General features: G+C 38.9%; 2 protein-coding genes across 2 annotated transcripts; both read left to right on the top strand.

The window, feature by feature from the left end:
• Nucleotides 1-21,398: 21,398 nt before the first annotated feature.
• On the top strand, nt 21,399-65,333 carry LOC121313962 (endonuclease/exonuclease/phosphatase family domain-containing protein 1-like). The gene is made up of 6 exons (XM_041246734.1): nt 21,399-22,667; nt 52,236-52,287; nt 60,711-60,821; nt 63,590-63,730; nt 64,488-64,695; nt 64,969-65,333. Exons 1-6 carry the CDS (start codon nt 21,814-21,816, stop codon nt 65,163-65,165), a joined length of 1,563 nt encoding a protein of 520 aa, XP_041102668.1. The 5' UTR covers nt 21,399-21,813; the 3' UTR covers nt 65,166-65,333.
• A 15,721-nt stretch (nt 65,334-81,054) lies between these two features.
• Nucleotides 81,055-93,601, top strand: LOC121314754 (maturin-like). The gene is made up of 3 exons (XM_041248393.1): nt 81,055-81,625; nt 88,502-88,624; nt 89,179-93,601. Exons 1-3 carry the CDS (start codon nt 81,458-81,460, stop codon nt 89,287-89,289), a joined length of 402 nt encoding a protein of 133 aa, XP_041104327.1. The 5' UTR covers nt 81,055-81,457; the 3' UTR covers nt 89,290-93,601.
• The last annotated feature ends 11,064 nt before the right edge of the window (nt 93,602-104,665 follow it).

The following is a 104,665-nucleotide window of genomic DNA, read 5'->3' as shown; positions in this document are numbered from 1 at the left end:
AGGCCATATAAATTTCAGTTTTTGTTCAAGCAGAAGATGGCTTAGCATTTTCAGGTGTCAACATACCGTTAGTCTGAAACACCACACACTTCCAAGCTTTCAGCTGCACACAAATCTGGGGAGAAGCTGGGGTTTTCACAGATGATTTAGTACTTTTTTTTCACTCTGCACCTTGTCTGCTATGCTGGGGGTTTTCCATCAACTCAATGCAATTACCATGATATAAAAAAAAACAAAAAAAACAAAACAATTAGGAGCTTTCCAATTTAAAATGATGGCTTACAAACACGCTTCAAACATTTACTTGTTTCTGCAAAACAAATCAATAAATCAACGCAAGGTGAGGAAGTTCTGAATTGGTTGTGTTTTCTTAACACATTTGCATATCAAGTTAACAATATATCAATAAATCAAAATAGATTGCATCAAACCACCTCCTGGCACTTGGCACACAGGTTTTTTCCTTGAGTATGTGTGCTGTTGATCCAAGTGATATCTTCAAGGTCTCACACTAAGTGGTATACATTTATACTCACACACAAGGAATTGTATGTCTTGGCCAAATTGTATAGAGTTGTTTGAACATGTTAACCTAAAGGAGGCACTGTAAAATATTCTTGTGATTACCGGTTCAAAATGGAGGATTGCTGCGTATTAATAGAAAACGACAGCAGACCAGTAACATTTGTACCTCTATTACCAGTTAGTTACTCCACCCAAGTAAGCATCTTAACCACTGTGTAAAAAGGTAATTTTCACATGTAATAACTACATACCACATTATTTCTTCTCACCAACGGGGTCAGTGTTCTCTGAAACAAGCTCACTTGGGGAGATGATGTGCTAAGCCTCTCTGTGTCAATTACATGTTAATTTCAAGCTTGCAAGTATGCATTTAATTACAGCAAAACTAATGCTTTGTTATATATATATATATATATATATAGAGAGAGAGAGAGAGAGAGAGAGAGAGAGAGAGAGCGGAGCGAGCGAGAGAGCAAATTACCCCTTGTTAGCTCAGCTTATTTCTGCTGAACTACGCAAGATGTACCATTCAAATTAAAAACACCATTTCAAAACAAGTTTTTTGTTTACTTTCTACAGTTCAAAACATGGTACTAATTCATGGTTTCTGCAATAACAGAGGGTGTTAAAAGGAGTCTGGAATGAAATGATTAATTGAAGTTAGCCTAGGTGTTACTACGGTTCAATGCTGGAGCTGAGACCACTGTTGCATAATACCTGGGATTGCTTGCATTCCCGTGTGATGAATCAGTTTCACTATGTGGTGTTCCTCAAACCTGTACCTGCTTGTCATGCTGTACACTGCCTCATCCTTCCTGGTTTAACTGCATTACTGTAGGTGAAGGAATGTTTTGAAAGTCGTGGCAGATACCAAACTTGGGTGTGCTAACATTACAGTCTTTACCTGGCCAACCCAGCAACAGATAATCATTTTCTGTTATAACAATCACTCACAACTCACAAGCAAATTAGTTTTTTATGACATAATATAATAAGGCAGTGTGGCAGGCTGCTGAGTGGATAGAGGCCCAGAGACAGACTGCAGTTAAAAAATCCTAATTTTATTATAAATAAACACAAAAATAAAGCGCACAAGGGCAAAACAAAGATGTTTAAACACAAATACCTAAACAAAGAAAACAAAACTAACAAAAATAAGGTTTCCAGGCTGGGCAATGCCTTCACTGGATTCAAAATTTCAAAACCACAACCCACCAAAAAATCCATCAACCTGCTTCCTCAGCTCCCTCCTCCCAAATGAGAAGCAGAGGCCTCCTTTTATATCAGGTGGCTGGGTGCTGATTGATCGTTAATTAACCTAATCAACTAATCAACCCCAGCCACCTGAACATAATAAACCCAGGCAGGTAGGGGAAATTAACCCCATCCCTGCCAATCTAAAAAGGGTAGAGCTTTGCTCTGCCACAGGCAGTTATTAAAATGGTGGGGTAGTGTAAGAGGGGGTTGTTTTGCGTGCGTGGGTGATCCCTGGATTAAATGGAGCATTGCGTTTGACACGCATCACAGGCGGGCGCGTAGGTGTCATTCAAACACAATTTAAGTTAATTAATTCATTATTGCAGTTACACGGTGCTGCCGCTAAGATACAGGCACAGATTCAAAACAAACAATGAAAACACAGCTAATAAATTAAAGGTGGTGTCAATACAGCCAGCGGTACCTCTATTACAAAGAGGGTCTACTGAATTTGTGGGCTACACCCTCACTGTACTGTATTATAGGCAGGATTCCTATAATACCCTAAACGAACCCAAATCTCGAACAACAAACAGTCTGGGTTATTCACACAGCGACTACTTTGTTGCAGATTGTCAGGGTTCACAAACTCTTTCTGGTTTGTAGTTTAAACACAGTGGCCCAGATTTGCTCTCATTAATAATAACAAGTCCCAGTTAAACACACAGTGACTCAGTTTGCACAAATAAGCAGTTTTTCAGATGCTTGCTGTTTGTTTTAGTTTTGCACTCCTGAGGACGTGTTTGCTGGCTGCCTCCCAGCAGAGTGCTTCTCTATCTGACAGCTCAGGCTGGGCAGCACCTTCACGGATGTGTCTTGGGAGTTGAAGGTTTTGTGCAGTCCCAGCCACTTAAGCAGCAACACACATAACCTGAGGAACCAGTGACAAAACAAGCCCTGTCACATACCCCCCCCCCCCCCCCCCCCTCAGAATAGTACCAGCGGTACTTTTGATAACTTTGACTGGTTCCTCTTCTGTTCGGGGGTGGGTCAGCTCAATGGGTGGGTCGCTGTCCTCTCTGGCACCCCCTCAAAAGGGACCAAGAAATGGTGTGGACAGTGTGACCGGAGTGCAGGCTGGTGACTAGCCATCTGCAACTGCTGGAAGAGGTGAGGGACCAGCAACAGGGCAGGCCCTGTCACAGGGCCATTAAAACAACAAAATGTATACATGACAGGTGCATGGTCAGAAATACTAGTAATACTTGTAGGAAACTTGAGTGCATCAACTCAGTCTGTTAGAACCACCGTTGCAGACCTACTGTTCTGATGTCATCATTATCAATGCCTTTTGAGAGGAGCTCTCAGCATATATGAATAGTTAAAAAATATTATCTCCATTAATTGGCACTAGTATGGAATTTCCAGACCCTCTGCTGATGAAACATTGGCAAAAAACATCTGTTAAAAAAACAGTTAACTGTAGAAAGGGAAATATTTATTATATTATTTATTTCCAAATGGGTGATAGACAGACATACTAACTTGTACGCTGAAGGGGTATTTCTTTTTTTTTTTTAAACCATAAAGGACTCAAACATTTTATGTGTAATCCACGATTCACTACTGCAAATTCCAGTTAGGTATTTAAGTGTCACAAGACTAGTAACAGCATGTGTGAACAGCCTGAAATGTGTTTATCTTGTGATGTCCTTGAAGAGGAGTTTCTTCGCTGAGCATGACCAGCACAGTTCACCACTCCCAGATCGTTACCTCATCTGGCTACACTGAGTAAGCTGATTTGAGCAACCAATCAGAAAGCATGCTGGAAATGATAAACTCACAGTGTGTGATTTCAAAATTCATTATATCACTGAAAATGCAAGTAAAATACTTTAAATCAGATTTGGGAGGTGAAACACCAATTTTAAAAAATATAACCACTATGAGTCATACTTGGATGTGTGTGACTTTTTTTTCTTTTAGTTTTCTTTTGAGAACGCATTCTCTATATCCTTTTAACTAATTTATCATTGAACATCACCTGAATTAGCTTGACAGATTTGGGTTTTGTACTGCCACAAAAAACCTTGAGACAGAACATTTGGACATGACCTTGATAAGAATTCTGCAGAGGTCTGCATGTGCATTCCATCTTATATAGAATCCTTAATGAACAGCATTGCTCAGGTTAGGTACATTATAACATTATAGAGTATTTTCTGGGCTGTCTTGGCAGCTGCACTGCTAGTGATTATTTTTATTAGCATTAAATCGACCACAACGGGTGTTGGGGGGGGGGGGGGGGGGGGGGGACACATTTCTAAAAATAGGTTTACCAGTGTGTTAGCAATGTTTTCAAACAGTATGACAGAGTTTTTTTGCAAAAAAAAAAAAAAGGGGGGGGGGGGGGGGGGTGGGGTGGTGTCTTAATTTAAAAGGCTATATTTAAAGATTTTGCAAATAGTTTTTTTTTTTGGTTGTTTTTGTAATCTTAGAATGTATCTTTAGTTGTAAATAAATAAGAACATTCGACATCGATCACCAATAGGATACAAAAATATGAAATACAGCGGGGCATATGATTCTATTAATTTTCCAAACGTTCCATTAATTTATTGCTAAAGGTGTTTATATGTTTTGTATACTTCAGCTCCTGAATGCAGCCTCAAGCACAATCACATTGTAGGCTCAGCAGCACATGGCTAAGTGATAGCAATATTAAGGCTTTCCCAGAAAAAAATAATTTTATAGAAACTTTGTTTCTTTTAATTCCTATTATCTGGGGCTCTAAGTTTAATGTACTTCCAAATCCTTTCAATCCTAGTCAAGCTCCACTGTGTTTAGGAGAAATGTTAATCAAATGTTTTCATTCACAGAACTGGATAAGTAGAAAAACATCATTCCACATTGCATGGTCCACACATAGCCACACGGTCACCAGCCATCTGGATTTCTAGGTATTGTTTCTACACTTAACTTACAGTATCCCATGGTTATTGTGAAAAGCATCCACGCTATTGTTGATTTCTCAGTCACTAAGCTATTGAATCATGTAATAATAAAAAAATTAAAAAAAAACATCACATCTACCCAAGAGCAGCAATAATGATCACAATGCGCATTTATGAATTAGATAACTTGGTTGGAGAGCATGACTAGTTAAAACACACTATCAAGACAGTTCAAATATTCTTTGTAATATAGACGTGGGAATTTTCACTTCTAAAAAATACAAATGTGCAAATAAACACTTTGAAAATATGGTAATAGCTGCTTTCAGATATCAAGCTGTAACAAAGAGATTTTAATTAAGAGATGTGGTTTATATTTTGATTTTACAGCTTGGTTTCAAGGTTTTTACTGGACATCATAAATGGGAACTACTTAAATTAATAAACACTGGATTCAAACTAAGGACCTATGGAACAGTAAAGAGTTCAACCTTCTGATCTGCCACATCAGCCTGTTTGAGTCCAATTAAACACCATTATCATAGGAAGAGTTCATGAACCCGATGCTGTTGCTTCTGCTGGACTCGGTAACCTGACAAACAGCTCTATCAGTGAGGAAGCTGTTTTACATTAGCTTTGCTTCCAACTAAGCTGTATTTTATTAGTACTTTGTCCCAGAAATTGCTAAAAAGGGAAAACTGTTATTTTTTTTTTAAATACAAAATGCACCTTTTTGATTGAATACACAGGACAGTACGTATACTTTATCATTTTGCTGAGCAATAAGGTACTGTGTATGGAGGGAAAAAAGAAAAAAAATCCATGCCTAATTATTATTATTATTATTATTATTATTATTATTATTATTATTATTATTATTATTATTATTATCGGTAGTAGTAATACAGTAGTAATAGTAGCAGCATTACTATTATGAAAGCCTATTGCCGGCTTTCAATGAAGTTCCAATTCAGATATAGACCTAATTGATACAGACCACTCACTTTCAGGCTGTGTCTTTACAAATTGTATTCTATGATTCTCTCAATGAAGTTCAATTACAAGTGGTGTCAAGTGAAATGACTGTATCCTTTTCACTGCCACATTGTTATTGTTCAGTACGTTAAAAGCATTTGATCTGATATGACATACAGTACCTCTTAGATTATATTACCACAAATGCTTCGTTTTTGATCACAAAGTTCCCTTTTTAGTTTCCTGCTGTGGCTGACACAGTATTAGCAAAGCTGGTTTATTTTGCCCTGTGTGCCAAGCACTTGACATCACATTTGTCTGTTTCCCAGGTCACACAAACTTATACTATTTGTCTGGATAGCAGGAAGTGCATGGTTTTTGTTTCATTCTAAGAAATCCTCTCTTCAGTGGATATTTGAACAAAGTTAAACCCTTATCATGAAACGTGTACAATGTAGTGAACGGCTCTACTGTGGGCCACTGTCGAGTCATATCAACAACCAATTGCTATCCTAGAATCCTCATTTTCTTACATTTTGTTTAGGTAATATTCGTTCCAAAGGAACACCTGCAAGGTTATAAAGTGTTCAACAGTTATGTCTCAGGCACGCCCAGACAGGTTTGTAAGAACAAGGACCGTGATTTGACAATTTGCAGCAATCTCCAGGTGTTGCATGACTTTTGGCACACCCTGTATATAACATCAGTTTTTACATTGGAAGCACAAACAACAGTATGAACTGAACACACTCCACAGCACCCTCATGACAATCGACAGCCTCATATAACACATGTACAGAGCACATCTGACAAACAGGGAAATACTGAAATTAAAGAGAAGTAAAGTTTAAAATGTACATAAACCAAAAATGAACTGCACTGCATTCAACTGAAGAAGGGCATAATATTGCGAAACGTCCTGAATTTTAATAACACGTTTATGTAAATTTTATTTAATTATTTTTATTTCTTTACAACTTTATGTACAAAGCAATTAAAAGATTTTTTTTGTAACTTGAATTAAACTACAAACATTATTTTTGACCTTCACATAAACAGCTCAAGCATTTTGAAAACCTAGCTACAGTAGCTTGCCTATATTAATTTAGTAAGAAGCCAAAGGAGTGACCTGTTCACATAGATTTTCAATAGAATTTTCAATATCTAATGTACTGATGCTAATATAGTTTGTAGTATACATTTTAAGCTGACGCTGGTGGTGATCCATGGAAACATAAACACAAAAGGGGTCATTTAATGAGCCACGGATCTAGAGATGCTAGTGCTAGCCGCCCTACATGTGGAGATCACACTTCATGGGAAATCTAGGCTACTGTATCCATGTATGCAATGCCATTGTTGTTAAGTTTCTAAATAGATCTAGACACACCAGAGATATATTATGATTTAATGTGCAGCATACACAGTACAAATAGCCATGTGTTTTGAATGGTGGTCAGTAGTGTTGCTAGGACAGTTACATTTTTATATATATATATATATATATATCCTATTCCCTTGATATATGTGTGTATAGATATATCATTAACAATTAAAAAGGAACATACCAACCTGTCCTCAACATGAATGTAGATTTTAAAGTAACAATAGCAGAAAAGGTCCTGTAACACTATATGTGATGTAAAAGTACACCATGCTGTAGTTACCATATTGAAGATCTGAGCCCAGTGGAACAATTTACCCCATTGTGTGTGTGCTGGGAGGAATTATGCTGAAAAATGCCTTACATTTGCTCATTTTCCATCAGCTGTTTATGATTACACAGGATAATCACAGCACAGTTGGTGCTGACATGCTTTGTCCCACACAGCTCAGAAAGCTAATTTGCAGTGGGTCCCTATGGTGCTGAACATTTTTCAGTGTGCAAAATGGTTTAAAGAGGATTGCAAAATCCTGAATAGGCTTATTTCCACTTGAATACGGATGCCAACGGAAGCCAGAAAGCAATACAGTTTGTGTTTTATTTTTCCACATCCACTGCCAGTTTCTCCCAATAATTGATTTCCAATATTAAACGACGATGGGGGGCAGTAACATAAGTTCATAGATTCCCTTCCCTTCCTTGGAATTATGCAGGACTTGTAGTTTCAGGGTTTCAATTATGACAATAAAAATTTGTGATGGGCACCAATTTTGATATGTTGATTTGATATTAATATCGTTTGGTAGCGATAACAATTTCCGTATCGCGATATCGTAGTATTACAAAATTCAAATTCGCTTGTAGAGACATCTTCCGATCTTCCGACCAGAAGGCTGGTGGGAAATGACTTGGTTTCCAAATGACTGGATTGAAAATGTACGCATGTCCAAGGAGTCATACAAAAAAAAAAAAATTCTCTTCCAACAAAATATTATACAACTGTACTTTGAGTAAATAAGAAAAAGTGTATTATATGTATGCACTATTTACCATATACACCCACAGTTAGTGCACATTAACAAATCAAACTGAACTAACAACCACACTTGACACTTGTTCCGAACAGCATTAACTGGTGTGGCTGTCGCTGCCCTTTGTAACCCAACTGTGTGTGTATACAAACCGTATTAATAACAACAAAAGGTGAACTCACAACCGCATTTAGCCTGTCTCTGAACGTTGCCAAGGTGTCGTGAGTCAGCATTATATGCAGAGCAGACGAAGATTCAATTACTTCTGGATTGGCTAGAAAATGAACAACCCCAAAGTCTGTTAAATGAAGTATAGAAATATTTTGGTTTTGAGGTGGCCGATGATGGAATAGTAAAACAACATAACAAAACCTTGTTTTTCTCCATGAAAATTATGAAGCAAAGCACCACTAAGATAAAGTTAAGTTATTGCTTTTCATAAGTAAATATCTGTTAATGTATACACAGCTTTGTATATGTTTGATATTGCAATTGTGTTATTATATTTTTCTGTGTTTTGGAAGATTTGATATTATCAATATCAATATCGAAATACGTGCACAATATTGATATACAATTTTTATATCATTGCCCACCACTAATAAAAATGTACAGCATGGGTGATTCTTTCCCCCTGACGATGCAAGTCCCTAAGACTGATAAAATGAGACTGAAACTTGGCCTGCCATTAAAAAAAAAAACAAGGTTGTGATCTGTATTTAGAGGGCTACAGTATGCCAATGGCATTCTCATGTTGCTGCTGTGTGGTTGCAAAGACTACTCAAAACCTCTATTGTTTCAAAATATTATTGCGGTCTCCAGTGCATAATACAGTCAGTTCAGCAATATGAAATGGGGAGAGGCTTCTACAGCAATTCAGGGGCAGCAATTCCATACCACATTTGCAGAAACAGTGAACCTAGAAGATTGATCAAGAGATTTATTTACTACATTCACTATGAAATTGGGGAAGCACTTGAGAGGATGTTTATCCGATACTGTACATAGACATGTTAACAGAATATAAGATAGGGGGATGGAAAGACCTCAGTTTAACCCATTGAAGTACTGTTGCTCTTACCGTTTTGGTGACTAAAGAGCCACCAACAGTGCTCTTCATGTAGTGGTAATGAGAAAGCCTGAACTTTCAGCGCCACTGGGAGAAGCCCAGCTGTCTCTAGCCTCCGGTGCTACGGCCGGAATACCCTGCACCCCTGCCAAGTACATGGCAGGAGAGCCGCTGGGAAGCCTACATCCAAGTACTCTAAATCTCGAGTTGGTGCCCCGCCTATGAGGAATGTGGGAACTTCCCGACCAACTGACTCCTCCCAAGAATGGAGGATGAAACACTGCCGAAGGGCCATTGGGATGCCTACCTCCGCCTTCTCAAGGTCTTGCGTTGGTGCCCTGCCTGCGGGGAAGAACAGCGGCTGGAGTGCCTCGCACTGAGGTTAGTATTGTCGTTGTCTCCACCACTGGAGGGAGACTACCTGCAGCTCCCGCCTCCACCACCAGAGGGAGACTACTTGCAGCTCCCTCCTCCACCACCAGAGGGAGACTACCTGCAGCTCCTGCCTCCAACACATGGAGACTACCTGCTACTCCTACCTCCACCACCAGTGGAGCTGTAGCTACCTCCCAACGGTCAACTCCTGCCATTGTCAGGGCTGCCGAGTCTGCATCGCCTAGGGCTGCCGCGCCTGCAACGCCTAGGGAGGCCTGCTCGCCGTCGCCTGGGGATGCCAGTTCGTCGTCGCTCGGGGAGGTCACTTCATCGTCACCCAGGGATGCTTGTTCGCCACAGAGAAGGGGGGAGAAGTGAGAAGACCACCACCACCCACAATAATTGCACTGCCTGAGTGTCCCGTGCTGAGGGCAGCACCACCGCAATCGTCCCGGGATGCCTGCTCGCCATCGCCCAGGGAGACCTGTTCGTCACAGCTGGGGGGTTGTTTGCTGCTGACCCCCAAGGATTTGCTGTGGCCTCTGGCAGAGTATGCCACACCACTGTCAGCATTGCCACTGACAGCATTGCCATTGGGAGCATTTCTGCTGCCACCATTGCCACTGGAGGAGGACCTCGCTCCGCTGTCAGCATTTCCACTGACAGCATTGCCGCTGTCAGCATTAGAGCTGCTAGCATTGCCAATGGCAGCATTTCCGCTGCCAGGATTGCCCCAGCTGGAGCAGCCACCCTTCGACAATACAATTGGCAACGACAATACTGACACCAGTGTAGAGCACTCTGGCCCCTGTTCCTCCCCTTCTCTTGGAAGGGGCAGTTGACCATGAAGTGCCCACACTCCCCTTGCTGCTGACAACATGGTCCCCCTGAACTCATCAATGCCTCTGCTCCTGACCCAGGAGTACACACAAGACTTTTGGGAGTTCGGGGGGGAGGTGGCCTTAAAGACCATGTGTGCTGCGCACAAGGAGGGAGATATGTGGTGGGATGCCCCGCCCCTGTGCGTAGTTTGAGTATTGTGTTTTATGTGGGGTGTACGTATTGGTGCACAGAGTGTGGGTTATGTAGCACAATTATTTAAAATGTATATTTTTATTTAGGCACAATCACTTCATGTGCAGAGTAAAGTGTGTATTTGTATGTGAGCATGGGGGGGGGGTGTTTGTGTGTGTGTGTGTGTGTGTGGAATAGTGGGTGACAGGGAGACAGTTAATCCTCTCTGCAAAAACATGTCGGAATGTGGCTGGAGCCGTGAATAGAAAAAATGATTAAATAATTAATGAAGGCTCCAGCCACAGGTGTATAAATAAGATAATCACAGGTGTATAAATAAGATAATCACAGGTGTATAAATAAGATAATCACAGGTGTATAAATAAGATAATCACAGGTGTTAGCGTAGTTAGTGTGTTACAAGTAATGTTGGTATTACAGGTATGTTTTTTTCGTGTTCATTTTCCTAAACCTCAGGTAAACCCAGCAGGGTGCAGAGGTTTTGCTTCAAATGTGGGGAAGATGCTCATACTATGCAGCACTGCTTTAACCCTTAACAGTCCATTTATTCAGCGCTTGTCAGGCACGTCAGGTCCAATTTATTTTCACACGCGCTGTTTATTTTACATGTGGTGTTTAAATTTTTTTTTTCAGAATAAAACAGGTTTAAAAGGCACAGAATAGCAAAAGGACACTCAGTACTGCATCTCCAGCCAAGCACCACCCCTTGTTCGCTGTATTTTTCACATACCTCTTTATAGATGCAGCTACCTCCTTTGTTTATGTCCATGTTATCTCTGTAGTGCATGGGGCTATCAGATACGCCCTTACTTTTTTTTGGCTTCTCTTGGCTCCGATCGGTCTCACTCGGCCATTGAAAGGTTTTCGCAGCTTTGTCCGGAGAAAATATTACTAGTGACCTGTGCTTTACGTCTTTTTGATGATGTCGGAAAATTGTAATCGGACTCCAAAGGGCTAATCCTGTTAATTCTCCATTAGTTCAGCAGAAACTGTGTAAAAGGCAGGACAGTAAATACTCTCAGCAAGGCAAAACTTCAGATTCCTCCCCAGCTTTAAACTTGTAAGATTCTCTTTTGAGGGAAAGATGGAGGTTCAGTATCAGGACAGTCACACCTTATTTTCAATGGGTTGTTTATCCAACCCCATCAAGCAAAAAGATCAGTTGACTTTGGCTGAACAGGTTCCAAATGTTATTGGAGAGTTGCGAAGGTTTCGCCTGGTTAGATAGAATTCAGTATAAGTGCCTGTAGCGGGGCGCCCGTCCCTGTGTGCATTTTATGTTTTATGTTGTATGTGGCACGTTATTGTTGGTGTATGTATTGGTGCACAGAGTGTGGGTTATGTAGCCCAGGTGATGTAAAATGTATATTTGTATTTAGGACTGGGAGCTGCCACCACCCAAGAGCATCACTACCTCTGCACAACACAGCATGGGCACAACCAACACTCAGAAGCACTTTTCACATACACAAAGTGGATCACTGGATTGTATTATTATTTACGTGCTATTTGTGTTTGGGACCATAAACCTGCTGTATCAACCCCCATATCATTGCTGGTAGAGTGGGTGGTTTTGTTATTAAAAAGCGGACATTTTGATTACTGCACTTGCTGTTTGAACATTCACTCCTTTCTCACACCACTCACATCTTGACACCTGGACAAACCACATTTCTAAGTATGATGACAGAAGACTGTAGAGAGCTCCAGAGAGATGATGTGCATCTATCATGACTTAATTGAGATGGAGAATAATTTAAGTGATATAGATCGAAATCAAGAGACCTCAGAAGTTTGTCTGCTGTTGAGGGAATGGCCTGGGCTTACTTTAATTGATTAGGTTCTTTATCGACAAGTAACAAATCATCAGGGTGAACAGTATAACCAGCTTGCAATTTCTAGCAGTTGTCGTGCTAGAGCACTTGAAGGAGTCCACGATAAGACTGGTCACATGGGGTATAAAAGAACATTGGATTTGGCACGTGTGAGATTTTACTAGCTGTAACTGTATTCTGATGTAGAAAATAAGTGCAAATCTTGTGAAAGGTGTTTGAAAAAAAGACCTAAGTTGAGACAGCAGCAAAACTTGTAAATATTAAAGCTTATGCTCCACTGGAATTGGTTTGTATAGACTTCTGCACACTGGAACCTGATTCTAAAGAATTAGGAACATCTTAGTCTTAACTGATCACTTCACAAAATATGCCTAGGCATTCCCAACCAGGGACCAGACTGCAATAACAGTGGCCAATGTTTTGTGGGAAAATGCAATCTGCCACTATGGATTTCCTAGAAGGATTCATAGTGATCATGGTGCCAATTTTGAGTCTGAACTGCTGGCAGAATTATGTCAAATTGCTGGAATGAAGTCAAGGATCACGCCATATCATCCCGTATGAAAACCAATGGAAAGGTTCAATAGAACCGTACTGGAGCTATTGGGCACCCTCAGTGACAAAAAGGAGAACTGGAGGAAATATGTGTGTCCAGTAGTACATGCATATAATTGCATCAAGACTGACACCACTGGAGAGTCACCATTCTCTTTCATGCTTGGCAGGCAACATTTCCTTCCAATCGATCTTTCCTTTGGAATCAGTCCGGCTGGACATAATCTCAAGACTTATTCCGGTATCTGAGGGATTTGAAAAACAGACTGAGGTATGCCTATGATCTTGCCACATAGACAGCTGAGAAGAGATAGTTAATGAATATGAGAATGTGGGATAAAAGAGTACTTTCGTCTCCTATATACATGGTCTACTGTATACATAGTAGTGAAGCAAATGAATGGTTAGGTATCTGTATTTGTGGTAAAGCCCAAAGATGATGATAGCCAAGAGCGTATCTTGCATAGAGATGTATTGCTTCCATATGGATCCTTTCCTGTGGTTCTTGAAAACCAGCAAATGCTATAGTGAGCAGTGCGTACACTTACCAGACATTTTAAATTACACTGCCTTGAAACAGAGGGATCAAATCAGTACAAGAAGTTCTTGAACTGTCAGGAGCCATTCAGTGTGAGTTGAACTCTGGTATTGATCAGACTGAAAATGAGCTTAATCCAGAAGAACCAGAGTTTCATGTGGGAATGGCCGATTCTGCAAAAAACAGTGTGCATGATAGCCTTATGCTTTCTGAAGCTATGGATGGAAGATTCGGCCAGGAAATTAGCCAGTCTGTTCAACAAATTCCCATCTCTGAAGGTTCTAGTGACTCTGGGATTGAACACAGGACTCAAAGCTCTGACAAGAATCCGAGACGTATCAAAAAAGATTTGCCAGTGACAATATCATGCAGGCCAAAACATGATTGTCGGCCTCCCGCTAAGTTAAATGACTATGAGGTTGGGTGGAGTACAAAATGTCATCAACAGTGTGACTGTACTCTCTGAAAACATTTACCTCGGTCAGCTTGTTGCAATGATGCAACAGCAGAGCCGAGTGACACAAAATCAAACAGAACTTTTGATACAGTTTTTTGAGTCAAGATAAACTTAACAGAAAGCTTGTCAACATGTCTCATCATTGAGGACAACAGATTTTAGTGTGGGAGAATGTAACCCACCCTTAGTTTTCCATCAGAAAACAAATATAGTTATTATAATGACTGTATGTGTCTATCACTTAAAAGAAAATATTAACTCCAGTATTGATTTAGTTATAATGTATTTTCCTCATCCTGAAAGTGCCTGAATTCTGTTTTATCTCTGTAATAGCAATTGCCTGCATAGGGATTAAGAGGCTTCTAGACCTGAAGGGGACAGGTCTGGATTCATGGAACCCAGGATTTTTTTATTTGTGAAATTATGGACTTTTAGGATGATGAGCACAACAACAAGCATACAGGCTCCATCATTGTTCATTTGTTTTTTGGTTTACTGAATATGATAATTGTTTTACATTCCAATGTTAATATTCAATACAAAATAAGTTCAAAAGAGACATGCAACTTAATTTGTCTGGTGTTTGTTTCTAAATGTTAGAATGTCAAAGCCAAATAAACATTTTCTTTAGAATCCTGTAGTTAAGTACAGTGTTTCCAGACCCTGACAAAATGTGTGCTCCTAAACTTTAGCTAATAGATTTAATGGCTGCACTTCATACAGAATACTATAATTGAAATCGATTGTAGGGTGTCAGCTTATCAACTCAACTCCTATTTTCTGTCTCCATTTGTGACCCCTTCCTTGTTTCTTTTTTCAGGCGGAAGAAAGATGTTATACGATTAAAAAGAAGAAAGCCAACATGAATTGTATCCTACAGCCTTTGTACTGTTTATTTGTACGTTACCAGGATACACTGGGTTCAAGTAAAAAATCTGACCAGCAGTCCAAATGAACTTGTTGACTTGCTGTCCAACAGTCACGGTCTTGAACTCTGGCTGATGTCTAGACTAAAGTTTAATGATTCCTACAAAGGCCTCTCTGGGACCAAGATTACAGTGTATCCAGGGAAAATGCCATGAGCCTTAAATTAAAAGTATACTTTGTTCTTAAAAATAGCATTTGTTTCTAAAAGATGAAAGCAGATCCAGTCAAGAAATAAGGTTTTTCTTATATATATTGTTAATTGCGAATGCAGGAAGAATCCCAACTGCGTTCACTTGTGATTAAGTGCTTTGTATGAGCCTCTGTGAGAAGAGCCTGCTTTTTCTCCCTGTGTGAGCACAAAAGGCCAATGCAGCGCTCCCTGTGCACACAAGCCACTAGGATTTGATCCAGGAAGCTGCCTATGGCATGACCCAACACAAATGAGTCTTAAATTCCATTTTACTCAGCTTAGTCATGAATGCCCTGTAGTCAAGAGACTGCCTGCATGATCTTGGTTAGCGGTTTGTAAATTACTTCTTTCATTTCTTTGAGTATTGACAACAAGTTCACTATATAGATAAAGAACAGGATAGAACGTTTGTTACTTAAATCTGCACTTTAGAATTACTATCGTAAAAATTAGGCTACTCTGAAGTATACTTTGTTCTTTTGCAAACAAAAACATATGAGCTGTAATACTATCTTATTTTAATTGCGAATGCAGGAAGAACTTGTGATTAAGTTTGTATGAGCCTCTGTGAGAAGAGCCTGCTTTTTCTCCTAATTATAATGCTCCCTGTGCACTTTTTTCAAATATTTGATCCAGGAAGCTGCCTATGGCATGAACCAACACAAATTTTTTTTTTGTTTTTTTTTTTATTGACAACAAGTTCACTATATAGATAAAGAACAGGATAGAACGTTTGTTACTTAAATCTGCACTTTAGAATTACTACTGTGGTGTTTCACAGGGTTGTAATCTGTAAACCTCATCAAAATGAAGAGAACCAGAAAGCAATATTGTAATGGAAGACACCATGACCACTATGTGGCTATGACTGGTATGACAGGGTGAGCCAGTGAGGCTGAAACATGAGTTGTACTGGCATTACAACCGGCATGGATATTTAGCTTTAAAAGCAGTCAGTAAAAGTATACTTGCAAACCCATTCTGACCGCTACGTAGTTCCCTTTTCATTCTCATAGTTAATTATTTTTGAATTGCTTCACTTCAGGTGACACCCTTACAACACAGTGGCAGTACAAGTTAGGGCCACATTCCTAGTCTTTGCTTGTATATGGTACAGCACATATAATAACATATATTCTCTGTGTGGGAAGGAGTTATTGAAATTACTCTTGTGGTCATGTCATTATAACTAATGTGCAACAAAAATAATAACAAGTGGAAATGTTATAAAATGATGGCCAAAAGTTTAGCGTCACCTAGAATTTTAGGATTGAGACATAATAATAATAAAAAAAATAATCAACATCATTTTTTACATCTTTTAATTAATATCACGTAATCAATGAAACTTGAGAATATCACAAAAGTCTACTGGAAGCCTGTGGCAAAGTGGTTTGCAGTGCGCAGGTGTGGAGGTAAAATTAGTTAATTCTATGGGGTGATGCAAAACCTTTGGCCATAGCTGTAGCTCAGGATGTGCACCATACTGACACATTGTTTAGTTACTCCTGAAGCAGTCCTTGATCCTTAGGCGGCTGAAATATATGTTTTTTAACCTTTAATTTTATATTTTAAAAATGTTGCTGTTTTTTTGTTTTGTTTTTTACAATCCTGTAGCCCAAGAGTTGCATAAAACAAGTATCTTTGTTTTTCAGTTGAAGCACTGTAGAAAGGACCTTTCAGGAAATAAAATCATCTGGAGCAAAAAATATGGAAGGTTTCCCATACCCCTATTAGCACTATATTTGGGCTACTCAAAGTCTTGTTGACGTGGAAACTGGGGTCTGTGAAAGTCCAAAGCAGTTGCAGGAGTAAACTGCAGTTGGTTTCGATTTTGCTTTTGTACCTGATTATCACAGAGTTTCTCATTTGTAGATAATCAGCCATAACCATTAACCAGGGCATGCAACGTGCTGAAAGATGGCAGGTACATGAAATAGATAATGAGCCATGTCATTGCCTGCTCCTCTATCACAGAAGGTAGCTACTTATCACTGACTGCTGTGATGAAGCTGTACAGGACCTTCACCAGCGATTCTGCAAGTGGTGGCTCTACAGTTATGTACTCAGAACAAATATATGTGTATCTTTTTGGTAAGCTGGTTGATCTAACATTACCCATAAATATGTGTACTCAAGTCAGCGCACTTATCCCGATCACAATTGCTGTACAATGCTGAATTGCCAGTAATTTACACTCAATATGGAAGCATTATGGCTTAATGATTTAGGAAAGCCATCAAGATGGAGTGCTGGAGTTCTGAGGTAAAGGTCTATCTTTAGTCCTGGCCCCTGGAGTCTTAGCCTTAATTTAAATTAGCCACGAAAGAAACACGTCTTTGTGATTATTTCTTAATTAACTTACTATAAGGCACCCTGGTGCTTGTAACTTATTTCATTTTGTAGAAAGCAGCCTGTCTGTGGAGCTAAAAGAGTGCCGAGAATAAACTGCTAATTTTCCATTCACCAGCTACAGTAGAAATCCAGTTTAATTAACAACGGGCTATTTCTGTGCATGCCTATCTCCCTGATTCTATTTAAAGAATCTTATATTAATTGGGCTATGGATTTTAAATCAACGTCAGGCTCCACTAAGGTGTTGCAAGGCAGTAAGGTGTCTGCCAGGTCATAAGTCAAGAGAATTAACTTATTTTCCTAGAATTCCATATTCTCCTAGAATTCCATATTCAAGTTTACTGGTGTTTGCCTATTTTATTATTTTGCTGCTATGGTATTTTAATTAGTACATCACAACTGACAAGGCATCTGAAACACACTTTGAAAAGCTAAATATTAATGATTTAGGTTAATCATAAATCATAAATATCCCCAGTCTATTGCACATTATCCAGTATATTGCACTTTACCCAGTATACTGCACGTCACCCAGTATACCACACTCCACTATCAGCCATGTCTGTTTTCATAAATAGTTTATACAGTTACTGTAAATTCACAAAATATACAACTTATGTCTGGCATTAGTAACTTAGTAACAGTATTTTGTTTTAACTCTGCTCAAGTGTAAAATAGGATTGTTGGAAACATGGAGTCTATAATGTATCTTTTAAAATATGAAATTCCTAAATATTTTACCAATGTATGTTTTGTGTGGACTTTCTATAATTATCTGTATATCCTTGGTCTGCTTAAACAACCATATGGCTTTTCTTTGCTAAATATGCCATGGAGGGAGGGGTAACATGGCAAACTCCAGTCCAAGTCTATTTTGCCTGACAAAATATAGATATGCCCTAGCACTTGAAAGAAGCAGATACAAAGCAACATCAATTCCAGTGTAGTGACTATCATTCCAAATGCCTTTGGAAGTATGCGTAAAATGCCAAAATGTCAAATCCACAGGACGTTCTGCAAACCTCACAAAAAGTAAGCTTACAACATCCCAAGTGATCTTTACTGTGGGGAAACTCAGAACAGGATTCCATTCACTCCCAAACCTGTACACCTATGCCCCAAAAGTATTGTTTCAGTAAAGGCACTAGCTGGAGACTACACATTTAGCATTTATATAACCCTGTAAATGAGAAGTCAGTACCTCAATTTGTGTCTGATGTAAGGCTATCTGCAAAGTGATTTGCAGCTGCAAAATGCCCATATTGTGGCCAAAATTTGCGTTTTGCATTCGCAAACTGTGTTTAGCAGACATAAAATGGTACTTTAGCAGCCACTAAAAATGCAGAGTATGTAAAGAATTGTTTTCTCCGGCCATTCTGTACCTGTTATCAAATTAGAACTTTGCCATCATTAATCAATTTGAAAGATATTGATATGTATTCAAATGAAGAAAAGAGAATGGAATTGGGTGCAGAACTGGAATACTAACCTAGCGCAAACATTATAATGAGATGTAACAATTTTGCCTTGCACTTGGGCAATTGCTGACCCTCCAAAAATGTACATGGTGCAAACCATTGTAGAGGCGAGTAATTAAGAGCTGTATAACACCACAAACTTACAGAGACCTGTCATTGGCCTCAGGAGGGTTGCTGTGGTACACTTCCTCATGCGCGAGGACAGGCAGGAAAACATTTGAAAGAGAAGGGCGAGATGGAGAAGACTCTGCATAGTCAAACGCAAGGAAACTTTTTTTGGTATGCAGGAGGATGCACTGGTATGGCATTATCGTTTCACTCTGCAGGTCATCCTAGACATAATAGCTGAATTTCACCTTTTCATCACCTGGTTGACTGTCCTCCTGGTAACACCAACAGCATTGACTTTCTCCACTATAGAGGGCCATGTGGCCTCTTTGGTAGCATAACTGATATTGGCTGGGGCTTTTCAAATAATTTCATGCTGATTAACCTCAGCCGTAAGGACTCACAGAAAACAGAAAACTTATTTTCTTTTCCGTGCGCCAAGAGGACTTTGCTGCCCTTCTGCTGACATTTTTTTTTGCTTGGTTTGAATTTTGTGCTCCACAAATCATACAGTACGTACTGCTCTCTGTACTCCTAACTCACCTCACCTCTGGGCTGTAAGTGTAAATATACACTATACCGCTAAATAGCCCGATATACAGGCGGCACTCATTGCGACCCTTATAATTGCAGCTCACTATTTGTGTGTGTTGAGTAATTTGCACTGCTCTTAAGCATACGCAGGCTGCAGTGCAAAATAGATTGCCTGGTCGCTAGGCAATCTGAATTTTGCAGCCACAATTGTTTGCACTACGCCTAACCTTACATTACTCGTAGGGCAGGATTTTCAAAAGTTTGTAAATGATAGCTCCAATGTTAATCAAGAAATCAGTATGTGGCATTGATTTTGGCATTTTCAAGCAGTTGTTATGCTTATTTCGTTATTAAATAATAGTCTAAATGTGATTTCCGAAATTATGTTGATTTACTGAATAATGTTATTATCTTAACAAGCAGTGCTGCTTGTGTTCATTTCTTTTGTTTGTGTGGGAATTTAAAAGCAAATCTGTGTTAACTGTCATAATTTATCAAGAGTGAATTTGCAAGTGGAAAAGAAGGGTTTTAATTAACGAAAAAGTATATAACTCACCTTGAAACAGTATTTAAGCCTTTCCGTACTTCTGTTTATGAATGAGTTTTATTCACTTGTTTTAACCATATGTAACCTTAATGATAAAACCTAAAATGATAAACCACTATGGTTCACAATGACAAGTGTAAGCCTTTCTTAATAGTCTCATTTAACACAGATATTCATTCTATCTTCCTTATGAAAGCAAGTTCTACATCATACTCAATAATATTGAGGGATTTACATTATTCTTAAGTTTAAAACATATTGCTGTACACATTTGTTTGCATGCGTTGCACCCAGTTCATGGAATGCCTTACTCGATGTTGTTAAATCTGCAAGCCCCTAACAGAGATGTAACCCTTAATGGTTTGAGCACATAATTATGTACATTTTTTTTACTGCTATCTTTTTTCCTTCACTGATCCCTACGATGTAACTCGTCTATTGCACACTTTGCTGATGCCTGTCTGTACACAAAGGCGTTATGTTCCTTGGCTCTCAGAAGTTGGCTCCGAGGCCCCTTTCAGAGGACCCAGCACAAACTGAGTTTTTGCTTAGGAATATAACACTGTAGGGAGACAACTTTTAACTTTTCTTATTTTTCATTTTCAAAATGTTGCACTGTGTAAAATACAAATAACAGTATCCCAATAGGGTTCTTGTTCAGAAAAACTAGAACAATATTGAAAATATTGAACAACTATTTTGTTGTTCTCCTTTTTCTGCGTATTTCCAACGGTTACCAGTAGGTGTAAATGTAAAGTACGTGCTCCATATAGTTTTAGGTGTACAATTTTACTAGTTTATATACTAGTTTTAGGTCTATTAGCAAATATATAAGCCCATGTTAAAAAATATTAGCTCTGAAGGCATTTCCCAGAAAATATTAAAGTATAACCAAAATATCATGATAAATAATCGACTGAAGTAATGGAAATCACAATATATTTTAGGTATAGCATTGCCTTATATATGAAAATGGAAAAAGCTAGACCGCTATCATTAACCCATTCAGTACAGTGCATTGTTGCATTTGTACCGTAAGTAATTTAACTGCACAATCTGCATTAAAACTAGAAACGGATTTGTAAACTTTCAATCTAAACAAGGAGATTAACTGTGGCAGTTTCAATAGATTTTCCTGGAAAGGTTTCAGTAGCTTTAATGCACCTTGACACTGTTTCAGATATGCTCCTCCCGGAGGGGCGGAGATACCCCATGGTAGATCCAGCACTGGTTTCAGAATAAAGTGACTTGATTAGTCAGCTCTGGCTACAGGCACCTCCCATCTTAGTTTGGCGAGAGAATGTATGACGTTGATGCTAACGCTGTGTGGTGATTTGACTGAGTGAAAAGGTGGAGGCAGACTGCTTGTGCAAATACTCGTCTGAATGCAGCTGGAACTCAAGTAAGGCAGATTATAGAAACAAAAATCATTATAAAAGATAAATCGTCAAGCGATTTGACTTCGAGAGATAACTGTTAAAAGAGGAACGGACAGCGCAATTATTTTTGCTGCACATCCTTACAGACACAGCTGCCAAACTATCAGCAAGCTGTCGGAAGATTAACAACACAGAAGCTAAATGTAAAAAGGATTGCAATTATTAGTGGTAATAGGCTATTGTATGTATATATTTATTTATGACAGACAGACCTGTCATTGTATGCGGATCATGTAACTGGGTAGGTCAGTTAAAAAGACAGTTCTTGCACTGGTGGAAATACAGTCCACGCACAGGTGAATCAAATGGGAGGGAATTTGGGTTGTCACCGCTCAATCCCGAAAGATCCAGCGGATTTTTGTCACAGCAAGCGCAAATTCAGCGCAGCGTGCAACTTTAGCAACATTTTGGTGAACCAGGAGAGGCTGAACATCAACACAGCCACTGAAGAGGAGCTGATGACACTGCCTGGGGTGAACCGCATGGTCGCTCAGAACATAGTGCAGTACCGCGAGTGTATAGGGGGCTTCAAGAAAGTGGAGGACTTGGCTTTGGTGAGCGGGGTCGGTGCTGCCAAACTGGAGCAGATCAAGATAGAGATATGTGTGAGCAACAGGACGGGCTCCACGCAGCAGTCACCGAGCTCCCTGCGCAAAGACCAGAACCAAGAGCACCTGGCTTACACCAGGATCAACATCAACACAGCCACGCCGGCTCAACTGATGAGCATCCGTGGCATCACCGAAAAGATCGCCAAGAATATCGTAGACTACCGCCAGGAACACGGAACTTTCAAAAGCATAGAAGACCTGGTTAAAGTCGCCTACATCAACTCCTCCTTTCTGGATAAAATCAGGTTTCAAATCTTTGCAGAGCGTTCCCGACCGCCGTCAACACACACCAATGGTGGGGTAACTTTTACCTCCAAGTCGCATCCTAGCCCGACTTCTCTCAGCCTTCAGAGTGAGGATCTGGACTTTCCACCGGGTGGACCAACACAGATAATCTCGGTCCGGCAGAATGTAGAAGCGTTCTCTGGTCTACGTGACGGTAAACCGGCCCTGAGGTTAGCAACCTGGAACCTGCAACACTGCTCGTCTGAAAAGGCAAACAACCCCGGAGTGCGGGAGGTGGTGTGCATGACGCTTCTCGAGAATGGGTAAGCCCGATTTTGCTATGACGTTTTACAGTACTACTGGAGATAGAGTAGCGTTTTTTATAATTGCTGTAAATTAGATTACACGCACATACAGTAAACTAATCAGAATTTCTCTGTGCAGCACAACACTGTCGATACAGCAATAACAAATTGGCAACCGATGTGAGAACAAAATCCTGTTAAAACAGGACACTTAGGTGTTAGACAAAAAAAAAAGAAAAAGAAGACACACCTGCAGTCATTATCAAAACATTATATTTCAATTTAAGGTCTCTCACATAATTAATAAATTGGAATCCATGTCACCCAGTTTTCAAATATTAAAGCTGCATCTCCCTGTTACTAGTCCGTTTCAGCCAGGATGGACAGAACATGATATGACAGACTTTGACAAAGGGCTGGTAGCAGTAACTGATGGCAAATGTTTCATGAGGAAGGTACTTAAAATTGCAAGACATTTACATTCACATAGGCATGAATCTGTTAAGTAACCCAGAAGTCTTCAGCTACACCCCCCCTGGTTTGTGGTTCTTGGCCTTGGACATTTGCTGCCTTTTTACCCAAGTCAGACATTGAGTTTACTAAACATCTTGGTATCTGTCTTCGTAGTAGATAAACATTTTAATAAGCAAGACGTTCCACAAGAGCAGTCACACTGTTGATCATTTTAATGAAAAGACTTGGTGCTGTCTCCAACTTCCCTGAAAAAAGCAGCGTGGCAGTAACATACATCACAGTGAGCTGTCATGCTGATTTGTATATTATCATCATCTGAAAGGTATGATGTATAAATCAATTGGGAGTTGTATTGTAGCTGTAGGGTTACTATCCATTGAATTTGACTTATGAGATTCTGGGAAGCATTTGTTCATAAAGAAATGCTGAATAGTACAGAGGGAGTAAAGCATTTCCCCAGCACTTCTAGTACAGCTGTTTCCTAAAGGATCCCAACGACTCGGCAGCAACAGTGTGGCTTGTCAACCCATTCCATACCCTAGGCACCATCGCTCTAGATAAGGTGTTGGGCCATTGTCGACATTATGGGAGTGAAATGCACTTTGGGGGAGTACAATGCAACATTACTGTGAAGTCATGAGTACTTTCAGTAAATAGTGTACATACTTTAATGGTAACTTATGAGGGGGTGTGCATTAACTACAGTTTTACATTTTAACTCTAATGTTGCTTTGAAGTACAAATGCAACAATGTATTTTTCACAGCCATTTAGTCCTGCATTAATAATATTATAGTCCGAGAAGTTGCCGCTCTTGATGTAGTTACTGCATTCAGAGTCTCCTCCCACTTGTGTAGGTAAAAATTTGTTATTTTATAGAGATTTCATATATGCCACGCCGCCAAGCAATGAGTAACATTTATACAGTAAGGCATTTATAAATATCAGAGGTGCCATGGCACATTTGTACAAAAAGTAATTTTATGTGGTACTGCACTCGTTTCACACTGAGATGTCTTTATGTAATGCAGATCCTTGTGATGCTTGAGTATTACATTTTAAATCTCTTTTGCTCTGCATAATGAAGATGGGGTCTTTTAGTGTTCTCTTGTAGATTTGGAAGACACTGGAAACCTCTTGATTCATAAAAACTATTTCAGGCAGGACACTATTAAGTTGACTTAAACTTATTGGTCAGTGGTGACTGCTAAGGTTTACATGTTATGTGGTTATTTTATATTGCGTTGAAAACCTGAATTGCAGATGCTTTTGCTTTTCTTTGTTTCTCAGTTGTTGCTAAAGACACAAACAAAACTTTCCCCTCTTTTTTTTTTTAACAATGTCATCTTTTATGTATGCTGCACTGCATGTATGGAGGGATCCATAGAGGGTATTAGCCTAGTTTAGAGAACTTTTAATGAGACTACAAATGCTAGTGGAATAGCATTGTGGGGCAAGTGTGAGCATTGACCTTACAACTGCACATTAAAACCAGTTACTTTTTTTAAATAGTTTAAAAACAACATTTTGTGATTTTTTTTTTTTTTTTTGGTTATGGAAGTCGTACAGTTATCAAAATTAACCATTTGTAAGCTATGGTCTTATCAATTATGGAGTCTTTTTGCTTTAATATGAGCCCTATGTATCTTCAGTGTTGTTGGTATAGTCTACTACTTGCAGTTAATAATGACTACTCATTCAACATAGCCAATAAAAGTAACATTTATACATTAAGGCATTCTATCAGAGGTGCCATGGCACACACAAAAAGTAATTTTATGTGGTGCAGCATTACAGAAACAAGTAAGGAGTCACATTTATCAAAGCAATGTGCCATTATTTTATCCAGCTGACAACCTGGTTAAACTCCCTGAAAGAGAAGATGGCCACCAAAATTGTTATGGGATATACCCCTGCCAATTGGTAGGTGTCACTGAGCTCTTTATATCAAAGCTGCCCATAGACCCCCTCCCATTGGTGACCCCCTCGGTCCCGCCTACCGAGGGTACATAACCGTCATGCAGATGAGCCTCACTCTCTTTTCGCAACGAAACCGTGATGACGACCGACGCAACCTTGCGGTTGGTGGCCATCTTCTCTTTCAGGGAACCAGGTTTACGGTAGGTAAACTAACGTTCCCTTTGAATTCGAAGATGGCCACCAAAACATCGTTCTGGGAAAACCGAGTACCAGAGCCGTCGCGAGGGAGAGAAGAACGGCAGCATACAAGGGACACATTAGCCCTGCCTGACCAAGGTCAGCTGTGCTAGCGTGCAACCTCAAGGATCCTAGTGCCCATAGAGGGCAATGAGGAATTTATCACATTCAGGCGATAGAACCTGGAAAAAGTATGCGGAGTAGCCCAGCTGGCCACATCACAGATCTCAGCCATGGAGGCACCTCTGAAGAGGGCCCGTGATGTAGCCACGCCTCTCGTGGAATGTGCGGCTACCCGCCCAGGTGGGGGCAAGCCAGCACCATCATATGCCGCCGAGACTGCAATCCAATGCGACAGTCGCTGCTTCTAAAGGGGCTGTCCCAGGGTCCATGTCCCGTGGCAAACAAAGAGCTGATCAGACTGACGCAGCGCTCTCGTCCTCTCCACATAACATCTCAATGGCCGAACCAGGCAGAGAAAGTTCAACTTCCTATCCTCCTCAGAAGCAAACAGTGGAGAGTGAAAATTCAGGGAGACAAGCCCTCCTAGGAGGGCGCAATCGCCTCGGAGAAACTGGGGGGCCAGGAAATGTGCACCCAGGGACGCTGAGTCAACGGGTGCATGGCAAGCAGAAATAGCTGCTAGATATACCTTCAGTGTAGAAGGTGATCTACCAGCCTCAAACAGGTCTTGCAGAAACTGCAAGACGATAGGCATGGGACAAGAGATTGGATCATGACCGTACAGCACCAATCTTGGAAATATTTCCACTTATAGGCGTACAGTGACCTAGTGGAATACACCCTAGCATTCTGCTGACCAGCAGTCCCTTTCAGGGACGAGACCCATAACTGCCCGGCTCTGGGTGCCAAAGCGCAGTATCATATCACCAGATCACCTTCACACTGTATTTATCAACCACCAAATTTAGCATGCTGTGTATGGATCTGCTTTCACATTCGTGTAGGGTTGCCTTCCACATGAACACTTTTCTTCTGAGGCCTTGGTTACCATATATTTGTTTATATTATTATACTATGATATATTTTGACAAAATGGGGTTAAAAATAAATAAAATAAGTTATGAGTGGTGTTGTGTTGTATTTAAAATCCTGTGTATAATACAAAATTTCATCTGCTGCTGATTTTGATGGCTTTGAATTGTTTATTCATTTTGGTACCATATGACTGGACCAGTGATAAAAAGATTGGGAATCTTAGCAAATTGTGATGGAAAACTATAAAGGAACCAAGTCAGGTGTTTAGTATTCCAATGCTGTACAGTGCTTTCTCCTATTTGTTTTATACTTGCCATTCTGTTTTAAAAACCTGCAGCCTGTGCCAGCTAAGCAGTGTGAGTTTTTGTTGGGATAGCGCTGGTGACTTAAACAAATATTGCTACAATAACTGGGTGGAAGGCATAATACAGTATAAATTGTTGTTGAATCTCAGTGCAATAATATTTTATGAATGAAGATAATTGTGTGTGTATGTGTGTGTGTGTGTTGTTTTAATTGATCCCACAATTGTAATGTTTGTTTAACAGATAGCACTCGTTTCAGTCAACAGTAGTGTCCATTGTTTAGTGATTGGTGACTGCCATTGCCTGTTACTGGCCATAAGCCAGCTCCTTAACTTCCCAGTTGTGACAGTGATATTGTGTCTGTGTGGAGACACAAGGGTATAACAGCAGCCAGTAGGGGATTCTCTAAAGGACTTTCATCTCCTGGAATTTAGACATTCTGCTTTTTTTTTTTTTTTTTTTATTGGTGGATAACCGATAAAATGGAACTGTACTGTTTTGAACGTACTTTAAGAAAGTTTGCTAAACACAACATTCTACAGGTCCTGGGAACCAAACAAGTTGGTATTCTGCGGGGCACACAACTCTATACAAAAATGATGCTTCCTGTCTGTCTGTCTTTCAAATGCCATAACTCACAAAAAAATAGGTTATTGTCACAGTATGTAGACTAAGCCATAATAATTGTGGGAAAACTTTGACTTTTCATCTCCAGATCAAGGTCGCAAAAAAAGTTTGAAGTACATTTGTGAACCCAGTTTGTCAGAGAAAACATTGTATTACCATTTGCAACCACTATAAGTTCACTATCAAACTGCTGCTGAAGTTGGCTTGGCTTGGCTTGTCAGCTCTATGCAACCGGCAGGGCAAAGCAACATCTATTTATTTATTTATTTATTTATTTTATTATATTAAACCAAGATTTCAATTAAAATTTTCAATTGAAACAAAACAAACTTTGTTGATGCGCTTTTTTTTTTTGGGGGGGGGGGGGGGGGGTTACTGTTGTACTGTGTTCTTCAGTGAATAGGATATAGCCAGAACACTGGAAGCAGCATGCCACAAATAGGTATTGTACTTGTAATTCTATTTTTATTCACAATCTCGTTGCTATTATTATTAGTGCTAGTAGTGACAAATACTGTAATAATAAAGAAAATCAAAGAATAAAAACAGTACTATCATTATTAATAGTTTAGCGAATGGGCATGGCAAACCTTCTAGGGGGGCTCGTAAGTGTTCTAATAATGCAATAATTGTAGTAATAAGAACATTTCAAATACAATTTTACACTTACTGAGCGTAAAAAATAATGTTTTAATTTTACTTGTGATACTGTTTCTTATTCAGTCTGTAAAACTGCACTTAAGAAAGCAGAGGCCCAATCAGAGGCAATTTTGTGTTTAAGAATCCGTGACACTTCTTCAGTACGTAAAACAGATCGGTTTGCATTGTGTGAAAAAAGACTTGTACAGGTGCATCATCATCTAAAAAACAAATTTGGAAATTGGATGCCATGCACACCTAGAAGGCAGAAGTTAACTTTTAGTCCAGTTAGCTGATTTTTCTTTGATTATTTTTGATCAAAGGTTTTTGGCAAGGCTTACTAAGATTTAAATTCTTCTAAACAACAGTTACACTACTCAGAATGTAATTTAACAGCTCACTCATTGGTTGTTTTTAACTAGTTACGTGACAAAAAAAAGGTATAACATTTGAGCAAAAGCTAACTCTACTGTATCCATTTGAATTATTAATTTGACAAAAAGCAAACATATTTAATGAAACTGACAATATGTTCTCCTAAACCTTCTTAGTCATTAGGCTGTTCATGAAAATCGTTTCATCCATACCTATAAAAAGCATGAAAGTATTATATATAGTAATGTAGTAATACTAAAATAAGGTATTACATATCTTTGACAAATGATTTAATTATAAGTATTTCTCAATCTCTTCAATTGACTTCTGGTTTGCCAAAGAATTTCAATTATTTATTTTAGTATTACTATCTGTGAAAATAGGTTATAGCCTATCAAATTAATTGGATTTTCATACAGTACCTGTGATTTTACATAGTGTATTTTACTAAAGTCATATCCACACTGGACTCGAGCGAATCAATTAGAAGTCACTGCAGTTAGATGGAAGTGTCCACACCAGCAGCGAGCGATGCGAGCGACATCGCTTTGAGAAAAATTTGCGTCACTAAAATAGAACCTGTTTTTTTTCATCACGCGACTGGAATGAAACTGACCAATCAGAAGCAAAGACATCCAGCATAAAGACAATGTCTGGGTGGCTTGCAGGGGGTGCATTTAGCAGCACAGAGACAGTTTCATTCCGGCTATGCAAGTTGCATAAAAATAGGTTTATTAATAAGCAAAAATAAACCAGACCATACATGCATCTTATTCCATATGTAAAGTGTGTATACTGAAATTAGTTTCCCCGATTTTTACCGATGTTTCAATTAAAAACAATTTTTTTTACCAAAATTATCCCTATTTTAATATATGTAAAATAAATGCAGAAAACTTCTGAGTTTTTTTTTTTTTTTAAAGATAAAACCCGAAAATGCGGAACACTAATTTTAATGTATGAAAAGCATTTTTTCACTATTGTGGTGAGAGACAGGTGGTATTTATGCACAACATGTACATTAAACATTTACTTTACACAGTAGTACAGTTGTTGTTTTTAGATTTTCTCAATTCTCTGTTGGGAGTTTTGTAGTCCGCATTTTGTTTTCTTCATGGTACTGTCTAGTGTTGAACACTGTTGGTGATAGATGAGTGGGATTCTAACAAACACTTGGTTTTCAGAATGAGCCAGTTCTCACGATACTGAAGTACACAGCTGAAGAATTGACATGTGAACAGTTAGTGCAGTAGAATAATGTGAAAGAGGTTAAGTGGCAAAGACAAGGGTTGGTTGTCACATGTCTGCAGCACTCCAGAGCCCAGAGGCTCCCTCGCTTTTTCTTTTTTCATTTTTCATTAACGATCTGTGACGAGCTGCTCCTGTTTGGCTCTGAGCCATGGAACCTTGCACCTAGCTGACTGAACCATTTGTCTTCGACTTCTTGTGTAGAAACAGCAATGGAATTTGGAACTGTAAATTTTCATTTAGTATAATTTAATTTAAAACTACATTTAAAACAAGTTTATTTTAACCTATTTGTGATGTTAGAGTTTGCTTATTTTCTCATACCAGTGTGTAGAATATGGATTTTATATCTAAGCATGACAAATGTACACGTTTGTTAAATTCCAAACTATGGCTTCATTAGGAGTGTAACGATCCGTTGTGTATTGATGACTCTTACATATAATGCTTTCTTTACATTGGTGTATCATGAGTCAGGGGTGTGCAAATTTTGAAAAAATATTTGAAAAAAAAATGCTAGAAAAATCTACTTTCCCCTCCCCGGCGCATAAAACACATACAAAAAAGTAGAATATAACTTGTAGGATTTTGGTTTTATTTAATGGTGAACACAATCAATTATTGATTGACAGTGGCGGATCTAGCGTTGTAGTTTGACTGGTTCACTAAATTCTTCAAGATACACAAAAGGTTCCCTGTGACCCCACCGCACCTCAACAAATATATAACAAACTTTATGGAAATGTTCTTTTCAGTGCAGTTTGAAACACATTTGCTAGTAAATGTAAGTAACACACTAAGAGTACAACTATTGTGATAAATACTTGGGAGTTATTCAATTATAAAAATAGCTTCTGTCTGCTTTTTTTTCCCCCTACTATTTCTCTATAAGTTGAATCCAACTCCTGATGTGCAGGTGTTTTAGTTTGTTACATCACAGTTACAAAATCATTGCCAACTATTACTGCTGCTTTCTGGAATTCTGATTTTTCTTGACGTTCTTTCAGTTTTGTAACTGCTGAACCCCAGGTTTTAAAGGACTTGCTATAACCTGTCAGGTTTCTCTGCATTTTTTTACTTTTTTTCTACCAACATGCACATAATATTTAAAGTAGGCTCCATCAAATTTTTTAAACATTGTACAACATTTTGGAACACTGCTGCTGCAGGGTGATCCTGGTTTCATACCCCGATGGCTGTAAAATAAATAAATAAATCAATTGTCAGGTCAACATTCTTTCCTTACACTATTTTCATTGAAAAATAAATACATACATTAATTAGTACATAAACACATAGCCATGTATTTTATTTTAAAATAATAATAAAATATTGTAGAGATAATCTCATATGCAAGCATTTAATTTCTAGCATTGTAAACATGTTTGTCACTCTTCATGTTTTAATAGTTTAACAAATTGATGGATTGTGCATGTCCAGTAAATAACTAATATCGCTTCTGTTTAAATCTAGCATTAAAATCTTTAAAAAAAAAAAAATATATAGCAAACTAGGTCAGCAACACTAGAATCGAAAGACATTTTTTGCTGGGAAAGTTTGTCTTGAAATGCTTCTAAACAGTAAACTTTTTTTTTTTTTTTTATAAACATCCCAACAAGTACACGTATGACCATGAAGTGTTATAAATTACACACGATTTTTTCTAATCTGCTAATACCGTAGCGACTATAGTGGGGTTTTTTTGGGTGGGGGGGGTTGCAACTTTACTAGATTGCTGCATTTAAAATGTCAGGTTCATGTGTTAAGAAAGCAGTATCACTTATTTGCTAACTTACAAAAAAAACGTAAATAATACCTTAAGCTTAAAAGATTAGTCTGTGTGTTGCCAGCTATTTCTGGGTTTCTTTGTAACCAATAGAAGATCAGCTTCTTCCACAGCTAGCCAATCAGAAGTGGTAGGGGTGGGATGGAAACACTTGACTGGTGCTAGACTTGCAATTCAGTTTTCAAAAATTTTAATGGCTATCTAGAAATATATCCGGTGTCTTTCCTAGCAACAGAACGAACAAATAAATAAAAACTACTTGCAGACGGGCAAAGTATAACGTTGTCCCGGGTGTAGGGTGATATGACCAAAACACTGCAAATTACTGTACTTGTAGTGGTTCTTGAATGATAAATACATTTCATTTATTTTTGATGAATACATTGCATCGCCACATAATTAAGTTTGGTCTTTTAACAAAATAGGCCATGATTTAATGATCACTTGATGTTGTTATACATCATACGACGCATGTATGGTAGCCTGCGGTAACTGGCTTTACCACTCCACAATTACCAGTACAATAATATTATAATAGAAAATAATATTATACAACCTCTCCTGTCGTTGTATTCTGGTCTTCAGCTAAACAGTGTAATGAATCTCCTCCCAGCGGCTGATGATTTAATGATATTGTAATCATAGATGGCTAAAAAAAAAAAAAAAACACTGTAATATTGCACCTCAATATGAAATTAACATATGGGGGGGGGGGGTTGGTTTTAAACTTTCCTACAATTACGTCCCTTATAGTCTAGTTGCTACAATGACAGAGCAATAGAGTCAAAACTAAACTTAAGCTGTGAACTCTGTCACATGATGAGAGGCTTAACTTCAGACAGTCGTAGTTCTGGCTAGGAGTACTGCATACACACACTGAATGCGTCTTTGGAAAGCCCTGAGTCTGTACTTTTAAACAAGCCAGGTAGGTGGATTTTTGGTGCCTCAGTAATATGTACGTAACCTTCGGGGCGCTGGCACCCCAAAATAAATGGGGCTGAGTTTTAAGAGTTAAAGCGAAAGTCACCGCTTGCAAGACAACGCCTAGATAGACTTAAAATCGTCTTTTTTTTTCTTTTCTAAACTGTTTACTTATACTGCAGTGTACTGAGTTCCTATAATGCTTAACGATAGTGGCCGAGAATCACGTACGAGAGAATAGTCTCGCGGCACTTAAAATATCCAGCACTACATTGATTAATTTATTTTAACCAGAATTGCTCCGAATGTGGTTCATAGTGATTTCATCACTGATACCCACTTCCTTAGAGATTGTTGTAGCATTTCAGACATTCTAAACTGGGTGAAAAGTACAGTAGCTTGGTGTCTTAAAATATCTCTGCAGGATTTTCCCGCAGTGAAAGTTGCAGTTAAACTTTCTTATGATAAGCGGGAAATGCAAGCCCTGGATATATATATATGTGTGTGTGTGTGTGTGTGTGTGTGTGTGTGTGTGTGAACAAGATTAAATAACATTATAATCTTGTTGTTTTTCACTGCCTGACCTAAATAAACAAAGCTTTATTGTGCACTGGAAACAAGCACTGCCAAAAATACTAAACCAAACTCATACAGATTAGTGCTACTGCTACAGACAGCTGTCTGTCTTATCCAGAATTTGATGCTTTACCAAACACTGCCAAAATTTTTTTAGTTTATCATCCTACTACAGCTACAAGCTGCAGCCTGATTGACAGGGGGGTCGGTCGCAGTGTCCACACTGTGGTAAAGACTAGAGCAAAGAAGAGCACGTGTTCTGGTAGGTGCCCAACTTGTAAACCTCACGTCATGCGGGTTTGTGCACGGATAAGGAGAGAGTTCGCAGCATGTGTGTGAAACACTTCACACAATGCTGTCTGTCGCTGGTTTCCAAATTAGACTGTAGACTGCAGTCTTCCCTTTAACCACCAAGCAGTCTTTCAGTCTACCTGGATGGTACTGTCTGCTTTTCATTAGATTTGGTGACTGGCCTCTAATTGCCAGCTTTACTGAAACCTGTGTCTGTCTGTTAGCAGTAATTATAATTGTCATTTTGTGCACAGGATGTGCTGTAGATGGAGATGAGCAAGCATTTTGCTTAAGAATTGAACATAATACCAGTCTCATGCCAATTAGCTTCTTTGTACCCAATTACATTTTTACTTTTTAGTATGTGTGTCATGAAGAAATGTTATGGAAAGAAGCTGAAGCATGTGACAGTCAGCTGTTGTTACTGATAGGGGAAGATGATGGCAACATAGAATTGAAAATGACAATCAGCAGGCACAAAGGCTCAAACACTGAAAGCAAGATGTATCAACAAAGACTGTGTATGTTAAGTTTTGTATACGCTTTGGATCTACCGTGGTATCAAAACACTCAAGACAGGAAGCTATTGGTGTAACCTCAGTGGAAATGGTTCTGAATGCTGTGATTCCCCCTCCCACTTGGGACAAACAAAACTGCACATCTTATATTTCACACCTTTTAATCCTCACAACTCAGGATGTTTACAGTGCATGCCATCTTCAATTTACGTGTAGCCTTGTGGCAAAGTGCCCATCCCTGTGTGTATTTTCTGTGTGTTATATGTTGTGTGTTAATGTTGTTGTATAGACATTGGTACACGGGATATAAACGGGTCTGTGTAACACGAGTGTTTAAAATGTGTATTTGTATTTAGGCACGAGGATTGCACAGCACTTCACATGCAAGTAAAAAGTAATAATATGTGAGCACGGGGAATTGCACTTTATTAATTCACGTGCAGTTGTACCGCGACTCCAATTGAATGATTGATTAGCAATCGAGTCTCGGTACAGCTGCATAAAAGCAGCATGTTTTCTCTCACTCAGGGTTGTGTGTTCGGTGAGTGGAGAACGGGATTGGAGATGGAGGTAATAATAATAATAATAATAATAATAATAATAATAGTAGTCGTAGTTAAATATCTGCTCACCATGTTTTGTTTAGTCTGTTTTGTTTGTCTGTTTATTTTGGCGAATGTGCCGTGTCCTATTTTTGTTTGTTACAACCGTTTATTTTCTGTCTGTCTGTTCGTTCATTAAATGCTGAGCGAGACCATTCGCTCAGCTCCACCAAACTCCACCTCTCTCTTGTTGTTTATTTCCTGGCTCTGGTCTGACGCCACCCATTCCGGACGTGTTTGTGGCAAGCCTCTACAAATTACACTAAGTAGTACTGTACAAGAAGACTATTAAGTTGCACACATAATAGCAGCATCTAGGAAGCATCCCATCACAACAGTAAATCATTTAGAAGAAGCATTACTTTACACCTTTACTGGAATGGGTGTATGGCTGCTTTTTTTTTTTTTTTTTTTTTTATCAAGCCGCTGAATAAATTAACGATGCATACAAATTCAGACACATGTGTGAAATAGCATCCCTTGTTTTGAATTGGTTAATTTGACTTTCTCTCAGTCTAGACAGAGCAGACAAGCTGTGTTATATAATTAAGGTTTTCAGTTACACTTTTGTACCTTTTTAATTAGCATCAGTGCCTGTTACACTTCCCATACATTACTGTTTAGTTTAAAGTGCATTTCCTATTACATTTTCTTAACACTATAAAATAATTGTTTTTTTTCTTGGGGTCATCAAGTCCTGAGGTAAAACTAGAAGAAGATGCATGAAGTTGACAACATTTTGGCTAATGTTTTTTTTTTAATTTATTTATTTATATCAGATACAGTTGTCCTGAGGAAATATTTAACTGTCACAGGTGTAGTTAAGCATTTAGAGCATTGCATACTAGGTGTTTGAGTTCCTACTGGAACGGGAATAATGCACTAGACCAGAGGACCGCTCCTGTTGATAATAGATATATTCAAGCATGAAGTAGGCTTAAATATAGGATTTAGTGTACTCAAATGCAAGGATAGTGTTACAGGACTTTTTCTCTCCTATAATTTAATGAAACAGTAAAGGTCAGACTGTTTCAGTTTCTTTTTGTGGTAAGCAAGGTCATTCATTGATCTTAAAAATAACGAGGTTCAGAAATAAATAAATAATATATGTTTTATTTATTTATTTATTTACTTACTGGCAGATGCCCTTATCCAGGGTGACTTACAATTTTTACAAAATATCACATTACAGAGTATCAAATTACAGATAAGAGCAGTTATAAAGTACAATAAAATCAGTAGCAACTAAGATCAAATTCAAATAAGAGCGAAATAAAGAATACAGTAAATAATTACATTTAAGAGCAGGTTCGACTAAGAGCAGTTAACTTATAGTAAAACTATTTGATTATAGAAGTCCAGTAAGTACAACTTATGATTGGACTGCAGCTGATCTTCTAGTGGTTGATTTTATTTTATATACAGAAGTAAAATTCTACACGATTTAATTGTAAAGGGGTGAAAAAATAAAGAAAGAAAGAAAGAAAGAAAGAAAGAATAATAAATAATAATAATAATAATAATAATGCGATCAGCTCTTTAGTTGATTAATCGATTGATTATATATACAGTGCTGAGAAAAATGTTGTGAACCCCTTTGGGATTTTCACATATTTCAAACCTAAAATGTTATTAGATCTTAATCTAAGTCCTAATAACACTATGTAACACAATTTTTGTTCCTGGGTAGTAAGTGTTATTTCCTAATTGCTGATGCCTCAAAAGTGTAGAAAATGGCTATTATTCCCCACAAACTTTGCTTTTGTGACCAGGACAGTGATATTTTGAAATATCACTATTTCCAGTGGGAAAACGGGCAAATGTTTGTCTTTTTGTTCACATAAAGTCAGAAAAAAACAACATATGAATCCAAATTAACATGTATTTATACTAAAGTAATACAAAAATGACTGTATTTACAGTATAATCGTAAATCTCAAAAAACTACTCACTTCTAAATCCTTTGTAGTCATTTTTATGTTACTTTAGTATAAATACATGTTAATTTGGATTCATATGTTGTTTTTTTCTGACTTTATGTGAACGAAAAGACACACATTTGCCCGTTTTCCCACTGGAAATAGTGATATTTTGAAATATCACTGTCCTGGTCACAAAAGCAAAGTTTGTAGGGAATAATAGCCATTTTCTACACTTTTGAGGCATCAGCAATTAGGAAATAACACTTACTACCCAGGAACAAAAAAAATAATAATTTGTTAAACGGTGTAATAGATAAAGATATACCTGATTAAACAAATGACACAAAAACATGATAATTTTTCAACATTTATTTATCCACAGATGATTCAACATTCAATATCCATGTGTGAAAAAGTATGTGAACCTTTAGATTCAGTAACTGGTGGCACTCCCTTGAACAGCAATGACTTCAATTAAGTGTTTCCTGTAACTGTTGGTCAGTCTCTCACATTGGTTTTGAGGAATTTTGGCCCATTCCTCCTTACAAAACTGCTTTAACTCGGTAACATTTGAGGGCTTCCTTGCATGAACAGCTCGCTTCAGGTCCTGCCACAACATTTTGATGGGGTTTAGGTCCGGACTTTGACTAGGCCATTCTAAAACGCGGAATTTCTTCTGCAGCCATTCTTTTGTAGATCTGCTTGTATGTTCAGGGTCATTGTCTTGCTGCGTGACTCACTTTCGGTTCAGCTTCAGCTCACGGACGGATGGCCTGACATTCTCCTCTAGAATCTTCTGATACAATGCAGAACTCGTGTGTCAATGATGGCAAGCCATCCAGTTCCTGAGGCAGCAAAGCAGCCCCAAACCATCACACTCCCACGCAGTGTTTGGTTTTCGCCAAACATAAGGTTTCTCAATGAGGCCAAGAAGTTCTACCTTTGACTCGTCTGTCCAGAGAACATTGTTCCAGAAGTCTTGTGGATCATCTATGTGCTCTTTGGTGAACTTCAGACGGGCAGCAGTGTTCTTTTTAGAGAGCAGTGGTTTCCTCCTGGATATCCTTCCATGAACACCGTTCTTGTTCAGTCTTTTTCTGATTGTTGAGTCTAGAACACTCACATTAGCCAAGGTGAGAGTGACCTGCAGATCCTTGGATGTTACTCTGGGGTTCTTTGTGACTTCCTTTCCTTTCCGGTTTGTTCTTGGAGAGATTTTGGTAGGGCGACCGTTCCTGGGTAGAGGACTATGGTCTTGAATTTTCTTCATTTTGTAGACTGTCTGTCTGACAGTGGATTGGTGGAGCCCCAAATCCATAGTAATGGTTTTGTAACCCTTTCTAGAGTGATGAGCATCAATAACTGTTTGTTTTTCGGAGTTCCTCAGAGATTTCTTTTGATCGTGCATGACGTGTTTCCACATACCTGTATGGTGAAGACCAAACTCACAAAGTTTTTGATCTTTATATAGGGTGGAGCCTCCCAAACTCACCCCAGAAGATCTACCTAATTATTTAAACACCAGATTCTAATTATCCCCCTTAATTGAGCTGATAAAACCAGGGGTTCACTTACTTTTTCACATACCCTGAATCTTACTTACTCATTGTTTGTCTAATTCATACATTGTTTTGTTTCAAAAGACAATTGGTTAATATAAACCCTATTGGATATTTAAGAAAAGACTTGTTTTTTTATTCAATAAGGCTATCAGGGTAAAACTATGGAATTTCCATAATTGTCATTGGGGTTCAAAAACTTTCTCGGCTCTGTAGTAGCAAAGGCCTTCGGCCAAGGTTAGGTTTACACCCTTCAGACATGTGACTCAGACACAGAAACTGTATTTTAGCACTTTTATTATTCACACAACAATTCACAGGAGCAAAATAAAAGTTTGAACAAAAAAAAACCATACCGAGCTCTTCATAATAAACCAAAACAAAACAAAAGCCTTTCTCCACTTGGAGTCCTAGAGTAAACACAGGTTCCTTAACTAAAGGTTTGGCACGGTTAAGCTTTCTATTTTAGCCGGGCTGGGCAAAGCCTTCACTGGTTTTCTTCTCTATGACCACAGTGCCTTCCTTGCTCTACACACATCACTCCTTTCTGTTCCCAGCTCCCTGGCAGTCCACCCCCTACTGAGAACAAAGGCCTGCTTGTATGTCATGTGGCTGATGCTTACTTGATAGGCAATTGCCCAATTATGCCTCTGCCACATTCCAGTCAAGGACTCATTGAGGCAGGATCTCTTTTTCCCTGCCAACCACCACTCACACCAGTGCGCGCGCGCACACACACACACACACACACACACACACACACACACACACACACTTCTCTCCATTCCTCCACTTTGCCACAATATATACTGATGCACAATGAAAACGCAGCAGTCTGTTTGACATCATAGCTGTTTAGGAACATACATAATTTATTTACATTTTAAATAGTGAGCAGATAGGTTTGTTCATTGAGTAGTATTGTTCCTTGGGATAACAAAATATTGAGCTCAAGTCATAAAATGCCAGGTGCTCAGTGTTTGGTATTTGAGTTTAGTTAAAATTGCCAAATATTAGTTGATTTAAGAATCTCATAAATAGCCATTCGAAAAGACATGATTTTAAATAACGCAAGAACAGTGAAAGCTACAACCAGGCCCCACTTGAGTAATGAGAACACCTGGTTGCTATCGGCATGATTTGAGGATGGCCTGTCTGTGAGAGAAGTTTGCCTGGAGAATGAGATGTTCTGCTTCAACAATCTGAAGACTAGTCCAGAGAAACCAGGAAACTGGCTCTGTGAGGGACAGGCCACCTCCTGGAAGACAGAGGGTCACCACACCGGCCCAGGACCCTTACACTGACTGTTGCTTTGTTCGAGCCAGTCGGTGGGGCAGTGGAAGTGTGATGATGTGGGGAGGAATCACCTTTAACACAATAACAGCTTTGGTGCAGATTGAGGGCAACCTTACTGCTCAGCAATTGTTGTGGAACTTTTCAGGTCCGCAACTTTAAAGAGCCAACTGCACCAGGTGTTCAGAGATATAAAGCTTTATTAGTTTGCGCAAACGAGAACAGCTCAACACATCAGTGTTAGGAAGCCCGAGCAGAGTTAGCATACAGTTATTATACCTTAGCAGAGAGACAGGGTAGTTTCCCTTTCAACCAATAAGCTGGAGCCAGCTCAGTTGGGGCAACAGCAACAGGGGGGTGACAGGTACTTATGAGGTAACACAATAAAGATCAACAGATAAACTGGAGCCAGCTCAGTTGGGGTAATTAACAGATAAGCTGGAGCCAGCTCAGTTGTCACACCATCCACAGTTTGGTTTTCAGTGACATGTACCTGCAGTTTAATACATTTTATAAACTCAAATTGCTTTAAAGCATATAACTTGGTGAATAATGGTAGTACAGAGTAGCGACAAACAGGTACAGGAATGGTTCTATGCAATTATTCCCCAACACGATACATTGATGTAGTCCTTGAGGCAACAGTTTTTCCGTTCTTGCAAGCCAATCCGATAGTGTTGATTTTCCAGCAGGACAATACAAGACCACACAGTGTTAGGATTACAATTGCACAATTTCAAGAAAACAATGTTGAGGTCTTGCCGTGGCCAACTTTTTCTCCTGAACAGAGTCCAGTAGAACATCTGTGGGACCAAATCGCCATATATATGTAATTTAAAATGTAGTCAAAAGTTTACATACCCCAATGGAAATTTATAGTTGCTAGAAATCTCTTGAAAACAAATAATTATAGGAAAATATTTTGTGGAGGAAAAAAAAAGTTACAAGAAATAGAAATCTACAATTATTTATTTCAGCAATTTTTTTGCAAAACTCCAAAAATGCTAATTAAAAAGTATTCGGTTACTTGACATAACAGCGAATCCAAGACCGCGCTGACATCACCCGGGATCCATTACCACAACCCCCCATAACAGTGCTATGTCATCACCGCTCCAAACTACAATTCCCAGAAGACTCTGCGAAGTTCACAAAAGCATCACTTACCAGGAACTCAGACACAGAGTGGGGCTCACCACAGAGTCAACTCACTAGCCTCGTAAAAGGACGTAGCTGTCAGGCATTCGTATTGGAGAACTATGCATGGTAAATGACGATGGGTGCAGTTGGTCACTGCGTTCGAGATACTCCTAAAAAGTCTTTGTTGCAGGTGGGAGTCTAACGGAGCGAGGACAGCTTTTGGAGGTTTCCCAGCACAGTTGACTAAGCAAATATGGAGAGTGTCTTGATTGATTTTCTGATTGCAGAAGACTGTAGTTTTTTTTCACTGTTTCCATACAGTGCACAGGGGAAGGCAGCAGCAGGGCTGGTAGGTGACGTAATCACATACAAAGACGTAAGCCCGATATCCGCTCCTTGCAAAGGAGCCGGCTCTTTTGTACAGCGGTATTGGCCCTATGGTTTAGTGCGAGAGGTCCTGGGTTCGCGCCCATACGTTTGTATATGATTACTCCTCCACAGGACATCTGGGATTGGGGACCGATACACGGACATGACGTGTTTGGATTTTAAATTTAAAAGTATATTTTGTACAGATTTGTATTTTTAATAAATAGTTTAACTTTATGTTGTTTCCCTTGCTTCTCTGCCCTTTCTTCTTCTTCTTCTTCTTCTTCTTCTTCTTCTTCTTCTTCTTCTTCTTCTTCACAATAATAATAGTAATAATATTATTTAATTGTGCATTCATATCTTTATTTGAGTGAGTCTTCCACCCTCAAGGTCTCAGCGTATATTGCAATTGCCCGATATCCACAGTTGTTTGTCAAAGGTATCCCAATGTATGCTTCTGTTACACACATTAAATGGTGATTTCTTGTTTCTTTTTTTTTTTTTTTTTTTAAATAAAATGTAGTCGTCGACAATTTTTTACCCAGGTTTTTCCTCCCAATTTGGTATGCCCAATTATTATCTGTATCCTCGGCTCATCGCAACCCCCCTGCTGACTCTGAACTTTTTTATATTAAACAGAAGAATAGGGGGATTTTAGGAATGTACCATCTACATATATTTACCATAAATAAATAGGGAATGTACAATATACATGTATTCAGGATTAATTGTAGGGTGTTAAACTTCCATAAGTTAGGGTTTCTAAACTTCAGACAACCACTGTAAACCCACACACACACACAAACACACACGGTATAAATCTCTTCTCCAGCCGTTTACAGGATTACATTTTTCGGTGCCCTGCCAAACAGGCAAACAAACATTCATATTGTGGCGGCAGCGGACAAAAGAAACAAAATAGCGGAAACAACAACCACTGTTTACATCTTCTTTGAGAAATGGACGCTCTGAGAAATGGATTGGGGGTCTGGTAGTAAAACCTGAAATGCAATTGTGCAATATGAGTCTTACTGACACTGCTAGGTCATATTAAAACCTGCATGCTGAGGGGGGTGAGGGGAGTTCCTGGTAAGTGACGCATTTGTGAACTTCGCAAAGTCTTCTGGGAATTGAATTGTAGCTCGTCGCAGTGATGTCTTAGCTCTGTTATGTGCAGTTGTAGTAATGGCAGTCACTGTAATGTCCGGCGCGGTGATGTCGTAGTGCTGATATGGGCAGTCACTGTAATGGTCTGCGCTGTAATGTCCGGCGCGGTGATGTCGTAGTGCAGTTATGTGCAGTCACTGTAATGGTCTGCGCTGTAATGTCCGGCGCGGTGATGTCGTAGTGCAGTTATGTGCGGTCACTGTAGTGTCCGGCGTGGTGATATCGTAGTGCTGATATGGGCAGTCACTGTAATGGTCTGCGCTGTAATGTCCGGCACAGTGATGTCGTAGTGCTGATATGGGCAGTCACTGTAATGGTCTGCGCTGTAATGTCCGGCGCGGTGATGTCGTAGTGCAGTTATGTGCGGTCACTGTAGTGTCCGGCGTGGTGATATCGTAGTGCTGATATGGGCAGTCACTGTAATGGTCTGCGCTGTAGTGTCCGGCGCGGTGATGTCGTAGTGCTGTTATGGGCGGTCACTGTAATGTGTCCGGCGTGGTGATGTCGTAGTGCTGATATGGGCAGTCACTGTAATGGTCTGCGCTGTAATGTCCGGCACAGTGATGTCGTAGTGCTGATATGGGCAGTCACTGTAATGGTCTGCGCTGTAATGTCCGGCGCGGTGATGTCGTAGTGCAGTTATGTGCGGTCACTGTAGTGTCCGGCGTGGTGATGTCGTAGTGCTGATATGGGCAGTCACTGTAATGGTCTGCGCTGTAATGTCCGGCACAGTGATGTCGTAGTGCTGATATGGGCAGTCACTGTAATGGTCTGCGCTGTAATGTCCGGCGCGGTGATGTCGTAGTGCAGTTATGTGCGGTCACTGTAGTGTCCGGCGTGGTGATGTCGTAGTGCTGATATGGGCAGTCACTGTAATGGTCTGCGCTGTAATGTCCGGCACGGTGATGTCGTAGTGCTGATATGGGCAGTCACTGTAATGGTCTGCGCTGTAATGTCCGGCGCGGTGATGTCGTAGTGCAGTTATGTGCGGTCACTGTAGTGTCCGGCGCGGTGATGTCGTAGTGCTGATATGGGCAGTCACTGTAATGGTCTGCGCTGTAATGTCCGGCGCGGTGATGTCGTAGTGCTGATATGGGCAGTCACTGTAATGGTCTGCGCTGTAATGTCCGGCGCGGTGATGTCGTAGTGCAGTTATGTGCGGTCACTGTAGTGTCCGGCGCGGTGATGTCGTAGTGCTGATATGGGCAGTCACTGTAATGGTCTGCGCTGTAATGTCCGTCGCGGTGATGTCGTAGTGCTGATATGGGCAGTCACTGTAATGGTCTGCGCTGTAATGTCCGGCGCGGTGATGTCGTAGTGCAGTTATGTGCGGTCACTGTAGTGTCCGGCGTGGTGATATCGTAGTGCTGATATGGGCAGTCACTGTAATGGTCTGCGCTGTAATGTCCGGCACAGTGATGTCGTAGTGCTGATATGGGCAGTCACTGTAATGCTCTGCGCTGTAATGTCCGGCGCGGTGATGTCGTAGTGCAGTTATGTGCGGTCACTGTAGTGTCCGGCGTGGTGATATCGTAGTGCTGATATGGGCAGTCACTGTAATGGTCTGCGCTGTAGTGTCCGTCGTGGTGATGTCGTAGTGCAGTTATGTGCGGTCACTGTAATGGCAGTCGCTGTAATGTCTGTCGCGGTCTTGGACTCGCGGTGATGTCGTGTTACGAAAGTATTCATACCCTGACAAGGAAAAATAAATTAATAGCTAGTTGTCGTGGATCGTTGTCGTGTTGGAATGTTCAGTTGCGCTTTAAACCAAGTTTTGTAGCAGAGGGTTTCAGGTGATTGGCCAATATCTTTTGGTATGCTATGGAATCCAATTTACCATGTATTGGAACTAAATCTCCTGCGCCATTAAAGGAAAAACAGTCCCACTGAAGTGTATTATCTCCTCCATACTTGATAGTTGGTATGGTGTTCTTTTCTTTGTATACCTCAGCAGACTTTCTCCAAATGTAACGACTATCAGTGTGACCAAATAGCCCTATTTTTGGTTAATCAGTCCATAAAACCTTTGACCAGAACTCATATGCTTTTTTGCAAACTTTAAGCAATTGTCTTTGTGACGTTTTCCTGAGTGTCTTTTTCCTTGGCCAGCGACCATTGAGACCTACACCATGCAATACTCGACCTATGGCTGAAAAGGAAACCCCAGTTCCACTTGCAGCCAGTTCACTTTGCATATCTTTGCCAGTCAATCTTCATCATTGTGACAGCACCGTGAGTCTTGCACTTCTTGATACTAGAAACAATAGTTGAAATTGGGATCCTCAAATGCTTGGAAATCTTCTTGTATCCTTATCCAGCTTTATGACAATAAATAATGTTCTTGCCTAAGGTCTTCAGATAGCTCTTTACTTTTTCCCATACTGACTTATTGGTAATGACAGTAATCATCCTATGCCCAACCCTTTTATACTCTCTAAGAATGATCACCTACAATCCAGCATTTTCTAGACTTTTCTAAAATTAGGTTCTGTATTATCATATTGAAATTTCTAGCACCCTGTAGACAATACTATCATAGCATCAAAGGGTATGAAAAGCTTTTAAATGAGCATTTTTGGAGTTTTGCAAAAGAATAATAGACATCTATTTCTTGTAACTTTTTCCTCATCCACAAATGCAAAACTTTTGCTGCAAAAGATTTTTCCTAAAATTTTTTGTTTTCGAGAAATTTCTAGAAATTATAAATCACAGTGGTCATGAAGCCCTTTTCTTTAACCACTGGACCACCAAGCCTAGTACAGCAGCTGCTGGTTAAGTGTATATTGTCATAACTGATATCTGCATTGAAATACTAATATTGCAGACAAGGCAGTACCTATTCCACTGTCTCACACTGGCCACAAATGTACAGATTCGTGGTAAACCAAATAAAAAGCCCTGTGTGAAGGATTCTAATGCTACATAGGGTTTACAGAAGTTGTTTTTTGGCTTGGCAGCTGCAAAGCTGTTATTTTGAATAGGTTTTCAGTATTTCTTTGCCTTCTCATTAATACTTTATTAGGTTTTGCTGTGCCTCATGGTTCTTTTTTCCATGATGCAACAGGCAGGATATAAATTTTTCAGTAAAATAGACTGCAAAAACACGACAGTGAGTAACAACAACAACAAAAAAAAGTAGTACAGTATTAACAGTGAGTATAGTGTGTATGTGAAATTATTTATGTAAAATAATATGTGAACTATGTAAAGTTTTACCACAGAAATCCATGGACTATGAGACCTACAGTAAAGCTGTCTTCCTTAGAATCTTGTTCACACTCTGTTGTTTTAGTCTTTCTTTTCCTCTTCTATTTGATGCTGTGTGGAGATCAGGATGACCTTATTCATTCAGTTGCCTGTTGATACAGTATTATAAAACTACAGTATTAGCGAATTAGCTCCTGATAAAAAACAGGCATTGTATTTGGCAGGGAATTTCTCCTGGACTCTGTTTGTTTAAAGGCAGTCATACAGGGAAACGGGAAGCATGCAAAACAAAAAAAATGTTTGTTTATCAAGTGATGGCTATTGGTAGAAGGCAGCATTATCCAGCTAAGTAAAGTGATCTCTTTCGGAAGATGAAAGGTGGTTCAAAGCAATGATGGATTTAGTTTTCTGTTCATCCATTTGTTTCACTGATGTCAGGTCAGGCAAGCCTGCTGTTAAACATGTTCTGAGGGCAGTTTATTTAGTCCTAGGCTATTATGAACAAGGACATTGAACCTTTCTAAATGGGCAATGACAAATTCCTATATGATAAAATCACCTCCATGTGTGTCACATAGCTAAAACATTTGCCCTATTTCACTGATATACTGTCATTTATTAACTGGGGATTGGGGGTCTGTGGGGCAAAGTAACCCAACTCAGCTGTTCTAAATGTTTTGGGACTGAGATTAGACCAACCCCATATGAAAATATTAGTGCATGTATATTGCCTCTTACTAGGCAAATGCTTTTAAAGTATTTGCAAACTTTCCCAGTCCAAACACAGTCCACTGTGCTGTGCATGCCACTGCAAAGTGTGCAAGTACAATTAATCCTGGGCCAGTTCAATCCAGTTGAAAGCTGCCAATAAGAGTTTTACTGCCAGCTGCTGCAAGAAAATCTCACCCAATTCTTCCAAGAGGACAGCGTGTGTTCGTCTTCACCCTCCCGAGTCAGCGCGGGGGTGGTAGCGGTGAGCTGAGCATAAAAATAATTGGATATTCTAAATTGGGAGAAAATATAGTTGTTTAATATAGTAACGTAAATCAAAAGTCATGACCAGACTTAGCTGAATGATTCCAATAGGCCTTAGTAGGGATAACAGCGGTTACAGCTTGTTGATGAAACTTAATGTGCTGGTGCTTTAACAAAATTTAAAAAGTTGTCCGTTTCTCTGTGTAGACCTAATAATGATGCTAAACTGACTTAGTTGAGGTCCCGAACCATTGTGAAACTGAAGTAAGCAGTAAGCTGGGTGAAGCTGCAAAGCAAGCGAAAGGGAAGTTACAGACATGGACAAACTTGATGGTAATTTGAGCAGACCGTACTTCCTACCCAGCTCTATTAGAAGAATAAGCAGAGGGGCACTGTAACCTACCACTTGGAGTCTTAGTGTAAATATCTGGTAGATGCTTCTGTGAGCAGGTTTATTTATTTTTAAGGTAGCTTCACTTACTGTGCAAACTGAAATTTGTTTTGTCTGAAAACCAGGAGCTGCAGTTCTATTTAGGCATGATTTGCAAGTGATTTGCCACTTGCATCTGACCACTGCAACAACGGGGGGTACCTGTAAAAAAATTAATGAAAACAGCTAATGTCTCTTAATACATTATTTTATTCTTTCTTCATTTTGTCTGATTGTATAATACATGAATATGAATGATGCAATAAAAAAAAAAAAAAAAAAAAAAAAAATGCATGTGTTTAATAATGCTATGTCCCATTCCCTTGGCTGCATAAATTTAGTCTGGTTTTAAATTTTCATTCTGATTGGACTTCAAAAACAGCTGAAGCCAACCGATCATAATCAACTTGCATCCCTAGCTACAACTACATCATTCACATTTAACAGACAGAAATACCCAAAAAAGGGAATGGAATGAAATGGTGTGATTGAGAGCACATTGGTTTTCAGGCTTCGAGTAAATCGTTGCAGCTCCTACAGCACTTAAGTGCTTTGTTACAGAAAATCATTATTTTTAATAAACCCTGGTGCATGTAAATTCTTGTAGCCAATAAAACATTCTAGGCATTCTGGGTTTCTCCTGCCAACCTGATCATAAGCCAAAATGAGACCTAGCTATTTAACTAATCAGGTCACGGATCACTAGACCTCATACCGCAATTCAAATGTGAAATTTTAAAAGCTTACAGGGGTTCTGAGTTGCACTATCAGTAAAACGAGGTACATAAAGCCATGGAGTTGTGTAAGGTTCTGTTTTAAGTGTCTATGGTTAATTTTAAACATCATTACTCTTTCCCGGTTTCCAGTGACACTAAGTGCAAAAAGGGTTCTGATTGAGTGTAGGATTAGTTCCTTTTTTCATATTTGACATTAATAATTGTTCTTTGCGGCTATAGTAGATTTCAGGAGGATTGTCAGTCATCGATCAATTAAAATTGCCCAGTTATTCGGCTTGCTCTCCATTGGATCTCTCCAGGCATGACCGAGAAGTCACACTGAATAACACGTGCTCGTCTCTAAATAATGCCAGAATGTAGTGCATTACAACATTTACGAACAAGAGTTGGATTTGTACTCTACACTTTTGGGTTATATGCTCAACTGTTTGCCTTTTTGACAGAGTGCTTCCCTGTGCTGCCTGAGGAGGCCATGTTGTCCAGTTCCTAGTATCTGATTGATCTCAAAGTTAGGCTTAAAAGCGTCCAGGTGATTCTGCCTCAACAACGTAACTAAGTAACATAACTTCACCACTCTCTGCTGTAAGTCTGTTTGTCCTAAGTATATCTCTAGTTAATTTTAAACGGGTTCCTCTGGTCCCGGTTTCTGTAGTGCACTTATTTGTGCAAAATAGGCTTATTATTGGTTAGGATTATTACATTCCATGGCTTCTATTTTGCTCACCCTGTCTTGGCTATTTGAGAACGCTAGGCTGAGGCAAGCGCTCTTCCTGATAGGGACATTTACAAATTGTGTTAAAAAGCAGTCATTTGTCACTTACACCATTTTAAGCTGTGTCGCTCCACAATCTGTGGGGTTGTTCCAGTTGATACCGAGGAAGTTGCATTCCCCGTCCTTCCATGCATCTCTAATGTTGATGTACAAAAGAGCACTGTTGTTGGTACCGTTGAAATTCATTTTTGTGATAAGTTTAAATCACAGTAGGCTATACAAAGTTCTAACAAAAGATAAAATTGTTTAAAAGGGAAAACATCATTTGTACTGTAAAATTGAAGCAGTAAATCCTTTTTTGTTTGGGAGTAAGATAGCTCCAAATTTGTGAGGGAAGCTGTCCTCAGAATGGAGCAGTTACTGCATGCACTGGTATGATGACCCAAAAACATGCCCTATTTGTTATGTGAATATAATCTACTTGAGAACAAAGCAATGCACTGTGCACATTACAAGCTTTTCAGACCACTAGCACCCTTAGACTGAGACTGCATTATACAGTGTCATTCATTATTTTTGCATTAGCAATAAAGAACATTGTATTTAAACCACCTGTACTGTACCATACAAGTGGCAATTTACAAAGACTTCCAAAGACATTTGGGAGTTGTCTTTATCCTTAGCTGTCCAGTTTGCTGCAGAGCTGGAGATACAGTGGAACAGTACTGTAAGACACAGACAGAATTGAACATGGGTATCCACAGCCACCACAGAATATTTCGAATTGCTCTGGGCAGGTCGGTGCCTGATGTTTAGCCTACCCAGGTCTGACCTTGCTGCCAGTGACACAGTACAGTACAGTCTGAACCTGCCTTGCAATTAATTTGCATGTAGAGAGTGCTGATTCTTGCATTGTGTTCATTTACTGAGCTGTACAACCTTGTAAAAGCTTACAGATGTGATTGTTTAAAATAGTGTTGATCAGATGTGTTTGCAGAGGCTGAAATGTTTTTCATTCAGCCACAGACTGTGAATATGGACAGTATAAAATGATTTTAGGTGTGTTCCTGTGATTTAAAGTATATTTCATTTGGGTGAGCACAGTAGATATTGGTTTGCTGCAGTTTCATCCATGCATTTGCTGTCTTCATAGGTCATTAATATGAACTGAAGGACAGGCATTATTAATCTGACACTAAAGGTGTCATTGGTCACGTCTAAAGGTGTCATTGATCAGGCCAATAGGTGTCATTGGTCGGGTCAGCAGTAGAGCTGCATTTTTCTAACTCTCTGTTTTAAAGGTGCAGTTATCCCTACAGCAATTTGTCCCTTGTTTTTGGAACCTTTTTGCAATGTTTAACCAAGGCAAACATAAAGGATAATTAGATTTACACTCAATTTTTATTTCAGTGAAAAGGGAAGTTCTGAAAGAGGAAGTACAAAGATAGTTCACATAGTAACAGTTATAATAATGAGAACACAATGCACGTTTGCATAAAATCAAGTGTTAAGAGCAGTACTGAATCTACAGTATTTACAGGTTGTGTGTATTATTATTTATGTATTTATTTGGCAGATGTCTTTATCCAAGGTGATGTACTAGTGTTACAGGGCATTCCAAGGTTTCAATGCAAAGCCAATATTTAAATAGGATTAAAACAATGTATATGTGCACCGCTTCGGGAAGACCAGTTGTTACGCACACACCAGTTGCTAAAAGATAAATCAGGGGACATACTGTAAGATCAATTAAAACCAACTTAAGGTTTTGTACAACCAGGGCTGAACCTCTATTCAATCCTTAAACTGAGTTCTGAGGCAGACACAGCAGCACTACCAAGTCTGCACTGTCTGGCCACTGCAGTAAGCAGTTCCACATTTAATTAAAGACATAGTACCCCCTTTGTTAGCACAGATATGGGTACTTTTGTGCATTTATGATCCTATCATTGAAATGCAAAAACTTGTCCATGCAAACCATGTGGTACAAAGTACTTCAAAAATTAAACCAACATGCCTACTCAAATTTTCATATTTTTAAAGAATGTTTTGATAACTTGACTTACTAGCTTTTGGGGTTTCAGTTTTCTGTTTCAAATACTCTAATGTTTGGATTCTTAAAAAAAAGCTTGTGCAATTCAGAGATGATTGGTTGCCATGGGTACCCTGAATGAGTGAGACTCGCTGCAAGTTTGGGCCGTGGTGCTATAATTACCAGGAGTTCATTGCCGCACTACTTTCTGTACAGTAAACTTTTTGTACAAAAGGGATATACCTTTTCCTAAAATATAATTCCTAGTCTGTTTAATATTATACAACAAAGCTGATGGAGGAGAAGTTTTTTCAGAAGCATATTTTTGTTGAAATTGCTAGTAAGCATGGCAAATAATGATCTAGGCAGAAACAAAAACAGAGCGTACAAAACACACACATAATATTATAAAATACAAGGCTCCTTCGATATTTCATGATTTGATCATTCACAAGTAAGCCATAAGACACGACAGGGTCTAACGGCACTCGGCCTACAGCCTTGTGCCTTACTTTACACCTCTAACACAACCAACACCCTGCGCTTATAAAATGGGGTACTAGTTTTTATAAACAAAGATATAGACACATTTTTATTTAAAAATGAATATAGGTTTATTTTTTCGTAAATCTATTACTACGCTAAGAAAAATAATTCCAATAAATGTAATAGTTCCAATGAATTTTAATAGATAATTATTTTTAATAATAAATTTAAATAAATTATCAGAATATTTTCAGTATTCGTCTCATGAAGTTGACTGTACAGGGAATGTAAAGTTTTCTAAATTAAATGGCTGGTTACACAGTTGGACAGATTGTGTAGTAGGTGGCACTGTTTGGTGAGTATGTATGGTAGTTTGTTTCTGCCTTTTGTTTACGAGTTGACCGCAGTACTGCAGAGAGAATGTAGCTGCAGGACTTCCTGTCTTTCTCATAGTGCCCAGAAGCTTATTAAACTACATTATAAAATGGGTTGGGAGATATGTATTATAAAAAATAAATAAATCAGAATTTTATTTTACATGTATTAAAATAGGGATGAGATGCAGAATATGTCCAAGTAGAGGCCACATTTTTCCAAGTTAACTGGTACTTTGCTAACGTTTGGGCAATCGCTGTGCTGACGGAAATAGTATCTATAGAAGGTATGAGCATGACATCAGCACAAAACAAGCCAGGTTTATTCGCCTTGAAATCATAAAAAGAAAAGAAATATACAGAACTGGGTGGTGCAAGCATCGGAAGCCATCGGAAAATCACACTGGACATTTACATCAATGCATTCCATAAGTTTACCAACTAAAGCAGCACCATTTGCTGTCAAATATTTAAAATTAAGATTATCGGCGTTATGCAGTGTTTTAGCTGATGGATAGTACTGTAATAAACAGTAATAAACAGTGGCTGTTCTGCAAAGCACAGTGCTCTGACAAACTCATTAACACAGTCATTCTGCACTCTCTTTTATTAAAGCTTGTGTAAAACCTGCATAAATGGATTGCTTGTCTCTTAGTTCACCTTCTTGTTTTATGTGTTTAATGTGTCGCTTATTTTTCAGTATGTTCTTTTATTGTCAGCGCAAACATGTACCTCAGAGCAGCAGAATTTGCAGCGCTATGCATCCTCTGCCTCATCTAACCCACTTCTGCTATTTTTGCTTTTTGTATACTTCGAAACATTCATTTTCTTTTGAATATTCATAAAGTGATTTATGTTTTCTCCCCATTCCTCATCCACTAAAAATATAATATTTTCATGTAAGTATTTCTATTTAGTTTTTGATGAAGCTAGTAGTTACTACACCCAGCAATTGCCACAATAATCAGACTTTGATTGGCCAACATAATCGGGTGATAATGTGTTTGTGAAGTGACAGAGAACCAAGTTTGAACGTTATTTGATCCTCTGACCTCTAAACATCTTCTGTATCCTAGGATACAGTGTAGGGCTCCTTATTACAATGTCGGAGTCAAAATAAAAAAGCATTTTAAACAAAATATTGTGTATTAATTAGACAACAATCGAGTATAAATGAACATAAACTGACGTCCAGTAAAAAAAACAAAAAAACAAAAAAAACCGGTAAAATTCGGAATAAACCTGAAAATGCGGAAAACTAATTATATTGTGTTACTTTTTCAACACAATACATTACTATATAAGTTAATAGCAGGTTTTATGACCAAAATAATCCTAAAAGAGTTGGAAGAGGTATGAAAATGCTGCATTCTGCTGTTTTTGATGTTTGCTCAACCATTGTAGTCTTCCTTGAGACAAATGGCAAACGCAGCGCTCCCTGTGACCCATGGTGTTACTGTAGTCTTGAAATCCTGTTACCCATTGTCTGGTGCCTCCTTCAGCTAAGAGGAAAATCTTATTCTAATTAAAAATTAAACTTCTGCTTTAGTAAATCTTGTTTCTTAGTTTGGATGGTGGAACTAAGGTGTTGGGATTTACAGAAAAAAGGCAATTCCTTTCAGTTTGGTTGTTTCATTTTCACATCTCCTTTCTTCCCCTTTTGCAGCATCAAGCTTTTGGCGGTCCAGGAGCTGGCTGACAGAGACGCATTGGAAAAGGTATTGATTTCTCACTTATTCAGTACACAGTATATGCAGTGCTCAGCTAATAAGGCTTTAATGTAAGCGGTGCTTCCCAAAAGCATCTAAGGCCAGTGAAAGATTTCAATTCAGATGAGCACAATCTTTTACTTAAAGCTAAATCGGCACACAAGAACTGGAGCTGCGGCAGTCAGGGCTTCCTTGTACTCTATGGAAACAGTTCAACACAGACAAGTATAGTCCGTTATACCACTCGTCTACAGTATGTACCAGCAGTTGGCTGAAAGTACCTGCCTGTCCAACATTTCTAGAGATAATAAAAAGTGTTTACATTGCAATGTACCCAGAAAGCTATTGCGTGTAACTGCTAGCTGAGATGTAACAGTCTGTTTCAGTCCTTGCCTGTCCAAAGTAATCACAGCAAGTAGCTCGAGGGATTAATAATCCCCAGTACTTTATATATTTGTAGATTTGACTTGTCCTCTGTCAGAAGATATTACATTTCAAGGTACATGTGATTATGGTGACTAAGGCAACAGTTAAACTGTTTTATTTTGTAATCTAAAGGCGAAATATAATTCATAGCATTTTAGATTTCATTTCATGGATGACTCAGCTCACTTGTTCAGGAGTTCATCCTTTATTTAAAAATAACAATGTCCAAGTGTTGGCTTGCGACAATGGAAACCTTTTCATTTTTTTTTTTTTTTTTTTTTTTTTAATCTTTCCTCTATTCATGGAACCATCAACCCACCATGGGGAAAGAAAAAAAAAAAAAAAAACCTTTGCACGACATCCATGCAAATGTATCTTTTGTTAAAGTATTATGCATTGTCTTTTCCTTGGAAGTATTAACAAATTCACTAAACAGGTTGGGTCTTACTCTACCTCATCTGAAACAAGGACTCAACCAGATAACAGAAGCACACCCATTATACAATCTAATACAAAAAAATATATTTTATGATTTTCATGGAAACGGTAATGTGATTTCCTAATACCATCTCTTAGTTATTGGCACAAGGGTGCTCAGCAGATGGGATTAGACCATTTTGAGACAGGCATTTTTAATGGGAAACAAAATTAATGTATGTTGAATCGGTGCTTACTGTATTGATCTTGCTGTTTTCAAATAGCACTTTCTATAGTCAGAAAAAGCATTACAAAAAACAGTTATCTTTTTAGGATTAAAACGGCACTATTTTACAAACTTTAGAAAAGTCCAGGCACACACAAAAAAAGGTTTGTTGCCAGTTGCCACATGCAGATTAGGTAGTCCCTGTCATGTACATTCAGTTTCATTGTAGTGCTGGGGTGAACACAGGATTTTCATGTTCGAGTATTGGCTCATAATTTAAAATTTTGTTCGAATGTTCGTTTGTTTTTTCAAAAAGTAATACAAGCCATTATGTTCCTCTGAATGCAGGCGGAGACAGCAGAGCAGCAGGGGAGCGTGACCCCTGTGTGTGTGCCTTTATTTTACAGCAAGACCTTACATTATGTAACACGTTAAAATAGAAAAATATCCCAGGAGTAAATAAGAAGTTGTGTAGGACTTGCTTTACCCCAGTGAATTAACCACAGTGCTCCCTTGCGTTATAACCGAAGAGCGTTATAAATGGGGGAGGGACAAAATAACTCCCTCTTTATAATGCACATATAGTGAAGCAAAAATGTAACTTTCTGTGACTTTCTGTAACTTTCAACGCTTTTTAAAAAAACTATAAAGTAGCCTGGCTAAAATAGCCTGGCTAAACAGCGGTCGGGAGTTCAGTTTGAAGCGACTAGCAAACCAATTGCGAGGAGGAGAGAGGGTCGGGTGAGGGGAAAAGGGAATGGGCTCGCCCCAGGTCTGAAGGGCTGAAGCGAAGCTGAAGCAGAAAAGTAAATACGCCACTCGCAGCATAAATACATTAGGAAAGATGACCACGTAATAGGCCGAATATTTATTTAGTTATAAAACAAATGCTGAATAAGATGTCTGTGTTATAAAGAGCTAGCGCAGCTTTTTTTCAGTTCAGATACTGTATCAAAATGGATAGACAGAAACAGTTAGACTGAGAAGTTGTTTATAGTTTAAACAACACAGGCACTGTATTTACTGTAGAAATATTGCATGCATCACTAGTATAGGGAATTGGGAGACATGCTGGAGGAGCGTTATATCCGAGGCACGTTATAATCGAGAGCCTAGGGAGCACTATAAAACAAAGGATGCCAAATTCGTTTAAATGTTGTTATGTTTATTCCCGAAATAAATAGTACATAGAGTTGAAACCGAATTTTATTTATTTATTTATTTCATTCCTTGCCATTGCCGTTTCTTCACAGTAAACAGTGACCATCGACACATTTTCATAAAGTAATAACATGAGGTTTACTTGAGTCTTTTTTGCAGCTGAACAAGCAAACGAAAACTGAAATTTAACTTTAAACACTTCAGATAAAACAAATGTGGAAATGGCGTGTAAAGTAAAGGGGGAAAAAACTCACCATTTTGTTTGTCGTTTATTACATCCCACATAATAGAAAGTCACAACAAAATATATCTATAATATATACAGTACATAAAAAACACTACACAACATTTTCAAGAAGCTGGGTACTGTTTAAGAGGCATTTCAGTCCCATGAGATTCTGGCTCACTCTAGAGCAGCACAACACTTTTATTTTGTCCCACAATACTTTCCATAGAGATCACTAAGGGTGCCTGTGCATAACCTGGTTTGTTTACTTTTTGCTGTCTAAAACATTTAAATAGAGGCTCAACAGCTGCTGTGTTGATTCTGTTTATATACATTTTTGTTGAAAATTCCTTACACATTCACACACCCTAAACTGCCAACAAACTGTCCAGCTGTCAGTAAGTGGCATAACACATTCTTGACAGCATGTGGTTCGACAGCAGCAGCCCTGTGAAGAGGGGACATGACCAGGTTCAGTTGATTGCATTTTCTACAGATTCAAATGGCAGCGCAGTTCAGAGGTTAGCAAACATGTCATGTTGTACTGTATACAGCACTTGCGCTTGGTTCTGTTAATTTATGTGTGACTTTTGTTAAAAGGCGAAACTGCAATGAGGTATTTTTGGAATATGTACTGTACAGTATAACATTAGCTCCAACAGTGCATTCTTCAAAGGTGGTAACTCCATACATAGTGTTTTTCCATACAGAATAATTATTTTCATCAATATATAATTCCCCTTTAATGCCGAACAGGTAACATGCTGGAATTTCAAGAAACATATTAAAAGTTGTGATGGGTCCTGGCTGAACATCCTGAACATCAACTTCCTTCCTCTCTTTAAAATGTCCTCTCCTGCACTCTCCGTGGTATCGTAAACTAAATAAAATCAACAGACACTCCAGTTTTCTGCCTGCACAGTATCCCTTATAAAAGTTGACCCTGGTATTTTTGCACGGCGGTGTTACCGTGGTTTTTTTCATGGTTATGCTATGCATTTACCATGATTTACCATGGTTTGTCATGTTTCTTAATATGCTTTCCCATACCTTGCTGGTGTTTACAATGCTTTACCCTGCTTTCACTATGCTGTATTTCGAAGGCTTGTGTTTTCTTCATGGTTACCACAGATTTCACAATTTCTGTGAAATGTACCCGTTGCCTTGTAATACCAGTGACAGTACAGGCTTTCCCAGTAGAACATTACTTCACATACACGGTATCTGACTGCAGTGGCGCAATCAAGGGTGGGCTGGAGTGGGGGGTGGGTAAATGTAAAACATTTTTGCACGCATTCTTTTGAATAAAATACAGAGATATGTTTTACAGAATTTAGTAACAAACATCTCATTTTTTTTGACAGCAAAAACTTACACAACCAAATATGCAGGAAAATCTTGATTTCAAACAAAATCAGTTTTCTGTTTATTTTTGGTAGGGTTAGGTAACTAGGTAACCCTGAATGTCAGTTTAGTGGTGCAGCAATACAAATTACTTGATTCCTAATGGAAAACATCCTGAATGCTTTTCAGTGTTAATCATTCTTAACGGTCTTGAAATGAGTCATAAATATAAATAGCAACTATAGCTGCATTAACTAGTTGTGCTAAACCACCTTTAAAGTCTATATGATACTCATCTGCTGGAAAAAAATAGCATGCTTTTAAAAAAATGCCATATGAAGAACTTTTAGGAGGTTCAACTCTTCTGCCTCCTAGCCAGTGTAATACTTCTTGCGGATGTGCTGCATTTTGAAGGACACGCACTGTGACCTGGATTACTGGGCTTCAATAACACAGCCCTCCCATGGTCTGCTTTAGCTTTCTTTTAACCCAGGAGCCTGGATCTGCAATCTGGAAAGATGTTGCAGTGACAGATTTGGTTAGGTCAAAGTAATTGGAAGACATGTTTCGTTAAATTATTTACCTGTGCAGTGTGTTTGATTTAAGTTTTAGATTTGTATATATTTTTCTAGAAATATTTGTTTACTATGATATATTTAGGCCATAGTTATGTTTAGAAATAATATATATGTATTTTCAGAGACGTGATCTAGATTTGTAAGTAATTTCCTGATAGTATCCAAAGGGGACAGAATACCTTCAATTTGTGATGGAGTTTACTTGCTGGTAAGAGACAGTGAATTGTTAGTTCATGTGGCTGTAGAATGTTACTTTCACATTTTAGTTTTACTGCAGGAATGCAAGTAAGACTCCCATTGCATGGCATATTGTTTCAGAATGCAGTAGTTTCCAGTATGAAATCCCTCTCTAAAATCAGGTTGATCCTATCCAAATCAACACTTCTTATACCACAGCAAGGAAGTGCACAGTTAGCTAAGGTTTCTTATCAGGATCAGACATATTTAAGATGAAGTCATCTGAGGAGGGGAGGGAGCACAGCTGACTTTGCATGTTCTTTCTTATGAACATATTCTCCTGCAGTGTCCATGCATCCAAGTGGGACAGAAATCTATACTTTCATCCCCCCTCCATCATGATTATTGATATCTCATTTATATCCATTACATCTCAGGGCATGTATGCCTGAAGGCACCTTCAGCGCCTATAATTGAATGGTTGTCTTGCTGCTGTAAACCAGAGAGACTGTGTGTATGGGAGAGGGTTCTGAACAGTATGTATGAAAGTCATGAAGGGCAAGTCGCTGCTCATTTGTTATGTTATTGCACAAATGAGTCGTCATGTGAAAATACCTTTATTTGAAATGACAAATAAAATGAGGGAGTTTAAAGCATTGTTTCCCTTCAAATTAAAACACTGCCTTCGTCCTCAATGAAATGTTTTGCTGTCGCAAGTATTCTCAGTGATTGATTACTGCTTACGCACACTGCTTCTCTCAGCTCTTACATTTCTTACTGTAGGAACAGAATTAATAGAACCAGCAATTATTCAGACAGTTACTTTAAGTTTAAATTGCTCTCTAGTACTATAACACATTACAGCCCTAGTACCTTTTATTCTTATAATAGCATTTGGCCCAACAGAATTATTGCATGACATGGAGAAAGTAAGATTTATTTTTCCCTAACAGTATAGATATTAAATCTGTTTTTCTCTTTACTATTTATGAATGTCAAAATGTGGTGTAAGTCCAATATAATGTTAGACAAAGGTTTGTGGGCCTAAACAGTGTTGCATGCTCAATGTCATTAACGAGTATTGACATGTCTCACTCCACCATGGACTGTAGTAAGATGGCTGAAACTTGTTCTGAGGTGTGATGGCCTGTGTGATGAGACAGCTAATAATGTTTGAGATAATGTTATTTAGTATTTTAGTTAAAGTTATACCTGTAGACCTGGTTGTAAACATTAGCCTCCACCCAAAAGATAATGGGCTTCAGCTTTTCCTTCAGATTGCAAAATTCCTGATGCTTACTGACCTCAGCTAGGTCTTTTCCAGTTACAGGCTGCAGCATTTCGAAACATTCTGAAATAAGTTTCTGTCAAATGTTAAGGTTCATTTCTAGCTAGTAGAACTTTGACACAGATACTGTACATTTCTTTCTAGGATTTGTTGGACATTGTTTTAGATCCCTTCTTTTGAAAATTGTTTTCTTTGTGCAGGAAGAAAGTGTTGATATTTGGTATATGAAATAATATCATAAAATAAACAAGTGTGATTTGAAAGTTTAGTCATATTCATCCCAAATCCATGACTAACTTTAATATCCCCCATAATACTCTCCTCTCATTCCCGTCCTCTGGCTTCTCCCTGTTGCTGCAAATCTAACTCCTCTCTCTGGCTTTCAATGAGGCCTGCATCACCGCATCTTAAAAAAAACCCTCCCTTGATCCCTCATTCCTCCAGAACTATCGTCCTGTTTCTCTTCTCCCTTTCCTCTGTAAAACCCTTTAGTGAGCGGTACATTGCTAGCTCTCTGCTTTCCTGTCAAAACATTCTCTGCTTGACCCTATCCAGACTGGTTTTTCACCCGGCACACTTCACTGAAACTGCTCTTCTCTCCGTCACTAACTCTGTACTCTTTGCCCATGCCGCCTCCGTCTTCTCTGTCCTAATTCTCCTCAACCTCTCCTGCCTTTGATACAGTCGACCACTCTATGTCCTCCTTCACTCACCTTGGACTCTCCAGCACTGCTCTTGCCTGGTTCTCCTCCTACTTCTCTGATCACATGTACCGGGTGTCCAAGCTTGGCTAACCCTGTCTCTTGCTCTCTTTCGACCCCTCCTGTTTTCTACACCCACTCCCTGGGTCCCTTCATTACCTCTCCTGGCTTCTCGTATCACTTCTATGCTGATGATGCCCAGATCTTCCTCTCCTTTCCCCTTCTGACTCCCACATCTCCTCCCGTATCTCTAACTGTCTCTTGGTCATCTCCTCCTGGATGCACTTGAATCATCTTAAATGCAACCTCTCCAAATCAGACCTTTTCTTCCCCCTCTTCCTTCCCCACCACTGATCTCTCATTTCTCACATGCTGCTCCGCTCCCTCCACTGGTTCCATATCGCCGCTCGCATCAAATTCCAAACTCTTGTACTTGCCTATCGCTGTCTCGACCTTTTTGCCCCCTCCTTTCCCCAGACTGTTATTTCTCCCTACAACCCCTCTCATCCCCTCCGCTCCCCCGCCTCCAGAGCCTGCACCTTCTCCACCCTTGCATCTCAGTGGCGGAATGGCCTGTTCAGTCCCCGACTAGCTTCTGGCACCTCCACAAGACACAGCTGTTCATACAGCATCTGTAAACCTCACAGCCCTCGACTGTACTGGACTACATGGCACCCAATTGTGTCAGTACTTGCATCACTTTGCACTTGCACTTAACTTTTCCGCCCTTTGCTGTATTCTACTACTACTGTTCTCAATCATAATTATATTGTCTGAATCTTGTACTTCATTTTACATTTAAAGGTAACTTTATTCACGATTTTTGTAATTGCTCTTATTTGAAATCGTTCTTATCCATTTATTGTACTCACTACTAGCTAAGTTTAGCTGCTCTTAGTCAAAATCGCTCTCAACCGTAATTATGTACTGTATTTTTTATAACTGCTCTTATCTGTAATGTGATACTTTGTAACAACTGTAAGTCACCTGTAAGGTGTCTGCTAAGAAATGCATAATAATAATAATAATAATAGCTCACAACAAAATGCTGTATAATTTGCTTGACTTTTGTAAAAAAAAACACATTTTGTGCGAAGCAATGATGAAACTTCAGAGCTTTTTAGAGGAGCTTCTGGTCATCTTTGTTCTAAGCGATTGTGATAAGCTGGAAAAGGTTCTCAATGTTAGAATATAGAACTATAGAATAGACAGCCTTGTTCTGTGTGCTAATACCTATTTTTAAACCGACTTAACGCCTACCAATGAAATCACTGATTTCGGAGATTATTATGACTCCCCTGCCCCTATTATCAAACACTTTGCCATTTGTAAAAGCTTGCGCTTGAATCCAGCCCCCACCACTCAGCACTTAATATGGAGCATAGTTAACTGTACCTTCAATGGAAGAACTTATTTAACTAACCCAGCCATTTAGACAGGGTAAGCCTGTGGAAGCCAAATATTCACAAATAAGAGATATTAAAAACACCGATATTGAGCCAGACAACTGGACAGTTTGCTTAGGATTAACTTCTTTCTTCATTAACTGACAGTGCTAGGTTACGTTTCATTCAGGAAATGTTCATAAATAAGAAATGTAAATTGTTACATTACATACTATAACAAGATATTAGGTTTCAGTGATGTAACACGCAGCATTTGAGTTAATGGCAAGATAATAAGAATCGGTATAACAGACAACTAAACTGAAGTTTTTGGGGTTTTTTTTTTTTTTTTAGCATTCTGTCTTAGTGACAGCAGAGTTACTTCGGTACATGGTGTTCACAGGAGACATGACTACATGAAGCACATAGTCCACTCATACTGGAACCTTCATGTCCTTTTGGTGAGGTTGAGTAATAACTGAACTGAAACATCTGTTTTGCAGCTTTGTGCAGAGCTGAACCAGTCGACACTGCCCAGCGTCCGCAAGTGGAAGGGCCCCCGAGGTTCCTGGAAATGCGCCGTCTCAGACAGGCCTGCAGGACAGTCACACAAGGTAGAGTCATTAGGCAAGTCCTGAAACGTGAGCAAAGTAGACTGTGCGTTCATGGGCTCTGACTTCCTTTTTTTAAATGTTTGTTTATTTTTTAGGGTGGGATACAATAATATTTGCTCTGTCTGGCAGAGTTTCAGCCACATAAAGTAATGTTGTCACATTGCTTGCCCTTTCAGCCTATAATTTTAACATTGGTATTTTTTACTTAACTTAATTTTTGTCATTTTATAATAATAAAAAATAACTGTGTAAGCTAGCTTGTCTTAATGCAGTTTTATTCCCCCACCCCCACCCCCACCCTGTTTAACCATTAAACCAGCAAAGCCTAATGATTATTTAAAAAAAAAAAAGGAAATAAAAAAAAAAAAAAAAAGTGAATAAATAATTTCCACCTGTCTTGGTTTACTAGACAGAGTAACTAAACCAATACACATATATACAATACTAAAACACAGAAGCTATGTACAGGTTTGGTTCCTCCAAAATATACCAATGCATGAATGTATTGTTTGACAGCATTGTAATCAAGCAAAATAGGGAATAAAACAATTCAATCAAACACAAAGTACAGATCTAAATCCTCAATAATGCAGCTGTGCTCTGGTGTTTCAGCTCTTAGGCTAAGTATACTACTATAAAAAAAAAAAGCCCCTAGGGTTCTGGAGTCTACAGCAGCTAAACAACTCCCTAAAACAAATATTTCCAATAAAATTATCTTTATTGATTTGAATAAGTTTGTTCACTTATGTATGAGAACTGGCTTATTGCATGTCATTACTCCTGATACAGCCACAGCTCACTTAGAGACAGGATAGAGAGTTCTGGTTTATCATCTCATCGAAACGACCACCATTATTACAGAGCCCTATAGACGAAGATGGGATCAAACTGCACGGTCACTGTAGACTGGGGTTTCTCTGGAGGTGATCGACAGTATAGCTCACACTTCTCAGTACTTGAGTAGATTGTGAAGTGATGGAAATTTGAGGAATATCGGATCACATTTTCCAGCCAAGCAGTCCTAAAGCAGCAGTGACAGTCAAGGTGATTCAAGGTCAAGGCAATGAAATAGAGCAGTGGTTCTCAACCTTTGCCCCCTTGCGACTCATTATTTACAGTGTCCAAGGTCAGTGACGCGGCCCCCCTATACACCTCCCTGTTCGCTGGAAGCTGTGTAACTCCACTGTGACATGCTGGCTGGTGTAGTCGAAACTACAGAGTTGACCACCTGAACATGTAAGCTGTTAAGTATTGAAAGCACACAAAACAAAGTGTTCACTGAAAAATCAACATCGCTTTGTTTTGCTTTCACTCACTGAGATACAAAGGCAGTCTGTATCTTAGCAACCAAGCACAGTCATGCTGCACAATACGGCAGCTGTAAACATAACAAGCTTAAACAGCGGCTGCTCTCACAAGTAAGTCAACTCAAAACAGCAAAAATGTAAATATAGCATAAGCCACCTTGCCTCCCATGTAGTTTTTTGCTATAAATGTACACCGCCCGCGAAACTGCGACCTCAGTGGAAATAGAACAGTGACCCCAAGTGGGGTCACGACCCATAGACAGCATTCTACGTCAATATTTTAGACAAGGTACATACTTTCTCGCTTAACAGTGGAGAACTGCATATATAGAGCTTCCTTTATTTATAAGGCTGTATGTTCATTCTCATCATAAGGCGGAACCCAATGAATTTATGGCTCCTGACTCTCTCTCTCTCTCTCTCTCTATCATATATATATATTATATATATATATATATATATATATATATATATATATATATATATATATATATATATATATATATATGTATTAGTCAGTAAATATGGACTGGAAAGAGGGGCTATATATATGTAATTATTGCCCCGAGGGAAGGACCGTTGTTACCGAAAGGGCTTTGTTACCGAAAGGGCTATAATACCCGGAGGCATTTCATTTTCCACTGTTAGCTGAGGCTGCAGTACATATTTGATATATGAGTCAGTCAGAATAATGAGAGGCAATGTTGGTTAGTGAATCCAAGTTTAAATATTGTAAAGCCATTAATATTTACAAGCCTTTTATTATGCGTTTTTCGTGCATGAAAAAAAGGAAACAGTTTTGGCACAAATATCTTCGTGCTGTAGATGTAATGAAGTAATCAACCACTACCAGTGCAACAGGTCGCTAAACATTGATGGAGCAAAATAAGTTTTATGAGTGTGATTCGCCAAATATTTTGATCGCAAATATTTATGGCTTTACAGTATTTTGTTTAAATGTAGCTGATACAGTATAAGTAAATAACATAAATAAATAACAGAAAATGTTTTTAAGTTTTTTTTCTTTCTTTTGTAGTACGTTGTGCAATTAAGTTTTTGTTAAGTCACAGAATTTCTGTTCAGCAGTTTTTTCATTTTAATTATTGTTATGCACTACATGTTTACCGTTTGAGCTATAGCAATAATGATACAAACACTGCAATCACAGGGACAAACATGCAACCTTAGATTGATCCAGAAAACCTGTTTTTTGTTTTTCAGATCATTCTTATTTGTGGCTGACAAAAATGTTATTACTGATCAGTTTTTGAGGTCATGAAAGTACTGATCACATACGTGCTCCTTAATCAAAATTGATGGTCGCACAACCACCGCAGACCTCTGATATATAAATTATAGTTATAATCCGGATTATAATTTTCCTGTCAATCTAGGGTACTTTGTACATCATTGATGTTGGCATGATAAGCAATAACTCCTGACCTTCTGTTTTTCCTGCAGGGCTCAGAGTTTGCTGGATACCTGTGGGACAGCACTTCTGGAATTGATCTGAAGTATTCCACCCTGCTAGAAAGTCCACAAGCCAATGGGAATGGAAAGCCAACCTACCCTAAACCATACCTTGCAGAATTTAAGGTTAGTGTCTCCATACAGTAGTAAATGGGTTTTTAATTTCATGCCAATACACTGCAAAACACTGGAGTTTTCAGGTTAAATAACTGTCACCTTTATGCTGGATATAAACTGTGGTAACCTACTGAGTCTGTTGTGGAAAAATAAACCTAGCAAATAACACAATGTGCATATTTACAAAAAATAATTCACAGTAAACTGGGCTTCAGTGAAAAACAGCATTGTCCTGACCTTCATTATTGAAACTTGCACCATATCATGTAATCATTCCTATTTTTGCATCCTTTTCACAAATTAAATTCCTCCTTGTTTCTGTTTTGAAGTGTCAAATACTTCATTACCTGATGTATATAAAAGTAACAAACCTTCTCATTACACAAGAGATCTGTAACTGCTAATAATAATGCAACATTTTAAAAATTCAGTCAGCACACCTCATTTTTAAAAATGTGTTTTCATGAGCAGGTTGACAGTTGTGTCCCTTATCCAAACTTGTTGACTGTTCACTTCTTGGCTGCAGCATAAGAGTAAAGCAAGGAAGACAAACCATGATAGAAATCTCTAAAGACAAGTTCTTAATGTCGGTGCTTCTTTACATTTGAATATACAGTAGACTGATGAAGGTATAGTAAAGTGTAGCACACCAAGTACTGTACAGACCTTCATTCTTTTTTGAGGTCAGTGTGCAAACATGCTATACAAATAATTACCAACATTTTGTGTTTGAGGCTAGTAGCTAGATATCAAACTTCATTTTGCCTTAAAGACGAATAATTTTAAAGAATGTTTCATTCCCTTGCTTGGGGACTTTAGTCAGCCTCCAGACAGCAGTGAGTTTGACATGTTAAGAAAAGAGAAGTTTTCTCCGCTGGTCCCCACAAGCACTTTCACTAACATCAGCACCAAGAACCCCCAGGGATCCAAGTCCCTTGACAACATTTGGATAAGCCGCTCTCTTAAGAAGGCTCACACAGGTTTGTGTGTATGTGTGCATGAATGCATGATCACACTGTTGCTATGTATTCAAGTTTTCTGAATCTTATATATCGGGTTCAGATCCACAACCAAAACAAATACCATTATAGTTCTGATTTAATGTGGGATCATTGATCTACTGGAATAAGTTTAATTTACTCATAAAATTTCAGCTTAATTACCAAGGAAGACTGACTGTACTCCTCTCATTGAATGGATAATATTTGAAGTATTTCGTTCTACCTTAATGTTTATTTTTCTCTGGAATATAGGTCACTGGGTTGTCATGAGGGAAGGCCTTACAAATCCATGGATCCCAGATAACTGGTCTTGGGGTGGAGTAGCTTCAGACCACTGCCCAGTGTTTGCTGAATTTTACACAGACTCCCACAAGAAGGAGCCAGTTCGCAACGGAAATGCAGTGACTGTCATTGAACACAGCGAAGTGAATCATAGTCATGAACGGTGACAGGATTCAGACTGAAAAAAAGGGATGCTGTACTTTTAGAGTTCTTTTCAAGGTAGCATGAATGTGTACCAACATTGAATGTGAAAAGCACCAAGTCTGCATTTTTATTTTTCGTCTTCAAATCCAATTTGGGTCTTGTGCTTCAAAGATTAAATAACAATTATTTTATTGTTTTGTGTGTGTGTGTGTGTGTGTGTGTGTGTGTAATATATATATATATATATATATATATATATATAATATATATAATATATATATATTATATATAAAAAAAATTATATCAGGAGAATGTATACAGGAAGCTTAAACTCTGCGGGAGCTTAATCGATTTCTACGTAAATGTTCATACGTAAATAAGTCGTATTCTTTTACCTTGGTATGGAAGCAGTTTGCAGCCGTCTGCTGTCACACAGAGCATTAAAGTTATGTGCTGCTTCTCATTTCCAGTTGTGATTACTCGCACATGTTTTTCTCCCTTTTTGTGAACTGTGGTATTGCTTGTCAAGAAGAAAAACACGGGGTCTGATTAGAACTGAGCCTAATAACAAAACACTGAAATTCAAATTCCTCACGAAGCTAATGACGCTTTCGGAGAGGGAGGGCCCTGTTGCTGGATCAGCTGCGCTGCTGCGGTAAACAGGAAGGCTTGCCCGGAGTTGAGCTGATCGAGAGGTCCTGATTGGCTGGGAGGCGTGATCGGGAAGCCTACGCCTGTTTAAGAAGGCAGCAGCACCAGCCTGAGGCTACTGCACCACGGCCATAGCTACAGAGACGGGCCCTGAGCGAAAGCTTGCTTTGTTTACATCGAGGAGGAGAGCACCCGCTCCGCAGGACTACTACTACAGAACCCTTCAACTACCACTCAGTCCCGTTGTTGTCCTGTACTCGGGTTGTCGCATCCCCCCCCACCCCAAACCACCCCCCCCCCCCCATTTCCCCCCAGCCGCCCCTGTACTCGGGTTGTCGCATCTTGTGTTGCTTTTTTAATGCACACAACATTATACTTACTCAAATTTAAGATGCAGGCGATTTTTGAGAAGAAAAAATTGGTTTAAAAAGTGCGTCTTAAATTTGAAGGAACATGGTGTGTGTGTGTGTATCTATCTATCTATCTATCTATCTATCTATCTATATATATATATATATATATATATATATATATATATATATATATATATATATATATTTAATTTTAATTTTAGAACCCTTACATGGTGGTTTTTTAACAAAAATATATATTCGTTGTTAATAAGTAGTCATTAAATTATGTTAATGTAAACCTCGGAAACACATGTCTAAACTTCCCTCTAAGGTACTAATTGTATTCTACCATAGATTAAATGCTCTTCCTTCATTCCACAGAGGAACCCAACGTTTAAAAAGGTTGGATGTATTTCAATCAACTTTTTATAGCTGTGTTTTAATAACACTGAAAGTGGAATGTTATCTGTATTGATTAAATTAGAACATCATCCACTGAAAATCAGTAGAGCTTTTACAGTTAATTCGATTGAAGTAAAATGAAAACTGCTTTTCGAGATAACTGTTGTTATTTCTATTTGTGGCTATGCCATGAGCTTTACATTTTAATTGTATTACCTTCTCATATCTGGAACATATCCAGAGCTTTGTAAATATGGATTTTTAAATAATTTGGCATTAGTAGTATCTTGCAGCAAATGGAGTGTGACACTAAAACAATATAGATACCTTGCACACACAGTGCTCCCTTGTTATTATCTTACTTGCACATAAAAAAAAAAAAAATATGTAAAATGTTTAAAACAGGGAATTATGGAAGGTTGCTTATACAGTATAGTTAATGTACAATTTACTGTCAGAATGGCCAAGCTTGGGGCTGACTGCACTTTATGATCAATGAAAAGTCCACTGTCTCCCAGTGTTCAATATTGATTCTGGAATACTGCACATTAGCAACAAAATATGAAGATAATAGCTGATATTTATTCTCATTTGGGGACCACTTGTTCATTATATAATTCCACATCTACCCATTTTCATAAAAGTTAATTAATCTTCTACCCTACTCAGCATCTCAGTTCTGTGCTTCTTAACAACTTTTCCAAAGGAAAAATTTTAGCAGTTGTTAAAGATGTAATTTTTAACAACAATGTAATTTTTAACAACAATCTAACATTTTTTTTTTTTTTTTAGTTTAAACAAGTTTTTAGTTCCTTGTGGCTAGTGATCCATGGGAAAAATTTCTAAACACCAAGCTGGTTCCCATCTTAAAAAAGAGTGAGGTGGTCCCAGAGTGGCTCATCCAGTTAAAGAGCTGCCTCTGGGAGCGCAGGATGAGTCACACAGCTTGGACGGCGCTGGTTTGCGTCCAGGCTGTGCAAAAAGACTGAACTTTGTTAGGGACTCTTAAGAGGGCGTCACATTAGCTCTGACAGTGGGGATGGGAAACCTGCAGGGACGACTCCTCATCGCACAACAGCAAGCCCTACTGGTCAAACACAAGCACATTCAGAGTGGATAAGAGGCAGGGCTGATGTCTGTTCTCCGGGAACGGTAGACTGCCCACCTCCGCTCTGGATTGCTCGATGTAAAAGCGATTCTGGCTTTAGGTTTGTGAGATCGGAGGACACTCACACACCCTCAGAACGTCTGTGCTGTTTGGGGACTCGCTGCGGTGAGGAGGAAAGGGAAGCTGAGGTGAGGGAACCCCTACTCTAAAGGGAGGAGGTCAGCCACAATATTTCTTTTTATTGATTCTTTTTATTTATTTATTTTAAAGCTTTGATTCATTGTACTAATGCCAAACCCAAGTAAATCTGATGACTAATAAGGGTCATTGGGTGCCTCCTATTAATAAAACAATGTTTGGGTGTGACATAGCTATGCCTCAAGAACTATGGCCAAGGAAGCAAGTACCTTGGAAAACACTGTTTGCACCACATGCTTGCACTGGCTGTTAATAGAGAGGGCTTAATAGAAATCATAGATTTAATATATTTTAGATTTAATAGCTTTTTTAAAAAAAAAATATATATAATAAGTATTTAATGTTGTTTTTTGTTTTGTTTTGTTTGTTTTTTGCTTTGTTTGTTTGCACTGAAGCAAATAGGTACTGCAATAGTTATTGGTTTAGTTACAGTTTACACTGGCTTGTGAGTCAAGGCGCAATAGCTGAAATGCTTTATCTAACACTTGCAAGTGTGTATTTCCAGGAAAGCAACAGACAATTGTAACTTCAAAAGTTTGCACTGTCTCTAAATGTAGAGTATAACCATGGATACCGTCTATGTCATGACACACTACTGTTAGATTCTAAAAAATGTGTTAAACTGGTAAATTAATCCATCTGAATCATGTTTTCTTTTTTTCTTAATACATGTTTTTCAAAATTATTATTTATGTATACATTTATTTTTGTGAAATATTTATTTCACTACATATAAAGTACATGGCTTACAAGGACTCAGTATGGGAATTTACACCCTCCAGACAGTGATAATATAGACTTTCCAGAGCAAATACATAAAAACGAATGCTTTTGACGCTCTACTGTTCCAGTTACCAGAAAGCACACATTCTCTTTGTTAAAAGTGAGCATAAGAACATTAACACAATTTTAAGGGTTCAGAGAACAACAGAAGTGTATGAAAATCACAAGTTTGGATTGTGCAAGCCAGGTATATCGTACATTAGTGACTGTGCTACTTCAGCACAGGTTCCTTACAGTATATGAACAGTCACAGGTTTGATACTGTGTATGAATAGTCCCAAATACATTGTTACACCCAACACTGTTAGATTCTGCAAGGCTCTAGTTTATACTGGCTCAATGTGTTCCAAGATACCTAGTCAGAGTCCTTGTTCTCCAGCTGATGGGAAAGGGGTTTTATGGGGTTCATCTGACAAGGGCGTTGGGGCCAGTGTACCAGCTTTTCATGTACAACCACCATCTGCTTCTGTCCAGTTGAACAGCATGCTGATGATCCATAGTCGGTGAACTTGCTGACGTAACACTATGATGAAATTCCATCGAGAGGAGGAATAACAATTTGTACCAGGTTATATTTTTTCAACTTGTCATGAAAGAGTGTACCCTTGGTTTTATAAGTGGACTTGTCACCATTATTTTCCAGATAGAAACCGTCTCCAGTTACAAGAAAACGTCATTTGGTCTGTGCAGTGAATCAGTATATTTGATTTGTTAACAGTTTAATGTTCAAGCTTAATGAGTGTGTTTAAAAGATACTGGTCAGTTGTGGGCAATGTAATATTATATACTTCCATTTTAACACAAGCAGGAAATTGTATGAGGTAGTTAAAATTAGGGAACCAGGGGGTAGTAAAATACTCTATACTTTTGAATGATTCCAGACTTCTTTAGTACTCAAGGTAAGATCTTCATTGTATGAAACACCAGTTTCACTGACCTTTACAATATAGATACAAGCTAGCTGTACTTCTGCTCCATTGGTTCCTCTATGTAGCTGTTATATTCGTTTTAAAGAGAAGGGTCTAATGTATACCTATTGCACTACTGCTATCTTATGGCTCAATATAAAGGAATGTTGAACTTTTCTCGTGTGCTTGCCAAAAAAGTATTGTGAATGGTGCTTTGTCACTACCTTCTGGACATGGTTGGTATTGCTGGCTGAATTGATTAAGTGTTATGTACAATAAAATAGACCTGTGACAGAACTACGCTGCTTTTATATTTTCTGACATCCCAAGAACGTCTAAAATCAGAATACAGCTAAATTATACTGGAAATAAAAAAAACAGAACAAACAGTAATCACTGTCTGCTATAATGTATTTTAGCTACACACTACCTATGCACAGGCTGGAAGCTTAGTTATGTGTATACTACCTAAACTTTACCTTTTACACTGAAATGCCAAATTCACAAAGAAGCACAATCTACAGAACACATTGCACAATTAATAAAACAATCGTAACAATAAAACTATTCACAATCAACAAATGACTGTTATAAGTGTTTTATTTTTTATTTTTTATTCCTTGCCTTCATTTTCCTCTGCATTTACACTGGCTTCAAAACAGGGCCCTGTCTTGCTGAAACAGCAGTCTTCCTCCGTTTAGTGAGCAGTACAGAATGTACAAAACCAGAAGCTGTCCAAGTAAACAATACTGAATGGATTTAGTTGCTAATACAGTGAATGACTAAAGCTTTGGGTGTTTTAAACTAAACCGAAACCTAAATAGCTCTTGTTATGCCAGTTCTGTACACTCCTGTAAACGTGTGCTCCCCAGAATAAAGCTTTTGGAACACACCTTGTCTCTTTGTACATTGTGTGATTTTTCCTGTTTGCAGCATGCATGTCATTAAAAAAGAAATCCTTAGACGGGAGCTCCCAGGGGGCGGAGCACAATTAGCCAAACGCCTCCCGCTTAGGTCAGCCAAAGTGCCCTCGGCTCACCACACACCAGCGACCCCTGTAGTCTGGCCGGCTGCCTGCGGGCTTGCCTGTAAGCTGCCCAGAGCTGTGTTGTCCTCCGATGCTGTAGCTCTGAGGTGGCTGCATGGTGAGTCTGCAGTGTGGAAAAAAAGCGGTCGGCTGACGGCACATGCTTCGGAGGCCAGCGTGTGTTCGTCTTCACCGCTCCCGAGTCAGCGCTGGGGTGGTAGCGGTGAGCTGAGCCTAAAAAATTATTGGATATGCCAAATTGGGAGAAAAAAATTAAATAACTGGTGATTACTAAATAAAATAAAATCTATTATGATTATGTTTTGACAATAAAAAAAAAAAAAAACCCAAAAAAACACGTAGGCTACGTAGCACAACCCACTAATTAACCGAAAAATTAAATTAGCTGCAAGCTGTGTCTTGTTTCCCATGGACAAGAAGAACATAAAAGTTTGCGAACAAGAAAAGGCCTTTCGGCCCATCAAGGCTCGGCCCTTGTTAGTACACCGTTCTCCCCCACTGGGAACAGCTACTTTAAAAACACAGAATCTAGGTTTTGTTTTGTTTTTTTTTGTTTTTTTAAGTTCTCAGTGTTTTATATTCTACTATTTCACTTGGTAGGCTTTGCTGTGCATTTATAGCTATCTGTGTAAAACAAGTGCTTCCTACCTTCTATTCTAAACTTACTTTAACTTGTTTTTCCACTTATGCCCTCTTGTACTTCTCTTTGTGCCAGCCATGGATATAGAAGCAATGTGGTCATTTCAACACTTGAGGGGAAAGGCTACAGTACTGTATACTGGCATTGATTTAAATCTACTCCTGTTGGAATTCAGCAATCCAGTCCCAAGATGTAATGATGGAAATCCGGTTGTCTTAGATGTAGTCTTGTGCAGTTGCTGTATCTTGTTAAAATGTGGTACTTGGGGTTGTCTGAGTCTGTAGGACACATTACAGACTGGAAAGCTCATGAAAGGTCTTATATGTTCAGAGCACATTGATTGCTTGAATATGCTTTTAATTAATGAATGTATATATCACAAGCATAATAACAAGTACTGGACTGCATAAAGAAAAATAGATTTCCAATTCAATAATTCCAGCATCAGTTAAAATGTAAAGTAAGACAGAAAGAAGCCTTGAAACTGAAAACACAACTAATATATGCAGTTCTAATTTAGTAGAGCAAGCAGGACCAGAAAGAGGATCTATTTAGGGAGCTTATTGCACCTTCCATACATGTGTGGCTACTTCATGCACTGTTCCGCTGTGGTTTCCATAGTAACCTCCACCCCAGCCAACATGAATTTAGAGAAATCAGGCTTTAAAATAAGATATGCTGTAACCGTACAATATGTATGCAGGGTGCGTTCAAGTAATCTCAAACCTGGTCCTGGCCTCTTACTTTTAACACTTAGAAATACTGGGGACAGCTATCTTAATAAATAAGGGGACCATCTCAAGTGCATTTACTCTGCGCTAGAATGACTATACAGGTAGCACCCTTAACCTTGGGTTTGTAACTGTGTTTCCATGTCGTTTTTTTAATCTTCACTTACATGCATACTATAGATCCAGAAACATATACATAATAAACTCTGGCCTCCCACATTTTATCAACATCGATTTCTAGTTAATACTGTCAAAGTGCAAGTATGAATAGTGGTGCAGCTCAGGTCCAATATGTTCCACCAGTGTTTAATCTGTCAATAACAAATGGTCTCCATTTAAGTTTAAATATCATGGACTATGAGCTGCAGTATATTATTTAGTCCTACTTATCTGATCATATTTACGCACCAAATGATTATGCAGTGGAACTGTAATAAAAACAACATGATTCAATTCTGAGGGGTAATACAGTGGCTCTCAAAAGTATTCACCACCCTTGGACTTTTCCACATTTTATTGTGTTACAACATGGAATCAAAATGGATTTAATTATGGGTTTTTGCCACTGATCAACACAAAAAAAGTCCATAATGTCAAAGTGAAAAATAAAATCTACAAATTGTTCTAAATTAATTACAAATATAAAACAGAAAATAATTGATTTCATAAGTATTCACCCCCTTTGCTATGGCACACCTAAATAAACTCTGGTGCAACCAATTGTCTTTAGAAGTCAAATAATTAGTTGAATGGAGTCCACCTGTGTAAATTAAGGTGTTTCACATGATTTCAGGTTAAATACACCTGTCTCTGGGAGGTTCCACAGTTGGATAGTACATTTCCTAACAAAAACTACATCATGAAGACGAAGAAATATTCAAAGCAAATCCAGAATAAGGTTCTGCAAAAGCACAAATCAGGGGGTAGGATATAAGAACATTTCCAAGGCACTGAATATCCCCCGGAGCACAGTAAAGTCCATTATTAAGAAATTGAGAGAATATGGCATAACTGGGAATCTGTCTAGAACAAGCCGTCCTCAAAAACTGAGTATCCGGGCGAGAAGGGCACAGTCAGGGAGGCCACCAAGAGGCCTGTGGCAACTCTAAAGGAGTTACAGTCTTCCACAGATGAGCTGGGAGACACTGTGCATACAGCAACAATAGGCCGGGTGCTTCACAAAACTGGCCTTTATGGGAGAGTGGCAGAAAGAAAGCCATTGTTGAAAAAAACACATCAGATCTGCCAGAAGGCATGTGGGAGACTTTGAGACCAAGTGGAAGAAGATTCTATGGTCTGATAAGAACAAAATAGAGCTTTTTGGCCTCAACACTAAGCGCTATGTTTGGCGCAAACCTAACACCGCACATCATCCTGAGAACACCATCCCTACCGTGAAGCATGGTGGTGGCAGCATCATGCTATGGGGATGCTTCCCTGCGTCAGGGCCTGGAAATCTTGTGAAGATAGAGGGCAAAATGGATGCAGAGAAGTACAGAGAAGTCCTGGAGAAAAACCTGCTGAAGTCTGCAAGAGACCTGGGACTTTGGAGAAGATTTATCTTCCAGCAGGACAATGACAGACATACAGCCAACGCCACACTAGAGTGGCTTAAAAACAAAAAGATCAATGTCCTGGAGTGGCCCAGTCAAAGCCCGGATCTCAATCCAAACGAGAATATGTGGAAAGAGTTGAAAATTGCTGTTCACCAAAGGTCCCCATCCAACTTGACGGAGCTTGAGCAATTTTGCAAAGAACAATAGGCAAAAAGTGTAGTGTCCAGATGTGCAAGGTTTGTAGCGACTTATCCAAATAGACTCATTGTTGTAATTGCTGACAAAGGTGCCTCTACCAAATCTTGACTCAAGGGGGTGAATACTCATGCAATCAATTATTTTCTGTTTTGTATTTGTAATTAATTTAGAACAATTTGTAGATTTTATTTTTCACTTTGACATTATGGACTTTTTTTTGTTGATCAGTGGCAAAAACTCCTAATTAAATCCAATGCTGTAACACAATAAAATGTGGAAAAGTCCAAGGGGGGTGAATACTTTTGAGAGCAACTATAGTTGTTTTTGGCTGCTATGCGATTCTGAGAACACTTTTGTAAAGCCACAAGACACTGGTAAGAAGTTGTTGCACAAGTTGGTAATAGTTCAACATAAACAACATCATGCAGTAGCATTCCAGCAATATAAATAGCTGCTGATGTAATAATTAGCAATTTGTCAATATTCAATGATGGAGCAATGTGTTCTTTTAGCCAGTTGCCCATTGATCAAGTATGCACATTCACCAATTTTCTTATTTGATTAATGAACGTGATCATATTCTTAAAACTGGCTGTAACTTGCCCATGTAAGGAAGAATGTGCCTGTACAGTACATGCATGTATACTTTACTTAAAATATAGAAATGCCAAGATCTGGGTCTGGAGAAATCACTGTTTAACCAGATAGAGTGGGACCCACTAACATGCCCTCTATTAGCAGTTGTCAGACTATAAGCACTTGTTTTCCTGTAAAAATTCTGATCTTGCTGCAGTTCGAAATAACATCATTTTACATTAATTCCTGGAACTTACAAATTGCTTTTAAATAAGATCTTCATTGTGTGAAACACCAGCTTCCATGACATTTACAATGTAGATACAAGCTAGCTGTACTTCTGCTCCTTTGGTTCCTCTAAGTAGCTGTTATATTCATTTTAAAGAGAAGTGTCTAATGTATACCTACTGCACTACTGCTAGCTTATGGCTCAGTATAAAGGTATGCTGAACTTTTCTTGTGTGCTTGCCAAAAAAGTATTGTGAATGGTGCTTTGTCACTATCTTCTGGACATTGTTGGTAGTGCTGGTTGAATTCATTAAGTGTGATGTACAATAAAATAGACCCGTGACAGAACTACCCTGCTTTTATATTTGATGACATATAAAAAATAATGTATTGGTTCTATATAGTATTAACCAAAAATGTTATTCTGGAGTTTTGATAGTTTAAGGCATCCCAAGAACATCTAAAATCAGAATACAGCTAAATTATACTGTAAATCACACATTGATTTTAAGTATATGCCTGCTCCCAGTAACTGCCACGTGACAGTGGATTATTGTCTGTTGTTATCATAAAGAACACACATACACATTTAAGATGAACCAACCATAACTTGTTTTTTGAAGAACAAGTCTTATTATTATTATTATTATTATTTATAATAATTATATATATTATTATTTATAATATTAATAATTATTATATTATTATTATTATTATTTATTATATATATTATAGTCCTTAAAGGAATATAGGAGGAGAAGGTCAGCACAATCGTGTTATTTAGTTTTTAAATCAAATTTTTTTTGTTTTTTTAAATTTTATTTTCTGTGAGGATCTGTGGACAAAAGTGCTTACTGTGCTTTCAAGAACAATGAATGATTACAGTTAAAAATTACTATCAATTCTTTTGCACAGGCATGTGAAACATTAAACCCATTTAGGACCTGTTTCTCAGTATGAACACTGACAAGCATTTCTGGTAACACAGAGCACACCATGCTTGCATAGTACACTTCACAATGCAGTACAATCACAGCGGTTCAACTCGCGTGTCCCAGTCGCCAAATGTCAAATTAAACCTACAAGTACATGGACAGTACATGAACTGTACTGCTGGCCTTTCGACAGTTGCCTGTGTAAATCCTTACAGGTATTTGTTTTCCTTATCACTGACAGAAAAATGCATCAAATCGTGAATAGGAATATTATATATTTCTATGTAGGTGGTTTACACACAGAGATGGATGGATATATGCATGCCACTGATCTCCAAGGGCCAGAGACCTTCAATCTCTACAGATATCTTTATATTTATATATAAATATATTTTATATATATAACTCCTGAAGGCTTAGAAAAAGGTTAAATTAGTTCCATAAAGAAACTTGTTCAATTAAATCATCAAGAGCAAAAATGTAATAAAAAAGAACAAACACCTGGCCAATGACTATTGAAGTAGTAGACCCCAGGTATAGATTGGTGCAGAAAATGCTTATAAAATTTATACACTACATTTCTCTTACAACGATCCTCTGAAGAATAGGATCCAGAGTATTTTTCTGTCAAGCACAGAATATTATATCTTGCCGTTTATTGCTTTGAGGAATTTGTCACTTCAAGCTACTTGCCTATTTAACAGTATGAGTTTGTTGAAAAGGATTGGAAAGTCTTCCTGTTGAGCACAAATCTGTAGCAGTTTAAAACATGCTATAAACAAAAAAGAAAATACTTTATTTAACACATGGTATATACATATTGCGACACAGGGTGGCGTCAGACAACGAAGTGCAAAAAGGCTCAAGCCAACTTTTATTAAATGCAAATGGGGCTTTTAGGTTGCTGAGGTAAGCGTAGAACGTACATTCCAAAGCAGCAACTGTTTTATTTTGCAAAAAGGGGTCAAACAGCAATTCTCTCCAAAACACTCCACACTCAACAATGGTTAGCAGGCAGGCTGCTGTTTTATAATCCCCAACCCTCCAACAATGTAACAACCAGAAGAAGTCCCAGCCAGTAAGAGGGCTGCCAGCATATCTTCCCCCTCCTCTAGCTCTTGCCAGGTGTGTTCAGCAATTTCCGGGACTCTTTTTCCACGCCTGTTGAGTTGAATAGCTATACATGATGGTGTGCATATGGGGTGTACAAAGAATCTCTTAATATTGGCATTGAAGTTTAATCAGCATTTAATGTGATTGTTTGCGTCTGGGAATTCATTGCATAACTCATACCATATTGAAAAAAACTAAAAAAATACCGCATTGAATAACCATTCAGGCATTTTGACCAAACACACTGTGTAACCACTAATGAAGGGCAATACAAAACCAATTATGTTACAACTGAACATTTTGTGTGTGTTAACAACTTGATGTCCTTAGTGGGATAGAATTTTCAAAGGAGTTGTTTAGCTATGGTTTTACTTTTTCATTATAGTATAAGCATCAACATGTATTATTTATTTTATATTTTGTATTTTACTAAACTACTAAAATGGGTTTGTGAATGTGAAAGATCAGAGTATCTTTGTAACATCTAGTACTTTTAACAATTTTAGTATTTGAATATGCTTTTAATAATCATTTAATTGACTAACTATTTCTTGCTGATAACTGAACTAGTTCAATACATGCAATGGTTGCTGGGTGGAATGGGTAAAAGTGCTATCCAATAGGAGTCTTATTTCCATCCTTGTCGTGTGTGTGGGTATCTCTGTTTGTGTCTCTCTCTCTCTCTCTCTCTCTCTCTCTCTCTCTCTCTCTCTCTCTCTCTCTCTCTCTCTCTCTCTCATTATCTGCTTATCTGAGGATTGTGCAAGCAGAGGGTGGGGGCTGGAGAATGTATCCATTGTGGGCTGGGATGAGGTTTTGGGTTACATGTGTGTTAAAGTTGGAAAATGCAGGAGACGGGATGACATCGCGTCAACTGTCCAGAGCTAACATCAAATGAGAAGTATTGCAAAGTATTAACCTATTATCTGCTACTCTGCATCAGGGCTAATTCATAAACTCTAGTACTAGTGAATTTCTTTGTATAATTTTACCTGTATGTTAATAATAGAGTCTGATTATTGTGATTTGAAATTGTTAGTCATGTCTGGTAATTCTTACTCTCAGGGTCTCAATAGATATTAAGATAATATTAGGCCTTGTTTTCTTTCTAGACTGAGGGGTGATCTCATTCCAGGGTGGACACTGATACGCTTCCAGCCAGCACAGCACTGGTTGCAATCAGGATCCCAGCATTGCTGCCTTTATATCCCATAACCCTTTGAGTAGGAATATCTTTGGTTAGTTCATTTACACTTTCAGCCTTTTGTGCATTCCCACGAGAAGGATATCGCTGCATGCAGACCGTAGGCTCATCCATCATACATCATCGAGGCTACCTCACTCGTGGTACCCCATGCGTGCGCTGCTTATAATTACATCATCCTTCTATCGGTATATAGAAGGATCACATGATGAGGGTAATCTCTTGCTTTACCTTTTAAAGGTAAATAGTTTACATGTACCTTTCACAAAGGCATAGTAAAATTAGTTTACAGTTGTAATTGATAACTTACAGTTTGCAAAAAATGTAGGAAGGACAAATCTTCTACAAAAAATTGCTAGTGTTTCACATGGTGTATGTTTTGTGGTTCACGGTTGTTTATGTGAAGAAATGAAATGTTTCCATATAATTAATTCATTTAAAGATGTTATCATAGTGTTCTATGATGTTTTTACCGTTCCACCATGTTTTGACAATAATTTTAAAATCATAAGGAAGTCACTTGTTTTTCTTAGTTTCAATTTGGACTCTGCCCTAGTATGACCTTTTTTTAATTTAAATAGTGTATTTAATTATTGCTGTCAAACATTGCTGTGTGTGAAAGATAACTGCCAGATAATATAACTTAATCTACAAAAATCATGACAATGAACTGTCTTTTGAAATCTCTCTTTAATTGAAGGTAATAGAAAGAACCCACATACAGTTCATCCAAGCTTTCACCATTTGGCCCCCTGGATTGATAGACATACAGTTGCGTGGCTAAGTATGTGAACTTGCCTGCTAGATATACACAGGGATTGCAGTAACCACACACCGGCCATGACTTTTGCAGACATTAAAGGTTTGCTGACAGAAGGGGGATTAACAGTAGAGTTTTGAGCAAAATATGGGAGAAAAACTGTCCCAGGAGATGTCTGTGAGAAGGATCCAAAATACGGGAGATTCCCAATAAATACAGGAGAGTTGACAGGTCTGGTGATGGAGTACAGACACAGATGAATTGCAAACTTTCAAATACGTGTAAACATCATCCAGTATGTACAATTCTAACAGATATTTTTTTCTAATGCTTTATTTATAGTTGTATATTCACGCAGTCTAATAATAGTGGTAATTATTTATTTTACATTGATATTATTTTACAATATTAGGTGGAGACTGTCAGAAACCTATGCAAGGAATGTGGAGTTGACTAAAGGCTCCTTGATGGACCTTGTTCTTTGTTTGAGACAAGAGATGAAAAACAGACAAGATTATGATAACATTTTATATCTGTACTAATGAAATTATAGAGATCTGAGCTAATCCTAAAAATGTATGTGCCTTATGGTGTTGCTTTTGGTGTGATCAATAAATTAGCATGGATTATGAATTGCTCTATCTTTAAGATAGTTATTGTTGTTTAATGAAGTACCTTGCAACAACTGGAACTACATAAAGTACTCATTAAACATTCTTATATTTTGAACAGGTGTTGTAAACTGGAACATGTTTACTCTAGAATACATTCAGGGGCACCGCACTGACTTTCAGATTAGTGAGTGTGGACACTGTAGCCCTGAATATAAAAAATGTCTTCCGACAGTCCAAAGCTCGCTGGCTCTAACTATTTTAACCCGACTCTTATCCCAAACACTGTTTCCATCAAAAAAATTTTTTTTTTCTCATGTTTTCCGACAGATGGAGTGTGTGCATTTTACATAAAGGTGGCAGAATAACTATTCAGTGTTTAAATGAGAAACCCATAGGTTAATAACACAATGACAGTTTTTCCGTCATTTCAGGATTTCTATCAATGGTCATCATGTGGGATTAAAGGAAGAAAAGCGGAGAAAAACAAAACAGGCATGTGTTTAAGGACATACAGAGAAACAAGAGAAGATACATTTAATAGAACATAATAAAGCAAGTACATCAGGACAGAAAACAAATAAAGTTAGAGAGCTCATGTTAATGTAGCCTAATTTTGTAAGTGTATGTTCTGTATTAATTAAATAATAGTTTCATGTACCTGGTTATGGTGGATATTTAATGCCAAAATGAAAATAAATGAATCAATAAATGACTACATAAATAAATATAGAAATATATAAATAAATATACAGACATTTGATTATTTATTTTTTCATTTGGGCGTAAAATATCCTCCATAACTGGTTGCACTTTATGAAAATTAATAACATGAGTGCATAATAGGATATCATACAAATAACCAGTGGCAAATAATGACAGGACTGACAGCTTTTTCCCTTGCATTAGAATTGTAGTGATTCAAAATAGGTTGCCTCTTTTCAACTTTCACTTGAAGAAGAGGCCTTTGAGGTCTTGAAAGCATGTGATTAATTATTGTTTAGTTAGTCCAATAAAAGGTATCACATCTCCTTCTCTTTGTCTATAATCCCTATCAGCAAACTCATAAACAGTGTTAAACAATCAAGTAGCTTGCTGTGACAAAATCCTCAAAGCAATAAATGGCAAGATATGCTTGTGGGGAGCCTGGGGTCTCTGTGAATTGATAGAATAGTAGGCCTACTCTGGACCCTGTTCTTCAGGAGTTGAAAATATAACAGTATCTATAAGGCTTGCAGCTCTGGTCCTTGGAGATCAGTGTTGTGCACATATTCATCAATTTCTGTGTGCACACCACCTACATACAAATGTGTATATTCCTATCACCCATTTGATACATTTTTCAGTTACAGTAATACTATGACTGTCAAAGATACAAAAAAAAAAAAAAAAAAAAACAACTGTAACGATCATGTACGCAGGCAATTAAATATTAAATGTAGAAAGACCTAAAATGCGAGTAGTTGCTATGCATCTTGGTCCTACTGTAATAACTTAAAATAGTATTTACAAGTACCCCCGGGATGAATGAGAATAATATAGTTCAATATATATATATATATATATATATATATATATATATATATATATATATATATATATATATATGTGTGTGTGTGTGTGTGTGTGTGTGTGTGTGTGTGTGTGTGTGTATTATCCCTTGAATTATTTATTCGTTTTCTTGATGCTGTACTTCCTACTTTATGAAACTGTCATGTGATCGGGGTGCTGGATGAGCTACCCTTGAACTCGGCTTGATTATGACATAATTAAAAGCTGTGCACGCAAGTACGATGAGCGCGCATGTTCGATGCGGTATGCTAGATGAGCCTGCAGTCCGCAGCAATACCCTGTTACATCCCACCTCAAGGCAACAACACATACTCAGGCTACCGGTTGCCAGACAACCTTGCGTTTCGATTGGCCAATTGCTGGGCTCGTCAGCGCGTTAGAGAAGGACGAGATACGTTCCAAATCAGTGTGCAGTGCGTGTGTTGCACAGCACATCAGCTGTATTTGTATCCCTGGAGAAACAGTGGTTACAGAGGTGTCATTTGTATCAATTAGCCGCCGATACGCAACACTGCGGAATAGCATAATAATAATAATAATAATAATAATAATAATAATAATAATAATAATATAACATGCGGACGAGGTGCTGAAATAAAAGCTGTCGACGTGAATTAAACTCAAGAAGGGTCTGCAAATTATATCACTGGCTGTATCGTCAAGCCACTGCTGCTTAGTTCCGACCTCTCCTTCTCCAGGTGTACACAGAGTCCAGCGTCGAGCCAGTTTAGACTGAGAGGATGGATTTCAAACAGCTAGTTGATATTGGAGAGAAGTGGTGCTCCGGTACCCCCTTCGATCTGATTGCTGCAGAGGAGAACGACGAAAGACGGCTGGATTTCTATGCAGAACCCGGACTTTCGTTCTACGTCTTGTGCCCTGATCTGAGTAATGGTGCAGATAATTTTGTAAGTGGATACCGATTTGTGAACAAGAATGTGGGGGAAGGGAAGGGGTGGTTTTGGTTGGTGCCTGGGCTCCGGTTATAGCCGATAGGATCCAGTTCTCGTGAGGAGTCCGTTACGCATCGTATGCTACAGTAACATAAAACAATGATGTCATCATAACCTAATTTTGCTTAAAATCGGAATGAAAATGTGATATTTCAGCCAGACAGCATTTTTATGTTAATAATTGGAGTTTTGCATTACGGTCCTACCGTGTGTGTGTGTGTGTGTGTGTGTGTTTGTGCAATTGTATGTTGAAAAGTGTGTATGTGTGCAGGTATGACTGGTAGTGGAATATGTTCTGTCCATATTAAATCTATACATCACTTTTCATGTTGTATACTATTAGGATCCCGGGTAGTGTTTTTTTTTCCCCCATAGGGTTCTCAATACCTCTTGATTTCACATGCATCAGAAGCACTGATGCTGCTTACATCAGATTAGACAGGTAAGAGTTGTGGGAATGTGATAATAGCACAAGCCCAGGTCCAAGATTTAATATCAGTCATTCCCGTTTTATCAAAGGGCTTCCAGCCTATCGTCCAGTCATTGGTGGTGCTGTAATCAGACATAAACTGGGTGTACTTTACAGTACATCTCTAAAATGGGGACAGCTTTTAGTGTTATTATTGCAAAGATTTGGAGGGAGTCAGTGGTTTTCACGTTTTATTGGACCAGAGTTTCAGGGAAGTCTTTATATTGTCTCTAGGGAGTTCAGGTCGGTACAGTATATCATGTGGTCATCTACATTTTCTATTATGGAGACCAGAATAAGATGCCTGCCTTTTTAAACGTTTACCAAAGTGTTATAAAGCCTAGTGAAGAATAGGTACAACACTTGTACTACGCATTTATAGATCACATCCATTTGGTGTACTGCAAATAGCTGAAAAAGATATACATTATATTGTGTACCATATAATACAAAGGTGCCAAAGAAATATGCACTTATTTTTGTGCTGTATGCCCATGTGGCAGCTGGTTGGGTAGGGAGGATAGTGAACCCTCTTCAGTGTTGCTCCACCACACTGTGTTCTCCAGATGCGTTATGTATTCTGGAGGGAAAAAATGCTCTTAATGACAGAAATAAAGTATCTTTTAAAATGTACAAATAAAACAAAATAAACAACATTACACAGCGAGGGGTAGGAGGCAAAAAATCCCATCTTACTGATCTCAGTCATAGTCAGTACTCTTTTATAATATGGCATTTTATCCTATGCAGAGTAATACCTTTCTATCTCAGAGTTATAGTAGAGGACTGTTAGTACAACATTAGAGTCCTAACTGGGGCGGATGGTATTTATTTTGTATCGGTATTGTTTATAATGTTTTTGTATTCTGATAAATTGCTTTAAAAGGAAAGGCAATATATAAGAAAAAAAGAAACACCATCGACTAGTTAGTGGCCTTATAAATAGACACTTCTAAAAAGAATGTGATAAAACAAATGAGTTGAAGAGTGCGAGTGCTCGAATTTGGTAGGCAGATAATTGCAGTTGTAGTGCCCTGATAAAATGCATCTAGGACTTGCTGTAATGGAATAGCTATGAAAACAAGATGAAGTGTGCCAAGTAGAGGCGTGGTGACCACCCGTAATAAGCATGTTGCAGCTACTACGACAGCACACACTCTTTTATGATTCAAAAGCTAAATAGAACAAGAATGTTTCTAGTTGAGATTTTAAAAACAGACTACAACTCGACCCTTTTCTTACTAAGGAGACTCTGTGGGTGGGTGGGTGGGGGGGGGGGGGGTGGCTCTGTCCTAATATAGACAGCGTTTTGGTCATTCAGAAAGTCTTGGATTTGCCAGTAGTCTTAATATTCATGACTTATCCGATGTAACAAATTGGCATCTGTAGCAGGGGGAGATCTGTGCTGGCGTGTTCACAGGGCTGCAGGAAGAGGGCGGCAGTCATCCAACAACCGCCTGTGAGTCATGGCAGCCCTTTTAAACGCTCCGAGAGTGCGAAAGCGCTGGTCCACGACCGAGAACCAGTTGGAGTGAATGAAACTGAGTTTCAGAGCGAGGCAGTGAGGGTGGAGAACCCTTGGGCAGACCCCTGAATATTATAGCTGAGCAGGTTAGTTAGCCGGCAGCATAGGACGGTGATCCAGGTCGCACGGGTAGCAGCGACCGGGATATCGCTGCAAAGTGCAGCACCTTTGTAGTTTTGTTACTGTTTGGTTTTCCCTTTTTCTTTTCGCCTTCTATTCTTGAATTATTGTTTGAAGCACCTGCGAGTGCGCTTACACCCTGAACTGTTTTACCATTATTTGGTATTCCCGTGGTTCTGTTTACCATCTGCGGGCTAAATGAAAAATAGCAACGCAAAATAAAACTGGGCACCTGTGCGGTGTTGCCAAATCCACCTGTCTGTCTCCTGTGTCAGTGAGTTACCCACCACCCTTCCACACGTGGTGTTAGAAGTGGGATTCACTGGCATTGCCCCAAGCAGTGCCCCTACAGAAGGAGCGGACTGGCAATGGATGCTACCCAGTTTGCCGCGATGATGGACCTCCTGCGACAGACGCTCACCGCGGCAGTGCAGGGGATGGCTAGACCCGCAGCTCCAGACCACTCCCTATAGAGACCAACCAAAATGACGGCCGAGGATCGACCTGATGGCTACTTGGAGGTGTTCGAGGCCATGGCGATCTCGGCCGTGTGGCCCCAAGCCCAGTGGGCTAGCTGTTTGTTGCCACAACTCACCGGGGAGGCTCAAGCAGCTGCGAGGACGCTGTCTCCGGAGCACATGCTGGATTACCCCCTGCTGAAGCCAGCCATCCTAAATCATGTGGGAGCCACACCGGAGGGCTACCGGAAGAAATTCCGGGAGGAGCAGTTTGCGTCGGGGGAGCACCGCCGAGCTATAGCCCACCGGTTAAAGGATTATGCCATGGGCTGGCTGAACCTGGACACGGTCACCAAAGCCAGGTTCGTGGAGCTGATCATGGTGGAGCGGTTTCTGGAGTGTCTGGCCTCGGGACCTCGACCTTGGTGAAGAGTCCGGGGGGGGAGGTCGCGGAGCCAGCGCAGGGGTCTGGCTCGGCTGCCTCTGCTCAGGATCGACCTGACCCCAAGTTGGAAGCCATGGGAGCTGATTTCTTAGCTCAGTCCCGTGACTTCCGACTCGATCAAGGGCGTGATGACATGCTGGGCAGGCTCTTTGACCAAGCAGCGGTAGTTAATGGTCGGGTGGTCGAGCCCAGACGCACCGCCACTTACCCCCACTTTGAAATTGATCGAGACCTGCTGTACCATGTTGATAAATTACCCCAGACCAGTGAAGTGCGTCATCAGTTGCTCATTCCTCAGCCCTTTAAGGAGGATTTGTTGCAGCTGGCTCACGCTATTCCCCTGTCTAGTCATTTGGGAAGGGATAAAACTAAAGCAAGGCTTGTGTCACGGTTCTTGTGGCTGGGGCTGGATGGAGATGTCAAATGGTTTTGTGAGCGTTGTGGGGAATGTCAAAAGGCCAGCCCTAGAGCCGTTCCACGAGCCCCACTGGTGCCTTTGCCCCTAGTGGAAGCTCCGTTTGAGCGTATTGGGATGGACATAGTTGGGCCATTAGAGAGGAGTGCGGCAGGATACACCCACCTACTTGTCATTCTGGATTACGCTACGCGTTATCCAGAGGCTATTCCCCTCCGATCTATGTCCGCTAAGTCTGTTGCCAATGAGCTTGTAAAGGTTTTTTCCCGGGTGGGGATTCCCAAGGAGATACTAACCGATCAAGGCACCAATTTTATGTCCCGGGTCATCCGCGGAACATGTAAGCTTTTGAGGATTAAGACCATTAGGACCTCTGTGTTTCATCCTCAGACCGACGGTCTGGTGGAACGCTTTAATAAGACCCTTAAGAGCATGTTGCGCAGGTTTATTCGTAGTGATGTGTGTTACTGGGACCAGCTGATTCCTCCCCTTCTCTTTGCGATCAGAGAGGTACCCCAGGCTTCCACAGGGTTTTCACCATTCGAGCTGTTGTATGGGCGGAGACCCCGGGGCGTGCTCGATCTGGTCAGAGAGATGTGGGAGGAGCAGCAGGACAATTCGACCAATACCATCCGGTATGTGTTGGACCTGCGCAAGCATCTTGAGTCTATTGGGAAATGGGCACATGACAATTTGCAGCAGGCACAGCACAGACAGGAGACACAATATAACTGAGGAGCCCGGTTGCGCACATTTCAGCCAGGGGATAAGGTACTTCTCTTATTACCCAGTTCTGAGTTGAAACTCTTGGCTAAGTGGCAAGGACCCTTTGAGGTTACACGCCAGGTTAGAAAGGTGGACTATGAGATCTGCCAGCCGGAGCAACGGAGAGAGAAACATATTTATCATATCAACCTCTTAAAGCCTTGGTTGCAACCAGAGGCATTGTTAGAGGCGCATGCAGAAGATGTCACGGACCTGGCACCTGATCTTTCTGTGTTGGCAAGAAAAGGATCGGTACAGATTGCTGAGACTCTGACACCAACGCAGAAATGTCAGGCTCACGGTCTGGTGGCGGAGTTTCCTGACGTGTTCTCTTCAGTCCCGGGACAGACTCGAGTAGCCCATCATCACATTGATATTGAGCCGGGGGCGCTAGTTCGCCAGAGGCCGTACCTTATACGTGAGTGTAAAAGACAGGTAATAAAAGCGGAAATTGACGAAATGCTGAGACTGGAGGTAATAGAAGAGTCCCAAAGTGACTGGAAAAGTCCGATCGTTTTAGTCGATAAGCCAGACGGGTCAACTCGATTTTGCATTGATTTCAGACGAATCAATGAGAAATCGAAATTTGATGCTTATCCGATGCCCCGGGTAGATGAGTTGCTGGAGCGTCTAGGCACAGCTCATTTTATGACGACACTGGATTTAACGAAGGGGTACTGGCAGATACCCTTGACTCCGGAATCTAGAGAGAGGATGGCGTTTTCGACTCCCTTCGGGTTGTACCAATTTAGGACCATGCCCTTTGGGTTTCACGGAGCACCCGCCATTTTCCAGCGGATGATGGATCGCATCTTGCGGCCCCATCAGCAGTACGCTGCTGCTTACATAGATGATGTGGTTATCCACAGTGAGGATTGGCCAAGTCATCTGTGTAAGGTAGCGGTGGTGCTGCAATCCTTGCGGGAGGCAGGGCTCACTGCTAACCCAAAGAATTGTGCTATTGGGAAGAGTGAGTTGGAGTATTTGGAGTATCGAGTAGGGGGCGGCCAGATCAGACCGCTGGTTGCTAAGGTGAAAGCCTTGGCTGACTGGCCGGTTCCCTGCAGACGGATGCATCAGAGACAGGTCTCGGGGCAGTGCTGTCGCAGGAGGTTCGGGGAAGCAAGCACCCAGTCCTGTACATCAGCAGGAAGCTCCTTCCCTGCGAGAAAAATTATGGCACCATCGAGAAGGAGTGTCTCGCCGTAAAATGGGCAGTCGAGTCACTCCGGTACTACCTCCTGGGGCGACACTTCACCCTGGTTACAGATCATGCCCCCTTAGCATGGCTTCACCGGATGAAAGATAGCAACGCCAGAATAACACGGTGGTACTTGGCCTTGCAGCCCTGTGCCTTCAGGGTAGTCCACCGAGCAGGAAAGCTGCATCAAAATGCAGACTTTTTCTCTCGGGAAGGCATGGGGGTGTAGGATTTTCGAATGAACCGGTGGTTTCATTCTGAGGGGAAGGATATGTAGCGGGGGAGATCTGTGCTGACTCTGCTGGTGTGTTCACAGGGGCTGCAGGAAGAGGGCGGCAGTCGTCCAACAACCGCCTGTGAGTCATGGCAGTGACACGGGGAGGTGGGAAAGTGGGTGTGTGGACTTTCCCCCTCTCTGAATGGCTGAGAGGCGAGTCTTGGGAGATTGTTAGCCCTATAAAATAATGCTCTGCTGTTTCCTCAGGTCTACCCTTTTAAACGCGCCGAGACTGCGGAAGTGCTGGTCCACGACCGAGAACCAGTTGGAGAGAAAGAAACGGAGTTTCAGAGCGAGACAGTGAGGGTGGGGAACCCTTGGGCAGACCCCTGAATATTATAGCTGAGAAGGCTAGTTAGCCAGTAGTGTAGGACAGTGATCCGGGTCGCACGGGTAGTGGCGACCAGGATATCGCTGCAAAGTGCAGCACCTTTTCTTTGTAGTTTTGTTACTGTTTTATTTTCCCTTTTTCTTTTCGCCTTCTATTCTTGAATTATTGTTTGAAGCACCTGCGAGTGCGCTTGCACCCTGAACTGTTTTACCATTATTTGGTATTCCCGTGGTTCTGTTTACCATAGGTGGTAAGCAGACCACGGACCAACAGCACCATCGGCAGGCTAAACGAAAAATAGCAACCAAAAATAAAACTGGGCACCTGTGCGGTGTTGCCAAATCCACCTGTCTGTCTCCTGTGTCTGTGAATTACCCACCACCCTTCCACAGCCTCATAGAATAGTCACCTTTAATTGTGGATAGTGCTGATTCCTAGGACTGGGTGTATGGCCAGTGTTTCAAGCATCTTTATAACATTTTGACATACGTTCTATGCAAAATATAAAGTAAAAACTTTTAACTGCTGGATGGAACTGTACAGTGTTAAAACTCCATTCCAGTGGGGCGCAATTCCAGTGCAAAGCCCTCCTGATCTTTGATCCACCTGTACCCTAAATTACTTAATTGAATAAATGTAATCTCCTTCCGGGTCTTAATCAATTCATTATTTAGTAACATCTACCGTATAAAACCTGATAGAAACTGGACTGGATATGTGCACCCCTAAAATATATAATGCAACATTTTTATTCACATTGTTACTGGTCACTGTGCATGTGGCTGGTTCTGTTGCTTGAAGTGACTGTGTGTTTCGCTCCTGAAGCACGTGTGGAGTGAGAGTGAGGACTGCCTGCCGTTTCTGCAGCTGGCTCAGGACTACATCTCCTCCTGCGGCAAGAAGACCCTCCTTGAGATACTGGACAAGGTCTTCAAGTCCTTTAGGCCTGTAAGTGCACAAAGGCAATAAACCCTGAAGGCCATGAAATATGAGGCAACTTCCAGGCTACTGTTGAATCAGCTAGATGAATGAATGTCATTTAATTTAAGAAATTGTCACCAAGTTGCTTAAATCCTAATTTTTTTTAAAAATGTTTTTTGATAAACAATTCATGCTGGGCAGACATCAGCCGGGTGTATGAAGTTTCCAGAAAAACGTTCCTGAAAGTTGTCTCGTGTTTCAATAGAATAAAGAAGCAATGATAGGCTACAGTGTGTTCTGCACAAACAACATTTTAGTTTCTTGGCTGCTTGGAAAGCATTAGACTAGGCCTTAATTGTGTTCTGTGTTGTTAATTGTGTCAGCGTCCCAGTTATTAATAAAATATTATGTTTCTGGTGCCTGCATTGTGACTAATCTATCTTAGTTTGTTTAGTGCAGTAGCCTCACCTGAAGACAGGATCCACAAGTCATTATTTTATTGTTTCACTCCTGTCAGTTTGCGTCAACATTGGTCTGAGGTTCAGATGTGAATTTAGTGTGGTGTTTCTTTTTCTCTCCAGCTGCTCGGGCTTCCAGATGTAGATGACGATGCATTTGAGGATTACCAAGCTGACATGGAGGAGGAGGAACCAGAGGCGGACCACCAACAGACGGGCGTCAGCCAGCAGTAGCACAGCTGAGCCGAGGGGAGGGGGAGAGGTGGGGGAGAAGAATACCCTGTGAAGCTGTTCCTAGACCCACTGACTCGAACACACCTCTGTAGGGATTCGGTGGAGGAGACTTGGGAGAATTCCACACACCCTTTCCTTTAAATGTTCAACAGTAATGTTTTCCAAGTAGTATGGTATCAATAAGCTTAATTTTCCAGGAATCCTGAAAGTTTTAGTTGTGCATATGTATTATCAGAGTAGCAATTTGGCACATTTCTACTGAAACTGGCTTTGGTTCACATTAAAACCTGGTCTGCCCAAATGTTTGGCAGCACTGTAATGTGTATGTTCCCTGAAGACCATTCTGAGCAAATTTGTAGGATGGTTACAATGTGGATGTTCATGGAGTGTTGTACATGAGATGGCTATTTTGCAGCCATCCTGGCGAGTGGAAAAAATACAGCACTCTGTGAACTTTCATGGAGTATTCTGTTTATTTTCTGTTACAATATATAGAAAAGAAAGTGTTTAAACCTACATTAAACGGGTTAATTGTGAGAATAATTGTGCTTAGATGAAACTCAGCAATGCAGCATTGGAGTGCTGTGATTCGTCCAGTTATTCTGCCATTTGATTTGTTTTAATGCAAGATGGATTCCAAAATGTTCACTCCAGCGTTGAAAAGTACATTATTCAAAACTAGAACACTGTTGACAGCAGCAACAACAAACAAAGAGAAGGTTTTGCACAACTTAAAAAAAAAAAAAAAAAAATCAGGAAAAGTTGTATATCAATTTCATAGAAATCATCTGCTCTGTAATTATTTTAAAATGTCTTAAGAAGTTTTTCGTTTTGAATAAACATCATGCAAATTTGCTCAGGACATCAGACAAATTAAGATATTGTTGTCAAAAAGCTTCATTACAGCCTATTTGTAAAAAGGATGTGTTTGCCACTGGTTTATAGGGTAATTTAAATGTAATAGTGACCTTCTAACTCTGCTGAAGTTTTTATCTTGTTTACAGGTGCACTGTCAACCAGCTAAAACACTGGTGCTGTAGGTGATTTTTTGCTGGCTGCTTCTTGGTATATTGATCATAAATATTTGTTTTTTGTTAGACCCCTACAGTAAAGTTGAGAAAGTTACCAATTAACAATGATTTGGAACATAAACTGTGGGAGTATTTTAAGTACACATAACCTTGAAAAGCACAGTAACCCGAGATGCAACCAATAATGTAATACCCAGTCTAAAGACCAGCTTACAAAGTGTTACGTGTAGAAGTTGATCCGTGTGTCTTGTAGTTATGGTAAGGGATTTGCTGTCTGTGTTACTAGCTTTGTCTTGCTTGCAAGAATATACTGTTACAGTCGATCTTAAACACAGTTAGCTAAAGACTAGTTTAAGGCAATGCAATTTGAAAATGTACAGTAAAAAGGTTATCTAACGTACAGTAAAAGGTAAAATCCTTCCTGGGTAGAGTTACAGTGTTGTAAAAGTGTTCAAGCTGGACACATTGGGTGTAGCTCACTAGCTGTAGGAGTCATTGTGTACAGTGGGTAGGGGTTTGCCAATGCAGGTATCAGTACTCGTAATTGCCTTTAAGAAGTATTCACGAAAGCACTGCAGTAAAATTGTCAGACCCGGATGAGAGGAAAATGTAAATCAGCGCCTTAATGATTGGATGTATTTAATTCCTGCAGATAAATACTTCTTAAAGGCAATCACGAGTGTAAGCATCAGCACACCCCTATTACCGGGCATAGAAAATTTGCCAGTAATTTCATAGGACTATGTACGTATGGGCAGAGATGCACTTCCACATATCCCTCGAGTCATACTCTATAGCTATGTGTCACAACAGTTTTCATCACAATGGGAAACGTAGTTATCTAGGTCTAGCTTATTCTGATACTCATAACAATCAAGCTGTACTTTCGTTAAAGTACATTTTTTATTCAGATTTTATTTTTAAATATGTGTGGGTTTAGTCCATTGAAAGGCAAGCACTCATTCACCGGGACACCCTAATATTCACAGGAGCATCCTGACAGATCGTTATCATTAACAAATTTGACCTACGGGCACCTCCACTTTACCCCTGACGCTGTAGAAATGTACCCCACATAGGAGATACTAAATAGAAGTGTAGCTCAAAATAATGTAATGTCATCTTCTTGGTAATGCTGAAAGCTTTTTAATTGTCATACGCCTTTTGTTGGGGCATATAGTAATATGATTTTTTTTATGAATTACTTTAAGTAGGTTTTTATGTATTTATTTTTTAAAAAAAAGGTCCTCCCATACAAAGCCAGATACAGATAGAACCACATAGTCCTGTTTTTTTTTTTTTTTATCGGTAATTGTGTATGGATGAACAAAACCTTCAAACCGTTGTGTTTCAGAGACAACCGGATCTGTTTCTGGCCCTTGTGATGACAGGCTGTCTTTCGGACAGTGGTGTTCTTCCCAGTTGTTATGGGACTTTCTGTGACACCCTGGTGGAGGGACAGGTTTTCAGTGCACCTTTAGGGATGAGGTTTATTGTTTTAGAGTTTTGATATAATATAACTTAGGGTTATTATGAAAGTTATTAATGGACTGCAGAGCACAACAAAACAACAGAGATATTAATAATCCGGCTTAGATCCGGTAATATTATTCCTACAGTCAATGGAGAGTTTTGTTTTAACTAGTTTAACTACGCTATTTCTGAATGTTAGTGTTATTTTTCCATTGCTTGAGTTGGTCTGAATTTGGCAAAATCATTAAGCTCTTTAAAGGAGCTTATTTTCAAAGCTTGGTAATTTATGTGGAGCAAATGTCTGTCAATAAAGCAAATCATATTTTTGTTCAGCTTCACTTAATTAAGATAAGCATGATATGCATGTCATATAAAATACAGGAGTGGAGTAGATTTACTCAAAATCATCTTTCCCAGTTTTGTAAAATGTCCCCCTCAGTGTAAATGGTACAGTTTAGTTTATTGCAGTTAATGTACACATTTACAGATCTATTAGTCACAGTGTGAAGGAACACAAAGACCTAGATTATTGTAAAACCTGAGCTCTAAAGGGGAAATTATGACCAAGATTCAATCTAAACGCAGAAGTACTCAGACTAATACTACAAAAATAAATAAATAAAAATACACGTTTACCCAATACTTGTGTTACCACTGTGCTCCCTCTTAGAGCTGTTCTGTGATAATTAATGTGTGCGCACCATAAGGCTGCAGTATGGCTGTTTTAAAATTACGGTGAACGGCATCAAGATTCTGTTGTCATAACCCAGAAGGAATGCCAAACTTTTTGACAAAACAAAATCTTTCAGTGAAGACAGAATTCTAAAGGTAAATTCTTATTTAACCAGTACAGTGCAACTGTAGAACATTTTCATAACAGCAATAGCTGGATTTTTTCAGCTGCTTTCCTAGACCACCTAGATTACCTAATGTTACCTTGGTTAATGCAGTCAGGGTAATATACCTTGGCTAATGTAGTCCAGGGTTAGTGTGGACCAGGATCTAGGAAACCAGCTGATTGTGTTTTCACAGAACTAACATTTTTAAATTAGGTTGCTGTTGAAACAAAAATCTGTGAAGCACTTTAAAGAAGGAAATGTATGGAACAAACCTGCTGAATTTGTGTAACTGTTTCTCTGATAATGCTCAACCAGAACAAACTAGAAGTATGCTAATCTGGCCTTAATGGGCTAAACTTAATGTACTCTGACTTCTTCCATAGTGGGAACTTGACCTCTAACCTCTGTTTTATGCATATTGAGCTGCTAGAGTAACCTTGCACATTGCAGTATGTAAATTAAAGAAATAACACTGTGGGTCCAGGCTTAACTGTTGCTGGTAAGCTAGCTCAGTCGGATGTCATTTCATCAGTTGTTGCTAGACCGCTATCATTAACAAAGCCTCATGCACCTAACTCAGGGGTGGGCAATTCCAGTCCTGGAGGGCCGATGTCCAACTGCCCTAAATTACTTAATTGCACCAATTAAGTGCTTATTAGAAGCTTAATTGTTCCATTGGAACAAACCTCAGGAGGGACACCTGCCCTCCAGGACCAGATTTGCCCACCCCTGACTTAAGTGATGCGTTCTGCAGGCAACAACCTTAAGGTTCTCACAGTGCTTGCTGTGTGACCCAGATCTATGTGTTCATGTGTTTCTACTGTTTTTTTTTATTGTGTTTTTGCTTTACAGCAACTGCCTACCCCTCCTCGGTGTATAGATGTTAATGTTTTTAGTACTGATCAAAGTACTGAACATTGGACCTGCTTATGGCTTTTTTGAACTTGATTAAATTCAGCTATAAGGCTCTGAGTTGGGGATTTTTTTGTGTGTGTTTTACATGCATTGCTTCTACAGAACATTTTTCCACATGGGGACATACTGTTCACTCCAGGTTTTCTTTTGGGAAAAAAAAAAAAACTGTTAAATTTTATGAAGGAGAGACAAGGAATTTGTTACTAAAGATCTACTAAACACAGAACATATTCATTATTTATAATATTGAAAGCATAGGTAAGCATTGTAAAGCCCAGAGAGGTATGGTAAAGCATATTAAACCATGGTAGGAGCATGGGGGAAGTGCAAAATTGACAAGTCTATACTTTTAAAGGGTCTGTTAAAATAAATTTTATTTCTTTAAAAAAAAAAAAGTGGTTTCAATACATACGCAAAGGAAATGTTGCGTGTTTTTGTCTGTCATTGTTTTATTTTGTGGGACTATGAATGATCAAAGCATTTGATATAACAAAATGGCACCAGCTGTGTCAACGAAAAGATGAAGATGTCACTGAAACCTGTCAACCCGTCAGCACGAATATGGACGTCTCTTCAAATAAATTGGACATTTAGACTTCATGGCAAGGTCTGTTTTCACGGTGGCTTCAAAGACAGTGAAAAAACACATTCAAAACTTTGAGGAAACCCCGTCTAAAGTGACAGGAATGATTTATTTATTTATTTTTGAGGGCAATATGTCTAGGGACTATGTAATATGTACTGTATTACCTGTTTAGTCTGTCTTCTAAACGGTTTGTTACATCATGATCATAACACTGGGGCAATTCACATTTAACTGTTTAGTATAGACATAAAGTAACCACAATGTAACTGCCAGTCTGGAGAGAATGAAAGGGTAGACATGCCTTACTACCATCCACTGCACTGGCTTATTAGTCTGTATATCCACTATCAAAGTAACTAGAATGAGGCCATCTGTTGTCATTTCTCATGTAGACCCATTCAATATAATTAAGTCACAATGCAAAAAAAAAACAAAAAAAACATTTTGATTGGTTGAGTGGGTAGGCTGTATATATCAGGACTGTCCAAAGGACGCTTCTCTTACCGACAGATACTGACCGCTCTGGGCTGCAAGGAGTGTGGTGTTTCAGAGTTACGGTACCTTTAAAAAATGGGTTGATCTTCCATTCCAAATCCATTATTATTCCCCTTCATACTGGCTTCCTGACACAGACTAGGCTTTGAGTAGGCATGGGACTTTACTGATGTTTCAACTCGCTGGACATTCAATCATGCTGCCTGCCTCAGTTGAAATTAATGAACTGTTTACTGTACAGGACAGACTCTGCTTACAGCAACGCTCAGCAAACAAAGGAGGTGATATCTGCAGGATTACTTACTAAACCAGGCAGAGCCCCAGCCTAGGGAATTGTACACAGCGATTTGAGCAGCTCAGCGGTAAGAGCTCAAACATGGTAACTGGTGTGTAGAAAACCATTTATGTTACATTTGTATGAAGTGCTGGATTAGGGATGGCAGATATGTGGGGTATTCCAAATATGGTTTCCCTACCTAGTGTATAGGGGCAGTAATGCTCAGACATCAAGTTTCATCAGCATCTATGTCTGGAGCTCTTCTTGAAGACACTAGCAAGCCTTTCTGAGTAACCTAAACTGCTCAATCATTTCCACCCCGAATAACTGAGCATCTCAAACCCAATATTCTAGTTAGGGAGCCCCAGTTTGGCCTGACCTTTCCACATCCCTTAAATCGTATATATAGATTTTACACAAATGCAGCATACTGTACAAGGTTTTTCCCATGCCAGCTGCCAATTTTCAGTTCTACCTCTGCTTGTAAAAATGATATCTTCTAATAGATTTACACATTGATAGTGGTTACACATTAAAAATATTTTTGGAAGTTGCTGCTCTTGGCCATCCAGTCTAGAACACTGTAATGCTGGGGATACAAGTTTGAACAGCCCTGTCATGTAGAATTCCTCAACAAATAAGATTAAATCTGAGGTTTTTGGTAGAACTATAATATGCTATAATATTATTTTCCTGTGGGATGCTTTACTTTTCAATCCCAAGGGCATTCTGGGAATATATCTGTTGAAGATCAAGGTCCATCCTATGCAAAAGCCTGAAACAGAAAAATGTGCTCTTGTTTGTGCCCATTGTATCTCCGGACTGGAATTCTCCGGGTGTACAGCATTGATGAAGGGTGCTGTCTCAGCACTGGCAGCATTCAACTCAGGATGAAATGTACAGCGTGAGCAAAATGAACAAGCTAGAGAAAACAGGCAGCAAGTTTCTTCGTCTGCTGCCTTTGAGTTTTTTGGATCAAAAGATACAGACACTTTATTAAGAAGGAAGCCACATCCTCCCCCTATTCTTGCAGGTACAGCTTTTTTTGTTTGTTTGTTTTAATAAATTTATTTAACAAAGATTTTATTTTACCAGTATAATGTCAGGTCCAAGGGGTCTATTTTATATCAGGTTAATCAAAAGTGAGGTTTTAATAAAGCAGTTCAGTTTGAACCAGCAGAGGGCAGTAGTGAATAGCTGAAAAAAGTGTTGCCAACAGCCTTGAACAAAGAAATATTGGTAACACCCACATTACAGATGTTTTTTTTTTTTTAAGACTTAGCCCCTTAAAAATATTTGCAGCAACAAATAAAAACCTCTGTAGACATAATACTGCTTACAGATAGTTGTTTACAACATAATGCTGACGTATTTACCATCTGATTACCGAGTACCACGTTGAGACTTGTCTGAAGGTTTCCCTGACCAGAAATCATTGATGTGTGAAATGAACCATTTAATTCCAGCCTGGAGCTATGCTTCTTTCAACACAAGTCAAAATAATCAAAAACTCAACTACTGGCTAATGCCCATGTTAATCTGAATGGTGTTTGAGTTGGGTTTTAAGAAAAGGAGGACAGTGTGAAACTGTTAAGTAGGTGAATGGTTCAAAACACATTGGAAAGCTGGCTTTCAAATGTGCTGAAACAGAAACACAGGCAGGTTAACATGACATTCCTTGTGAGGAATTTCCTTTGTATGACGTGTAACTGTATAGAACAGTACAACCGTCTACAAACACAACATGCCACAAGAAAATAAAGGACAACATTTACAACACAAACACACCCAACTCCCTCATAGAAAAAACGGGAGCCTGAAACATTTGTAACAAACAAGCAATTTCACTGGTTATTCTATAGGTTGCTCATTTTCTAAAACGGTTGGTACAGAACAAGATTCAAAATGTCAGCTCACGAAAACAAAAAGAAACGCATGAGTAAAACGGTTTTAATTCTTTTTCTACTTCAGAAGGTTTATCATAGCAATAACAGCCTCAGCCCAAGGAATTTCCACAGGGAACTAGCAACCATCTATGGGTTCATTTCACTCAACTCTCCAAACCAGTCATTAACTCATTGCAAATGCCCTGGGCCTTGAACATTATATCTTCTCTCCATTTTGATATATTTCTTAAAATGCCAAAGACAGCAACGTGCTCCCTGAACACAAACCCAAATGTAAAAATCTTAAAAGACAGACCTAATTAATCCCCACTGGCAGCTCCAAGCAGCACCTGTTGAAGCCCTTTGCATGATTGGCAGGTCCCATTATGCCTTGTTGCTGTGTATTGTGTTTCTATTCCAAGGCTTTGTTTCAGCTATAATGTGATTGCACCATTGGTGTGAGCGCTGCCCGATCTGTGTCAAATTTCAAGTCTGGATATTAGCTTCCTGGTATAGAATGAGGTTTCCAACTCTTTTTTTTCCAATTTCCGCCAATTCTTTTGTTTTTCTGTATATTCCATGAAATATGTATTTACACTCCAAACTGTTGCTACCAAAGCGTTCTCCTGCCATCCTGGTAAACAAGTCCTTATTTCTCTTTACTCCTTTAAACTGTCTGCTAAGTTTTTTAAGCACTGTAGAAATACATTTCTAAAACTGCATTCTTGAAAAATATGTAATTTGGTTTTGCTGAGCTCCTTGAATCGCTGGAATATAATTTATTTGTTTGTACTAAAAACTCTAGATCATTGGTCACCTTAAAAATGTTGAGTTTACTGAAAACAAAAATGATTGAAGAAAGAATAACCATATAAGTTATAATCATACTTTTAGAGCTTTTTAATTCATATCAGAAAGCCGCTGTGTGATCAAATATTCTGTGCTTTTCTTCTAATCTGCACTCATTCCCAGCACACGCCATCACTGTTTGCAAGCAACGTAAATGAATTCACCTGGCAAATTCAGTGTAAAACTAAGCACTAAAGTCATAAATAGAAACTTGCCAGCCGTCAAACAGGCAGCTATATCTGACTGATATGACAGGACTGATTGATAGCAGTATATATATATATATATATATATATATATATATATATATTATATATATATATATATATATATTATATATATATTATATATTTAAGATGTGTCCTCCAAATTCAGTAACTTATGTGATAATTGCTTTGCAAACACAAAATACAAACAATACTGTCCCCTTTTATATCTGTCTTCAATAATACATGTCATCTGATTAATATAAAACATTATTAAAAAAAAAAAAAAAAAACATGACTAATGACTCAGTCACCGACTATTTGTTTACATTGGATCAGAACATTAGAACACTTTTATTTTTTGACATATGTTCCATGATTTAACCCCTAGCTGCGCCACCAAGTCAGTGAAAAAACAGCTTTAATTTCAATTGCAAACAGGATAGAAATTCTTACAGCCTTTTGAAAGAGCAATGCAGGAGAAGTCTACAGTAAAAAGCAAACATGCTGTATGGTATACAAAGGAAATCTGCATGTAAGCTTCATATCAGATGATGACAGCTGAAAAGACTTGCAAAGTGCACACAATGATTTTGGTATAGAAGAAAAAGATCCACATGAAACGCACATCTGCATTCACATGGCATGCTGTACAATGGTAGCCCTACTCTCAATTTTTCAGCTGTCATTGCACAGTATTAAATTTACTTGCATTCAATACACAACACTTTCCCTTTATTATAGATGTTTTGCGATCATGACAAATATAAACAGTATGGACACAATAGCATAGAAAAAGAATCGGCAATCAAATGTTTAATCACAATCTGCTAAGTGGTTCTCAATATATGCAAACACGTAAATGTGACATACAGACGGATGGATGAATAGACAGACAGAAAACCATGTCCCAACACCCTCAGAATCTGATACTTAATACCGTGTTTCATGGCAATTGGATAAGCAATTCTTCAGATACAGTATATTTAAAAGTGTGACCGTCTTCACTATATACTCTTCACAGGGGGTTTCTTTCCCAGTGGGGGATAATAAACCTTTTGCCCACTGTTGGGCATTTAGAAGTACTACTCCAGCATGTTTTTTCCAAAACTGGATCTGCTTCTGAAAAGGATGAATTTCTGAAGTCTGTTGGTTTGAAAAATTATCAAGAGTGTGCTACTGTCATTTTAATACTCTGTGTAACTGTAATTCTGTATAGAGCTTTTCCATGTACTAACTCACAGACGGGGCAAACGACTACAGTTACGCACCTCGAGTGGACATTTCTAAAACCACCTCACTTCAGAAATTCAGTAGAAAAAGTAGATATAAGCCAGCTTTAAAATGCCTAATCAAAATTCAGAAGTAAAACTTATAAGAAATGAAGTAAACAAACATTTTGACTTTGAAAAATGGCATAGTAAACAGCAAAAACAGCACAAGAGAATTATAGAAAACACATATAATCCAATATTGAACACATAAAAAATTACCTTTTCCAAAATTATAGATGATATAACGAATCCCTTTAGGTGAAGGTAGTCAGCATGCCCAAGATTGGTGGTAATTGGGGTCAGTGAAACCAAATGATAGTATAACAGCCTTTCTTAAATATGTAAATTAAATATTGTTTCTGCAGTGTTGGGGAACTACACCTTTATTGGAGAATATGGACTCATAAGTATACAAATTGTTGTCTTTTACTTAACTGAACATGTGTAAGACTTTTGCTTGCTCCACAGCCTTGTGTACAAAGCCACAGTATTTAAAAGGAAGAATTTAACCTAAGGGCCTATTTTAATAATGTGAAGTCCTTAGTCAAGCCCAGATCCTTTCAATAACCATGGGATCTATTCACTGTTCTTTTCACTTGATTGAAAACCCAGGCGGTCTCTGATGTGCAAAAGTTCTACAGTAATTCCATGTTAGGCCAAACAGTATATTTTCTTGTAATTAATTGCAGTGGGTAAAAGCCTATGCTGTAACCCAAGGTTATCAATGCTGGCCAGCTGGAGGCATTGAGGCATGTTTACAGCTAACATGATCCAACTCAGAGCAGCTACCAGAGTTGTTGAAAAGAAAAATGGCTTTAACAAAGAACCCTCCTTGACTAAACAACGCATAAAAAAAATATATATATAGTATTTGATATAAAAAAAAACAGTAACACTTTTAAATGACATATTGCAATGTACACCACTGTATAGTATGTGCAGGTATTGTAGCATTAATGGTAATTACTGGTATGTGCCCATTAACCAATTTATCCTTATCCCTTAATTACTAAGTTGTTACCCAGTAACACTAAAACATTTATAAAATAGTTATATGGATTACTTAATACTTGCTGTGTAATATTTGTGCGCTGATAGGTGTACTAATTCCTTTTAGTCAGTCACAATCAATATCATTGGGTATCTTTTTTCTTTTAAATATATTTTGTTTTCTACTATAACTGGGTAGGTGCAGATATTTCAAAGACAACACTATAGAATCATAAATGTCTGTTTCCTCCAGGTACATATGTGCTTCTTGTGCTATATATCCATTTTTATCCAATGGGCTAGCTGCAATCTGACCATGTGGCCTTTGGCACAGGAAATTAATAAATACCAGCAAACAACAGTATAATTATTTTTTTTTTTTTTAAATTACATTTTATTACATTACATTGTCGAACTTGAAAATAAAAACCAGAATATTCAATGAAAATACAAAGAAACAGAGGCCGTTGATAAGGTTTCAGTTTAAAGCCTTGTTTACCTCTGTTTCTTACAAAGGTATCATTGCAATGTGGCTTACGTTCTGTATGTAATGACTGGTGTATCTGTACGAGAACAGTATACTGTATAAAGTATGACCATTACATGAAAAAAAAGTGGATCGAATACCCTTCTAAATGGCAAGAACAGGGACACCTGCCCCTGTAGTTTTTAATTTTAAACTGCTAGAACAAAGGAAAAAATATGTTAAAAGCAGTTTCAACAGAGGGAGATTCTAGTCCCTCAGAAAACCACATGCAGGCCTTGTTAAGCTTTGTTCTAATCAAATAACACAATGCAGGAGGAACTGCATTGTGACAGCAGATAAGGGCACACACATGAGCCACCTGCTTTTCCTCTTAGCCTAATGTAACGTTTAATTTTAAAAAACAAATTAATCTAACTGCACCTTGCTCCCAGTGATTTATATGGCTATGGTAACTATTTAAACTGCATTAATGCCAGGGATCAGATCCTATGATTTATCACCTTAGTTCTTAAACACATTGTACTCAATGCTTTTTTTTTTGAGTGCGGTAATTGCAATCCACTCTAAAGCAACATATGCGCTTCATTTTTAAAAAAAATTTTTTAGCTGTTGTCAGGGAGTCCTAAAAATCCCAGTTTGCCAGTCCTGCTGCTGTAAATGGATGTGGGATCTCACAGACTAGGATGACATCAAGGTGCCCTTGGAAGTCTGGCTCTGGCAATGACAGAAATGCCCACTACAGCTGTCGTTTCCACGCAGTACCTGACAGAGCTGTCTCTTTGGGCCCACTTGTTGATGACACGGGACAACCGACTTTTCCATGTAAGACAGCCCTGCTTGTGGAGCGCTTGCAGTTGCTTTTCATCTTGCAAGGTTAAACACTGCAATATAGAAAAATAAATCCACCCACCTTAGTCCATGTATTGTGGCTACCATTCATAAAAACAGGATGTTTTACAAAGGGCAGCATCTCATTTATAACTCTTTAAAGACCAGACTATTTCTAGGCCAGCCATCAGTCTTAAAATAACAGAATTACTCATAATGTGGGGAAACCAACAACTTAAACCTTATCACTTAAACATCACTTACTTGTTTATTTGCAAATTTTGCTTGAATGAATATTCTCTGAAAAATCAAGATTGAAACTAAAGAGAAGCCTCTCTGATGACAGAAGTAGATTAAATATTTGATAGTGTTTAAGTTTAAAAAGTAAAAGAATAAAAATGTATCTGCTTCTCTTGACTAACGGTGAATTATAAGAGGCGACTTGAAAAATAACACAGCCAAACTACTAGAGAAAGTGTTTTGCAATTCTACAGGATGCCAGGAAGTACCTCCCTACAAAGCTGTGCATGTGTGACTTATAAACCACTGAAGAAGGATTTGCTCTTGAGTTTATCCTCTACCCAGTCCTACCTGTTGTTTGTTTTATGATAATACAATGAAATGGAAATAATAAATCAGGGCCATGCTTCTCAGGTGTGCAGGTCAGACTTTCCACTAGCAGGGCAATAATGTTTAGGTCAAATGCATTACCTTCAAAGAGGTGAAATATTGGTTATGTCTGACTGTTGCTCTTGAAAAAAAATAAAAATTTAGATGACAGCACTGAAAGAGAGATGAACCAGAGGGTTATGTGGAAGGCAGGAGTGCTTTTAAAATTATTCATCCATCTGAACATTCAATTTGAAAATCTCAGTAAAACTAATATGACTGGTAGACAGACACGTTTAGTGAAATCAAAAGGGGAATTGTTAAAGCATTTGTCTACTTGGATAAATAAAAGGTTTTTTTTTTTTTAAATTTACTTTAATGATCAGAACAGTAGTTGATCTAAATAGAAGTGCTCTTAAATTGGTGAAACTGCTGCAATTCAGAGCTCTTACTGCTCTGAAGAGGAGGCTGTGTGGCCAGTGTGGTAAAAGAAAACCACACTGGCTGTGTGGTTAAAGAAAAGGGCTTGCAACCAGGAGGTCCCTGGTTCAAATCATGGCTCACTCATTCACTGACTCACTGTGTGACCTTGAGCAAGTCACTTAACCTCCTTGTGCTCTGTCTTCCAGGTGAGATGTTGTTGTAAGTGACTCTGCAGCTGATGAATAGATCACACACCCTAGACTCTAAGTCGCCTTGGATAAAGGAATCTGATAAGTAAACAAATAATAATAATATAATAAGAATTTTAAAAAATGCATTAGAGGGTACTTCAAGGCTCATCTGGTTCTCTGTAGTTGATTGATCTCAAAACATAACTGGGTCTGAATAATTCACCCTCAACACTGTCTCTGTAAAGAGGTATCTCCTGCCTTAGGATTAATTATAATAAATATAACCGTAATAAGAAAAAGTTATTGTGGACTTTAAGTATCTCGCCAATGTGGAAAAGCAATTAAAAGGTCAGACAGAATGCTATCTTACATAGTCTAGTTGTGGTAAGATTATATATTGACCCCACTTAGAAGAACAATATTATTGCACTGAGAATGGTGCAAACTGGCTAATTCCAGGACTTAATGAGTGCAGGTTTAAATAATGGATGGGTAAAGGGGGTTTAACTGAAATGTATGCAATGCTGAATTCTATAGATAAAGTCAAATCTACAAATAGGCTTACATTTTAATTATATCACCACTATCCTTAAAGTGGCTTCTAAAATTCCAAAAAAAATTCCCAAAAAAACCAAAACAAAAAAAAAACTAGGATAATGTGAGTAAAAGTAATTTCAGAACAGAAGATCTGAAGCACTTTTTTATAGTTACAAACACATGGAATAGTTTATCAGGTTAAATAATAAGATACTCTCCTAATCAGTATTAACCCTTTGATCATGAACATATAATTAAACATGGAATGTATCATTAATTAATGGGAGCTTAATTTGTAATACTAAGACGTTACACTGCAATAGCAAGGCTCTTTGTGACTGAATGGCCCGAGCTACAGATTGAATTGAGTGAGGAGAAAGCACCAGAACCTAGTTACAGATTGAATTGAGTGAGGAGAAAGCACCAGAACCTAGTTACAGATTGAATTGAGTGAGGAGAAAGCACCAGAACCTAGTTACAGATTGAATTGAGTGAGGAGAAAGCATCAGAACCTAGTTACAGATTGAATTGAGTGAGGAGAAAGCACCAGAACCTAGTTACAGATTGAATTGAGTGAGGAGAAAGCATCAGAACCTAGTTACAGATTGAATTGAGTGAGGAGAAAGCACCAGAACCTAGTTACAGATTGAATTGAGTGAGGAGAAAGCACCAGAACCTAGTTACAGATTGAATTGAGTGAGGAGAAAGCACCAGAACCTAGTTACAGACTAAATTGAGTGAGGAGAAAGCACCAGAACCTAGTTACAGACTAAACTGAGTGAGGAGAAAGCACCAGAACCTAGTTACAGATTGAACTGAGTGAGGAGAAAGCACCAGAACCTAGTTACAGACTAAACTGAGTGAGGAGAAAGCACCAGAACCTAGTTACAGATTGAACTGAGTGAGGACAAAGAACAAGAAATTAGTTACAGATTGAACTGAGTGAGGAGAAAGCACCAGAACCTAGTTACAGACGTTTTTCAGCAGATAAATAGGTTTCTAAAGTAAGCTAACAAAATACAATTATTTAATGATCAGTACAAAATCCTTCAATAAGGAAATATACAGTATACACTAGAATCAAGTTTCCTTGGTGTGCCTTGGTCAGGCAGCATTCCAGCATTCAGAATAAGGTTATTTTTCCTGGTTATCCTCTTCAAAAAAGTTTACCACTTACCTTATAATTACACAAACAAGTGTATTCGATTATGTATGGGTGGTGATACAAGAAATCCACCTTCCAGCACCATCTGCTGCAACTCACTTACCGAATAGGACTGAGTAGCAACGAGCAACCTATACTCATCATTATACCCTCACTGAATCAATAGCAATGAAGCTCCTGATCACTGGAGCTAAGGGCCAGCCTGGGAAGTCACTGCCTGGACTGAACTGAACCCACTCTATCCTATATTCCACCCCAACCTAGTGGTAAGGACGAAGGCCAGGTTAGGGTTTCCTTTGGGTCTTGAGTCAAGAT

The sequence above is a fragment of the Polyodon spathula genome, chromosome 4 (genome assembly GCF_017654505.1).
Source record: "Polyodon spathula isolate WHYD16114869_AA chromosome 4, ASM1765450v1, whole genome shotgun sequence".
Classification (NCBI taxonomy): Eukaryota; Metazoa; Chordata; class Actinopteri; order Acipenseriformes; family Polyodontidae; genus Polyodon; species Polyodon spathula.
Note: the sequence above shows the minus strand (reverse complement) of the source record. Positions and strands in the feature narration are given on the sequence as shown.

Bases quoted from the DNA above. Each gene is read 5' to 3' on its own strand.
- LOC121313962 (XM_041246734.1), top strand. From the start codon at position 21,814: ATGGGAGGGAATTTGGGTTGTCACCGCTCAATCCCGAAAGATCCAGCG. The intron at 63,731-64,487 runs GTCTCCATACAG...TTTGCCTTAAAG, and splicing joins TTGCAGAATTTAAGGTTAGT to ACGAATAATTTTAAAGAATG. The intron at 64,696-64,968 runs GTTTGTGTGTAT...TCTGGAATATAG, and splicing joins TCTTAAGAAGGCTCACACAG to GTCACTGGGTTGTCATGAGG.
- LOC121314754 (XM_041248393.1), top strand. From the start codon at position 81,458: ATGGATTTCAAACAGCTAGTTGATATTGGAGAGAAGTGGTGCTCCGGT. The intron at 81,626-88,501 runs GTAAGTGGATAC...TCGCTCCTGAAG, and splicing joins GTAATGGTGCAGATAATTTT to CACGTGTGGAGTGAGAGTGA. The intron at 88,625-89,178 runs GTAAGTGCACAA...TTTTCTCTCCAG, and splicing joins TCTTCAAGTCCTTTAGGCCT to CTGCTCGGGCTTCCAGATGT.